We start from the raw sequence: 144,179 nt of genomic DNA, 5'->3' as shown, positions 1-144,179 counted from the left end.
CTTCCGCTCGCTCCGCCTGCCAGCCAGAGGGTAAAAGCCGCACAGAGCAGTGTGGGTGTGAGAGGAGTACAGAATGGGAGAGGCTGTCTCAGTCTCTGCCCAGGTGTTGACAGGGAACCAACTACAGAGATGATAACCTGAGGGTTCGCGGCTTTTTCCGAAGTCATCATTGGTCACCAAGAGCTCTCTGTAGACCTCTACAGACCTGGGGAGTGGGGGCAATCTTCAGAAGTCTCAGGGTTTCCTTCCATGAGCTTGGGGACAGAGCACCTTGTACCAGGAGATACACGGAGCGCAGGTGACAATGTCCATAGCAGGCTAGTAAGGTGGCTCTGCAGGCAAAGCAAGCTTTGGGATCTGAGCCAGGGTTCCTGGTGCCCACGTAAAGCGGGGCATGGTGGTATGCATCTATAACCCCAGCACTTCAATGGGGAGGCAGGAGGCAGAGAAGGGAGAAGCCCCATGGGCCAGCTAGCCTGGACTGTGCCGTGGAAAACCCACAAGAGTTCATCTTTCAGTCAAGGTAGAAGACAAGGATTGACACCCGAGGCTGTCCCCTGTCCTTGACATGTGTGCTGAGGCACACACACAAATAACTAAGTAAATAAATAGGTAAATGTATATTTTTAAAAAAAGATGTGGTTGATTTAGTTTCCAGGACCTTTGCTTTGAGGATAGTGTTAAGAACATGGAGGAGCAAAGACCCCCTCCCACCCCAGTTTACCTTCCGTGGAGGTGTAGGCACCTCATGCACCCAGATCTCTGACTTGGGCACCTTTTTGTCCTTTGAGTGACTGCTTTCTTGTTTGATTTGCTTCAACAAGAAAGAAATTTTGCAGCTGAAAAAATAAAATCCCCCTGCCTCTTTATTCCTGTCTTATGTGTGAAGGAGAACAGGAAAGGGGGCTCTCACCTCCTCTGCTGCCCACTGGACTGTGATAGGGGCAAAAGTGGTTTCAGGTGGCTCTCACACCATCAGGAGGATCAATGCAGGGAGGCACAGGCTCCTCCCAGGCTGCTCCAAATGGAGTGAGGGCTCGGGGAAAAAGCCACAGAAGACGACTCAGTGCTTAGACATCAGTCAAGTGAATAAAACATGGGCCCAAAGGGTAGAGCTTGCAAGCCCCTCCCCTACCTCACAACCATTAAAAAATAACGCCTGTCGGCACTGCACAGGAAAGAAAAGGCAGAAGCTGTTAAGTTCCATTTCTGTCTGAAGAGGCAGCCAGCAAATTCACCACCGGTGACCTACATTGCAATGGCAGCCAGGGCCGTGGCTGTAGAACGGACAGCCTGGTGAGGCCGTGGGCAGTGTCCATGCATGTGTCCAGTGAGTGGCAAGAATGCTAGGCTGCAAGCTTGCAACTTGGAACCTACCTAGACTTCTCCCAGCAAGCAGTCTCCTTCGCAACAAGCGTCTCTCTGCCTTCCTAATGCTTGCAACCCTTTAATACAGTTCTTCATGCCATGGTGACCCCCAACTGAAGAGTTATTCTGTTGCTGCCTTGTAATTGCAGCTTTTCTTCTGTTATGAATCATAATGCAAATAGCTGTGTTTTCTGATGATCTTATGCGACCCTGTGAAAGGGTTGTTCAGCTGTGAAAGGGGTCACAACCCACAGGTGGAGAAACACTGCTTTGTAACATCCCCTCCCCCACCCGACCACGAAGAATTCACAAGGACTAGGGAGCTATCTCCGGCACAAAGAAGCCTTGGGAAATGTCATGAAATAGCATGACATTCCACAATGTTTCCTCCACCGGCTGAATTCCTCAGTGGGCTCCGAAGCTTTGAATCTAATCTCATGCAATTAAAGCTTCTGTTTGTTGTCCAAAGCTCTGAGCAGAGAAGCTTCACTTGGGGAAGGAGGGCTAAGAGAAAAGTGAAGAAAGGTTACTCATTAGGGACTGGGCTGTGGCTCAGTTGGTAGAGTTCTTGCCTAGTATGCCAGAAGCTCCAGGTTCAGTCCCCAGCCCTGGTGTGTGGTGACACACACCCATGATCCCAGCATCTGGGGGGGGACAGAAGCAAGAGAACCACAAGTTCAAGGTCATTCTCAGCTACATAACAATTTGAAAGCCAGCTGGGGAGACTCAAAACCCTGTCTCAAAAACAAAAACAAAGGAAAGATGGCATGTGTGTGCCCACATGCACAGACAAAGCAAATAGCCAAAATCAAGAAATATACCAACATTCAGCATATGTAGAGAGTGGTAGGGCTGGGGTCGAGCCCTACTGTAAGCCTTTTTCTGCCCTTTTCCTCCATCTTCATCAACAGTTAAGGGACAGAGACAGCGGTTTTCCATTTTACAAACAGGAACCTGAGAAACAGGAGACTTGAGTGGTCTGTCCATGCCAGGCTTCAGACCTCCATATTCTAAACCCTGTACACCACATGAGGCTCAGAATTAGGTAGGACAAGTTCCTTGTTGTTGGAGATAGGTTTCCATTAGGTGACCTTGATCCTCCTGATCATCCTGCCTCTGCTCCCCCATGCTGGCACCCTTTACTGCTGGCATTTCCTGTATATGTGAGTCCCGTGAAGTTAGCTCCCATGAGCTAAGCAGGGCAGTCACTCCTGGCTTCCATAGGACCCTCAACACAAAGTCTGAAAAATGTACTTGAGTATAGCTAATGTGGGAGGTACTCCTGGGAGGTTGGGGGGGAGTAGGACAGTGAGGAGGGAAAAGAAGGGAAGACACTATATGGTGGCAAGCTGGTTACCTCCATTAGCAACTAGGGCTCAGTCTTGTAGGGCAACCTCTAGGGAGGTTGGGGAATCTGGGAACTGATCAACTTTCATCCTCTATGGATGGTGGATCAGCCCCAACTCCCCAGGCCTCCTTGGGATGCTGGGCTTTTTGGGAGAGCAGGGAGCCTTTGGGTCAAATTACAGGGAGCTGTCCACAGCCCAGTGCTGAAGTCCTGCTTTGGGGGAGGGAGCTGGCTTCCTTGTAGTGCTGAAACTACACCAAGCAGAACACAAACACCATCTGCAAAAAGCATGCACCCCATCTTGCTGCTGTCCATCCCAAGCTGAAGGGGACCTCTTGCCTTCTGGAGGGTCTTACCCCTTTCTGTCCTCCCTCCTGGTTTCAAATCTTCAGCATGTGTCTCACCATATCTATCTATAGGAAATAGATAGACATGGACAGAGAGAGAGAGAGAGATATGGAGATAGATAGATAGATAGATAGATAGATAGATAGATAGATAGATAGATGAAGATGAGATAAAGATAAACAGAAGAGAGACGGGGATAGATATGTAGATAGATAGATATGGAGATAGATGATAAATAAATGTGGTAGGTAGGTAGGTAGGTAATAAACAGAGGCACATACATACAGCTAGATAAGCAGAACTTTCACAGTCTCATTGTTCCTCCCACAAGCAGTCCTTATAAAAGGGAAGGCAGCATCTTCTCTGCCTCTCCCAGAAAAGATGTAAAGCCTGACCCTAACATCAGAACACATATCCCAGTCAGAGGGATGCTCTGTAGAAAACTGGCCTGTGACCTACCAAGGAACATGTGTGAAACCATTCCAGACTGAAAAAGATTTTAAAGGCCATGGCCAGTAAATGTGATTCTGGCTTCTGGGTTAAATCCTCCAGAGCTGAACCAGGTAGCAGGTGGTATGACGTGGCATACCTTCATGACCGTTATTTGCTTTTATGGAGGAAGCATCAGGGTTACGCAGTAGGCTATCCCTATCTTTAGGAAATGGGGGTGAGGTCTAGCCTGTGGCAGTGGTTTTAAACTAAATAAAACTTATATTCCCAACTTCCTTAAATGTGTGCCCTTTCAAAAGGATTAAATAGCTGGTGAGGTGGCTCAGTAGATAAGGGCGCTTGCTACCAAGCACACACAGTGGCATAACTATGCGTGTATGTGTGTGCGCACACAGATACACTAAATAAATAATGTTTTAAAGAGAATTAAACATAAAACAGAGTATCTCTAGACATGAGTTGCAGCGACTACCAGCAAGGGCCAGCATAAGCGCATTCGCAGCCAGTGTGGCTGTCCTCGTTATCCACATCCATCCTCTCCCGAGGCAGGATGGATGGACCACAGGCACCAGCAGCTGCAGGTCGGTTCCTCTGACATCCAGGCACCAGCCCAGAGACAACTGCATCCTATCACTAAGTGGATCTTGTCCCAATCCATCAAACACTTAGCGGCCTTTCCTGCCTATGCAGCAGCCATCTCTTTTCCTTAGACCATTTTACTGACAAGCCACACAATCCATCAGCATGTCCTGCTGGCTTGCCAAAACATCCCCAGAATCCAGAAGTTTCTCAGAGCCTCCACAGCTAATGCCCTGGCATGGCCCTGCTTCTGTCATGCCCACCACTCACAGATCTCCCTGACCACCTTTGTCCTTGGTCCCCTGAAGTCTACCCAACACTATTACAAATGAAATCAAACTTGCAAATGACATCCTGCCTCTCCTGCTGTCAGTATCCCACTGATGCCATTTTTTTGCTCAGGATAGAGGCAACCATCTTCCCCCATGGCTGCCCTCAAGGCTCTGCACAACCTTCTCTCCTCTGAATCTCTCCCACCTTCTCAGCAGGAAGTTCCAACCTGAAGGCATCAGTTCTGGCTATTCCTGTGGCCTGGAATGCTATCCCCTTCTCCACTTGGCCAGCTCTCTCCCTACATCACATCCAGGTCTTCACTCACATGCCACCTTCTCTGTGGTGCATCTCTTGACCCTGTGGAAAATCACTGCACCCGTCAGCCCAGCATTCCCTCCCCACAGCTCTATTTTCATTTTTCCCACTTAAAATGGTAGCTCTTACTCCCTGAAACTTCATAATTTATTTACTCACAGGTCTGGAGAGAGGACTCAGCAGTTAGAAGCACTGGCAGCTCTTCCACAAGACCCAGGTTCAGTTCTCAGCATCCACATGATGACCCATAACCATCTGTAACTTCAACTCCAGGGGACCTGGAGCCCTCTTCTGTCCTCCATAGGCACGAGGCACGAATGTGGTACACAGACAGACATGCAGGAGAAACAGCTATGCACATAAAATAAATAACAACGATGATGATGATGATAATATAGAAAATTTAAAGAAAAAGTATATAGTTTACTTGCTTATTGTGCTTCAAAGTCATAAGCATAATATTTGCTGAGTAGGAGCTGGCATAAGGCATCTGCCCCAAACACCGTCCACTTTATTCTTTGAGACAGGGTCTCTCCCTGAACCTGGAGCTCACTGGTTCACCTAAAATAGCTGCTCAGGGATTCCATAATCTCTGCCTCTTCAGCACCTAGATTACAGGCACATGCTCACCACACCCCACTTTTTATATGAGTTCTGGGGTATCAAACTCAGGCCCTTATGTTTGAACGGCCAGCACTCTACCAATTGAGCCATCTCCCCAGCCCTTGGCTTCTTATTTTCACTCAAATATCACACTCCTAAGACTATATTGGAGGTAAAGCTAAAGCAACAACAAATACATGTAAAAATGAATGGATGATAGAATGAATGAGTGAGTGAGCAAATGAACAGGTATATGAGCAAATGAATGAATGATTAAGTAAATGAATGAATGATCAAATGAATGAATATATGTGTAAATGAATGGATGATAGAATAAGTGAATGAGTGAGCAAATGAATGAGTCTATGAATAAATTAATGAATAAGTAAATAGATGAAGTAATGTATGAGTGAATGAATGAATGGATGGATGAGTCTTGCCATGGAGCAGAGAAAACAGGAGAAGAGTGCACACCTTGCATTTTGAATGTGTAGTATCTCTGCTGAGGGGATGCTGGGTCAAGCTGACAGTTAAATCTAACCATCACAGTGATATTTGAAGGTGGGTATGGTTTAATGAGGTCATGGGGAGAGGCCCCGTGGTGATGCTCATGGGTTAACATGGAGAGGAAGAGTCTCCCAGTCTGGAGTGCTTCTTTCCTGTCCATCCCTGTGTCATGATAGTAAGAGAGGCTCTGACCCAATGCTGGCACCTTCACATTGGGCTTCACAGCCTCTGGAACTGAGAATTACATTTCTTTATTGTCTTAGTCCCTGCTCTATTGCTGTGAAGAGACACCATGATCAGGGCAGCTCTTAGAAAGAAAGCGTTGACTTGGAAGTTTGCTTAACGGCTTTAGAGGTTAGTCCATGATCATCATGGCAGGAGGCAGACAGGCAGGGCGCTGAAGCAGGAGCTGAGGGCTTTACATCCTGAGACCAGGCCTGCTGTAGACTTTGAGACCTCAAAGCCCACCCCCAGTGACACACTTCCTTCAACAGGGCCACACTTCTGAGTCTTTCCCAAACAGTTTCACTAACTGGGGACCAAGCAATCAGATATATGAGCCTACGAGGGCCATTTTCATTCAAACCACCTCATTTGTGAAGTTTTACCCAAGTTTCTGTGGCCTATCAAAGTAGCAGAAACCATGCAAAAACGATCAGGCTCCTTTTGCTACAACATAAATTCTGATTCATCTGGCTTAAGCAAAAGGAATTCATGGTCACTGGCAACAGGGATTCCAAAGTTAACGAAGGAACATCTCAATGGGAACCAGTATCCTTCTCACTGCCTCTGCCGTCCCCATGTCTGTGTCACAGTGATGAGATGGCTGTCTGGTTCTCAGTGCTGTTGTCAGATGGGTTATGCCTATCCATAGGAGAGAAAGATTCTTCACTCCTGAGACGGAGTTTGTTCATCTCCTGCTCAGCCTGCTTAGAGCCTGGGTTAGAGGTACGCACTGCTACACATGCTGACTTTGTATCTTTTTGCATTCGTGCATATGCGTGTCTGTGTGTGTCTGCATACACACATATGACTGTGCACTTAGAGGCCGGAGGCTGACATCATGCAACTTCTTCAATTACTCTCCGCTTTATTTATTTACTTTTCCCCTTTGAGAACGGGGCTTACTGTGTAGCGCTAGCTGTCCTAAAACTCATATGTAGACCAGGCTGGCCTCAAACTCAGAGAGACCTGTGGCCTCCACCTCCGGGGTCCTGGGATTAAAGGTATATGCTGGGTTTGGCCTTATTTTTTGAGACAAGGTCTCTCACTGAACCTTAATTTTGACTGATTTGGCATGCCTGGCTGGCCAATGAGCTCCAGGAATCCTCCTGTCCCTGCTCCCCTGCCCCACAGTCCACTGCTGGTGTTATAGATACCACGCTTGGTGCCTGACACACATGCTGGGCCCCGACACACACCATCATGTCTGTGTGCCCACGACCTTACCGGTTGAGCCATGTTCCCAGCCTGATCCTATGTCTCTTTTCTAAGAGCAAAGAAAGATTTCTCTTAAGACACAAGCAAGTTTCTAATATCTCACCAGGTAGAATTTTAGCCCTTGCTTAAGTGGATCAAAGAAATGGAGCAAGAAGGATGAAGCTGGTATATCCCAGGAATCTGGGGGACGCCTGCCCTCCCCGAGAATCCTGTATTAAAATGCATTTCCCAAATGTCATGTCTCATCTCACAAGCTCTTTCTATGAGCTAACTGGTACTCTCCATCAGGGCCAGGTGCCTTGAGGTCACTTCTGGAAGCCCAATATGGCTTCCATTTTGTTTTACTGGATGCTCACTCTTGCAGCTCAGCCGCCATATTGTGAGGAAACATAAGCAGCTTTCCGAGAGTTCTGTGTAAGAGTCAGCATGGCTTTGCCCCAGTCTGACAGCTAATGCCAGCTTGCCCACCATGCCAGTGTAGCACCCATAGGTTCCATTCTTCAGCTTCTGGCCAAACTGCCCTTCATAATCATGAAGGAACAAAGATGACGCCTCCCCAAATGCTGCCTGAGTTCCAGATCTATAAGCAAAACATTCAATGCTTATGCAGTGTCACTCAGTTCTGCATGGCACTTTCCATAGCATGTGCTAGCCAGAGCAAGTGAGAGATCCCTGAACAGAGGAAGCCCGACAGAAGGAAGAGAGACAGGAAGACACTGGGACGGCACATCTAACAAGGGACTGGAACTCACTCCTTGTCCCAGCAGAGAAACTGTTCTGCACCCCTCAAGGCCCACCCCCATGCTTTCTCCAGATTGTGTTACACACACAGCTACTATACACATGGCTAAACAGCATCAACTCATTAAATGTCCATGTTTAAACTATAGCAAAATTTTTGTTCCAGTTTGGTATTTCCTGGTTATTTATCAATGTATCAGGAGTTAGGTGAAAATAAGAATATGGCTTGAATTCCTTTCTGTTGCTTAGAGTCTTTGTTGATGTGCTATCTCACTAATCATTTCTTTTTCCTATAAAATATTTTATTATTTATTTATTTATTTTTAAATTTTTTTTTAAGATTTATTTATTTTATGTATATATGAGTGTTCTATCTGCTTTTACACCTGCCAGAAGGGGGAATCAGTTCACATTATAGATGGTTGTGAGCCACCATGTGGTTGCTGGGAATTGAACTCATGACCGTTGGAAGAGCAGACAGTGCCCTTAACCACTGAGCCATCTCTCCAGCCCTATTTATTTTATTTTATTTTAATTGTTTGTGTATGTGTAGGGACATGTGCATGTGTGTGCAGTGCCAGTGGAGGCCAGAAGAGGGCATCAGATCCCCCTGGGGCTGGAGTTACAGGGACTCATGAGTCTCTTAATGTAGGTGCCGGAAACTGAACCTGGGCCCTCTGCAAGAGCAGTATTATGCTCTCTTAACCACTGAGCCATCTCTGCAGCCCCCTGTTAATCACTGCTTACTTTTTATTTAGTGTATGTGCCCTCATGAGATCACATAAAGCACACTCGGGCCGGGACCCAAGTGTGGCCATCAGGGGACGACGTTGTGGAGTCAGTCTCTTCCCACCATTATTTGGACTCTGTTGCTAGAACTCAGGCTTTCTCAGAAGCGCTTCACCCACTAGCCATCTTGCTGGCCCACTTGGTTCTTGCTAAGTACGGAAATTTTTCTGGGCTTCATCCTCAGAATCTTCAAGTGATGACTAACTCATTCATTCATTCATTCATTCACCTGTTCTTTCCTTTGTGTGTGTCTGAAGCCTGTTCCCACCTAGCCCAGGGTAGTGAAGAGCCCAGAGAATATCAAGGAGGAGCGGACAGTTGTGAGGGAGCCAAGGTTTAAGTGAATTAAAGAAAGTCGGGCTGGACATGGTGGCACACACCTTTAGTCCCAGCCCGAGACACAGAAGCAGGTGGATCTCGATGAATTTGAGGCTAGCCTGGTCTACATAGTGAGTTATGTAGGGCTATGTAGAGAGACTCCGTATTAAATTTTAAAAATCAACTGTTTAGGACATCACAGGCATAACTGCTTAATAAATGTCACTGTCATTACTTGTTTTGCTGTTAGTTTTAAGAATGGAAGACTCATTGTGAGGGGAAAATGTGGGCTACACATTTTCCCGATGTCACAAGTGTATTTAAGAAATAGATTTCATTTTTCCTCTGTGTTGAGAGCAAGATGTCTATAATTACTGGAGATAATCTGGAAAGTAGAGTGGGGACAGATGGAGGCTGTCTCAGTCAAGTTTGCTGTGAGTCTCACGCTGGTATTTCTTACACGTGGCGTTTTTAATTATCACAACCATGGTCACTCTCCAGATCGTGGGCAATTTTATGATTTCTCTTCTAACTTGACTGGTTGACACAGCTGGTTCCCACAATCATAAGCATTAGTCATGGCTGAGTAATATTCTGCTGAGCTCTACGTTCTTAATGATTTCCCGGTGAATGAACGCTTAGGTTGCAGTCCAGTTGGCTCTACCTACAGGAAGTATTTCCTTCTTGCTCTATCAAAAGAAAGCGGCATCCTGGAAGCTCCCTGCACAACGTGCAGGTGGTTCCGTGAACAATGCGTACATGTTGTCTGTTTAATCGCCAACTCTATTCATCTACTAGGGGGGACATAGAGATATCCAAGCCCGGGTGGCTGGAATGGTAGTGTCATCTTTTGTGCATCTCTGAAGGCTGGAACTCTAAGGTGAAGGTGTCACTGAGGCTGGTTCCCCTGGTCCCTGGCACCTCCCTTTCTGGTCACAGTGAGGGGTGAGTTGTTGTGTTGCCACCTGGTCTTCTGCTGAATTTGGGTCCTTTTCTCCCTGTGACCAAATACCTGACAAGAAACTTCTGGAAGGGAAGGTCGTAGGGTCCGTGTGATGGCAGGCATCTCCATGGCAACTGAAGTGTTCAGCCAGGGCTGTTCATCTATCACCTCAATCTTCTGAGAGTAGGAAATGTAAAAGAATTTTAATTCAGAACATGGCTACTCTGGCAAGAGATCACATCTAAAGACCTTCTAGGTCTGTGTGATCTGGCTGGAATATAGACACACCTTTAATCCAGGAGACAGAGGCAAGCAGATCTGAGTTCAAGGCCAGCCTGGTATAAAGCAAGTTTCAGGTAAAGAAAGCTTAGGTCCAGGCATGGTGGTACATGCCTTTAACCCCAAACAATAAAGGTAAAGTTAGTTTGTAGAAGGAAGCACCCATGTTTGAAGGTGATGTCTAATTGATTGGCCAAAAAAAGTGAAGAATCGGAGAAATATTTGACAGAATAGAATGGGCTCCACTGTCAGGACAACAGAGAGGAAAGGGAAGCTAGTTAATGAAGCAACACAGAGAATGATGGGGGGTGGGGGGGCAGTTTAACCAGAAGAGTTTTACAGAGAGAGGTTGGAGGCAAAATGAGCCAGAAAACAAGAAGGAGCCAGAAGATTGGAGCAAACTGCTGGAGTTAGTTTGGGGCCAAGCAGAGCAATTCAGAAGCTTAGAGAAAAGCCGGATTGAATGAACCAGGCAGGGAGGAATTTGAGCCAGAATAGCTGAGTTGAACCAGCCAGCCCAGAGCACAGTAAGAACAAGAAAGGGTGAGCTTGTTACACAGTCAGTCTCAGAGGCTGAAAACATCCTAGGCCTAGGTTAGATGATGTGGAGACTAGAAGCTTCCAGGATGAGGCCGAGGTTAGCCGACAGGCTTTAATCCTCTGAGACAACAACTGAAACAGGTGAATAAAAGTTCCTTTTGCAGGGAAACAGAGAGGACAGGAAGTGGGGCAGGGCTGAAACACCTCAATGCCCACCCCCAGTGGTTCACTTCCTCCAGTGAGCTTCATCTCCAGAAGGTTCCACCACTTTCCTAAACACTACCAGCAGATGGGGACCAAGTATTCAAATATGTTTGCCAGCTGCATCACTAAGGTCTCAGTGAGGCACCATCTACGTTGGGTCGGCCTGTGGGCGTGTCTGTGGGGGAGGCATCTTAATTCATCAGTGTGGGAAGGTCCAGCCCACTGTGGGCGGCATCATTCCCTAGGCAGGAGGTCGGGAACTATTTAAGAGTGGAGAAATGCGGTGGAGCACGGCAAGCATGCCTGCATCCATTTCTCTGTGCTCTTGATTCTAGATGGGATGTGAATAGCTGTTGTCTGAAGTTCCTGCCTTGACTTCCCCGAGATATCAGAATATAACCTGGAATTGTAAACCAAAATGAATGCTTTCTCCCCTAAGGGTATTTTATTACAACAACAGATATAAAACGAGAGCAGCCGTCGATATCTGAAATTGAAGATTCAGTTTCTAACGCATGAATGGGGCAGGGCCATGGCCAAACAGTGGTCACCATTTGATACAGACAGGTGCCGCTCACAGAGCCCTTATGGGAAGGCAAACATATACGTGCTAGAGTGTGTGTATGTGTGAGAGACAGACAGACAGACAGAGATAGGCAGACAGGGACAGAGACTGAGTGCACATGTAAGGCTAGAGAACAGCCTCTGGTGTCATTTCCCAGGCATGAAATCCACCTTTCTCTTTTAAGGCAAGGTCTCTGATTAGACTCAGCTGTCTGGCCAGCAAACCCCAGGAACCCGCCTGCCTCTGCCTCGCCAGCACTGGGATTACAAGCACACGCTGCCACATCTGGCTTTTTCACTTGGATGCTGGTGCTCCAATTCTGGTCTTCACGCCCACAAAGCAAGAGCTTTACCCACTGAGCCATCTCCCCAGCCTGTGTTAGCTATATTGCTCATAGCAAGCCATCAGCAGGTGGGGTCTTTAACTTCATTTCACATGAGGACAATAGAAAAAAATATATATATATACACAATATATATTATATATACAATAAAAATAATATATATACAATAAAAATAATATATATATATAATATATGCATATGGCCCAAGGCAGAACTAGGATTAGATCCTTAGATGGGAGTCCTTGTGTCTCAACTACTTGCCAAATTCATCCTAAATCTCACTCAGATTTACAGACAGATCCAAAAACTAGCCATGGCTCCCTCCTGTCACTTTAGGAGTCTGATCTGCCAGAAGCAACTGTGATCTTGTGTGTATGTAGTGTATGCATGTATGTGTGAGAGCATGCACACATGCATGGGGCAATCAGGGCTTTATATTAAGTGTCTTCATCAGTCCCATTTCACCTTACCTTTTAAAAAACAATTTAAAGACTTATTTATTATATACACAGTGTTCTGCCTGCAGGCCATAAGAGGGCAGCAGATCTCACTATAGATGGTTATGAGCCACCATGTGGGTGCTGGGAATTGAACTCGGGATCTTTGGAGGAGCAGCCAGTGCTCTTCACCTCTGAGCCATCTCTCCAGCCTCCTCCACCTTACTTTTTGAGACACAGTCTCTCATTAAACCCAGAGCTTTACCAATGCAGCTTTCCCGGCTAGCTGTCAAGCTCCAGGGATCCTCCCTTGAAGGGGAAATTTCTGGCTTCTTTGAAGATTGAATTTTGTCATATGATGTTTTGCTGCAAGCTGGGCATGTCATGTTTTTCTGTGATCCCTCTCATGCCAGGGGCATGGCTTTGGCCAACCGAGCACATCTGTGGGTGGACTTTGAGGAAAGGACATAGCTAGAGGCCAAGGCAGAGTGAGACATCACTCTTTGGATTGACATTGCTGCACTGATCTTCATGCTTCAACACTTGACTTCGCAGAGAGAAATGGTGCAGAGAGCTTCGCTGGGTTGACTTTGCATTGCTCCTCTGTGTTGGCCTTTGGACCAGACTGCTGGTATCCTGACACCTGAGTCTGGATATCCCCTAATGACCCAGCCCTGATCAAAGAGAACTAGGGGTGAGGGGGAGGAATTGGAAGGGAGGTAAAGGTGCATAAGAACCCTAAATAAATTAGGTTTGGTGAAAAATCTAAGCTTACACTCCCTCCCCCCACTCCCTGTGCTGGGATCCCAGGTGCATACCACCATGCTGGGCTTCCTGCCTGGGAGTGGAGGATCTGAACCCAGGTCCTCCCGTTAGCACAGCAAGCACCTCACTGAGTGAGCCAGCTCCCCCCTCCCCCACCACCCCTTAACACCCCTCGCCCTGCCATGTTGCAATCCTGGAGCACTTCCCTGAAGATACCTGACAGCCACCCTGTGAAAACCAAGCGAGCTGTGACTCAGTGGGCACCCGAGGACAGCCACTCAAGCCACAGCCTAAGTGTGGAGATGGAGTTTGGGAGGAGAGGCCTTTCAGCTCTGAAGTACACTCCACCTGCTCCCCAAAGCAAGATTCCAATTTAGTTCAAGCGCCACTTGTGGAATTGCTTCCCCGCTTGCCGGCCATCCTAAAACATAGCTGGAGTGGTTTTGCTCTGGTACATAACATGCCTTCCAGAGGACGGCAAGCTCTCCTGGTGATGAACGCAGCAGACCCGTTACGTGCCGGGCTGGTGTGCGCTCAGAGAGTCGAAAAAGCCACAGAGGTAAGAGCAGAGCTTGGCACGCTGTCAGGTGTTCAGATCAAGCGTCTCCACCTCAGACCTATCAGGAGCTCATGTGTTATAAGTCTCTGACCACTTGACGCCCCGCACAGAACTGGGCTCTCCAGAAGCACCCGGAGATTGTTCTCATTGCTGTCTTTTTGATTCTTAGTGTTATCTTAGTTAAAAGTCAAAAACAGAGCACATCGCCTTACCGTCACAGTCCAGCCAGAAAAGCAAAATGTGAAAATGCAAACACCAGTAGCAAATTGCCCCCAAAGGGTGAGACTCAGCTCTGAGAAGCATGTACTCCGTTGTGGTAAATGACAACCAAAACACACAGTCCCTTTGCATAGGGGCAGAGAGAGAGGATCTCATCCCAGGAAGATGAGCGCCCTGAGCGCTAGGTGAGCCTGGGCCTGCGCACACTTTAGGGAGGGAGGCATCTAGGGTCCTTGCCTTCCCACCTGGAGCCCAGTGACCCCAGTCTCTAGGCCCTTCTCCGGCTCTTGAACGGACTCATTGCATGAGCTGCTGCCTGCTCACCCCGGTTTTCATTCTGTCCCTAAAGGCCTTATGTGTAACACAGAAAGCTCTAGAGGTGTGAAGTGCTGGGCTTAATGCTCTCCTCCAGGGCAAGTGAGAGTAAACGGCCCTCCAACCCTCCAACAGCTTCTGTCCTTGACACACACGCCCCTCCTCCTGCTTCCCCTGCTGAGCGCTCCCCTCACGCACACTGTCAGGGTCACTGCTGCTAAGACAAAACACCATGACCATAAAGCGTGTGTGTGTGTGTGGGGGGGTATTTGGCTTACACTGCCTCATTGTCGCCCATCACTGAAGGAAATCAGGGCAGGATGATAGAGGCAGGAGCTGATGCAGAGGCCATGGAGGGCTGCTGCTTACTGGTTTGATCCTCATGACTTGCTCAGCCTGCGTTCTTATAGAACCCAGGCCCACCAGCCCAGGGATGGCCCCAACCACACTGGGCGGAGCCCTCTCCCCTCAATCAGTGATTAAGAGAATGCCCGACAGCTGGATCTCATGGAGGCATTCTTCTCTCAAACTGAGGCTCCTTCCCTTCAGATGAATCTAGCATGCATCAAGTTGGTATAAAACTGCCAGGACATATTTTTTTTCTTTTTTTTAAGACAGGGTCTCACTGTGTAGACCAGGCTGGCCTTGAACTCATGAAGGTCCACCTGCCTTTGCCTCAGGAGTGCTGGCATTAAAGGCATGTGCCACTACTGGCTCATTTTTGTTTTTTTTTTTAACTTCATTTATTGTTACATGAGCATGCATGCCTGCATGTGTTTGTGTGCCATGGTGTATGTGTGTGTGCCACAGAGTATGTGTGTGTGCCCACGCGCATGCATGCCACCATTTGCCTGTGAAAGCCAGTTAATTCCCTCCTTCTTCCTTTACATGAGTTCTAGCAACTGAATGCATGTTTGCAGGCTTGGCAGCCAGTGCTTTACCTGCTGAGCCATCTTACCACCCCCACACATGGGAACACACACACAGAGACCCTTGTTGAAAGGTGAGTGACAGAGGCTGGGGACAAGGCTCAGTTGACCAGATGCATGAAGCCCTGGGTTCAAGCCCCAGCACCACAGGAAATGATGCGTGGTGGCTCGGGCCTGCAATCCCAGCACTGTGAAAGGTGCTTGGAAGCATCTTCGGACCAATGATGAGCAGGGGAGTGAGAGAAGGGGCAGATGAGTCTGGGTTCTGTGGGTGAGGCTGGCCACACCCACAGGCAGTAATAAATCCCACCTGCCTTTGCCCAGGCCCATCCTAGGAGACTGGCTGAGAAACAAGAGTCGCCATGTGGGGGATTCTGGGCGAGCCCATGGCACCAAGAGTGATGACAGTCACTCCAGCATCTCACAGTGGGATTTGCAAACCTGGACACAGGACGCTGGGACTGTGCATTAGCCTGGTGGGGAACTCTGTCTGCAGGGGCCCTACCGTCATCCCTCTCCCCTTCTTTCTCTCTTTTCCACACTCTGCTCCCTGGGCACAGAGGGAACAAGCAAGGAGAAAAAGAGGAAGGATGGCTGGGCCATACTGTCTTTTCTTGCTTTGGCTTTGAGCTCAGAGAAAATCTACTTTCTTATATTTTGGAAGGTGTGAGGAGCACACGGGTGCGTAATTGTGTGGGTCCGTGTGAACATGTGCGGAAACCAGAGAAGTACAGTGGATGCCCTGTTCTATCACTCCCTGCCTTATCCCCCCTTCAGCCAGAGTCTCTTACCCAGATCCAGACTAGCAGCTAGCAAGCCCCAGCTCCCCCCTGTGTCTGCCCGCCACAAACCTAGGGCTATAGAAACACCTGTGACCATGGCCAGCCTTTCTACAAGCGTGCTGGTATTTGAACCCAGGCCCTCACGTTTGCACTGCAAGCATTCTTCCCCACTGAGCCATCTCATCCACCCCTCCTATTCTTGCATCTTTAGAAGAACCAAAGGTGGCTGGGGTTGCCGGATCCTTGCTCAACTCCCATATCTGCCTAGGGGAAAGCCATGATTTATGGTGAAGTCTATTCATTCAGCCAAGCTGGGACATACTGAAGCTGCTTTAGGCTCTGCCAGGAAAGCACAGCCTCCTGCATTTAAGCCATCAACCAGGCGGTGATGGCACATCCGTGTATTCCCAGCCCTCTGGAGGCAGGGGCAGGGGGATCTCTGAGTTTGAGGCCAGCCTGGTGTACAGTTCGAGTTCTAGGACAGCCAGAGCTACACAGAGAAGTCTCCAACAAAAAAACAGACAGACAGACAAGTGTGCCTTGACCACTGCTGTGCATCCTGGGAGCAGATGAGGGAGAGAGAGGAGGATGGTACAAAAGAGCCATTGAGGAACCTTTCACCTCAGCTTCACCTAGCTCCACACACTGCTCAACTTCTCAGAGCTTTGCTGACATCATCTTTTTGTTCAGATTCCTTAAATCCCCACCCCTACCTGCCATCTGGTGCCTCACGACTTTTCTCCTCCCAAGACTTTGTCTTGGAATTAAGTATCAGTCCCTTGGGATTGATACTCCAAAGATCTGCGAGCAGATTTATTCACCATCTATAGACAAAGCAGCTGTTTAGTGGTGAGATGCACAGGATTGCACAACCATGCCCTCCTCAGTCCTGGTGGCAGCGACGACAGGCGGGTGAGCTTTGACTGAAGAAGAAGCAAGAAGCTCCCGGGAGAAGTAACACAGCATCCTAGAAGGAGGATCCAGGCCTCTATTTCCCCATAAAAGCAGCAGAAAACGTGAACAAAACTTCACTGAGCTCAACTGTGCTAAGGTCCCCAAAAAGCCCATTTCACAGATGATGAAACTGAGGTCGAAGAGATTAAACAACCCATTCTGGGTCTCCCAGCAGCACATGGGAAAACTTGTTGAAACTCAGAGCCTTTTGGACATCTCACGATTCTTTAAAGGCATGAGCCTGAGTCCTTGGCTGGGGCTGGAGAGCGGGGAGAGGGAGAAAAGAGAAATCAGGGATGAACAGAAATCACTGACAAGCCCCAGCCATGCTCTACAGACACTGCTACCATGGGCTTGGGTGTGAGCACTCTGGGTCTCCGAGGGAGGCTAGCCACTGCAACACCTTCCCTCCCTCTAACTGCAGACAGCCCTGTCCCCTGAAACTGTTACCATGGAAACCACTTCTCTGGGTCCAGGGCAAGGAACTGAGGCCAAGTGGCAGGAGGCTGAGAGAAGGAGCTGGCACAGGGCTGAGGAGTGAGCACTGGGGGCCCAGGAGGTAGCGACAGGGTCACCAGATGGCTGCAGGGCCGGAGGCCAGTACACTCCATAGTCCCCAGTGATCCTGCTCTGTGAGGCTCTCCTCAAAAGGACGATGCTTCCACCCAAGGAAAAAAAAAAAGAAACTGCGGAAAAATACATGTTTCATTTTGCTCAAACCCAGGCCTCCTGGATGCTAAATAAGCACCAGTGAGCCATAGCCTTGGTCTACACCTAAGGAACCCAGTTTTCTCTCTTTAACCGTGCTTGGGTTTTTTTGTGTACCAGATCCTCCCAGGGTGCTAGGGTATAATTACAGGGAAAGCACAGATCACTACCAGTAAAAATAGTATGAAGAACCCCTACAGGAAGCAGGTATAGTGTTGAGCACCTATAATCCCAGCACTTGGGAAGGCGGAGGCAGGAGGATCACCAATACTTAGGAAGTTGGAGGCAGGATGTTCTGGTGAGCTTTAACCATCACCGTCTTGACCCAGAGCCCTCTGAGAGGAGAGCCCCAGTTGAGGAACTGTTTGGATCAGATGGTCCTAAGGCTGTGACTGTAGGGGACTGTCTTGGTTGTTAATTGACACAGGAGGGTTCTGCCCACTGAGGGTGGCACCATTCCCTAGGCAGGTAGTCCTGGACTGTATAAGAAAGCCTGCCCAGCAAGCAAGCAGTAATCCCATCATTCCTGCCATGCCTCTTCGGCTGTGAAAGGAGTTCCTTGGTTGGAGATAAAACGGGGTAGAATAGCAAGCAGCCTGGAATGTAACCCAGAAGTTTAAGCCAGATACACCCCTTCCTTCTCTAGGGTGCCTTTGACTGAGGTGTTTTATCACTCCAATGCAATTAAAACTAGAACAGAAGAGGATCAGGTTTCAAGGTTATCTTTAGCTGTACAGCAAGTTCAAGGCCAGCCTGGGCTACATGAGACCATGTCTCAAAAAGCAAATAAACCCACGCCGAGTAGAAGCTAGAGATTAGATCAAAAAGCAGCCACTCCTAGGTAGGTTTTATTTCAGAGTCCCTCATTAGCCCACTCAACTTCATCACTAACGGTGTTGATGGCACAGCAACAGTGATACCCAACGGTCATCCCACATTGTGAAAGGTCTAGCCTGTGCCAACTCCTTCCATTGTTTGATAAAATGTTAGTACAGCCGCTGTCATCCCATTGCACTGAGAAGAAATAGAGGCTCAGAGTCTGGCCTAACAGCTCTGGGATGAGCCTCTGCTAAAGTACATGGCAGGATGAGTGACAGTGGAGCAAGGGACTGGAAGCTTGGCTCAGATTGACTCTGATACAGCTCAACTCAGATGTCCTCCAGTCAGTGTGACTGGGCTGGAACTGGGGAAACTGCTTCTCTCTCTCTCTCTCTCTCTCTCTCTCTCTCTCTCTCTCTCTCCCTCTTTCTCTCTCTCTCTCTCTCTCTCTCTGAAGGCTCTGAGGTGCCGTAACTCAGCTGGACCAGTAATGAGGACAGGCTAGCTCCTTCCTTTCTCCACTCAGCGCCTTGGAGCTTCTGTCTCTGCATCAATTATTTTTCCGAAGCTGTGACAAAATCCCTGACAAAAAATAACCTCAGGAGCTCACAGCTCGTGGGTAGTCCACCGCGGTGCAGAAGGCATGGTGGGGTCATGAGGCAGCTGGCCACGCAGCATCTGCAGTCCGGAAGCAGAGAGCGATGGCTGCTGTCGCTCAGCTTGCTTCCTCCTCCTTTATTCAGCCCAGGGCTCCAGCCCACGTTTGCAACTGCCACATTCAGGGTGGATCCTCCCTGCTCTGTTGAACCATTTTAGAAACATCCGTATAGACATACCCAGAGGTGTGTTCCCAGGATGGTTTCAAATCCCATCAGAGTTGACAATGGAGACCTCCCCTCATAGGACGGTCAGTCTGTCGGCCCATAACCCTGCCCTCCTACCCTCCTACAAAGATACTCACGATGACATCTGCCAACAGATAACCCAAACCTTCTGTCATGTGGAGACCTTCTGTCATGTGGACCGCATACACTATGTCTCTTTTGCCATGGAAAGTGACACATGTACAAAGACCCAGGATGAGAAGGTAGACTTCTTTGGGGCCGTTGTTCATCCAACCAGAGCTGGTTAGTGGCATAGCCAGCACCCAAGTTCCAGCTCTGTCTCTCTGTCTGTCTGTCTCACTGCCAAGTCCATTCTGTGAACTGTGACATCCTTTATGCCCCATTCTCAGGAAGGGAGGGCCTGGATCCTCTGGCCAGCTCACTGAGGAGCCTCCCAGAGCCATCCTAAGTAAAGAGCAGGCTTTGCAGCCAGCACCACAGTGTGAAAGTACCTTTTATTCACCAGATGTCATTGTCCTCTCAGAGGCTTACTGCTGAATAAGCCCACCCTTTCTAGTTCTCTCTGAACTCTGGCTGGTTGGTTGGTTCATCTCAGCTGTTTTGGCCCAAACTCCTCCAAAGTGACTGATTCAAACTGGCTTCTCTCAGCTTCTGACTGAATTGCTCTGCTTGGCCTCAAACTAACTGTGGCAATCTGTTCTAATCTTCTGGTTCCTTCTCATTCTCTGGCTCATCCTGTCTTCGCCTGTGTCTAGCTTGTTCTCTTTGTAACCTGTCTCTATAAAACTGTCCTGGTAGAACCTGCCTCCTCTCACTTTCTTTCTCCGCACTGCTCTCTTAAGTCACCTACTCTTCCTCTGCTGTTCTCATGTGAGTTGTGCATTCTATCTCTGACTCGTTCTGTCAAATCTTTCTATGATTCATCACTTTGTTGCCCTTCAATTAGACATCACTTTCAAACATTGCCGCTTCCTTCTATAAACTAACCTTACCCACACTGTTTGGGATTAAAGGTGTAAACTAAAAGTGCATCTATATTCCAGCCAGAGGAATTAAAGGTGTATGGCATGTCTACATTCCAGCCAGATCTCAGACCTGAGTCTTTTGATGTGATCCCTTGCCAGAACATCCCTGTTGCTGGATTAAAATTCCTCTACACCAGGGTCTTCATCATCACAGTGACCTTGGGCTGCACTGGGCCCTCTCTGGAAAATGGCTATAACTTAATCACCCACCTCACATGACTGTGAGGGAAATAAGGTCATAGAGAGAAAGGATTTAACAGGCCAGCCAGTGTGGACTCTGAGCTCCATGGGTCAAAATTGCTGTTGTTGTGTTGTTGTTTTTGCCATTACAAGCACCATTATTGTGAGTGGCACTTGTCACAGCCAGCCCTTCCTAAATGATATATTCACACCTGCACATCACTGGGCTTCATACTAAGGTTCTTGTAGCTTAGGGTTGTCATGATGGCAGCACATACAATTCCAGCACTCAGCCGGGCACAGTGGCACACAGCTGTAATCCCAGCACTCAGGGAGACAGAAGCAGGTGGATCTCTGTGAGTTCAAGGCCAGCCTGGTCTACAAAGTGAGTCCAGTACAGCCAAGGCTACGCAGAGAACAAAAACAAAGCAAAAAAAAAAAAAAATCTAGCACTCTGGAGACTGAAACTGGAGGGTCACCACCTAAGAGACCAGCCTGGGCTACAGTATAAGACCTCAGAAAGACACAGAGATCTTGAGTTCAAAAAGTGAGAGAGCTCAGAAGATCAAGGTACTGGCCACTAAGCCAGATGACCTGAATTCAGTGTCAGGGACCCAAATGGTGGAATGAGAAAACTCTTACAAATGCCCTCTGATCTCCACATAGACACCACGGCACACGTACCTATGCATGTACATGCACATATACACACACACACACACACAATACACACATATACTTCATAAATGGTTTAAAATAAAATAAAAATCTTTCTCCCACAGCCCAGACACCCTCCCTGAGCACCTCTCAAATGCAGATGTCCCTCGGGGCGTCTCAGGGACAATCAAGAGAACCCTGCCCACAGGAAAAGCTTTAATGGAACACGCAGGTGTGCTGCTGACACCGTGATGGGGAACTGACCGCAGTCCTCAGCTCTGACCCCAAACATCTCTGTAAAGTGTGAAGCAATCCCGGGACTGGAGGCTGGGGGGATGGCACCCCTAATTTCAATTAGCCAGCAAGCTCTCTAAAGCCAATTACATGGCACAACAAGTCAAACGAGAGGGGGTGAGGGCCCTGTTAGCATCACACAGGCACCAAAGTCTGTAACTAAGAGCCTCTTGGAGTGGTTCCAAATGAGCAGAACACTCTCCCCCCAAAATTATCTTCACAGTGAAGGTTGAGTTATTCCCTAGACTGTGTGCTTATTAAAAGCAAATGTGGCTGGGAGGGCCACCCAACCTCCAATTTACCTTTTTCTCTCCTGTTAAAGAGATTTTAAAAAGAACTCTGTGAGCTCAAGGCCAGCCTGGTCTATAAAGTGAGCTCCAGGATAACCAAGGCTACACATAGAAACCGTGTCTCAAGGGAGAGGGAAATTACTTACTTTATTTTATTTATGTGAATGTATATGCATGGGAGACCAGAAGAAAATATTGGACCACCTGAGGCTGAAATTTCAGATGGTTGTGAGCCACCAGGTGGGTGCTGGGAATCAAACTCAGGTCCTTTGCAAGAGGAGCCAGCATTCTTAACCCCTAGGCCACCTCTCCAGCTCCTCGCTTTGTTTAACTTGAGTCTGTACAGTCCAGAAATTTCAGATGATCCTGAATACAGCAGTCTCCACCGGGGACAGTGACAGAGCCAGCATTCTGCACGGAGCAGCACAGGCACCCCCATTAGATGAAGGGGTAAGCAGGACTGCTGTCTAACTGCAGACTGCTCATCTCATTGAGGGGAATCTAATTACTTTCTTTTTCTTTCTTAGCTAGAGAAACAGGGGTTACCAAAGAATACTTCTGGTAGTCAGAATGAATAATTAATTAATAATTAATGTTAAAGTGAACTATCACAGTGATCGCAGATGCGCTGCGTAGGGCTGAGAGGGCTCCTGAAGAATGGCAAGAGTGATGTCAGCCCCGTTCATTAGGGAGAAGGCCTGAGCCTTGGCTCAAGGTACATGAATACAGGGGACATGACAGTCACTGTGTCTAAACTCACTCCCTGAGGAGCCAAGAATCAGCTCTCATGTATGAGAAGGAAACTCTGTCATACTCTGGACCAAAAAAAAAAAAAAAAAAAAGACTAGAAAACTAAGAAGTATAGAAGCGTGCATGGGCTATGTCCCAAACGCCCAGCTGAACTGGTAATGAGACAGCAGGGTGCTGGCTGGGGAGATGGTCCACCATGAAAACATGCACCCTGCAACCACAAGGCCCTGAATTTCATCTCCAGAACCCAGGTAAAAATAAATATAGAATCAGGGCAGAGTGGCATGCAGCTACGACCCCAACACTGAGGGGACAAAGACTGGCGGCTCCCTGGGGCTTGGCAGCCAGCCAGCCTAGAGCACGTGGGGAGTTCCAGGCCAGTGAGAGACCATCTCAGAACCAAGGTGGACAATGCTTGGGGAAGGCGCTGCACAGCATTTCCCTCAGAACTAGAGCTCCTCCAGGAAGGGCCAGGAAGGGAGGCTCCTAAGATTCAGGCTGGAAGCTCCAGAGTTGAAGCTTTGATCCCTAGCACCCACAGCAGGCAGCTCACGACCACCTGCAACTCCAGCTCCAAGAGGCAGGCACCTGCACGCATGTGCACAGACACACATATTCACATCAATTAAAATAATAAAAATAAGTGCTTTAAAGGCTCGTTGGGAAGAATGATGCTAACTAGCGATTCAGTGGCATGGCAGTAAGACATGGGCACTGTGGTTGGGGTTGGCTTTCTAGAAAGCTGGGTTGCTCTGCCTCTCACCTCAGTTGCCTCTCAACAAGATCCAAGATGGTAGACTGACTTGGAGTAGTCTGTTATTTATTCAATGTGCATGGTCAGGCTCTGAGACCCAATTACAGCAGTAAATAAACAGCTCTGCTAAGGGGGCGGTGAAAACACCAGTTAGAAGCCTCTGACGCCAACGGGGAGATCTGCAAAGGCTCCTCAAAGGAAGAGAGGTGCTGAAGAGTAGGCAGGGAGGGGAAGAGGAGAAGAACAGGATTTCAGAGAGACAGAATAGCACAAGCAAAGGCCCAGGGATGACAGAGGAAATCTACGGAACAGTGTGAGTCACCTGGGACAGAAAGCGGGAGGCTACAGCTGCCATTGAAGCCTAGAAGTCTGGTTGAGGAGCCCAGTGTGGCCCCAGAGGTCCATGGAGCCATGGCAAAAGCAAAAATGCAGGTGAGGAAGAGGGGAGACTAAGGAGGCTGGGGTGTAGACAGGAGATGAGTCCCCAGTGAGGAGCGAGCAGCCTCTCCCAGGGTAGAAAGCAAAGTTTCAGTTCACACTACAGACGAGGAGGATGTATAGGAGTGGGACCTGGGAACAGTGGGTTCAGTGGGACTGGAGTCTAGTGGGATGCTGGGGTGGATCAAGGAACTTCTAATTGTGAGGCCAGAGGATAAAATGAGTGTGCTCAGGCTGGTAGAAAGGTGGAACCCATCAAACAGTGGCTCTGCTATGGAGAGTAATGGCAACTCGGCCTTGTAGCCTTGTCCTGTTTAGTTTTAAGGAGGTAATTCTAACATTTAACTCAGTTCCCTTCCCGTGCTAATATGATAGGCATGATCTCTGCCTGCTATAAATGTTCTAGAGCAAATGAATCCAAATTCAGTCTCCAAACTGACATGGGATGTGTCCTGGTTTTGCTCCTGTCGCTGTGGTGAACGCCACAGGCAAGCACCAGAAGAGAGGGTTCATTACAGCCCGCCACAGCAGGGAAGCTTAATTCAATATTATTTTTACAGTATTCTGCCTGTGCACCAGAAGAGTGTGCCAGATCTCATTATAGATGGTTGTGAGCCACCATGTGGTTGCTGGGAATTGCACTCAGGACCTTCGGAAGCACAGCCAGTGCTCTTAACCTCTGAGCCAGCCCCGGTGGCAAGGGCTTTAAACGGCCTGTTAACCGTCACACCCACAGTCAGGAGTGGAAAGAGTGAGAGGATCATGCTTGTTACTCAGCTTGCTGCCTCCCTCCTACATGGTTCAAGGCCAAGACCCCGGGAACGGTGTTGCCCACTTTCAGGCTGGTCTCTTTACAGCAATTAAGACAATACACTGGGGCTACAGCTGGGCTACAAAGTGAATAAACTCTAATAAATAAATAAAAATGACAATACACCACCACAGACACAGATATGGATCTAGACAGTCTTTCCAGGTCTAGATTGCATTAATTAAAACTGGCCATCGTGCGTCACAACAGTAAAATATGCAGATGCTTCAAAAGATAGTGCAAGAAGAAAAGAATTTTTGCTAGGCGTTGTACAGCATTCCTACCCAAGGCAGGATGGAAGTTCTAGGCTAGCCTGGGCTTCAGGGTGAATAGGAAGTTAGTGTGGGCTACTGAGAAGAAAAAAGAAGGAGGAAGGGAAGGGAAGGGAAAGGGGAGAGGAGAAAGGGAAAGAGTGGGAGGCGTGGAGAAGGAAGGGGCCTTAGCTTCTCCCGTCCTGTCCACACTTTTTGGCAATCTGAGCAGTGGCTGTAGCCACAGAAAATGTCTACCTAACAGCTCCTTTGGAAGCAGAGCCCTTAATTAATGAAACAAACAATTAACCTTGAATGCAGGAATGGTCCCCAAGGCACAATCCAGGAGTTTGCTCATTCAATTCAATTCAATTCAATTCAATTCAATTCAATTCAATTCAATTCAATTCAATTCAATTCAATAAACATTCACGTGGAGCCTCTTCTGGGCAGGACTTAACAGGGATTCCTTTAGGAAACAACCCTCAGCCAATGAGCTTCAACCTGCGGCGCATGCGCAGATCAGATCATCCTCCAAAGGCTTCCACTCCCGAAACCTGGGCTGCCATCGAACTACCTGGCCCTTGTCAAAGCAAAGCCAGATCCACTGTGAAGCCAAAGCCAACCAACGGATCCCAGGGTTTGAACTCAGATTCTCAAGCGTGCAGCAAGCCGATTTAGGTGCTGAGCCATCTTGCAAGCCTAGTTTTTTTTTTTTGGGTTTTTTGTTTGTTTGTTTGTTTACTCCAAATAGCTCCCATGCTCTAGGTATTTCTATACAACTTGGCTTCATTCTCTTGATGTGTTATGGGGATTCACAGCCCCAGATCATTTGCTTATGGGGAATATGCTGTACATATCCACTTTTCCTCTCAATAAAGGCCAAATTTCCATCCAATCCCCAGACCTGCTGTGTGCGCCCAACACTGTAAAGGAAAATTGAGTGTTGAAGGTGCCTGGGTTTCAGCCACACGAAATGAGCCAAGTGTCTTTAACACCAACCTCAGGGGTCCTTCTGTGACAGCTGGAGAAGGAAACGATGGTAAAACTTAACATGGCGTGTGACCACCCACAACCCCTCAGGAAGACCTTTGCATCCCTGAGTCATTTAGCATCCAGCTCGTCTTCCCTGACAGAGCAGCAGTGTCCCCACACAGGTCAGGGGTGGCGGCTGGCCTGCTCCTAGGAGGTAAGGTGAGGGTTTGAACTCAGAACAGTTCTCCCCACTCTGCTTAACGCTAGACCCACTGAGCCAGCTGGTTTCATGTCAGCTTGACTCACAAACCAGAATTCTCTGAGTGGGTGGAGTCTTCATTGAGAAAATGCCTCCATAAGATCCAGCTTTAGGGCCTTTTTTTTTTAAATTATTATTTCTTAACTGTTGCTGGGGAGGGCCCAGCCCATTGTGGGTGGTGGTGCTGGGTTCTATGAGAGAGCGGGCTGAGCAAGCCAATGATCAGCACCCTCCATAGCCTCTGCATTAGCTCCTGCCTCCAGGTTCCTGCCCTGCTTGAGTACCTGTCCTGACTTCCTTCTATGTGGAAGTGTAAGCCAAATAAACCCTTTCCTCCGCAATGAGCTTTTTTGGTCACGGTGTTTTGTTGCAACAATAGAAACCCCAACTAAGACACTCACCATGGAAAGGACCCAGGGTAGGGTCCAGCCTAAGCTCTTGGCCACTGGTCATTGTTCCTATTGGTCATGATGAGCCATGTTGGAGTCCTGAAGGCCTGTCAGAACTGGCTTTAATTATTCAGCCTCCTGGGGACAGCGGCTGCAGTGTGACCTGTATTCAAACTGAGAGGAGGAAAAGAGATTGCACCTTTCCCAAAACCCATTTCTAATTACTCCCCTTCCCCCAGGGGAGCACTCTGAAACCACAAACACTGAAAAGTGCCTCCGCTTGGATGAAGAAATCAATGAGAGTGCAGCCTCTTTTTGCAAGATGCTGGGTTTGGAGGCTGCACTAGTTTAAGCATCTGCTTGAATCCTCTATGCAAGTTAACCCTGTCTTCACTGAACCCAGGAGGCTGCAGCTGGAGCTAAAGCCACTTAACTAAAGCTGCTGGGATAGGGGGTGGTAGACACCACCCAGCTAGCCACCACTGTGCCAGGCACAGGGGCAGGATAGACAAGAACATCACCTTTAAATTAGAAGAAGAAGGAGGAGGAGGAGGAGGAGGAGGAGGAGGAGGAGGAGGAGGAGGAAGAAGAAGAAGAAGAAGAAGAAGAAGAAGAAGAAGAAGAAGAAGAAGAAGAAGAAGAAGAAGAAGAAGAAAGGAAAGCAGTGCAGTGGTGGTGCACACCTTTAACATCTCAGCACTTGTGAAGCAGAGGCAGGTGGATTTCTGAGTTCAAGGCCAGCCTGGTCTATAGAGCAAGTTCCAGGACAACCAGGACCCCATAGAGAAACCCTGTCTCAAAATCAAAAGAAGAAAGAAGGCAGCAAGAAAGGAAGGGAGAGGGAGAGAGGAAAATATCAGGAGACCTGAGGAGATGACTCAGTTGGTAAAGCACAGGAGCTCATCAGGCGTGGGCTGGTCATGGTGCACTCCTTTAATCCCCAGCACTTGGGAGGCAGAGGCAGGTGAATATCCGAGTTCTAGGCCAGCAGGGAAGGGGATGTTCTGGAGTATCTGAGGGGAACAAGAGGGATTAATGGAAGTGGCCATGGTCAAGATAGAATGTGTATGTATGAAATTGTCAATGAAAAAGTTTCTTAAATAGTATAAAGTGGGAGGGGAAATCAAATTAAAATACAACCAGGAAGACTCATAATATTAGAATGCAGAGCTGAGTAGATTGCCACTAACTGGTGAAATGTTACATTGTGAAAGTGTGGGCGAACAGTCCCTTCTGATTTTGTTTTCCTTCTATTTCACAGGTCGGGTTCCCTGGCAGGGCACAGATCTTCCACCCTGACTCCTGAGGCTCAGAAGCACCAGCCCTGGGCCTCGCAGGCCTCTCTGGCTCCCCACAGATATCACCGCCCCAGGAATAGAATGTCACTTTTGCTTGCTTTTGTGCATCTCCACCACCACCCTGGTAATGTGTCGAAACCAATACAGCGGGCGATGGTGTGGAAAGTTGCAGACGACGCTGACAGCAAGCAGAACGTCAGGAAGACAAATGACTCACAGGCACACCTTGGGATGCAGAGGTTAATTACCAGCATCTCGAAAATATGGGAAGGTGTGGTACACCCAGATCCCCAATTAACCTTTTTTTCATCTGAAAACCCGCAGCTGTTACAACTCATGGAAAATGACTAGCGGGCTGGCAAGACAGCTCAGTGGTTAAGGACACTTGCTGCTCTTGTAGAGGACCCAAAGGACCGATGTACACCTCCTTTGTGACAGAGTCTCTCACTGGCCTGGAGCTCATCAATTAAGGGAGGCTGGCTTGCCAGAAAGACCCCCAGAATGCCGTTGTCTCTGCCTCCCCAGTCCTGGGATTAAAGGCGTGTGCCACCACACCTGGCATTTTACGTAGGTGTCAAGGCAGAACTCAGATCCTCATGCTTGCAAAGCAGCTGCTTCTTCTGACTGAGCCACATACACCCCCAACTTGATATCTCTTCACTTAAGGGCACTGATCCCACTCACAGCACCCTCCAGACTTCATCAACCCCAATGGCATCCACCCTCAATTGGGGACTCAAGATCGCAGCATGTGAACCGTAGGGGTGGGTGCACATTGCACAGAGAAAGGTCTCTGCTAAAGTGACTTCTGAATCTTTTTTATTTATGTTATTTTTAATTATACGGGTGTACATGTGTGTGGGTTTGTGTACCCATGAGTGCAGGTGCCAGTGGAGGCCAAAAGGGGGCATCAGATCACCCGGAGCTAGAATTACAGGCAGCTATGAGCGGCCAAACATGGTTCTTGAGACGTCTCATTACTGACTCTCTCCAAGAGCAGTAAATGACGTTAATTTCGAAGCCATCTCTCCAGCCTCTAAGGGATTCTGATCAGGCACTTGGAACAGGAGACCTTCTGCCATGAGAGAACATGTGGAGAACCGACTATATACTCCCCTTGGCCAGAACCGGCCACATAGTCCCAATGCACTGAGAACGGCCACGTGGCGTCTGTTCTCATGAGTGTTGTTGCCACAGCGGGATGAGTCATCAAAGAAACAAGAACATCTTTACCACAGCGTTCCGTGCCAGGTTGAACTTAGACAGGCGGTCCTGACCGGAGGCTTCAGAGCGCCCCTCACACGGGCAAGGAGAGCGAGGTGGGTGGCCATCCGCACACACAGCCTTGTGTTCAGCAGGTCTGTCCCTGCCAGCTGCCATCGGAGTGATGGTTTTGTTTCCAAGAACAAATCCCAGGAAACAAGGCCACAGGATTCCCGTGGGCTCCATGAAGCCACTTGGCTTGGCTCCCTGCCCGGGTCTGATCTGGGTCCTGTTCTGAAAGCCTGAGCCTGCTGGTGCTAGGGGCAGATCCAGCAGAATAATCCTGGAACCAGATTGCCTGCGGGGACCACTGAGGGAGGCAAATGTCCTCTTTCCTCACGGGGACAAACAGGGACAGATTCTCCAGCTCACTTAAAGAGACAGTGGCTCTCAATCCCATGTGGCTGCTTGGGGTTATCTTTCAATTTCTTTGTTGTTGTCATTATTGTTGTTACTATTATTGTGTGTCATTATCATCATCATCATCATCATCATCATCATTATTATTATTATTATGTGCAGCACATCATTTGTGGAGGGACCACACATGCCAGAGCATGCATGTGGAAATCAGAGAGTAATGTCAAGTTCCAGGATAGCAGGGCTCCATTACAAAGAAACCCTGTGTTAAAAAACAAAAGAAAGAAAGAAAGAAAGAAAGAAAGAAAGAAAGAAAGAAAGAAAGAAAGAAAGAAGGAAGGAAGGAAGGAAGGAAGGAAGGAAGGAAGGAAGGAAGAAACAAAGAAAGAAAAAAAAGACAAAAAGATTTGCTCTCTGGCCCTCATCACTCTACAGCTGTTTGAATTGACACAATGTCCCACCTTAACTGGATGCAGTCACACACCAGCCCAGGCCACGCAACCAACGTGAAGGAATGAGGCGTCTGCTCCTACCCATGTAGGCTTTCAGAGGCCAAAGGCCTGGTGGTGGGCTCCCAGCTACACAAGGAAAAGGCATGGAGTCAAGATCCAACCTGGGCTGAGGAGTTAGCTCAGTGGGCAAAGTTCTTGCCACACAAACATGAGGATCTGAGTTCAATCTCCAGAGCCTATATTAAAAGGCTGAGTGTGGTGGTGTGTGCTTGTACTCCTGGTGCTGTGGGGAGGTGGGGGTGGGGGTGGGGGGTCTTCTGGGACTCACTGGCCAGCCAGCCTAGATGAGCCCTGGGCCACTCAGAGACCCTGTCTCCAAAAACAAAATGGATAACACCTGAGGCACAACACTTGAGGCTAGACTCTCACTGCCACACATGAGTGTGCATACATATTCACACACACACACACACACACACACACACACACACACACACGCATACACACACCACTCAAGTTCCACAGTAATTGACTCCCCTGGCCCTTCACTTTGTTACTCCCCTCCCTCACATGAAAGTAAAGCACCTAAAGTGTTATGGTTAGTGACCACACGAGCCCTTGCTGCACAGCGACACGCCAGGGGCTGCCCCCTTGAGGAGCCATTCTTTCCTTGGGCTGCTGAGCACCTCTCCAGGACAGATGCCCTATGACTCAGATGAGAAATGTTCCAAAGGCTTGAGGCAGGTGAGGGTCTCCGCCCTCGCCTACTGAGTCAAGAATTCCACCACCATTCATGCCGAGAATGTTAGCCAAGATGGAAAGATACCCTATTCATATGTTACAGCCATGTTTTTAATACGAATGTTAAAGTAAGAATGTAATATTAAAAAAATTAATAAAAAGGTTATCAGCGAAGGGCTGGGGCTACAGCATCTCAGTATTTGGAGTGATGGCCACGCATGCACGAAGCCCTGGGCTCCCAGCCTAGTGCAGCGTAAACCCAGCATGGTGGTACACGCCTCTCACACCAGCACGCAGAAGGTAGAGGCAGGAGGATCAAGAAGTCTAAGTCACCCTCAGCTACATAGGGTGTTCAAGCCGGGCTGTGTTCCGTGAGACCCTATCTCAAAAGAAAGAAATTTTACGACCAAGATGGGCTGGGTAGATTGCTCAGTAGCTAAAGATACCAGAACTCACGCAGGGAAAGGAGAAAACCAACTCCCGAAAGTTGTCCTTCCCACCCAGGGGATCTGGAGCCTCTGTATTATCTCATTTATAGAAAAGAGATATGTGGGGGAGGGGTGGTGGTCCCTTAGAAAGTCTTTGAGCAAAGTGATTTCAGTGACCTCCAAAGCCTTGCATGTGTCTTCTGCTAAGACGCTTAGGTGGGACCTTCTCATCCGAAGCCACACACAAACCTACGTATGTCTAGCTCATGCCTCCAAGCACCTCTCTCCATGACCCCCGTTCTTAGGTCTTTATTCAAACCTCTTGTTGATACACCCCAACTCTGCTTTCTCTAGGGTCACCCTGATAGTCTTTCTGCAGTTGGGATCCCCCGGCCTTCCCTGGGTGGGGGTCTCTGGAGAGAATCCCTCAGCCACACCTGAGTCAACCTAGAGGATGCTGGCTCGGTTCAGAGATCTGAGAGTCCAGTGGGGTGACAACTGGGCAACAGTCACACAGACACAGGCACTGACTGGGTCCCTGGCCTGTCGGACAACATGGCTTCATATTTCATTGTCCTTTCGTGTTTAAGTTCTGAGGCCCACTCTAAAGAGACCCCAAATTGCAGACCTCTGACAGTAAACTGTGCCAGGTCCAGCAAGCTCAAGCCAGTTCACAGTCCTTGGTTTGCCGTCTGCAAAGGCCGTAACCATCTCCCAAATTAGAACCCTTAAAGATCCTACATTGGAGGCAGCACGATGTCTTGGCAAAAGATGAAACTTCCTTCCAAGCCTGACAGCGTGACGGATAGAGACAACCACCTCGCTCAAGGTGTCCTCTGACCTCCATGCATGTGCTATGACGCACACGTGTGGCCATGCGCACACGCAGACACACCAACAAGTAAATAAATTGTAAGATACTATGCTGTAGCCCTTTCGTTGTGCAAGTGGTAAAGTGAGGTCCAGAGCTGCTTCCAGTTGACACCGACGACCTCACCCTCCCAACAAATGAAAGGATGTCATGCAGAAAAGAAGACGAGGGCAGGCAAGCGGAGGCAATGACCGTGGCGGGGATGCGGGTCCTTTCCCTGAACCCTGATCTCTGCTGCACACAGAAGAGCAGCTGCAGGGGGCAAAGAGGTCCAGAGAGAATGGATGGAGCCATCACGTTCTGCATCGTGTACTCACATCCCCAAGAATACAAATGTGTCCGCTGACGAGGCTGTAAAGGCAAGGAAAATGAAAAGATGGGGATTCTGAAATTAAAAAAGAAGCACAATGGGGGGGGGGGAACCAGAGTCAATCAAAATGCCTACTGACCAGAGCTTGCATACACACTCGGGTCCAGACTTTGCCACTTGTGAAATATTATACACCCGTTAAAAGTGTTGCCCACGGGAGCTGGGATATGCTCCTTGGTGAAGTACTGGCCTGATACATACAACATTTGTCCTGTACTACAGAGGCAAGGGCAGGGCGTCCCCTGATGACCACGGTCCCCCATGCCTGTTATCCCAGCCCTAAGGACCTGGGTCTGTAGCACTGTAGTTTTGAGACCGGCTTCTTTTACCGTGATCCGTGATCCTCTGTGCGCCTCCCCAGATCTCTGTCTTATGGTGGTCGTGGTCCACCGTGGTGGTTGTGGTTTGGGTCTGACCTTATTTGGGGTTTTATTTGTCTCTGTAGGCTCTTGGAGAGCCTGCTTTCTCACAGCAAAGGGGATGGCAGAGACCTTGTAGGGACTTGCCTTCTGCGGGAGCAAGCAAGCCATGTTGAACATCGGGATCTGACCGTTCCTGAACTCATCCCGAACCCTGGAGCTACAATCTCAAGACAAACAAACAAGCAATACATCTCCCGCTCCCGCACATCCTGTCTCTTGTAGCAGGTCCCTAGACCTTAGCACTACAGACACCATGATGACGGTACCATTCAGACCGTTGGAGCCCAGCACATAGGCGGCAGCACCACCTGCCAAAACAAGAACAAAGACCCAGTCCATCAAAGTCCATAGCGCTGGGAAAGTCCCTGCATGTGCTAACCTCGACTGCTCTTTGGCTTCTGTAGTTGTGCTTCTGGCTAACTGTTCTTACCAACTGAGCTGTGTCGAGCCAGGATGTGGTTTCTGTGCTCAAAAGCTCACCCTGAGAAAGACTCGAGACTGCACTGGAGTCACAAGCACCCAATGTAGTCCACTGGCCAGCTAATAAAGACTTGCTATTAATCCCAGCCTGGTCAACATATGAGTTCCAGGACACCAGGGCTACACAGAGAAACCCTGTCTTGGAAAAAATTCATAATAATAATAAGGACTTGCTATTGGCTTGAACCCACATCCCAGTAGTCTTCCACGGTGGATACCCACCTCCTCAACCCCCTCTCTCTCTCCTTTCCTCCCTCCCTGCCTCTTACAATGGTCATCTCACTTTCAAAACAATCCTTTAAGAGTTACAAGAAGGCTGTATTCTAAAGCTGAAGCACCATGAAGCAAATCCCTCTCACTGTCAAAGTATCTGGGGCCAGATCCGAGCTATAGGGGTGTTAAGCACTGTAGAGGCAGAGACAGGGAGTTCGATGGCCAGCCAATCAGTGTGAGAGACCCTGTCTTTAACAAACAAAGGTGGACAGATATTGAAGAAGATGCACGGGTCCTTCTAGACCGACAGCCCAGGGCCCCACTGCAAGCCGGATGCATCGTAAGCGAAAGGCCTTAAAAATTTCTAGCCTGGCAGACGTCACTGCTCAGCACAGCATCGCTAGAGTCTCCATCACTTCTCCTTGGGATGCAATGACCGCAGATCACCACCACCACCCAGTACCAACAAAGAGGCTGATGAGGCATATTGCCAGCTCAGGAACAAATCCCCAAATCAGAACTCAAAGACTGATTCCTACTGCATGCATGTCTACATCACACCATGGTAAAACCAGAGCACAGAGAGCCAGTCACCATGAGTGCTCTAGTTAGCTTAGGGGGTGGTGCCTGCCTGTAAAAGCAGCACTCAGGAAGCCAGGGCCAGAGAGGACAGGCTAAGCTATGCAGAGACAGCTTGCTAATCAATCAACCAATATATATATATATTTTTTGAGACAGGGCTTCTCTGTGTAGCCTTGGCTGTCCTGGACTCACTCTGTAGATCAGGCTGGACTCACAGAGATCCACCTGCCTCTGCTTCCCAAGCGCTGGGATTAAAGGCGAGCGCCACCCCCCACCCCCACCCCAGCTCAACCAATATTTTTTTAATGTAAACTTTCATTGCCAAAACATAAAAACACTATTACCTATAAGCCCCAGTTTCTGGTTTCTCAGGAAATAGGGTGATTGGGTCACACGGGCCCCTCCTGATGGCATGACACTGCAGCACAGATGTGTGGCACCGTCGGCCTGAGTTTGAATCCTCCCTTGCCACTCGCTACCACACAGCTGCAGGCACGTGACTGGTACCTCGAAGGCCTCAGGCTCCTCTAAGGTGAGAGATGGCAAGTTGCAAGCTTAGGTCGTACGGAGATTCTCCATGTGCAGACAGAATGTCTGCGGAAGGGACAGGAACAGGACCAAAGGATGTGACTGGGTTTCAGTTGTTCCCAGTCACCATTCCTGAGCCATTACCATTGTCCCTCATTGGGTGCCCCCAAGAGCGACCTTTGCCTTCAGGGTTCTCCAAATTTGGAGCCCCCCACCCTCTACTTCCAAGGGTCCTGGTCCATCAGGAGTAGGCCATCTTCCCCTGTCTTCCCCCTGAGAGACTTGCAGCCCCACACAGGATTTGTGCCAGGCTTCTGCCATGGGGGACACAAAGCAGAGAAAGAAGGCATTTAAGCTTTGGGGGATGTGGCTGAGGACCCCTGCCAGATCATCAATTGGAGCTCTAGAAAAGATGAAGATTAATGGCCAGCCTTTACAAACAGAAGTAACTCGGTTGGGAGATTGTCCGTCTGGCATGCAGGAAGCCCTGGGTTCCATCCCCAGCAGGGCAAAAGCCAGGCATGGTAGCTCAGGTCAGGCTTCTCATCTCAGCAGGAGGATCAGGAGTTCAAGGTCATCCTCAGCTGCATAGTGCAATTTAGAGCAGCCTGAGGCACGAGAGGCTGGTCCACATTCTGGATCCTAAGTGCAAATTTTTGCCGGATCTTTAAAGAGGTTCTGTTTTGTTGTTTTATCTGATTGATCCATGTCCGTTCACCCCTCTTGTATTAGTTAGGGTTACTATCCTGTGATGAAAAAAACAAGGGTTTTCTTGGCTTACATTTCCAAATCACTGTTCATTGTGGAACGAAGTCAGGACAGGAACCTGGAGGCAGGAGCTGATGCAGAGGGCATGGAGGGTGCCGCTTACTGGCTTGCTCCCCATGGCTTACCCATTCTGCTTTCTTATACAAGCCAGGACCACATGCCCTGGGGTGGCACCACCCACAATGAGCTGTGCCCTTCCCCATCAACCACTAATTAAGAAAATGCACCACAGGCCTGCCTACAGCCCAGTCTTATGGAGTCCTTTTAATTGAGGTTCCCTCCTCTCAGCCGACTTTAGCTTGTGTTACCTTGACATAAACTCCTGGGCTCCTTCCCAGGAAAGAGGCCTTTTATTCTCTCCCAGAGGGCAATATTGAGCTTTCTCTGGTTAACAGAAGTAGCTGTCATTATCCTATTGAGTAGGTAAGGAGACTGACTCTCAGAGATGCCTAGCAACCTGCCCAAAGTCACCCAGCTCGAAAAGGCAAAATGGAAAGCTGAGCCTAATGTGCAGCCCATTATGCTCCAAGCTCCTGAGCCCAGCAACCACGTGTGCCTTGCCACCTTCTGAAAGGAAGGTTTTTATTAATAGCATCCTTTCAATACCAATTTGTTGGGTCTTGCATGAATTTAAACCTCTACCTTCACCTGGCATGGTAGTGCCCTCTCCCACACTCACTCGGCCTCCTCCTTTTTCTCATTTAAGCTTTTTGGAAAAAGACCTAAGTTTGACAGAAACTGAAAATGTCTCTTATTTCATCCAGCCCTAGTTACTGGCAACAGTGGGCGGCCTTTCCTTTCGCGTCTTATTATATTTTTTTTAAGCTGCTTTCCTTTCTATTTTACTCTTTGTAGTTGGTAAATTCCCTGTGAGCCGCTGCTTGCGAAATCAAAAGGCCTGAGCTGAGGAGTTCGCAGGAGGCTGTGCAGCTCCGGGCTCAGAAAGCCCACGTACCAGGGAGCAGCTGCCACCATCCGCTGCTGTTGCGCCCATCCGCTGCTGCTACGGGTTCCCACTCCCACTCCTACCCGGTCCTCGGGGTCTCTCCAGGTCTCATGGTCCTCAGTGTTATTTTTAGATCTGACACTCAACCATCAAAGCAGTGTCTGTTTGGGAGCTGGGAGGATCGCTCAGTCAATAAAATGCTTGCTTTTGCAGCCCCAGCTCTGGCCACGCCTGGCTTTCACACAGGTGCTGAATTTGGGTCCCAATGCTTGAGCAGCAGATCCTTTACTGGCCGAGCCACCTACCCTACCCCACTTCCCCTGGCCCCAGGATGATTTTTTTTTTTTTTTAGGCGAAGTCTTTTCAGTAGCCCAGGCTGTCCTCAGACTCTCTTACCCCTTGCTTGGTGTCTTGAGGATTGAGATATGAGACCTGGCACACCACACCTGGATTGGATTGTTTTCAAATGCCAGGTTCTGTCCCTTATGTGCACAGGCCAGAGCAAAACTGCAAACAACAGACAGACAGACAGATAGACACACACACACACACACACATACACACACACACACTGCCACATGTGAGTGTCCTACCCACTAAGCCTGTACAGTCACGGCCACTCTCGCTTGCTCACCACACAGAACTGCAAAGGTTTTTCCTGTATCAAGTAACGCCACACACCCAGCTTCTGAAAGGTGGGCAATCCCTGCTCCTCGCGGTTGCCAAGCCCTCCTTACAGTGACCTTTGACAGACCCTTGTCAGCCAGGGCCTGGACACTGCAAGAAGCAGCTGGGCTGCCTGGCCGGCTCAAGCCCTTGACTGGAACCGGAACTTCAAGCTCTACTTACAGGTTGCCCCTGACTCTACTGGAGAGCAGAAAGAGCCGCCCAACCTATGTAAGCCAGACTGAGTCCTGAGCTGATGACCTGCAGGGGGCGCCACTCATAGAGGAGGCTGAGGGATCCACCAGGGACTGGGCAACAAAAAAAAAAAAGCCTCATCCAAGGAGTCACAATGGCTGCGATGACCTCTGGCCTTAACTAAGACAAACTTATTTTCCAGGTAAAGCTCATTTAACATCCATCCATCCATCCATCCATCCATCCATCCACTTGTTTGTTGAGACAGGGTCTCTCTGTATAGACTTGGCCATCCTGGAACTCACTGTGTAGACAAGGCTGACCTCGAACTCAGAGATCCACTTGCCTCTGCTTCCCAAGTGCTAGGACTAAAAACATGAGCTACAACCACCCAGCTAATTAAATCCCAGCCAATGGTGGTGTCGGTGGATGTGCAAGTTGCAAGATGTATACCCTTAAAGTATCCAGATAATGGTCCAGGCTGCATCTGTGTCAGGTGGTATACCTACACACCTGTAACCCCGGGTAGAGGATCTCAAGTTCAAGGCCAGCCTGAGCTACAGTGTGAGACCCTGCCTCCAAACAGGTAACTATCCAAATCAACAAAGTTGAAGTGGGTCAGTGGTAGTCTTTGCCTGGCGTGCACAAGGCCCTAGAATCAATGTCCAATACTGAAAAAAGGGGTCAGACTGCCAGTCAAAGGTGATGCCATTGAATGCTGTAGATCTGCAGGCCCAGAAATCTGTACCGTGGGGACCTCTGGCCATGGCTGTGTTGGTAGACTATATTACCATGGGAGAGAAGGGAGGAAGGAGGCAGGGAGGAGATGGAGAAAGGGAGAGGGGAAGGGGGGGCAAGGAAGGGAAGGGGTGCCAAGGGGTTGATAGGACACCCACAATATCTGCTCACGGAGCTGCTAGGGTCTGTCTAAGTTCCTCCTGGTCCATCATTGGAGGATAAAGTACAGGTGATTCGGGAATAGAAAAGCCCAGCCTTCAGACGCCGGCAACATGGCATGTCAGGGGTCAGGCTGTGCAGTGGTCGCTGTGGGGGAGAGGTGGATGATGGGTAGATGGGGAAGGAGAGAGAAAGCAGCAAGAGCAGATCCCAGAGTCCTCCACTGGTGACATTCCCTGAGGGCACGGTATCGTTTTGGAACTCAGTTAAAGGTGACGTGATATGTGATAGCAGTTTGCCCAACCTGGGTGGGGCCTATCCCCTGCCGGGTCCTTGAGTGGTTTTGCTGGGATTCAGAACAAATGATGGGCTGAAAGATGGCACCTCTGGGGAACAGCACACCACACAGGCTGTGCTCAGAATCCATCACAGCAATGGGATTTCAGAAACTGCCCTCAGTGTTGGAGGATTCGGGTGAACTGCCCCCAGCTGGGCCACACGGATAGGAGAGCTCAGGTTCAGAGGGCATGGTCACTTCCTGCTGGAGGAGAGCTTCAGTATTTTAAAGTCATTCTGCCTTTTCTTCTTAAACAGAGCCTAAAAATAACAACTTGATGGCAAGTTCTTGGGATTCACGCCAGAAAAACTAAATCAGTCACCGAAGGAGTCAACAAATAAAGCCGGAAGTGGTGCTGCCTGTTGGCAATCTCAGTACTTGGGAGGTGGAGGCAGGAGGATTCCTGTCATACTGCAGCATGGGCAGACAGTACTGATTGCTGTTTTCTTGGCCAGTGGCCGTCCAGGCTTGGTCTGAGCTTCACAGGGTCCTGTGTGTGTCTTCAAGACTCAAACACCCGGGTGAGGAACAAAACTGAATCCATCCTCACACTTGTTCCCATCCTTCCCAGGCCCCAGCCTCTGGTGAAGATTGTTTAATTGTATATGACAAGGTCTCTTGTAGCCCAGGCTAGCCTCATGAACTCAAAAGATGACACTGAACTTTTTTTTTTTTTTTGGTCCCCTTGCCTCCACCTCCCGAATTCTGGGATGGCAGGCCTGTGCCACTTCACCTGGTTTTATGTACTGCTGGAGGTCAAACTGAAGGCTTTGTGCATGTCGGGCAAGTACTGTACCAGCTGAGCTAGGTTCCCAGCCTTGGACTTTGGGATTTAATGGAATTCAATATCTTGAAAACCAAAACTGAAAAGGCAGGGCATGATGGCACAGACCTGTAATCTAGCATTTGGGGTTTGAGGCCAGCCAGGCTAAAAAAGAAAGAAAAGAAAAGAAAAGAAAAGAAAAGAAAAGAAAAGAAAAGAAAAGAAAAGAAAAGAAAAGAAAAGAAAAGAAAAGAAGAGAAAAGAAGAGAAAAGAAAAAGAAAAAGAAAGATAGGACTGTTTTACACCTAGAGGTAAAGAACCTTTTTGGAGAAGGGTGACCTTGAATGGATATAAGGATAGCCACCATAGATCTCCCAGAATTCCATGCAAAATGTGGTCAGCCTGGGAGTTCCTCGATTTTTCTAGTCCGAGGAATCCTCCAAGTCTCTGAAGTCTTCATACCCACCCAGTCCTGCTCCAGGCACACTGTCATCGCTGTCACCAGCACCTCCTCTCAGTCTCATCCCCTTAGTTCCATAAACAGGTGAATAGCAGCCATGTTGGGCGTGTCCCTTTCAACGCAGCCAAGAATTGCACCTCGGGGGAATGCTCATCCCTCTCTTTTCCTCTTCCTCCCTTCCCTCATCTTCCACCTCTCCCTCATCCTCTCCCTTCATGTCAGCAAGTGTCACTTTCTTATCTCCCATTCGGAAGACGCCAGTAAGACACCGGTAAAAACCCGTCACAACGATGGTTCGGGAGACCGCGGCAGGCGGGCAGCCTGCCATTCTGCACTTCTAGATTGTTCCTGGCTGCATTTTCAGTGCCCAAGGATGGCTATTAAAAATCACCTGCAGGATGACAAAAGGGCTTGCTGCAGCCTTAATCCAGCATTGATCTTTGTCTTTGTCCCTGTAATCACAGCCATTTATCCTGCCTAATCAGGGGAGTGAAATGGACTTATTACAATAATGGAAAAATACCTCGTCTTCCAGCCCCACAGCCCATGCTTCTGAAGCCTCTTTAAATGTATCTATCATTCACCCAAACCAGTGTGTCAGTTGCAGGGGGAGGGGGGAGAGGTTGCCATGGCAACAAAGGATTTCAGTGATGAGTATCCATGGTGATGGGCGCTGGGTTCTGAGCAGTTTTAAATGCTTTAGTTAAAGTGTGTAGCAAGCAGACAGCAGAGAACCCAGGAGAGGGAGCGGGGCACTGTCCTCCCCTAGATGGATGCAGCCCTGGGTTGTTCAGAGAGAAGGGAAGGTGGCATAAGAATGGGCACACTCCGGACAGACACAGGAGCAGTGAGCAGAAGCGGGCCGCCTCTAAAGACTGCTTTAACCTTTGGGTCCCTTTGTATCTCCAAGGCCTGTTCCATGGGTGGTATCTGTGGTGGACCCAGTCCATGCCTGCTTTTTTCCCATCAACCCCCTTCTTAACCACAGCCATTGATTCAAAACAGATTTCCTCAGAACCAGTGGAGGTTCTCAAGATTTGGCCTCACCGGAGACCTAAAACAGGTGCTGGAGGTGGCAAGGCTGTGCCACCCACCTCCTTCCACAGCGATTCTCATGGGCTAGAAGCTAAAAAGAAATCCAAATCCATATAAGAGCAGTATTTCAGAATGTCCCAACAGAACTCACATCTTCTTGGCTCACTCAGAGAGTTCGAGTATCCTCCTTTTATACCAGAATATTCACTAGAAACAGTAGAGACCAACAAAGCAGGGATTTTAATGACGTGACAGTCCAGGGGTTGCACACCTGTCATCCCAGAACTCAGGAGGCAGAAGCAGGAGGGTCAGTACAAGTTGGAGGCGAGCTTGGTTTACCTGGTGAGTTCCAGGTCAGCCAGGGCTACATACGAAGACTGGCTCCGAAAACTAAGTCAGTAAATAACACAACTGCAGTGGCTCAGGGAACCAGGCTCTGTCTACATCATTCAGCCACCAAATAAAAACTCCCCTTTCCTGGTCATTTCATTACCAAAAAGGACTATCCGATTCCAGCCATAGGTAGATCCAGAGAGAACAAATGAAATTAAAAAAAAAAAAAAAAAGCCCACAACAGCAGCCTTTTAGAGGTCTCTGGGAGACCCCGGCAAGTCCCATCTGCATCATCCAAGATGAGGTGTCGCCTAGCCTCAAAAGAGGATAAAATCATGGTCTTCCTTCTGGGAGGCTCACTGGCCTATCAATGTTGGTGGTCCAAGAAATTATGGCTGAAGCAACACTGGGGGCAACCAGTCTTAGCCACACACTCTCCAGTGAGAGCTAGACTGTCTTCCATTTTCCCTCCTTCCCCACCTCCTCCTCCTTGTCCTCCTCGCCTGCTTCAGGAACCTCCGAAGGAGCATGTTGGAGGAGACTTGCTTTCCCCCATGCTCTGAGGAGAGCAGTGACCACCGGACCCTGCTGAGCCTCTCTGAGTGGCCCTCTTGGGAAAATCTTGGGGGCTGGCCACCATAGAAGACTGTCACCTTCTGCAGAAGGTCCAAGGTGGAAGCCGACTCCTACCAGCCTGTGGGAGCCATTTGCCTGTCACTTTTCTCATTGTGACAAAATTCCTGTCAAGCAAATTAAAAGGGGAGTCATTTATTTTGACTCACAGTTTGCAAGGGAAGGATCCATAGCAGTGGGAAAGGCCTGGCAGAGTTCACAGCAGCAGCGGGAGTGGGAGGTAAGAGGCTCCTCCCACCTCAGTGGATCAGGAAACAGCTCAACTTGTAGAATTATAGTAGGGTCTTAACTGCCCTCACCTGACATCAGTGTTGGGTAGGAGGCAGGGGAAGACGAGGCCTCCATTAGGAGGCCCCGGAGCCTTGAAACAGCTTGAGAAAGGATACAGTACAGTCACAGGGGAAACCCATCCTTCTCCATCCCCTTCCAGTTGTAAGGGTGAGCCTGACCCTGCAAGTCTCAGGATGGTGCTACGAGGTGCTAGATGTTCTACTTTTAGCAAAGAGAGAGCCTGGGCTTTAGGCACCCCTGGACACCCAGGGATGTTAGCTGTGGTTCAGAGCAGCTGCTGGCTCTCATTCCACAAGAGAAAGGATCTGGTTCCTGTGATAAAACACTCTGACTAAAGTCAGCTTGGTCAACAGCCATATGGTCCCAACCCGTCATTTAAGAAGTCAAGGCAGGAACTCACTCACAGCCAAGAAAGCAAAGGAGAGGCTATGGAGAAAGGCTGCTTGCTGGTTCACTCTCCGGCCTACTCAACTAGCTTTCTGATACAGCCCAGGACCCCTGCCTAGGAATGGTGCTACCCTCAGGGGGCTGGGCCCTCCTCCATTATTTAGCAATCAAGACTGCCTCACAGACAAGGCCACAGGTCAGTCTGGTCTGGGCAATCCCCCAGGTGAGACTCCCTCAACAGGTGACTATAGGTTGTGTCAAGGTGACAAGAGGAAGCTAACCAGGACAGGGTTTCAGCCATCACAGTTGCCCAGCTGGAGCTTCCTAATGCTGTTTATTTGTCTTCTTTTAATTTTCACTTGCTTTCTAGTCCGGTGAGCAATCAGAATTGTCCATTTATATTTGTGGTAGGTTTTCCTTGTCCAGGAGATGTCTTTTGAAAAGTTTTACTACATTTATTTTGTGTGCTGCCTGTGGGTGTGCTGGGGGGGGCAGCTCAGAGTGCAGCTTTCAGCTTTGGGGAGTCGGTTCTCTCTCCTTCCTCCGTGTGGGGTCTAGGAGTCAAACTCAGGTCGTCAGGCTTGGCGGCAAGCACCATTACCTCCTGATCCATCTTGCCAGCCCCGGTGTCTTCACAGTTTCAAAACAAATTGATTTTATACCGGGAGATGGGGGAGGGGCACAGGAGAAGAAGAGGGAGGGGAGGTGGGATGGGGGAGGAGAGGTGGGGTTGGGGGGGAGGGGCTACAGCTGGGATACAAAGTGAATAAACTAATTAATAAAAATGAAATAAAAAATTTAAAAACGGGAGATAACATTAAGCAAACAGTAGTAAGGCATTGTGCAGATGCTGTACTCAAACACGTGATTAAATATGGGACATGATGAGTTTAAGGGAAAACACAACTGCTGAGGCTGGAAGAGGAGTGAGCTCAAATGTGAGTTCTGTCGCTGCCTCGCTGTGTGGCCTTAGACAAATCCCTGCACCTCTCTGAGCATTCATTCTCATATCCATAAAATGAGGGTAGGGGGTTAAGTTAGATGGCTTCAAAAATCTCTAAAGGACAGAACTCCAAAGGTTCACAGAGAACCCTAAATATAACTTGGAGATCCTAGCTATTACCTTTCTTTCTTTTTTTTTTTTAAACAGATTGTCATGTAGCCTAGACTGGCCACAAACTTGTTTTGTAGCTGAGGCTATCCTTGAGGCTAGAGAGGCCATTCTTCTGTGACGACGGCTCCAGCAGCAGCTCAGTCCACTGAGCCTCTGAATGTGCACAAACAGCCAGCCCAGCTTAGCAGCCAAGCGCAGGCCACATTTGGCGCATCATAAGGATGTTTTAAGCCAGTGCGGAGCCATCTCCCAAACTTGAAAATTAGACTCAATTATTTTTAAAACAATGCCTCCCTTAATTTGCAAATGAGCACAGCAGAACGCTAAGCAGGGTCCTATTTTGGATGCTAAATATGTGGCCTTTTCAATCAAGATTCTAAGGCTGTCTTTACACACACACACACACACACACACACACACCACCGCCACCGCCAGCACCACCCCACACCACTACCACCACCCGGCTGTTTATTAATAAGCCTGCCATTTCCTGGGTTTAAATTAGCCCCAAACATCAAACCTGGGACACAGAGCAGCTGCTGATTTGCTCTGTGGGAGCTGTTTGTCTGATTCTATCCCAGATCAAAGGCCTATTTCCCATTTTCCCAGGACAGGTGGGCAGATTCTTCTTGGCGCTCTGAGTTTAGCTGATGTGAGATCACTGTCTCTCACACCTGAGTTCCCTAGAGCATCAAGAAACATATTAAAACCACAAGAGTTACCTGGAGAGATGGCTCAGTGGTTAAGAGCACAGACGCTCTAGTGCAGGACCCCAGTTTGGCCCCAGCGCCCATTCTGGGGGCTCCCAACCACCTGTAGCTCCAACTCCAGGGGATTTGATGTCCTTTTCTGGCCTTCAAAGGCACCTGGACACATGCATATGTACACACAGAAGCAACTAAAAATAAGACAAAAGAAAGAAACACTGCAAGCCATTTGTGGTGGAGCACATCTTTAATCCCAGCACTGGGGAGCAGAGGCAGGCGGATCTCTTTGAGTTCAAAGCCAGCCTGGTCTAGATAGTGAGCTCTAAGCCAACCAGGGCTACACAGTGAGACCCTAGCTCAAATTTCATTAATTATGTTTTTAAACCTACAAGAAGGCTCCAGATATGGCGTGGGTAGTGTGGTGGTGCAGGCCTATAATCCCAGTATAATCCCAGGAGTTCAAGGCCAGACTCTGCCACATAATGAGTTTCAGGGTAGCCTAGACTACATGAGACCCAATCTCAAAAAAATTCCCAAAACAAAACCAGAAAAACCCAGGATAGCATGCTATGCCACACCAGGCAGAGAGAATTAAGACTGACCACAGCAAGCGATGGCAATGCTGACGAATTCTGCAAGACAAGAGATCCACCTAGGGAGGCATCACTGAGCATGTGTCAAGGGAACAATGCCTCAGGGGCTCCCATTTGATGAGTCTGGACGGAGCCCCAGCCATGCCAGGCACCAGCTGCTCCTTCTTCTAGGGTACCACAGAGCCAGTAAGGTCTGATGCTTTGTAGAGTGAGGCGGATGCCCCACCCAAGAAAAGTGGGCCACGTGCAACTTAAGGGAGGGAGCAAGTGAGCAACTGTTGGGGCAGAGAACTAAAAGGGGGAATCAGGGTGGTTGGAAACAGTTATGATTTTAAAAACCATACTCAAAAGGGAGCAAACAAGACGACTCCTGGAACCTGACAGGAAATAAGCCTACGTGGATATTTGAGGAAGGGTGTTCTAGACATAGGGAACAGACTGAGCAAAGGCCCCGAGGCTGGAGCATGCCTGGTCTGATTAAGGAAGGTAAGAAGTCCCGTTGTGACTGAAGCCCACCGAGGGACATACAGAAAAAGGTAAGGACACAGAGCAACCAAGGAGGCTTGTCAGTCAAGGGAGGATGGGAGTCACAGAAGAATGCTGAGCAGAAGGACCCAGCCTCCCTCAGGGCTGCTGGGCTGAGAAGCCTATGGGGTGGATGGTGGTATAAAGGGCCTGAGCAGGCAAGAGGGTACCATAGCCTGAGCACAGGGTGGAGGTGGCCGGGCAGCTGCAGGCAGTTCAGGATGTAGTCAGTAGAACCAACAGAATTACCCTGAGTCCATATGGGATGGAGTTCAACCCCTAGCACATTCCCAATCTTAGGCACATCACAGACCTTCCCTTGGGGCTATTGCATGTCAAAACTTTCTTCAACCTCCTGTGTCCATCTCCTGTGGCTTCACAGTTGAGGAGCAGGGACAGAGAAGGCTTCCGTGACAACCCTCCTTCCCTCCCCCCACAAGAAAGTAACAGTTTAGACAGAAAAAAACATGGAAGAGAACTCTTAAAATTGTAATAAGGAAAAAAAAATGTGGTAAGGATGCTGGTGTAGTTCTCCACAATTGATGGCTTCTGGGGGGGGGGGATGCAGGTGGGGAAGGAGTCAGTTTTCTTTAAGGGGCTGGCCACCAAGAGTGTGACCATTCTCCAGTGAGTATATGGACATTGCAAATTGGACTTGGTTTTTCTTCTTCCTCCTCCTCCTCCTCCTTCTTTTTGGGGGGTATTAAAGTATAGCAGGTAGATCTTGGAGGACTAGGAAATGAGTGTGATCGGGGTGCATGATGTGAAATTTCCAAATAATCAATAAAAATATTTTGTTGGGGAAAAAAAAAAAGAGTGGACGTGAGGAGGCTGAGAGAGGCTCTGGAGGTAAAGAATTTGCCGTGAAAGCACTAGGACCTGAGTTCAGTCTCAGGTCCTCCTGTAGAAAGTTGGGTGTGGCAATTTACCATTCCCTAGTAAACATAAGGTGGAAATCCAAGGATCCCTGAGGGTTGCTAGCCAGCCAGGTTAGCTAAATTGGATAGCTCAGGTTCAGCGTGAGATACTCTCCTTCAAGAACTAAAATGGAGAATGAGTGAGGAAGACACGTGACATGGACCTCCGACCTCCGTCCACATGCATGTGAGTACACACAGTCGTACATGAGCTTGGGAACATGCGCACACACACACATGCTTGATAGGCTTTTTGTTTCGTGCTGAGACAGGATCTCGTAGCCCAGGTTAGCCTTGAACTTCTGATCTCTTGCCTCCCTCCACCTTTTGAGTGCTGGGATAGCAGGCATGCCCCACCATGCCCAGTGAATAAATAAATAAATAAATAAATAAATAAATGAAAATTTCCCTTTTTTATTACATTTTATTAATTTTTTCCCATTTCCCCAGAGAGAGAGAGAGAGAGATGGAAGTCAAAGACAATTTTCAGAGCAATTCTCTCCCTCCACCGTGTGGGGCTCAAGCCCAGGTCATCAGTTTTGTCAGCAAGCGACTTTACCTGCTGATCCACCTCGCAGGGCCAGAGAATCATTTTCAAAATTAAGTTTTTGTTAGAAATGCTGGGGAGCCCCCACTTGATTCCTTCTGTCTTCCGTAAATGTTTTCTGTCCCAGCCTCTTAGCTCTTTCTTACTGGATGGCTAAATGGGTGATTAAGAATCTGGAGAGAAAGCCGTTGGCACCATTTACATACCAGCTGCTATTATGCAAAAATTGTTATTCAGATTATGCAAACATTGTCCTCTCATTGGGGTGAACTTGCTCCAAAAGGGGGTGGGGAAGACCATGAAGGAGAAGAAGCCTCAAAAACAGAGGCAGAGGGTTCCAAACCCCTGGAACAGTCAGGGATGCAGCTTCCTGCTTGAAGTTGCCTCAGTATCATCCTGTCCACGCACAGCCCAGCCCTGGGGAGGCAGAAACAGGAGGGTCTGGCAAGCCAGCCAGCCTGCTCTATTGGGCAAGCTCTAGGCCCATGAGAGACCCTGTCTCAGAAACCAAGGTGGATAGCTCCTGAGGAATGATACCTGAGGTACACACATGCTCACAGATACAATTGCTCACATACACAAACACACAATTTTAGTAATAATGCCAGGCTCAGACTGGGAAAATGAAACCAGTAGTAGAGATGCCTCTGATAGAAGTTGAGCCACTTAGCTCTCCTCTCTCAGGGTCTGGGTTCCTCATCTAGAAGAAAACAATTAAAGTTGAGCACAGTAGTACAAGCCATCATTTTAGAACTGGAGAGGATGAGGCAGGAGAACAGCAAGTTTTTGTTTGTTTCTTTGTGTGTGTGTGTGTGGTTTTGATTTGGTTTGGTTTGGTTTGGTTTGGTTTTTCGAGACAGACAGGGTTTCTCTGTGTAGCCCTGGCTCTCCTGGACCAGAATGACCTCAAATTCACAGCAATCTGCCTAGCTCTGCCTCCCTGAGTGCTGGGATTGCAGGCATGTGCCACTGCCCCCCACCCCCACCCCCGATGTAGAAGAAGAGGAGGAAGACAAGAAAGAGGACGAGGAAGAGGACGAGGACAACAAGGAGAAGAAGAAAGAAGAGGAAGGATAGGAAGAAAAAAGAGGGAGGAGGAGGAAGAAAAGGAAGCAGGTGGAGAGGATGGGGAAAGGGGAGCTTTCAGAAGAGGGGGAGAAAGGGAAAAGGGCAGAGGAGGAGGGGACAGGAGGAGGAGGGAAAGAAGGAGGGAAAGGGGCCCCTTCTCCAAGATCGTTTTCGTGTGTTTGAGTGTTATGCATGTCTGTATGTGCAATGTGTGCATGCTGTGCAGAAGAGGAGAGAAGGCCAGGTGGAAGCCAGAACCTGTGTCCCCTAAACCTGGAGTTACAGACATGTGGGGGCTAGGATCCACCAAATCTTTGTCCTCTAGAAGAGCAGCAAATGCTCTTAATTGCTGATCCATCTCTACAGACTCCATGTCTGGACTGTAAACCTTGTCAAAAGCCCATGGCTTGGGCTGGGGACCATCCTCAGTACTAGGACATTAACATCCCATGTTCATCTGCTCACGGGATGCATTACAAGGATCTAGTTTCACCAAATGGACATTCTACACTTTGGGGTACAACCCCAAGCATGGAGTCTAGCTATTGAGTTTTTGCCGATAGCTGCCCCATGCTCTCCCAATGCTCAGGCCACAGGAGCCGGAGGTGGGGGTGCTCCCCACACCAGCATTGTGAAAGAAGGTTCCAAGCTTCCGTGTGGAACCCACTTCAGTGTGACAGGACAACAACGGAAGCTCTGTGAATGAAGATAAACATGACTTTCTTCGAGCCTAGAAATCTGTCAAGACTCCGACACCCGCAGCGCGCGAGAAGACTAATTTCAGCATCTTCCTCTTTCCGTTGCCATCTCTCCCCATGGTTACAGGGATCTGGCAAGTGCTTTGGGGTTCCACAAGCTGGGGCGACAGGCGTGGTATCTAAGAATATCTGAAGCTGCTTCCCAGGCATCTGTGAGATTGTTTGCCTTGGTTGTTGTTGTTTTTTTTTTTTTTTAAGATCCTGTCTTTGGATCCCAGTCTGCTCTATAGCCTGGACATTTGGTAAGCCAATGATCCCAAGATTCTTGGGGCAGAAGAGAACTGAGTCCCACAAATTGTCCTCTGACCTCCACATGCATGTGACAGCACACGTGAACGCCTCACCTCCACACACATACACACTGTGGTGGTTTGAATAGTTTCGGCCACCATAGATTCATGTGTTTGAACGATTGACCAATAGAAAATGACACCTTTAGGAGATGTGGCCTTGTTAGAGTAGGTGTGGCCTTGTTGGAGGAAGTGTGTCACCATAGAGGCAGTTTCTGGAGATGTAGCACTCTCAGCTCCTGCTCCAGTGCCATGTCTGCCTGTGAGCTGCCATGCTTGCTGTCATGATGATAATGGACTAAACCTCTGAAACTGTAAGCCAGCCCCAATTAAATGCTTTCCTTTATAAGAGTTGCCTTGGTCATGGTGCCTCTTCACAGCAATAAAACCCAAACTAAGACAGAAGTCGGTGCCAGGGCCTGGGGTACTGCTGTGACAGGCCTGGCCATGCTTTTGTTTGGAGGAACATGGATTTGGGGACTTTGGAAAGTAGTGGAATACTTTAAGTGGGGCTTAACGGGTTGTATTAGTAGAAGCATGGAAGACGGTGGTGCTGAGGGTGATCTAACTGTGGAGGCCTGGCTCATGAGGTTTCGGAAAAAAAGGGGGGGTTGTTGTTTGTTTGTTTTTTAAGACAGAGTTTCTCTGTGTAGACCAAGCTGGCCTCAAACTCACAGAGATCCACCTGACTCTGTTTCCCAGAGTGCAGGGATTACAGGTGTGTGCCACTGCACTGGGCTGAAGAGTTTTAGTATGTTACCTAGAGATGATTCTTGTGATATTTTGGTGAGGAATATGGCTGCTTTTTGCCCTTGTATGAAAAGTCTGTCTGGAGCTAAAGTGAAGCAATTTAGATTAATTGCTTTAAGAAGGAAATATCAAAACAGCCTAGCATAGACTCTGTCCTGTGGTTCACTCTTATGAAGAGTGATTTTTTTAAGATTTATTTATTTTATTATATATACAGTGTTCTGCCTGCATGTACACCTGAAAGCCAGGAGAGGGCACCAGATTTCATTATAGATGGTTGTGAGCCACAATGTGGTTGCTAGGAATTGAACTCAGAACCTCTGGAAGAGCAAGCAGTGCTCTTAACCTCTGAGCCATCTCTCCAGCCCCATAAAGAGTGTTTTAATCAAGTGTAGCAAGCTTAGAAAGTAAAAGTACAAAATGTACGGTTCAAGTCTTAAAGGGGTACCAGAAAGTGGAATGGAGCTAAATTCTGTGTTCAAGGAGATAAACAGATTAAGGGAGGGATGACCTCAGGGTAAAATTTCACTCAGTGAAGCTTCCATCTTGTGTAAAGGATGTTGAAAGGGGACATTGCTATCTAGTCTAAATTTACTATGTGTTTGCAGTTAGTTAATATGAGGGATAGTGTATCATGTTAGGCATTATTATGACCTATTTACTGTTTTCATTTGGACACAAGGAGATATGATTGTGTGTCAAATTGACAAGGGATGGATTGTGATGGCAATTCTCAGTTGTCAACTTGACTATATCTATAATGAACTACAATCCGGAATTTATAAAGATCTTGTGAAAAGGAATTAAAGAAAAGCTTAGGTCCAGGTGTGATGGTACACCCTTTTATATCCCAGGAGATACAGGTAAGCAGATCTCTGAGTTCAAGGCCAGCCTAGTACAGAGCAAGTTCCCGCTAAAGAAATCTTATGTCCAGGCATGGTAGCACATGCCTCTAATCCCAGCACTCAGAAAACAGAGGCATGCAGAGTTCAACCTCATGAGTTCAACCTCGGTTTACAGAGCACGTTCCAGGGCAGCCAAGCTTAGGCAATGAAGGAAACCATTGAAAAGAGAAAGCTGCTGAAGACACAATAGAACAAGAGGACCATGTTCCAGCCACAGCAATCAGCAGAACTTGGCAGCTTCAGCCACATGGTTCTGGCTTTAGAGTCAAGAATAGAAAGGGTTACTGGGACAGCTGATGCTGGTGAGCTGGAGCTAAGAAGTCAGTGGTGATTAAGAACAGACCAGCATCAATGAGGTGAAATCTTCTGGGAAGTGTTTCCTGGGGGCACAGAGAAGCGGTGAGAGAGACCTCGTGCTAGCAGCCAGTCTCCATAATGTGTAAGAGTCACCCTGGTGGCACTGGTTTTGAGGGCATGAAGGGGTCATGGAGAGCAGCTGAGGCTTGGCACTGTGAGAGGCCAGGAGAAGCCATTGGTGCAGCCTCAGTGGCAATTGAAGGCCCAGGACTGAGGGATCCTGCAAAGAAGTTGAGGCTTGACACCACGAAGAGAGCCTATAAAAGGCTATTGGTGAACATGCAGCCTAGTTGCAGCAGAAGACTCCAGTGTATTGAAGATGGCAGTACCGTGGGATGACCATCAAGAACAGCAGCAGCAGTGGAGCCAGCCAGAGCCTAGAGTGCTCCAGAGGCCAGAGCTGGAGAAGTGACCCAAGCCCTTTGGAGGAGCCCAGAAGATCATATATGGATCCTAGACATTGGAACAAGAAGCAGCAAAGTTGCGTTGGAGACCCCAAAGTGTCAGGGGTGACAGAGCATTGAAAGCTGCTTACAGGGAGTGAGACCAGCCCAAGAGAAAGAAGCAGGCTTCAGCCAACAAAGCTGAAAGCAGCTGACATCAGACATGGAGATGCAGAGTTTGGAGTCTGCCTAGCTGGTTTTCAGTCCTGCTTTGGTCCAGTACTTCCTATGATGTTTTGAAGTGGTCATTTATATCCTGTGATGTTTTTATTTTGATTTTATAGGGTATTACAATTAAGAGATTGCATTAATCTCAAAAGGGACATTGAACTTTAGAATTTTAAACATTGTTGAGACTGTGGCAGACTACGGGGACTTTTGAAGTTGGACTAAATGCATTTTGTATTGTTATAGCTACAAACCCACGGGGGCCAGGGAGTGGAATGTGGCCGTTTGAATAGCTTTGGCTCCCGCAGGTTCATGTGCTTGCTTGGGGTGGCACTATTAGGTGCTGCCTTGTTGGAGTAGGTGTGGCCCTGCTGGAGAAAGGCTTTGAGATCTCATATAAAAGCTCAACGTGACAGTCTCCTTCCGCTGCCTTTGGATCAAGATGCAGAACTCTCAGCTCCCGTTCCTGCATCATGTCTGCTTGCATGCTGCCATGCTTCCTGCCATGACGATAATGGACTAAACCTCTGAAAATGTAAGCCAGCCCCAATTAGATGTTTTCCTTTGTAAGAGTTGCTGTGGTTACAGCGTCACTTCACTACAATAAAACCCTAACTAAGACACACGAAAATGAAGAAATGTAAAACATAAGGGTCAGAGAGGTAGCTCAGAGTTTGAGAGCATTGGTTCCCCTTGTAAAGATGGTATTTGATTCCCAGAACATACCTGGTGGCCCTCAACTACCTGTAAATCCAGCTCCAGGGGAATCTGACACCCTCTGCTGGCCTCCATGAGCACTGCAGACATGGCAGGCACATATACACATAAATGAAATTTTAAAGCAAGTTTTATTTTGATTTTTGAAACAGGGTTTTTCTGTGTAATCCTGGCTGCCCTGGAACTAGCTCTGACGACCAGGCTGGCCTCAAACTCACAGAGATCCACTTGCCTCTGGCTCCTGGGTGCTGGGATTTAAGACGAGCACCACCACCACCCAGCTATGGAAATACATTGTAAAAATAATCTGGGCACTGTTGCTCTGAGGTAGAGTGCTTTGCACCATTTGTCCTGGGTCCCACCCTCAGGGCTGCAAAAGGAAGTTTTGTGCCAGGTGTGCTATCACATGGCTGTCATCCCAGCAGGAGGGCAGGAGTTCAAGGCTCGATTCCAAGGAACCTTCAACCAAGTGACAGATCTGCATTGTGCCTCTTGAAGGCAGGAAAGACTAACCTGTCTTGGGGTTGAACATTTTCTAAGTAGAGGATTTGAACCCCAAATTATTTCCAGTATAATTATTATAGGTTTCAGTATAAAGCTGTTCCTGCTGTCATGGTGGCAGGTGTCTTTAATTCCAGCAGGCAGGCAGATCTCTGAGTTCAAGGCCAGCCTTGGTCTACAGAGCCAAGTTCCAGGACAACCAGGGCCTCATTGTGAGACTGTTTAAAAGCAAAACAAAACACGTTCTGTCCAGAGAGAGAGAAAACTTTAGGCTCGTGTGCCTGTGAACTGCAACCAGGCTTTGACCTACAGGGATACTTCCTTGTAACTTTTGATTTGCTTTGTTTTATTGAGACAGAGCCTGAGGATGACCTTGAACTCCCATCCTGCCTCCACCTCCCAAGATTACAAGCATGTGCCACCACACCCAGTTTGCTTGCTATTTCAGTAGCTATATTCTTAAATTAAAAAAAAAAAAAGAAAGAAAAAAGACATATAATTCGACCTCTTTCTGGGGTTACGGTGATATTTCAATCTGGTGTACACTGTGTGGTCAGATTGAGATAGGCGGCATATCCATCACATTAAACATGTTAGGTGTTAGGGAGCACTCAAAATCCTCACAATTAGCGATTCTGAAATACACAATTAATTGCTGTCAACCATCATCATCCCCGTGCTACAGACCATTAGGTTTTATTGCTCTCATCAAACTGCACTCCTGAGCTCATTCATCATCCATTCCCCATGCTCCCCAGTATACTTCTGATCACGATGGTATTTGGGGCTTTAAATAGTTGGGCCTCGCATGGCATGAATAACAAGCTTTGATAACCGTGATTTACAGGGCTAGAGAGGTGGCTCAGAGGTTAAGAGCGCCGTCTGCTCTTCCAAAGGTCCCTAGTTCATATTCCCAGCAACCACATGGTGGCTCACACCCATCCATGAGAAAACTGTGATTTGACCAACTGGAAGAGGGAGCCTCAACTGAGGGATCACCTCCATCAAACTGGGCTGTGGGCAGACTGTACTGTAAGAGGGCTCTGCCCATTGAGTGGTGCCATCATTAGGCAGGTGGGCCTGGGGTGTATTTAAAAAAAAAAAAAAAAAGGCAGCTCAACAAGCCAGAGGGAGCAAGACAGTAAACAGTGTTCTACAGTTTCTATTTCAAGCTCCTGGAATTCATGCATTGGTTTCCCTTGATGATGGAAACTGCCAAGTAAACCCTTTCCTTTCCAAGTCATTCTTAGTCAGGGTGTGTCACAGCAACAGAAAAACAAATGGGGACAACTATTATCACTGTAAAAGCCTAGCTCAGTTATTGTGCAAACTCTAATGTTTGGAATCTGAACCAGTCGGGGAAGGGGTGTCTTCAGTGAAAGCTCTCAAGACCAAGGTCCCCTTTCAGGGGTTCATAACATGGAATGACAGTAAGCAGATGTGAGATGGGACCACACAGTGGGTACTTGGGTCAGGAACTTCTCTTTGGAAAGGCAATCTAATCCAACAGCTATGGACTCCTTGCTGGAGAATTTGGTCCCTAAAGCAGAACAGCAGCCATCTTCCTCAGGTTAGCTGTGCCTCTTGCAAGCCCCTCACATGTGGTTTATGGACTGTTGACCCTCCCTCACAGGGAAGGTGTGAGGAGTGCCCTGGGTCTCCCTGGGTCTCCCTGGCCTTCTGCAGGTATTTCCTCCCTAACTGAAGATGGTCTTGGTGCCCTCGGCAGCTGCTAAGGTATTAAAGGCTGGGGGAATTAACTGATCGGGGCTCCACCTGCAGCTGTTGGGAGCCATTATCCATGCTGGGTGTAGACTTTACATTGCCAGTCACCCACCACTCACTCTGTAAGGTGCCCAGTAAATTCATTGGTTGGCTAGAATGAACTCCACTGAGACCTTATGAGAAAGGGACAGGTGTTGCTTGTATCTCCTCTGGGAACTGCATTCATCTGCCCATCCTGGAGCGGCACAGCACTGGTAGGCTCTTTCATCGCCACTGCCCACCACATACAGCCTGGGATCTCAGGAATAAGGCTCCGATAGACCAGTAGTGCATCAAACCAGTTTCCCGGCTCCCCTTCCTTCCTCATCCCATTAAGGTCTCAACCCTGCTGCATAATTAGGTAGTAACATCACCACTAGCTGCCTCCAATCTGTGTGCTGTTGGGGGAGTTGGGGTGGTGGTGGTGGTTACTGTCCACCTGTCTGGCATGGCTCAGAACCTGGCATTTAGAAGGCAATCAATCTGTGTTTTCAGCCAACTGACTGGCTGACTCCAATCATCTTCACGGTATGACTGGACTGGACCCTAAGGACTGTGGCATTTTATAGTGTAAGTACCCCAATGCCTTCCCTTTCCACCAGAGAACAAACAAGTACTTACCTGGATGTTCATGAAATAATTTCTTTCTGTCCAGTACATGCTGTGGTCAGAGGAGCATGGCCTAGAGCTAGAGGTGATGGCTCAGCAGTAGAAAGCATTTCTGGAACCCCCAAGCAAAATGTCAGTATGGGCTCAGTGCTAACATGGGTGCCTAGCCCAAGGTTCCCCCTCCAAGGCTACAAAATAAAGACAGCACCCTTGCTTGGATGTGACTTGTACAGGGAACACCAAAGTCCCCAAGGGCAGTGTTGTCCCACTGCTCAGACAACCCTGTGTTCCCTGGTCATTCCCACAATGGACGCAGTTTTGGGTTGCTGGAAGCCACAAAGGGCAGGTCAGCACCGAGACCCTGAGGTGCCAAGTCACTCACACTGCATTACAAAAGCCTTCTAGCAGAACCTGCAGCCTGAGGCACTACTGTGTGACAGGCCAACTGAGCCATCATCCCACTTCTTCTCACCACTCCTCCCCTATACATGACAACAGTGCAAATGACAAACACCACAATACAAGAAAATGGTTTTATTCTAATTTTCAGTTCCAGACAGCTCACAAATACACTGCCTCTGATGATACACGGAGTATATGCAGATATACTCTGACGACTTCAGCTAAGAAAGCAGCTGACACTCATGACACAGGTGGGGAGGAGACAACCTCTGAGGTTTCTCTACATGAACTATTCTGTTAATGTCACTTTTAAAAAATCGCAGACTACACAATATGCGTGGGCAGAAAGCCAGCTGAGTGCGTCTCCTGACACTAAAGTGTAATAAACAGCAAACAGCCAACATTTACATGATTCACACCAAAATGATGACACCCAAAAACATGTTCCTTTTAAAGGACAGATTTATCAATAAAATATTATATTTCTTTAATACTCTGCCTGATGCTTCATTTGCTGTGGGGAAGTTAAGGTGAGTCTAGTCATTGGCTTCAGGGAAGGGCCTTTCCCATTAGCTTTTATTAATGAAAGAGTCACAACTAGGTCATAAATAAAGAGGCAAATGATTAATCCCACAATTGAGATTTAGGAGGAAAAGTTGTGAAAATTAGTTTGATGCACAACCAAGTTTTACAGGACTGACAGCAACTGCTCTCTGCTCTCCCCTGTGTCCCGCCCACTCTGAAAAAGCAGCAAGCTGCTAGTGATGGGAGATGTCATAAGCTCTACTCGGGAGCTTATCTTTCCAAGAAGGGGAAAAAGATTCAACAAAAAGGTGGGCTAGCACAGACCCTAAGGCATCTGAAGCCAGAGCAACTGTGCTGTAAAATGGCTCCAACAATAGGCAGGTTGGTGGAGCCTGCGCCTGCCTCCGCCTGCAGTCTGTCTCCCTCATTAGTGTACCTACCTCAGTCCCAGCGCAGGGAAACAAGGCTTATGTTCTTGAACTCCCAGAAAAACCCCTAGAAATAAAGCTGCTCACTTCTGATCTGTTCAAGGCCGCTGTTTTCTAACCCCCATTTCGCCATTAGAAAGACACCAACTGTAATGGCAGAGGTTAACCTAGGGCATCAAGAGGGCCACATGCCCGTGTTGACAGGCCATTAAGACTCTGAAGTATAGCTTTCTAGAAACCAATACCATGCGCTAGACCATTTCTCCCCCAATATAAAACCCTAGGCTTCTGACTCAAAAGGCTCAGCAGTGAGGGGACCATGTTGCAATGTCCAGTCTGCTCAGTGCTGTTCCTCCATGCCCAGGAAGCCGATGTTCACACGCTGGCTGCTCTGGCCCTCTGCCCTCCAACTTGCTCATGAACCACCTATGCAACTTTCATTTCCACTATTTCAAATCCACACCAGCAATACGTCATCTTCCTAGACACCACACCCACCTCCAACACAGAATGCCCTCTCCTGAGACCCTGCAACCACCTCCTACCATACTGCACAGATCCAGGAGACCTAGGGACTCTTAAGAATCTGTTTCCCTGTTGGGGTGACAGCTGGTTGGCTTCTGGGAGGGGAAACTGAAGGAAAACACTTGCTGTCCTGAACACAGTGGACCAAGAACAGGTCTTTCTGCTCCTGGCAGGCAGAAATGTTAACTCAGGAGATCAGCTGCTCAGCTAACCTCTATGTGCTGGTGACAGTTAGTCCCCAAAGTCCAGAGTCTAAACATTACCACCAACCTCAACACGGTTCATTGTAATGATGTGCTAAATAAAAAGAAGAGGATTCAGGATCCTGGCTGGAAATGCTGTTTGTTCCAGGCTTGCCAAGAAGACAGGAGTCTCCAAGTTCCTGATAAGGGAACACTGCCAGGCCATGCTGTGCTCTGAGCAATTCTGAGTTCAGTGGAAAAGGGGCAAGGATCAACACACATGCTAAGAAGATGGTGGGCCCTGTACTCCCCAACTACCTAGACTGACAGGGAGTGGGAGGCCTCAGAAAGGAGCGACTGCAGGGCAGAGTCCAATCCTTCCTTTCAGGAACTAAAGCAAGAATAATGCAAGCGGAGACCGTGCCATTATTTGGTCATGAGCATCAATCCGGAAGCTCTTGAAACACGCTCTCAAGGGAGAGGGGCAGAGGGGCATCTCTGGAGAAGGCACTTAGGGCAGAACATTAGCAAATCCTGCTGCCTGGTTAGAGAAGAGGCTGACTGGACCTGACAGGTGGCCTGGCCAGGACCCCCACTCTTCTCACTCAGCCAAGGCCCAAGAAGCATCACCTTCACCCATCTGTGGTGCTTAAGAAATGAGTTCCCATGTGTCCTCTACACTGCCACCCCCAGTCTTCATGTACAGATGATGCAGCACACATGCGGTGCCAGAAAAATAGGCTCAGAAGCTTCTAGAAGGTCTGCTATCCATTTCCCATCTGACAGCTTACACCAGCTACTATAAGCAGTCTTAGCTCTTGCTAACTGCAGCCACTTGCTTCCCCGGCACAGGCTGAGGCTGTCTGACAGACTGGTGGTCCAAGAGCATGGCACCTCCACTTTACACCTCAGGCTGAGCCTGATTCCCTCACAGGCAGCCAAAGAAGAAATCACGGTCATTCTAGGTCTGAATCTGAAGAAGGCCTGGTCACCTCTGCATTTGTGCCCTAGGGAACACATAAGGGCCCAGCCACCCTGCTGGTGAGGCTACAGACACCCAGGAGAAGAAACCTGGAAGACAACACATTGAGACAGAAGCCCAGTGTCTCAGCCATGCTGCCAACTTCCCAAGTGACCACCACAGGACAGTGGGGCTCATGCAATCCAGATCAGACTGAAGAATGGGGTGGGGTGGTGTCAGTCAGGAACAAGTGAGGACCAATGCCAGGGGTCTTACTAATATAAGATGGTGACTCCAGTGCAAAGACAACATGGTCACTTTTCCCAGAACAGCTTCTCTCTCCACACCTGAAGCCAAGGAGTCATCTTCAGAGGAAAGACTTCTTATATGGCAATTCCCACAGCCTTCCAGCCATGACTTTCTATCCCTTGACCCTCTCATACAATGGGTGAATGATCATTTCACTAAAGAAGCCACCAAAGTGAACTGTCCTTGACTAGGTCAGTCTGTGTTGAATGTGCCCCAACATGCATCTGCAGGGAGCACAAAGAATCTCCAATGCCATGGTGTGGACAGACGGGCCCCTAAGGGATGGCTGGGTCTTGAGGCATGTCATCACAGATTTGCTGTAAAAGTGAAGCCTGCCTTTGTGCCTTCCCAGCCAGACAGCCCTCGCCAGGTGCAACCCTACAGCCTGGTCTCCAGACCCCTGGAGCTAAACAGTGAGTCCCTGTGATGATAAGTGATCCTCAGCAACCACTGGCCAGTGCATCGGGAGCCCCGTGCAGCACAGGAAGATGAGCAGTGCTTTACAAACTGCTGGCTTTTCGGGGAGGCTGCTCCTGAATTTCCTCCAATCCTTTCTTCTTACAAGGGGTCCATGATTCCCCAAAGAGAGAGGAAGAAAAAAAAAAAAAATCAGATCTGCTAAGGTCAAAAAAAGAAACAAAGAAAATCCTGCCCATAACTAGAATTTGAGTCCCATAATATACAAAATACAGAGCACAATTTAGCTGCTTCCACAACTCAAAACCAATTCTATGAAAATAGCATTGTCGACAACGTAGAGCAGTTTCTCCTTAGCTGAGGAGAAGAGGTGCCAATTAGACACATGCTCTTCAAATGGTTCCAAACTTCGCTTCTCAGGGGGCAGTCAGTCAACCCCGGCGAGCTTCTGAACACGTGGGTCTTGGAAACGTTCTGTCTATTCTTGACATTTTTGGGGAAGGGGTGAAAGTTCGCATCTAAGAAAGAAAGAAGTTACAACTTTTAGGACGCACACATAAAAGCATATAACACACTCATGCTGGACAAATGCTCTCTGCTGAACTACATTGTCACTGGCAGAAATTTCAACGCGTGATACCATACTGTATATTTCTAATTTACTACAAAAGCCTGCAACATGTATGTGGGCCTATCATATGACTTCCAGGGAGGCACTGCACAGAGAAATGATCCAATCAAAAGCCAGGGGAGTCCAGGACCCCATACCCTCAGAGGCATCCCTGCTCCTGATGCCAACAGCTCCCAGACAGCAGGGCATGTGCCACCCAAGTCCAGTTCTCTCTGTGGCACAGTGATGACTGTGCCTCATCCTGTCAACTGCTCTAAGTGCCAGCCCCACCCCTAGCCACAGTTAACTGATCTGATTTTAATGCTCAATGAACTGTAAACCAAACCCAGCCTGGAGAGGGACAAGGCAAGAAAAGAGGCTGGTTTGCAAAGCTCAATCACAGTACATCTTGCTCTGCATGCACTAATCATCTGCCGGTCCAGATGTGCTGTGAATCACAGTCCCACAGAAAGCCCTGGTGTGTAAGTACCTGTGTGCTGCCGCCTGTGGGGTTCATCTGAAACTCCTCTGCTGCTGCATGAGGCCCACATTCTCGTAGACTCGAGCACTGTCCTCCCTCATTCTGCACACAGAGAAGAAAGACATTTACCTCAACTGACATGCCTCATCTGGCCCAGCTATGCTAAGAGTCCCTTCTCACCCAGGAGCTGACTCTCAAAACAGACATCACACATATATCATTACGAAACTGGAAAAGCAGCAGAGGCCTTGAGCCCTGTGCCTTCTGGAGTGTGGACAGAGGGCAAAGGAGAAGTTGGGTCATGTACACACAGACAGGAACTGTGGCCATTTCCAACAGAGGCATCAGAACAGGTGAGGGCTCCAGTCACCTTCAGTGCCTTGGATGAAGAACTAAAGCATCTGAGGGTGGGCCCAGCTTCCTGTTAAGATGGTATCAGAGCTCTGAGCAGCCCCAGGGCCTGGGATCTGAGGACAACACAGGGTGTGGCAGAGTGGCTTGTCAGTCACAGGTGAACCTCCTAGGAAGGGCATATACCCAGCAGCGTGAGAGAAGGGGGGCAGGCTCCCCAGCAAGTTAATGCAGCTAACGACTCGAAACACCAGTGTCCCCAGTCAGCCTTCTGGAGCAGAAGAAAGCAAGCAGAGGGAGGTGGCAAGGAGAACAGCCTTGCCACACAATTTCATTTCCATGTTTAACACAGAGAGGGTAAACACAGGTCTCTAGCTGCTCTCAGAGCTGTGTAGAGCCAATATTAAAGTCAGTGGGGCTTAAAAAACCCACAGCGGAAACAAACAAATGGGATTCCAGGGTAAAGAAAAAGTAAATGTTATGACAGATAGCGATGCTGTGGTACAGATAATGCAGCTGCTAGTCACATGGTGTGTTTTTCTTTAAACCAGGAGCTGCCAAAGCCCTCTGGAAAGAACCAGTTTGTGACGACTCCACAGGCTGGACATTCCCTCCACATGTTATGCGTTGGGGTTTTCTTTCCCAGGCCATTGTATGTGAGGGGCAAATGGGTTATGGTGTGAGGGCCTTCGCAGACATCAAGCACTGGGGTGACAGAAGGAGCACAGTGAGTGAGAGAGGTTAACAGTACACTTCAGTCCTAACCTTGCCAAACGGCCCTAAAACTGTCATTTAAGTTGCAGGGACCTAGGTCTCCTTGAATGTGCACATGGATTCTACTGAGTACCGCCTTTCTTGGGAGTCTTCAGTGGTAGGCTACAGAGCACCAGCACAGAGGACTGGGGTGCTTCACCCCAAAATGGCCTCAAGACATTTTGCTTTCAAGAAATTATAAGCACCAGCCTGTGGCTCTAGGTTTAAGACTGTCTGTCTAACAGACACAGAGGTGCAGTCACACTGCTGGATACACTAAATCATCTGAGACCTACAGAGCTGCTGGACACAAGTGAATCCTTGCAGTATTTGGTGTCCATGAAAAATAATGACGATCTGAGACTAATTTCCTTTTTTCATCCAAAGTTCAGTCTCCTACTTGGAGTCTGACACTGTCTGGGTCCTTCAGCGCTCTGCTTCTGAGTGTATCTCTAGTTCAACTCACATGCTGGGAATGTCACAGTAAAGTACTTTCCAAATTCCCTATTAAGGTGATACCATGCTGAATGCCTCTGGCGCAAAATCTTGCCTGAGATCTGAGCGCTTCGTAAGCGGAATTCTCCAAGCTGCAAGGTCAGACATGACTGTGCTCCTATGGCTCTGGCTGCAGTTATGAGGCAAGCTGTCCTGCAGAGCTGAACCAATGTGCTTAGCCACCACTGTGCAACAGCGGTTCCTTTAAAACGAACTGTCCTCAGCACTGCTGGACACTGCCCTTCTGGTTTTGCTTGGTGTTTGGAAAGAGCTTGGAGCTTCCCCTTTGTGAGTGCTGACCGCCATGGAAAACAAGCTTCTCCTGTGTGTCCACAAGTCACCTGTGGCTTCTTTTACATCAAGCCTATTTGTAACTGCCTGTCATTTCCACTGGAATGACTGCCCCTTTGGAGTGGTTGCTTTTTAAATCAGAACTCCTTTAAAAAAGCAAAGGTAGGCCTGTGGGCTTTGGTTTTCTGACCCTTGGTTTAAAAACCCTGACAAGCAGATCACAGTCATGCCCATACATGAACAGAGAGTTTATTTATTCCTAGTTGTCAAAGAGTCACAACACATTGTATGGGACAGCACCGTCCACTGAAATAATGCCCCTACAAAAGAAAAATTGTATTTTCCCCAGAGAACCCTGGCCTGACAGGCTTAGAGACCCCAGGATCCTGGAGAGCCCAGCACGTGTCTACTGATTGGGAGCCATGAAACTCTGTTTAGACACAGTTCACACAGTCCCTAGGGGGATCCCAGCCCCAAACACCCCCATGCACTATCAGTGCAGTGAGCAAGTGTGACAAGGAGGTTCTGCAAATGACTGTTGCTAAGCTTCTACGAGAGCTATGGTGTCGCATCACTACTTACTCCGCACAGGGTGGTGTTGGGGTGCAAGGTGGCAGGGGACTCTGATCACCACTTGCCTGGTCCACCAGGGAATATTTAATATTGGTATATTCATGTCCTTTCCTTTTGCTTTTCTGAAAGTTAAAAAAAATACAGGTAAGTAGGACTGAGTTTGTTTTTTAGAATACATAAAAACACTATTTTATCAAAAGAGAAGAGAAAGACAGATGGACAGGACAGACTCTTAAGAACACTAACATGCTGACCAAATTGCCAGGAGCTTGCCTGATCCTCCTCAGCCCAGTACCCGAGAGAGCAGTGCAGAACCCCCAGAGCTGAAGGGATGCAGGAAGTGCCCACTGAACCGGGCTAGAGGCCTTACTGCTTTTGCATGGAGCTCGAATCACTGCATGTGTGTGCCTACTGTTCAGTAGATTAATAGGAAAGGAGTTCTAGAAGGAGTCACTCCAAGTAGAAATGCCCGCAGTAATGGAAGGCACAATAATGCACTTTATTTATTTAGCAGTATTGGAATGGCACCTAGAGCTCTTGCACATGGCTGGGCGTGTGGCTGACCACTGGGGACACTCCCCCAACCCTACAACCAACCCCATATATAAACCTCAGAAAAGATCACAGCACCTTAAAATGTTATTTTGAAGCCAGGCACACGTCTTTAATCCCAGCACTCGGGAGACAGAGGCATGCAGATAGAATATCTGTGTGCTTGAGGCCAGCCTGGTCTACAGAGTAAGTTCCAAGACAGTTAAGGCTTCACAGAGAAACCCTATCTCGGGAAATCAAACAAGCAAACAAAAAAACTGAAATGTTATTTTTACTCTAATGAAATGGTAAGGCAAGGAAACCAACAAAGAAAATTCAACAGAAATGTAATCTCATCTCCTGATGTATTTGTATGTGTGAGGGCTCACATATGCCACACGTGTAGAAAGCAGAAGACAGCCCTGTAGAGATGGCTCTCTCCATAATGGTAAGGACTGGGCTTGGTTTCTCAGGTTTGTACAGCAAGGGCTTTTACTCACTGCATCACCCCACTAGGCAGTTACCTTTTCTCACATTCCCTTGTGGACTGGCAGTTCTCAAAGTGGAATCCACCAAAGGAACAGTGGATGTAACTGCGTGTACCCTGGCACTGTTAGGAAGGAAGTTTGGCCACACTGAAAACTGACACACACCTAGGAGCCACCATCAGCTGCTAGTGGGGGCCAAACAGAGAATAATAATGGCTCAATAATAAGTGCTTCCTACCCAACCTACACAATGCTCTGGGCTCAGTGTCTGGCACTGGAAAACAGAAAAGATGCTATTTGGTTCTCAACAGTGAAAGCAACACTAACTAGCTAGCCTTTGGTAAATATCAAAAAGCATGTACTTGATGACCCTCTGTATCCGGGTCTCACTGGGAAATCCTTGCATGGAAATCTAAGAGCTGTACAGGTGGCTTGGGCATGATGCTCTTTGTAAATGTCCATCAGAGCAAAAGAACATGATATATGCACATATTGAAACAGTACACAGCAGAGGAGAAGAGAACACTGCGTGCAAAGATTCATATAAAGTGCTAAGTGGAAAATACAAGCTAAGTGACAATAACACAGAAGGCTCCCACTGGCCAACATCTGAACTAGCAAACAATGGTCTATGTGGTTCTCAGATGTCTGTGTTTCTGTTCCATTTATATATGGGTGTGTCTGTCTGTGTGCATGCTGCTTAGGATCAGGTGCCTCTGGAAGCCAGAAGAAGGCAGTAGATCTCCTGAAGCTGGAGTTATAGGCTGTTACTATACCTGCCAACATGGGTGATAAGAACTGAACTCAGGAAATGTGAAAGAATGGCAAGGGTTCTTAGTGGCTGAGCTCGCTCCAGCTCACAGACTTCACAGGAAGTCACTCTGGGAACAAGAGATGTAGCCCAGTTGATAGCCTGCTTGCCTAGCTCACATGCCCCTGGGTTCCTTCCCCTGGGTTCCTCCTGTGGAACCACATGGAGACAGGAACTGAACTGGAGGCCAGGCAGGTCTACAGAGCTGTTCCAGGACAGCAGGGGCTACCCAGAAAAACACTGTCTCAAAAAAACAAAAACAAAAACTGTTTCAGCAAGAAGCACTTTTATAAATAAAGACACTCATGACTGTCCCCTACACAGCTTTGTCCCTGCCCTCCCTCTCCTTCTGTGTATTTCTTGCTTGCTTGCAAGTGTGTGTTTTCTTTCTGTCTTTGTCTGTCTCTCTCTCCCCTTCCTTTTCCACGGCAGTACACCCAACTGTCACTTTGTTTTCATTTAACCTTCTCTAGAACATTCTTTTACTCCCAAAGGGCTTAACTCATCCCAAGTCGGAAAATTACTGCATTTCGAAATAATTCATTATTCTAAATGAGTTTTGTCCTGTTGCTTAATTTAAGAATCTGTTGGGCTTAGGCCAGAGCCACACTGCGGCAGTTAAGGGTGCAAAGTGTTCCTACAAAGGGAAGCTCAGTTCCCAGCAACAATGTTGGAGAGTGCGCATCCTGGTTCAAGGGGTCCCCTGCCCTCCTTGTGGAATCTGTGTGCACCCACACTCACAAGTATACCTACACACAGGCACAGGCTCATACACATTTAAAATTAAATTAAAAAATTGGGGGGGTGATACTTTTTGTGTGTGGTGGTGGTTTCCTTTTTCATTGTTGTTTGGGCAACAGGGTCTTACATAGTTAACACTGACCTGGAACTCAATACATAGCCAAAGATAACTTTAAATTTCTGATCTACCTGTCTGTGCCTCTCAAGAGTTGAGATTGCAGGCACACACCACCACTTCAGGTTACATGGTACTGTGGATCCAAACCATGGTTTTTGTGTGCTAGGCAGGAACCCTACCAACTGAGCTATATCCCTAGCCCAAATCATATATATACAGAAAAGTATGTTTATTTTTGAAACAGGGTCTTACTATGTAGCCCTTGGCCCTCTGGTACTCAAGGCCAATGGTACAGCTCTTTCTATTCTTCCAGGCCAAGCAGAGTGGTGCACACCTTTGAGCCCAGCACTTGGGAGGCAGAGGCAAGAGCATCTCTGAGTTCAAGGCCAGCCTGGTCCACATATTGAGTTTCAGGCTAGCCACAGCTACAAAGATTATCTTAAAAAAAAAAAAAAAAAAAAACTATTAAGAGATAGTCTGCCACACTGTGACATGCACTGAGTCCCCTCTACCAGGTTGGCTGGAAGGCAATAGTCATAAACAAAAAGGACAAACATGGTTAGTGTTTAGACACTACCCATCTGCTGCAGCACAATGGGGTTCGGGAGAGGAATAGGCAAAGCTCCCCAAAAGAACAGCTCTCCTCATCTCCCTCAGCTCAGCACATCTAATTAACTCAGCTTTGTGTCTGTTATGAATAGCCTCACATGGAAAGGCTCCAAATGCACACTCTTCATTATGCACAGCTTATTAAAATTGAAATTCACTGTTTCAATGCAGCTAAATTAGTAGTTCAAACTGCCATGCTCTATTAAGAAGAAGGCATTCATTTTACAAGATGGAATCAGGATAGACCAGCCTAGATCAAAGCTGAAGCAGGCTGGAAACTGCAGCCCTGAGTTCTAAGCCTGGCATGTCAAAGTCACTTCCTTTCTGTGTGGCAGAGCCTCAACTGTCAGCTCATGATGATGGCAACACACTGCCCTGAGCTAGGCAGCAGAAGATGATGACTAAGCTTCCAGCGAGGCCAACTGGGGTGGGAATCTGGTAACCTTATCTGTTAACTTTAACCCGGTAAAGAGAGCCCATGCTCCGGCTCTAAGACAGCAAATCCAGGTGACCTGCAAGGAACTGAGCCCATTGTCATCTCCTCATTCCATACCTGTTCCTCCTCAATCCTGCGCTGCAGCGTCTCAATGTAATGCTGGACGGCCATGTAGATGAACCGGTACTGTGCTTCTGTTTGGACCATCCCTGACCTCTGGGACCGCACCATCTGAATGGTTTTAGGAACGTCGATGTCACAGTCCACACCTGCAAAGCACAGACCCTAAAGCTGCAGGGTGAGCTGCTTGGCTTTCCACACCACTTCCCACAGTGGACAGGGACTCAGGGCTGGTACCTTCCCATAGCACTAACCATGGGGGCTGCAGGGCAGGACTCCTGAGCCAATGCTCAGAACAATGGCAGGAGCTGCCAGGACAAAGTGCTGGAGTCAGAAGCCACTCACTTCCTGAGAATGCCACACCACACCACAGGCAAGGAATGAGTGGCTGGAGGGGCCTTGTAACATGGGTAACAGAAAGCATGGTGATAGGATGAGAGCTCTAAGACATTGCTATATAGCCACAGCTAAACAGGAGAACTCACTGAAAGTGAAGCTCATCCAGATTTCCATGACTCTTTCTCCTGCTAATTCTCTCTCCCTGGCTATTTTCCCTGGCACTCTTCTTTCACAAACTGAAAACAGGAACTGTAGCCTTTTGCCCTCCAAAGGACCTACCTTTCTCTCGAATGATGTCAATAAGGATATCAATCACAATGAATGTTCCTGTCCGGCCAATTCCAGCACTGTAAGTAGAAGAGTAAATAGCAGGGGCGCTGAAGTAAGGGGGTTTCACACTCAGAATCAAGCTATTACTCTCCACAGACTCTGCTCTGCATGTCTAGAAGATGCTGGTCACAGATGCACACCAGCTTCCCCTGTTCCATCCCTAGAGTGTCAGGACCCTATGGCTCGGGCCTCTGGGTATCCTTGTTTCCTCATCTGTGGAGTGGGGAGGTGACAATACCTCTAGATGGTTTGCCATGAGGTTCACAGTACAAGGCCTGGAGGCCCTGAACAACATATGGCATCTTTTTTCTACTCCCAAGTTTCATATGCCTGTTCTTGAAAACAATTGGCCAAATTATGGCTCTTCTTGGCATAGAAACTTGTACAGAGGCTATGGCTTCCTGTCTTAAAGACCACAAGAGACAGTCAAAGGAAAAAAAATGTGTGTTCATTTCTTTCCTAAAGAGCCACCTACCTGAAAAACCTACATCAATGATGGTTTAAAAACAAAAACAAGCAAAAAAAAAAAAAAAAAAAACTGAACAGGCCAGCCATGGTGGTATAGGTCTGTTACCCCAGCAATCCAAAGGCAGAGGCAGGGGGATCACTGCAAGTTTGAAACTAACCTGGACTACTGAGATCCTATCTCAAAATAACAATAACATTAACATATACACACACACACACACATACACACACACACACACAAAACACTGAACAATGAAAGCTTCATTCATTTCTACCTTGGCTCAGCATATGAATGAGCCTTTAGGAAACTAAATATCTGTATTATAACCAGGCAGCCCAGTGTAGGGTACCAAAAGCCCATATACCTTGCTGTGGTGACCCTGGAGCAGCCTCCACAAAGGGCCATGTTAGAAGAGACTGGCCTCTGAATGAGTGGTATGTGGAGTGCTAGGAATAGTGTCACATCTCCACAGAGAACAAGAGACTCCTGAGCCCCTAAGTTTAAAAGAAACTATTAAAAGAAATCAAGCTGAGCTGTCACCTGCAGTGAACCACGACAGGGCCTGCATCCATGATGCTCTCCTGCTTGTGGTGGACCTCCTCCAGGAAGTCCAGCACACCTCCAGGGTCACTGGGCACGCCATGGTCCGGCCAGGTCCGAAAGTGGTACTGCCAGACGGTTCTCTCTGTGTTTCCCTGGAGTAAAGCCAAGAAAAGCCAGAACAGAATTAAATAAATCAAGGGCTAAGGAATTATGATGGCTGAGCCTTCCTAGCACCTTCAAGAATGGAAAGCCCAGAATCTCCACATACGCCATTCTCTGGCTCCCAAGAGTATTTCTCTGAGAGCCAATGGGCCAGCCTGGAGGTAGCACCTGCCTGTCAAATGATCTAAGACATCTAGCTTGGCAATTTGTTCTTCTGGCTAAATGTAGCCAAAGCATGGCCCTGAGTCATCAAATCAGGCCATGTTCCCTGTTTTTTCTCAGTCAGGTGGCACTCAACTCCAGAGGCCACTGAGGTCCCTAAGGATTGCAGCCTGTCTTCCCAACTAGCAGTTTGGCAAGCTCTAGCCTCCCCTTTAGCATTTGTTCCACTCTATTCTTAGATCCTCACCCTTACAGCCTCAGATAGGCACCCATTACAGCACTGTCAGAGCCAGAAGATAGGCTTTGTGAATTAGATGGTGAGACTTGGGCTCAAATCCCAGGCAGCCCCTTACTATAGAGTCACTGTTGTATAACTCAAACCCTCACATCCATTTGCTAAGAAATCTTTCTCACACAGAAGAATTAAAAGAGTTGAACAAAGGGCATCTCCCGGCAAACAGGAAGTAACTGGGGATTGAGAACATCCTGGCTGTTCTGAATGACAATGACCAGGGACCAACAGAGGCACCAGGTCCACTGCCATCTTAGAAGTTAAAAGCTGGCCCAGAATCGCCACCAGTGATTTCCCATGGAGACAAGGCAGGAAAAGGGAAGGGAAAGGAGGAGGGCAAGAAAGAAGAAAAGAAGAGCGGGAGGAAAGACAGACTGTATGAAGGGGACAGGAAGAGAAAGACAGGAGGACAGGAGGAGGGGGGCTTCAATATCGACCAACACTGGTGAACTTTCTTACATCCAAGGGCTCCTGCCATGATCACAAACTCCTGTGTGTGCTACATGCATTTAATTTGCTGATGTCTTGGAAAACTAGCCTTGTCACTACTAAGTAACCTGAAACTCAGGCAACTTCGTGGGTCATACACAGGCAAGCAAGAGAAATAGAGCATGCACAGCCTCACTGCATAGCAACACCCCTTCTTAGCCAGGGCATCTCTATACATCAGTGCTACTATACAAATAGGTATTCTGTCATAGCAAGGCAGGAGCCAGAGGTCCATGACAACCTCTATGCCAGGATAAAAGTGCAAGTGCATCACCATATCCCTCACTTCTCTCTCAAAAATCTCCTGGTAAGCAAGATGGAACAAGACCTGTGGCATCATCCCCATACAGAGATAAGCCACACAGCACCATCAGACTTTTCAAAGGAAAGAATTGGGGGTTGTTGAGCAAGACAAGAGCTTCTCATTAGCACCAAAAGAAACTGCCTGCTACTCAGAAACACTGACGAGCCTGGCAGTTCATCATGAAATGTCACAAGAGGGTTGGCAAGGCAGCACAGTTGGTAAAAAACACCTGCCACCAAACCTGACGAACCAAACTCTATCCTCAAAAACCTCATGGTAGAAGAAGAGAACCAACGCTTGACAGCTCTTTTCTGACCTCTCTACACAGGTGTGCCACGATGAACACACCTCCAATGGCTTGTACACACCATGTACACACCTCTCAGAGAGCACAGGAAACAGATCACTTTCTGCTCACCATCAGTCCTAGACTTTGCTCCTCCTGCACTCCCAGCACCACATGGAAACAACCTGTTGTGGCCTGGAACCAGCCCACCCACAAAACAGAGGGTCACACCCTCTGCTCTGCCTCCCTGATACCTGCACTTCCATGGCTCAAAGGCATTTATTTCTACAGGCTGGCTGCTGCTCCTCCTGCAGCCCACCCTCCAAATCCAGAGGCTGCAGGTCATCCTGTGCTTACCACCACCCAACCCATCGCTTTCCTCTACAAAGATCTCAGGCCAGCCTCTGCTGTCTGGCTCCCCTGCCACCACCCCAGCTAAGCCCCACCATCTCAGCTTTCCATCCTAGGGAGCAGCCTCCAATTGTTCCTAAGATCTACCTGCAATGGCCTCATCTCTCCAATTCTCTAGGGAAGAAAGTGAGTGCTCAGCTCCAGCTGTGGCTGCCAACATCACTAGAGTAAATACCAACGTCCTTACATCCTTTCCTGACCCATCTCTCAAGACACTGCACCTTTTGATTTGGCCCTAACTGCACTCTATAGTGACATACCAGGGCATGTCAGTGGAAGTATTCTGGACAGTGAAGGGCACAATAGCTGTGTTCTTCCCCAGTTGTCCCCAGCAAGCAGCACAGTGCTAGTAACACGTGTGTACTCATAACTGTCCATGCACCTGATGGAGATGCCTGCTCAACGGCTCAGCTCAATGTATCTGCACGGCAGCTCTGCTTTTGGCTTTTCTCACATTGGCCACAACAATGCTGTCCACTCAGACTCAAAGCTCTAACACACCTTTAGTCTCTTTTCCCTCCAACAGCCAAATCGTCCTGATGGCCTTCGAATGCCTTCCCAGGGGCCTGATACTCACTTTTTTGCCTCCAGCCCATTCCCAACCAAAGGAGTAAGTACAGCAGGAAAGACCTATTGCTGGAGACATGGAGAACAGGCCGAAGGCCTAGACCATAGAGGCCTCCTAGTAGGGCCTCATAGCCAGTAGTTACATCCCCTCTGTCCATTCCAAGGGCTGCAGAGACCTCTCTACACACAGCTTTACATCTGCTCACTGGGCACAAGAATTGAGAGCTCAAAGCTCCTAATAAAACATCCTCAAACCACATGGTAAAGAAAGAGAACCAATTCTCACAAGTTGTCCTCTAATCTTTGCATACATATGTGCATACATGTACACACACACAATAAACGTAAAAATAAATAGACTTAGCCGGGCATGGTGGCACACACCTTTAATCCCAGCACTCAGGAGGCAGAGGCAGGCAGATCTCTGTGAGTTTGAGCCTAGCCCTAGCCTGCAAGTTCCAGGCCAGCCAGATAAACAAAACAAAATAAAATAAAGTAAAAATACTCAGCCAGTTGTGGTGGCACACCTTTAATGCCAGCACTATGGAGGCAAAGGCAGGAAGATCTCTGTGACTTTGAGGACAGTCTGTCTCTGTTGGCAGTTCCAGGTCAACCAGGGATACAAAGTGAGACCCTATCTCAAAATAATAGTAGTAGTAATAGCAGTAATCTTAGAAATAATAGTTAATTTATTAATTTTAAGGCTCTGTCCAATGTGGCCTAACCTGAGTATTTTCTTAACACTGTCCCCATACCCAGGCATACTCTCCTGCCCTATACCTCATTTTCTTGCAATCAGGATGCCAGTATGTGGCTCAAACACCTGTGCCCTGAAGGCACACTTTGAGGGCCAACCTCACTCCAGCTGAAGAAGCCACTCAGGGCACATGAGTTTGAAGCACAGCTATCTGTGTGTAGGGCTTCTTGGTGCACCTGGCTGTGATCCATGAGGACAAGCATGGTTTTCTTCATCTAGGAGTCACCAAAGATATCAAACTAAGTCCTTCTAAACACAAGACAGAAATTACTCCAAACTGAATCCTGCTTTGTTTTGGAGCCAGCAACTCCAGGACCAATCCTGAGCCACAGCCATGAAAAAGAGCTACTGCACTAACCTTGATCACTGCCTGGAGCACTTGCTGCCCCCCCCTGCTTGGAACCCATCCTCCTACCTGCACGCATGGCTCCTCCGCTTGACAACTCAGTAAGTGTCACCTCTCAGAAGTCCTCCCCACCCACCCTGTCCCATGTACCAGTCACTCATGAACAAGAGCTGATGGCCAGCAGCATCAGGAAGCTGCTTTTACCCTCATCTCCCCAGGTTCTGTAAGGGCAGGACCTGTCTTGCTTACAACAGTGCCAAACTGGGACCAGAACCTACAAGGCACCAAATGTGGCCACTCCAGAGAGATGGCACACAGGACAAAGGTTGAATGCAAGACAAACCACAATGACTGCAAACCACAGACAGCTACGCTGTCTCTAGAATACGACAATATACTTACTTGTCCGACCTTGGAGAGTTTGAGTTCTCTTAAGGTGTAGTCATGAGCGGCACTTTCTTTCACGTTCCTAACACGCATGACCCCATATTCTTTGAGCGCATACTCATCAGGCCAGTACTTGACGCATTTGCTCTGGAAGGGACCAGAAGGAGCCTGTTAATGTCCAAACCCTGAGTGAGAGCCCAAACCAACAGGGAACAATCATCCCAGACCTGCTGTTGATACCAGCAAGGAAAGGAGCCTACCTCCATCCTCTAGACTACCAAGAAAGGAGTAATACAAATAAGCAAAGTGGGCCAAGGGTGTGAGGCATGGCAGATCAGCCTGATCCCCACCCCATCCCCCACCCTCCACCCATAGCCTCCAAAGCAGAGGCAACACCTGCTTATTTAGCTCGGAGGATGAAAAAGGCAAAGTGGGAGGGACCAACCAACCTAAGACTGTCCTCTGGCAAGCAGAACTCCCAATCCCAGCACTCTACCAGTCCCTCTGAGGGGAAGCACGGTTAGACTCTGGGGATGGTCAGGATGCTTATGTGTCATGGTGTATATGACCCAAGGGTGAACAGCTCACTCGGAGTGGCAGGCAGGGTTCCCAGACAGCTACTTTTTCTATATCCACACTCATCCGGTGCCAGCTTCACACCAGCTTCCCAGAACTGAGAACAGTCGGCAATGGCTGCTGGCTTCAAGAACCAGTGGGACAAGCACACACCATCACTAACGTCAGCACTTGGGAAGGTGGGTGTCTCGGAGCTCGGAGTCAACCTGGTTTACACAGCAAGTTCCAGGCCAGCCAGAGCTGCAGAGTAGGACTCTGAATGATGGACTGAAAGTTGAGTGTGTGAAGTGGAAGACTGGGTCAAAGAGGTAAGGACTAGAGCTGAGAACCAGGATGGGCACCAGGGACCATCCCCAACCAGACCAATCTGTCTGGCTCTGGAGTTTCCAACTGCACTTCCAATAGCGACAAACCCGATTCCACTGTTTCAGGCCTATGTCCTATGTGCAAGGTGACCTCTTACACTTCCATCATGCAAGGAAGCAGGAAGTGGGAAGCGCTGTAACTGCCCAGGAACTCAGGATACCTGACATCACTGCTAAAGGCATGTAGACATGCACCAACCAAAACCCTGCACAATCACTTGCCCCTCAACTCCCAAGAGCCCTGTCTCAGGTTAGTTTCTATATGTAACTGTAAAATTACACTCAATTTCTATACAAACCAATAAAGAATGTCCAAACAAAACTTTAATCAGAACACAAATAAAATCCAGACACTTCCATATCAAAAACCTATAAATCAATTTCACTTTGGAATGATGCAAAAATAACACGGTCCCTTAAAGAGATGTCTGCTTTCCTGGAAGTGCAGCACACAGAGTTCTAGGATCCCACAGCTCCCGAAGAACATGGGGCTTAGCTCAAGGCTAAAGGGCTGGGGTGGAGTGGGACAGAAGTGGCTAGGCAGCTGATCCAAAGCAACACATACACACAGTGGCCGACAATTTCTGATACCCAATCTGGACCAACACAGGCAACAGCCTATGAAGAAATAAAGGCAAGAACAAGACTGTTAGGCTGAGCAAAACCACACTATGGCGGCTAGGATTGGTTCGTCCACAGCACAGAACACAGGCCAATGTGTCCTAACAGTGGAAGGCACTAGCTATCTACTCACGCACCACCAAGAAGCAGAACGGAGCTACTGTGGGAAAGAAAGCACAGCTGGCTGTGGCCAGTGCAGAACTCACACCAAACTGACAACAGGGTATCTCTGCTGGAGAGGGGTGGGATGAGCAAAGGCAGCTGTGACCTCTATGTGTCTCAACAGCTCCAGGAGTGCAGAATTGGAATGAGTTCACTGTGGCATCAGTGTGCTCAACTACTATAGGTTCCAGCCAGACCTGCTTCCCTCCCTCTTCCCCTTCTGCTTCTGAACCCAGTGGAGTAACACCTAACCTAATGTGCAGAAGAAGGTGCATGACACAAATGACAGAACTGCTACATGTGCATGTTAAAACAATGACTATAAACATGGTCTCTGTGGTCAAGACAAATATGTCAAAAGAAGACATAGAAATATTAAAAACACCCAAGCAAAATGTCTGGAACAAAACCACAGAATGTGTTACGAACATGCAGCAGCCAGGCCTGGGTACAGAGCACACTCCACAGAAGACATGGCTGAGCAAAAGCAACTGTCCCAGCTCAGACAGAGGGAGGGAGGTGGCACAAAGCAGCCTCATGAATGGGTCCCCTCAAGTAGAACTGAGTGGAGTGGGAACATATTTTTTAAAAGTTAAAAGTGAACAGTAACTAAATTTAAGGAAATTCATAAAACCACAATTCCAGAACACTCCATGAACATATAACCATGCTGGACTCACGTGTGGGTACTCTCCTATAATCCCAACACTTGGAAAGTAAAGGCAAGAGCATTAAGGAGTTCAAGGCCAGCCTTCTCTACATAGAGCATGAGACCAGACTGAACAATTAGATACTGTATCTTTAAAAAGAAAAAAATTCAGAAAGAAGGAAAAGGTGGCAAATAAACTGAGACCTATCCAGTCAAAAGTTGTTTTTTCCTGAGGGTCAGGCAGATCCAACTGACACATTCAGTACTTGGTTGGTTGGTTGGTTGGTTGTTTCTCAAAATAAGAGTTTCTCGGTGAAGCCCTGGCTGTCCTGGAACTCACTCTGCAGACCAGGATGGCTTCCAACTCAGAGATCTGCCTGTCTCTGCCTCCAGAGTGCTGGGCTTAAAAGCATGCGCCTCCAGTGCCCAGAAACACATCCATATTTTAAGAATATTTTATCAGGTGCTGAGCACACACAGAGCCCAGAGCTGAATGTGGGGGAGGGGTAGTCAAAAAAAGATAACAGTGCATACCTTCCCCCTCTCCACTTCCTTTGTGGTCATGACAATGACTCGAGAGTTCTCCTGGAACACCATCCTCCAGAAGTCATTCACTGTGTTCTGCAGGCAGCCTTGAGTGGCAATGTAACTCTTTTTGGGTTTTGAATTGTTGCACTTGGTTTCAAATTCAGGCTAGAAATTAGGAAGAAAAGCCTTCAAACATTTGAAAGATGGTGTCACAAGTATAAAGAGGCTAGCAACACATGGGCAGAAAGCAGTGAGAATCAAGCTTACCATGATGATGTTTGCATTGATGTAATCAGAAACAGGTTCATTGGGATCCCCATCGTGCAGGACAACCCTAGTGTGATCAACTGAGGAGAAAGAGATGATAGCCAGTCAGTTCTCAGAGCTTCAGCATAAGCCATCAGGCTCAGGCCAGGCCAGTCTAACAGTAAGTCCTTCACAAGATGAACCCTCCAGTTAGCACATGTGCAACCCGAGCAATTCCTGTCTCGGTGATGCTGTGGGGTACAGATTCATCACTGGGAGACAAGGTACTAGATGTGTGAGAACCTTCTGTGCTATTTTTATAGCTTCTTATGGGTCCAAAATTATTTCAAGCTGTGGTGGTTTGAACAGGTTTGACCCCACAGACGCATGTGTTTGAATACGTGGCCCACAGGAAGTGGCACTATTAGAAGGTGTGGCCTTGCTGGAGTAGGTGTGGCCTTGCTGGAGTGTCTGTGTCCTTGTTTGGGGAAGTGTGTCCCTGGGGTGGAAGGCTTTGAGGGCCTTTGCTTAAGCTCCACCCACTGTGGAATTTCAGTCTCCTCCTGGCTGCCTTCAGATCACAATGTAGAATTCTAGGCTTCTCCAGCACCTTGTCTGCCTGCATGTTGCCATGCTTTCTGCCATGATGATGATAATGAACTGAATCTCTGAAACTGTAAGGCAGTTTTAATGTTTTCCTTTTTAAGAGTTGCTTTGGTCATGATGTCTCTTCACAGCAATGGAAACCCTAACTAAGACACAGGCAAAAGGCTTGGGCTCCTGTTTGTTTTCTTCTTATTTGGGTTTGGTGACAAAAGTGAGGACTGAACCCAGAGCCATGCACATACTAGGCAAACACTGTTCCACTGAGCCATTATCTCCCTGCAGGTTTTTGGTTTTAAAAAGTAGCAACAATGACATCTAAGATCTTCACAATCATCTAGGAAAGAGAAATGGGTCAGAGTATAGACAACAAAAGACTGCACAGGAACTGGCTGCTGCAGAAGCTGGGCAACAGGTATACTCAACTTCTATGTATTAATATATTTCAAATTTTCCATAATAAAAGGTTTCTTAAAGAAGGCAGAGTAAAAAATTGGATCTGTAAGGCAAGATTCATAAAGTATCAGTTGTCTTAATTTTACACAAAAATATCAGTATAAAATTCTGAGCAGTCTACCAAAAACAACATATTTTATGATGGGAATTAGCAACAAGGCTGCATTTGTTTCATGGATACAATCTTGATCTTCTCATCCCCCATCTTTAAAGAAATAAGATGTGCATCTCATAGGATGGTGTAGGCCTTGAATCTCAGCTACTCAGAAGGATGAAACAGGGACCTGCAAGTTCAAGGCCTGCATGGCAACCTAGGGAAACCAAACTCTCTCTGTCTCTCTCTATATATATATTTATCTATCTATCTATATAGATATATGGCTATATGTGTGTGTATATATATATATATATATATATATATTTTTTTTTTTTTTTTGGGTAAGAGAGAGCTGAGCTGGTGATGCAGGCCTGGGTTCAATCACCAATATTAAAAAAAAGAAGGATCAGTGGAAACATCTGATTAGCTCATTAACACAGGAACAGGTAGCTCATTTGAAAATCTGTAAGCAACTTCTCCCTTCAGCTTTTCTTACAGCTGCACTTTACAGTGAGAACCAGCAGAGCTCCGAAAGGAGAAAACTTAATAAGAAGAATGAGATTCCCCAAGGCCTCCAGGACCCCTCTACAGCTCCACGAGATTCTCTGCATGCTCCTGTTTGCCATTCTACGAGAGCAAATTTTCCTCATCCTTACATCCTCACCCACACATGTCAGAGTCGTGTGGAACACATATACACACACATACGCACGCACGCACAGAAGCACGAGGCATCTTTGACCAGCTGAGCCATAAGGGTAATGCTGTCCAACTGTGCTGCAGCATAAAACCTCTGCATCCAGAGCCTCGAAGTGAACCAGGTACACTATGTAAGCACGTCACACATCTGTGCATCAGATTCAGTTTTCTTTTCTCTTCTTTTAGATAAGGAGATATGTATGCTGAGCTCTCAATGTTCCCTTTTCCCCCATGCAACACCCTGCTGAGCCTACCCTGAAGACCCTGCATTAGGAAAAGTTGCCAAGCACACTGCCCTTGGAGTTCATGTGTCCACTTTTCCCACTGACAAACTTGCTAAGGGGTTCATGAGGACAGTAAGAAAGCCTGCTTTCATACAAGTGGTGCAGACATGTAGGCAAAATAGTCATACACATAAAGATGGGGGTGAGGGTGAGACTTTAGTTGGGCCTCTGTTACATATCTGTTGTCTCAGATACTTAAGTCTTGCCTGAGTTGTCAAGTAAGTTCAAGGCCAGCCTGGGCAAGTGCTTGAGTGCCTGTCAAATAAAAAGTAAAATAAGAGCTGAATATACAGGTTCAGTATCATTGTTCTTGTCATTTAAGCATGAAGAACTGAGTTTGGTCCTCAAAACTCACTTTTAAAAGCTGAGCATTATAGCATATGCGTCTAAGTCCCAGCAAAGTGCCATCAGGCAGATTCCTGGGCTCTCTGAAAGCCACCCTAGCCTAACAGGGGAGCTCCTGGCCAGTGAGAGACTCTGTGTCAAAAAGCAAAGTAGATGGCACCCGAGGAACAACATCCAAGGTCATCCTCTGGACTCCACATGTACCTGCACACAAGTACACATGAACACAAAGGCACACATCAATCAGTTAACTAATTAATTAATTAATGAACAAACAAGCAAACCTAGAAAGAAGGGTAGAAGTAGACTCTACCCTCATGCACATGTACCCTCACACTAGTATACACAAAGGTACACAGAGATGCATGTATATAAGTAAATGTACAAAGAGGGGTGGGAATGGACTATACATGCAGGCACTTGTACCCACACACTAGTATATACAAGGGCACACACACACACACACATAAACAAGGAGGCATACAAAGAAGGGTGGAGATGGATTCTACTCCCACACTAGTATATACAAACACAAAGATACACACACATATACACACAAGAATTTCTGACCTGAGTAACTCTACAAGGAGAACTAGTGATGTAGCATGGTGGCAGAAATCTCGCCTTGAGTGCGTGAGACCTGTGGTTCAATTTCCCAGCACTCCAAGACAAAATGAAGCCCCCTGCTGTGCATCCACACAGTTCCAGACTAGGTCACATCAAGATGTGCAATGGCAGAGGCAGCTCCATAGAGTGGGCTCCAGCCTGTGTAGAGATGGGCCCTCACTGAGGCCTCTGCTCCATGCTCCCATGTGCGTGCTCCCTGCCAGCTTTGAGTGTTCACAAGGATCCTTCCTTATCTGCAGGAGCTGATGAGCCCAGTAGGTTCTCCTTTCTCCAAATGAGAAACTGAGGCCCAGAAGAGGTGCACCTAGCCTAAATCCTTGACTTGTCGTGAGGAGCAACGATGCAACTTTCAGACTCTGAGGCACATACCTTAGTGTGACACTGAGTCACAACGAGCCTGAGGTTGTTACATGTAGGTAGACCAGGAACAAATGAACAGGAGATGACTGCAGAGGGCCTCCTACTGCAGCTTTACTGGCATGAGGAGGGCATCGGTCCCCTTATGGCTAGTTATCTATTAGCTGTATGGCCCTAGGGCACAGTGACTGCTATTGCTACTGAGGCAAGAGATGGATACTCACAGGGCAGGATGTTTTTGTATCTGTTTTTGTTTTTATTTTCTTGTCTCTGTCCTTCTTTTCGGCTATAGAGAAGCTTGCATTCCTGTTGTTGTAGCGTCTAGAAGCAAAGAAAAGTGAATATTACCACATATCAAATATGCCCAAAACGGGGAAGTGAGACGACTAAGAGGGAAAGGGCACTTGCTGCCGTATCTGACGACCTTAGTTCAGTCCCCATGAACCACACGGTAAAAAAAATTTTGAAAGCTGTCCTCTGACTTCCACATACCCAAATAAATCAACAAGTGCAAAATATATATATTATATTTATTCATATATATTTATATAAATATATAAAAGCATAATTTATATAAATATAATATATATCTATTTTACATATATACTATATACATATAAAGTGACCCCTCCAAAAAAAATGGAGATGAAGGGAAGAAGGGGAGGGGAGAGGAAAAGAAAAAGAGGAAAGAGAAGCAAGTCAGCCTGCCTGTGGCCTGCTTTAAGAGTTCACCCTGTGGAACACAAGTCAGGCCTATGGGAACAAGAATGCCCATCCTCACAGCACAGTGACCTGACAGATGCCCTCATAGTGACCTACGCCAGCAGAAGGCTTCCTAAGTCATCATGGCCCACCCAGGTACAAGGTGCACAAAGTCCAGTGCTCAAGAGGGTGGATCATAGGAGTGAGGCTTCCTTTACAAAATGACAAAGAAGTGTCTCTTCCTCAGATCCCACCAAGCCCATCCTGTCAGTCCTGTGATGCTGAGGATGGAGTCCAGGGTCTCTGGGGTATGCTAGGCCAGTGATCTGCCACAGAGCCCCTAAGCTAGTTTTGACAGAAAATCACAGACAAATGAAGAAAGTGAAAGGCAGCTAAAATGGAAAAGGGTTCCTCTAAGAGATGCCAAGCAGTCGCCTAGGAAGCAGGATCCATCAGGCACAACTCCACAGCCTGAGCTACTTCTACTCCATTTATCTGAAATTTCAAGATGGGTATAAATGTCAGGGATTTAGAACAAGTTTTTGACTCTCGGTTTCAAAATGCAGTGTTCAGCCTTGGCACATGGCTCCTAACAAGTCTTTAGCTGGTGAGGATGCAAACACAAAGAAAATAAGGTGTGTAGAACTTGGACGGTCCAATGCTTGTACAAGTCTTTCTCTCTCACTCGCTCTCTCTCTTTTTTTTTAATGTGTTCAGATCAAGCCATTTGTCTTCTGGGAGCTGGCATTCCCTGGCCTTAAGCTGGCCACAAAAGCAACGAGGTGGACAGGTCACAGGGATGATGTTCGAAAGGATGTGTAAGCACTCAGGAGGATCCGTCACTTCAGAGGCAGTCAGAGTGAGGAGCCGGAAGGTGCTGGTGTTGGCATCAGAGGGTAAGGACCTGTGGCTTTACTTACACTGGCACTTACACTTGACTTACACTTACACTCGTGACTATCACCTGTGGAACACACTTCATGTGACATTTACTCATAAGAGCATGTGGCAGGTCATCCCTGTAAAAGGTGGGGCCCTGAGCCTCCCTGGTTCATCTTAGCTCCTGCAATGGGGGTGCCACCAAGAATGACCTTGCCAGAGTAAACTTGAAAGTTCCAGGTTAGAGCACCTTCACCAACACAACTCCATGAGTTTGCTGGACCACTCATCAGGAGCACAGTATAACATTCCCAACTGCCTCTTGCACATGCTGTGGAGGTCATGACAGGCTGTGAGCCCTGAAGGGCCCCAAGCCCAGGGCCTGCATTCAGACAGCTGGGTGCTGATTGCCAGGAGCTAGCAGCCTTCAGGGATGGCAAATGAATAATAATGCCTGTGCCAGCGCATCCCCATGCATGTCTAGGGCCCATACTGTCCATCCAATAAGAACTTAGTAGTTAGGATTGTCTATCCATTGTCCCCAGAGGCACTTCAGCTAATATCCAAGATTAGCAGCTAGCCTCTGCCAAGAACCACTTCCTTCTGAGCTCCAGGATAATGGGGACAGGAGTCCAATAGTATACAGTAGCCCTGCCTTACTCCAAGGTTTGTATTCTGCAGTTCCACTCGCCAGGAGCCCTGTGGACATGCACTGTCACTCAGCAGCTGAGCTGAAGACAAAGCAGAAGCAAGCAACAAAAAGCAAAACCAGGACACAGGCTGGCAATACCATTCCCCCAGAAAGTAAACCAAGCCAAGAGCTCTCAGAAAGAGCAGAGGCAACTAATAGGCAGACTGCACAGGTCCGAGCAGAACCAGAGAGGAGGGGATGGAGAGATGGCCCAACAGTTAAAAGCACTACCTGCTCCTTCAGAGGAAGTGGGTTTGGTTCCCAGCACCTACATAGTAGCTCACAGTTCTATAACTCTAGTTCCAGGGATCCAATATCCTTTTCTGGCCTCCACAGGTACTGCAGGCATGTGGAACTCACACATATGCAGGGAAAACACCCATACACTAAAAAAGCTTTATGAAAGACATCTGTGCTGAGTCTGGGACAGCTCTCCTGAAGAAGTCACAGCGCCAAGGGCAGGGGTGAGGCAGCAGGTCCAGACACTGTGTACTAGAAAGTGAAGGGGTGAGGAGAAATGGGAGTCAGGAAAATAGCAGAGGACCAGGAGGACCAGGTGGAACAATCTCAGGCCAGTGGAAGGAAACACGGCATGGCCGCCTTAGAATGCGACATGAAACCAGAAGTGCCCAAGCTGAAACCACAGGGGTCATCCTCACCCCTGAGGACATTTTTCTGACTTTTCTTGAGACTCTGATTCTTAGTTCTTCAAAATGGAAATGTCATGCTTCCAAAAGGAAACAGCCAGCCACTGAAGGTTCTTAAACAGAAAGGCACAAGAGAAATGCTGAGATTTGCCTTAAGGGTACATACAGGGTCAGAAGCAGAGGCTGCAACAGAGAAGAAGCTCAAGTCTTTTCAAGCAGGAGACCTGAACATCAGGCTGGAATCCTGTCTCCATCCCCTGCCCACCTGAGCTATCCAGCACAGGCACAGTATCTCTCCAGGCATCTGGAGATACAATAAGATGCCCTCCTGGCTCAGCAGGACATAGAAAATGGAAATGCCTTCCTTCCTAAGAAAGGCAAACACAAGGAGGGAATATCAGGACTTCCAATGTCTAGCCACGGAAGAAAGAGAAGGAAACTGCATCAAGGGGCACCAAGGACTTCTGCTCCAAAGTAATACAGGACTTCCAAAGATATGAAGTAAAAGGAACACTTGGTCTCTAGAGGAATGACCTGTTTGAAAGGCATGAGTCTAAAGTGCAAGAACAGTAAGTAGCCCAAACCATAAAGTCAGAGCACCAAAGCAACTTGCTGGTCAGAAGCAGGATGCTGGGTCAAAGGCAGAAGAATGCAAGGACAGCAGGACAGTTAGCAGGAAGGGAAGGGAAGGGAACAAAGCAGGGGTGTGCTCCTGCTGCAGGTCAGAAAAATGCAAGAAAATGGAGGGAATGGGGAGCTGGCAAGGAGAGGGAAATGGAGAGGAAGAGGGGGATGAGGAAGAAGAGATCCTGTCTCAAAATAAAAAGAGAGCAAGATATGTTGGTGAATGCCTGTAAACGCAGTACTGAGCAAATTCCAGGTCAGTACAGGCCTGTCCCAAATACTGAAAAAGTGGGGAAGGTGCTAAGGGTATACTTCAGTTGGTAGTGTGCTTATCTTCAATACTACATGAACTACTTAAAAAGTAGATGCAAGGAGTTCAAGGTCTCTTCAGCCTCACAGTGAGTTTGAGGCTAGCCTGGGCTACATGAGACCGTGTCTCAAACAACAAAGAATACCAGTAACATCTTTCCAGTGTGTCATCTCAGTCCACAAAGAGACACCACACTAAACAACTTAAGCTCACGGCTCAAGAAGAAGGAGCTAAAAAGAAACAGAAGCTGCAGAAGGGCCACTCAAGACCTAAGAGGAAGCAGTAAGGTGCTCCATGGCAAAGGGTAATAGAAGGGAAAGAGTTCATGGGCATGTGTAGTTCCAGAGCCACAGCCAACAGCCCTAAAGAGGGAACATCAGAGGGAGAGCTATGGTGTCAGAACAAGATAGAGCTTAGACTAATCAAGGAAACATCAGACCCTGACACTGCTCTTTTCTCAAGTTGGGGCCTCCAGGAAAGGTTCTGGTTTGAGAACCAGAAGGCTAGTGAGCCTGTGACCTGGAGCATTGGGAGCCTGCAGCTGGAGCCTGACTGGAGACTGTCCTTCGATGCTGACTGCTTGTTCACCAGGGGAAGATGTCTGTCAGAGATCACCAGCAAGAATTATCACTCTAGACAGCGCCCTGGGGTACAGCTAAAGGCTTGTTTCCTTAAAACATGATTGCCTTGGAGGAGAGTCACAGTGCTACAAGCCGGACAGAGTCACTGTGGAGAAAACAGGAGGCTGCAGCTGAAGGCCCCTGGGCTCCGCCCAGCCACCGGCCAACAGAGCTGCAGGACAGGACTGGAAGAGACTGCACTCTAGAAAACTGAAATGACTAAGGAAAAGGAGTTTTAAAACACAGGGGAAAACAACCCCAGTATATCAGGTAGTCTATGATTCTGTTTGGGATTTGGGGTTTTGTCTGTTGGATTTTTCCCCTTTGTCATGTGTTGCAGATTTAATCAGAAACACCAAGTTCAGAAACTAATCTCTTTCTGAAATCCAGTCCTATGAGCCCGAATCAGAATGCCTGGGGCATGCATGTCCCTGGATCTCTAAGTCCCAGCTACGCACTGGCCAGGGTTCTGTCCAGTGAAGCAAAGCCCAGCACACTGTTCTTCACCACTGAGGCATCAAAGCATCAGCAGTTCCTCTGCTGAGTCTGGACCAAGCGTCTGAGCCCAATGCAGCTTTCTGAAGGAGTTCAGGTTCAACACATCCACAAAACTTTATTTGAAGACAAAGGGGCTGTCTGTCGGATTTTGAGGCTACAACCTCAAACCACGCAGAGCTGTCCTGGGGTCCTCACTGTACTGGTCACTTTCCTAGATAACAGGCACCCTCTTGTTCCCTCCACAGCTTCATCTGGGCAAAGCATTCCCTTCCTCCAACAGACTCAGAAAAGTTACCAGCTTCCGTGGGTGTGTGCTCATTAAACCAAGAGCCACACAGAGTATTCACAAATCTGTATGTACACATACAATCAAAAGTGTCCAGCTTGCAATGGGGACCTCGAATGGGGAAAGCTCCCCTGAGAAAACCCCCAGAGAGGGAAGACTGAAGGTGTCAAGAAAACTCTTAGCCTACTCCCTCCAGCCTCCTTCTAGTAACAGTACCCTGCAGCAAATCAAGTTGTAGAATTCAGGCTCCTTTGAAAGACCATCACAGTGCACTGAAAAAGATGAGATCCACACATCAGAGTGCATTGAGGAAGATCGGATCCCCAATCAGAGAGCACTGAGGAACACAGGATGCTGCATTAATCATCCTCCAGGAAGCAATTCTGACTCACTCACTAACATAACTGTGTCAGGGATTGAATTTTATTTTATTTATTTATTTTTCTTTTGCTTTTGTTTTTGTTTTTAGAGTCAGGGTTTCTCTGTGTAGCCCTGGCTGTCCTGGACTCAATTTGTAGACCAGGCTGGCCTCAAACTCACATCGATCCAACCAGGTCTGCCTCACTGAGTGCTGGGATTAAAGGCATGTACCACACCCTGAAATTATAATGAAGGTGAACCTCCAACAGCCTACAGTGGCCGTTCCATCCTTAACTGCAGGCCCCTTGACTCCATCCTCAAAGAGCTAACTAAACTAGAGGCAGGAACAATTAGAGGTTTTGAAAGCAGGTTCTCACCTACACCCAACAGCTTCATCTGCAAGGTTCCTCAATGCTCTGACCCTAGCAATACAAATAGGATCCTGACTGTTTTCTACACCCCTCACACAAAGCCACCTTACTTTTTCCCTTTTATGTTGTTACTGATGTATAAAAAGTGGGCTGAAATTGATGTGTCATGGAGCCAGGCCATATACAATTTGTTTTCCGTGGCCACAGCAAGGGTGAACTGGGCAGATGACACACACTAGAATCCCAGCAGCTGGGAGGTAGAGGAGAGGGACTAGGAGCTTGACAGGTGAACAGATGGGAAAAGGGGCCATAGGTAAGACATGAAGGATGGCAAGCTCCCAGCTTCTTCCTCACCTCCTGACCTGAGATTAAGGCCTGGAGGGCTCTGGTTTCCCACAGCAGGGCCCATTTCTGGCTGAAATGGTACAGATTATGTTCAAGGACAAACCTGAATATGTCTACCTGAAGCTGTGGCCTATCATCTCCTCTGTCTTTAAGGGGGACCTGTCCTATACCATTGTACTGCCTGATTTTATGTTTCAATTTGACACAAGCTAGAGTCATCAGAGAGGAAGGTGTCTCAGATGAGGAAATGCCTCAAGAGATCCAGCTGTGAAGCATTTTCTCAATTAGTGATTGATGGGGAGGGCCCAGCACATTGTGGGTAGGGCCATCCCTGGGCTGGTGGTCCTGGGTTCTAGAAGAAAGCAGGCTGAGCAAGGCATGAGCAAGCAAACCGTAAGCAGCACCCCTCCATGGCCTCTCATTATCTGCTGCCTCCAGGTTCCAGGCCTGCTTGAGTTCCTTTCCTGACTTCCTCCAATGATGGACTATGATCTGGAAGTGTACGCCAAGTAAACCCTTTCCGCCTCAACTTGCCTTTTGGTCATGATGTTCATCACAGCAATAGAAACCCTAACTAAGACACCCAGTAAAACACTTAGAAGACCCGGGGCTGGAGAGATGGCTCAGCAGTTAGAGCACTGGCCCTCCACAAGAGCAATAAGCACTCAACAGCTGAGCCATCTCCTCAGCTCCTCTTTCTCTCTTAACCCTCACAGTGAAGTCTGTATTAAAAATACCCTTTACTTGACAGCAATTAATACACTGGGAGAACATTGTTTAAACCGAATAAAAAGAAATGAATGCAGTATTTTATTGATGGCCAAGTATGTACTGGTGATGCACTGGTGACAAAAGGCTCATCTTTATAGAAATACTCAAACTTAAAAAAAAGAGAAAGGTAGGATGGATGGGTTACTGCCTTGTGGGACAGCACATGCTCTGCCTGCACAAAGTCCTGCATTTGATCCACAGGACCAATAAATAAATAAACTTAAAAATAACCTCATAAGTCAGGCGTGGGGGCATACAACTGTGATCTCAGCACTTGGGGAAGCAGAGGCAGGCAGAATGCTGAGTTCCAGGCCAGCCTGGTCTACAAAGCAAGTCCAGGACAGTTAAAGCTACACAGAGAGAAACCCTGTCTCAAAAAAAAAAAAAAAAAAAAAAAAAAAAAAAAAATGACCTCATGACTCATTCTGATCTCATCAGACTTTCATTGACACACTCTGTGTTTTCCCTCTCCCAACAATGGTGGAAACCCCTCATCATGGCGTTCAAAGGGCCTACCCCAATGCCTGGTATGAGACCAGACCCAAGTTCTAATCTTTGCGCATCACTGCAGAGAAAGCACCAGGAATGTTCTACAAAGGACCCATCTCCAGGGCTGGCATTACCAGCATCTTTGATGAGGTGGACAATCTACCTGACTTCTCTGACCTCACGCTCCTCTGTGGAATGGAACTAGCACCTTTTTCTGAAAGCTGTATGGCACAGGGTGGCACAAATAGCTTTGAATCCTCAAGTCCTACACAAAGCATGGACTAACCACTCCTGTAAAACAGAAAGTAGGGAGAGGGAGGGGGAAATGGAGGAAGGTGGGTATCAGTCAGCAAGACACCAAACTATCAAAGAATAAACTAAAAATATTCTCTAAGTTGGGCATGGTGGCGCATGCCTTTAATTCCAGCAGTGGGGATGCAGAGGCAGGCAGATTTCTGAGTTCAAGGCCAGCCTGGTCTACAGAGGGAATTCCAGGACAGCCAGAGCTGCACAGAGAAACCCTGTCTTGAAAAGCAAAAACAAAATCTAAACATAGACAGTGAGCAAACACTCGTAGGTTTATGCTATATGTAGGCATGAGTGACATAAGGAATATGACTATGAAGGGAAAGAGCTCTATCTATTAAGAAGCTCTGGTCAAGCCAGGTGTGGTGGCACATGCCTGTGATCCCAGCACTTAGGGAGGCAAAGGCACGCAGATCTCTGTGAGTTCAAGGCCAGCCTGGTCTACAAAGTGAGTCCAGGACAGCCAGAGCTACACAGAGAAACCCTGTCTTGAAAAACCAAAACGCAGCAGCAGCCCTGGTCAAATGAACAAGGAAAGACAGACAAGGGTCAGCAGCATATGAACACACAGGGCTGTGGGACAGGCTCACACCGGAACAGGAATCAGGACAGCTATCAGTCCCTTGACTTCCCATAATCAGTGTAAACTCACAGCTAAAATAAAACCAGAGCCCTTCTCCTGGCCTCACTCATAGCAATGAATCTGCAGTTTATCAGAAGCCCCTTGGATGCCAGAGAAATTCTATCCTTTTGTTTTTTTGGGGTCCTGCCAGTGGTCTGAACTGAGAAACAAATGGAGCTGCTGGCTCATCCATCTGAGACAAGCTGCCAACCCTTCCGGAGGAACACAATGCCCTTCTGCTTCAAAGAAGCCCCCTCAGTAACCTGCTCCACATATAACAAAGGAAGCCAGGGCCCAGCAAAAAGCCTTCCTCTCATCTGTTAAAACAGCACCTAATAACTCAAGTAAAAACAATTTGTCATGACTTACCTCAAATTCTTCCCAAAAGCCCTGCTTGACCTTATCTGTGGTCTCAGCTAGCTTGCTTAGCTCTCGAACCCGGCTTTCGATCTCAGCAGCATTAATACGTGTCGTGTTGAGGGGCTGTTGTATTCAGCAGTGGTGGGAAAGGAAGAAAACCTGTTTTAAACAGTGTTAATGCAGAAAGAAAAAGACTTCACAAAAGCAAAGGCAGAAGGCACATCATCTCAAATGTGTGTGTGCCTCTGTGTACATGTACACAAGTGTGTGTGTGTGACTGTGAGTGCCTATGTGTACAAGTGTGCATGTGTGTGCACGAGCCTGTGTGTATATGTGTATGTGTCCATGAGTGCCTATGTGTATATGCATGTATGAGTATGCACTAGTGTGTGTGTGTGTGTGTGTGTGTGTGTGTGTGCACGTGCCTGAGTGTGCCTATATGCACAAGTTTGCATATGTGCATAAGTGTGTGCAAGTGCTGAGAAATGTTTTTGTCCTTTTTAGGGAGCCTGCAGGGCTAGAACTCAAAAACACCAGATCTCTCCTTGAGCCACCCTGAGTCCCAAGACCAAATATTTGGAAGCGTACTTTCATTTTCTTTTCTGTTCTGTTCAGGAGATGCCTCTCTCCGCTCCCTGCAAACATTTTAGGAACTCAACAGGTACAAATTCAAAGCTAGATTTCTATACAGTTACACCCCAGCATCATTTCCAGATGAGACCACAGTCAGAAAGTGAAACAGAAAGTTTAAGTCCCTAAAGGGAACTAATGGTAATTTGGGGTGAACACTTCTTTTAAAGGACACAGCAGTACATATGTGTAAGCCCAACACTGAGGCAGAAGGGTCATGAGACTAGCAGGGCTACATGACAAGACTATGCATCAAATGAAAGGAGAAGGTAAAGTCTGCACATGAGGGGCTGGGGGTGGTAGGACACTTGCCTAACATGCACAAAGACCTGGGGTTTGATTCCCCAGCACTGAAGGGAAAAAACAAAAATGTCTATAAGGAGGCAGGTCATATAGGCCAGAGTGATGCATGTGTGGTGTGCCCTGGGATCCTCCCCAACCCAAAACACTTTCTTTCACAGATGTGGGAATGACGCAGCATCTAGAGTTTGTTTCCAAATAGTAAAGAGATTTGCGTGAATGACCATGAATGAAGACAGGCACAGAATGAGGAATTGCTGACATTCTGTCTACTTCTGCATTATGCTATGGATCTTGAGTGTCACCCAAGAGGCCATATGTTGAAGGCTTGGCTCCAACCCTAGGTGCTATTGGGAGGTAGCAGAACCTTCAGAAAGTAGGGTCTAAAAGAAGACTGAGTCGTGGAAACAGATTAAGGCCCCTTCCTGTCTGTTTCTCAGCCAACTGGTAAAACCCCACAAGTGCTCCCACTATGGTAAACGTGCCTCCACAGGCCCAAAGCAGCAGTCAAGTGACTGGGCTGACTCCTTGAACCCTTTTCTCTGTCAGCCAGTCCTCACATATCTTGTCGCAGTGAGGGGACACTAACTGGTACACTATGTGGAAGATGCCATGACAGAATTCTCACAACCTGTAACAGAAGCAGCTTATTTCCTAACCTGCTTGAGCTGCAGGACTGTGCCCAGAGTCTCCACCATGGGGTTCTTCTTGTAATGCTCCACCAGGTCTGTCAAAGAATCAAAGCGCTCTCCTCCACCAACGTCGTATTTCAGCTCCTTTCAGGACCAAACAGATAGCCTGGTTACCTCACACTAGGTTATTGTTTTCCCACCCTCCTGTCACCACTGTGTTCTTAGTGACACTAACCTATACACAGAAGCAAGCCACATGTTTGTCTATAGGGCATGAGAACAAGACACACGTCATCACAAGTGAAGCACCACTTGGCCCTGAGAAGACAATCCTGTCATTGGTGACAACTAGGTGAGACAGGAGGGCCTCCCAGTAAATTAAATAAGCCAAGTACTGAAAGCAATGTACAATGTCACCTCATTTATATTAGCACCAAAGAAAAAAGTCCAACACACAGTGACAAGAGATCAAATGGTGACTCTGAAGGACTTGGGGGCAGGTGAGGGTACTGATGACACACAGAGCCTCTCTGTATGGTAAAAAGCTTCAGGAGCCCAATCAGCAGCAGGTGACAACAGTGAACAGTGCTGCATACTCTGGAGATTTGTCAGGAGGGCATCTGAAGTATTATGAGGGAATGGGTACACTTAATCAGCCTGACTCAAAAAACTAAACTGGATTCAACTGGAAACCTAGAGACTGACTCCCATTAACAGAAAGCAAGACACCCACAGTTCTGGGAAAGAAAGGAAGCAACAGTGCTAATGAAACAGCTGAGGCAGGGGACTGATGACTGTAGCTCAGTGGTGGAACAGGTGCGAGGTTCCACCTCAGCACCAAAGACAAGAAATGATTTAAAATGTAATTAAATCAAAATCAAATACAAACTCTACACACGCTGTAACACATTCCCCATCACTGCCAGACTCCTCACGGTGCCTATCGCAGCCTATCACGTAATGTCACATACACAGCTGTGATGCTGTACACTAGGGGATGTGACAAGAAAGAAGTCTATACATGCTTAGACAGACACAGGATGTTTTTCTGAAGACTGATGACCCTAGGGGTAGCCCACAGACATGGAGGGCCAGGTGCACAGTGTCACCAGCCTACGACACTCCTCAGAAGTGCTAATCTCACAGAGCAGAGGCTATGTGCACTGAGGTATCTATCAGAGATAGACCCAAAAGAAAAACTAGAATGGAAAGTTGTGTGGTAGCACACACCTGTATCTCAGAACTCAGGAGGAAAAAACAGGCAGATCTTTGTTGGTTCAAGGCCTGGCTGATCTACATAGTGAGTTTCAGGATAGCCAAAGATACATAGAGAGACCCTATCTCAGAAAAACAAAACAAAACAAACAAACAAAAAAAGCCAACAGAAAAAATCCAACAAAAAGAAAAGAAAAGAAAAGAAAACCCAACAAAAGTAACAGTAATTCAAAATGATGAGACACATACAGGGGGAAAGGCCATGAGCAAGTCCACAACGACAATCTGGGCGTGCTGGTGTCTGGTCCCCTCTCAGCAGAAGCCCCCAAAATGCCGCTCCAGTGAACTCGCAGTCCCCGTAGTGCTCTACCTGACAGCGGATCATGACGTGGGTCACTTTGGACTTGCCATCATTGCTCTCCCCTTTGTCGTCACCAGTGCGGACGGAGAGAACGAAGTCTCCAGGGTGGCTCTGGCTCTCTCGGACGAGAAAACTGCCATGCTTACCCTTTTCCGTTAGCAGTTTCTCTGCTTCCTTTCCAGACAAGTGACCATGGAACCACCTGTGGGTTTGAAAAGTAAACAAGGAGTTCAGCTGTTGTGGGCAGTATTTCTTCATGCAGCATGCTCAGTCAGCTCTCCTCAACACAGGTTCCTGACAGACAACTTCCCCCAGGGGGCAGAGGGTCTGACCAGAAGAATCTACATCCCAAACAAAGATATGTTATAAATGACAACTACAGTTGGTTTTTCTTTTCTTTTTTAAGATTTATTTATTATGTATACAGTGTTCTGCCTGCACGTACACCTGCTGGTCAGAAGAGGAAACCCATGGTTGTGAGCCACCATGTGGTTGCTGGGAATTGAACCCAGGATCTATAAAAGAGCAGCCAGTGCACTTAACCTCTAAGCCATCTCTCCAGCCCCCATTGCTCTTTTTTGAGATGGTCTTACTGTGTGACCCAGGATCACTGTGTAGATCCTCCTGCCTCAGGCTCCTGAGAGCTGGGATTCTAGGCACTGCCACCACACCTAGGCTCCACTAAATCTTTTAAAGAAGCTCAGATTCATTAGAAAAAAAATATCTGCCAGAAAAATGGTGGTACATACCTTTAATCCCAGCACTCTGGAGGCAGAGAAGGTGGATCTCTGTGAGTTCAAGGCTAGCCTGGTCTACAGAGTTAGTTCCAGGACAGCCAGGGCTACACAGAGAAAGCCTGTCTCAAAAACCAATATTCTCAATGCTTCCTATTTACTTTTAAATCTTCCATCTCTTAAAAATACAAGTTGAGGCCAGGCAGTGGTGGCCCACAACTTTAATCCCAGCAGTTGGGAGGCAGGCAGGCAGATCAGTGAATCAAGGCCAGTCTGGTCAACAGGTGAGTTCCGGGACAGCCAAGGCTACATAGAAAAACCTTGTCTCAAAAAAGCAAGCAAACAAAAAATACAATTTGCCTTTTTTATATTTTCAAATTTTTCATGTTTTTCAAGATGCCAGGGTTTTTTTGTTTTTGTTTTTGGGGTGTTTTTGTTCATTTGGTTGGTTGGTTCATGCTTAACCCTAAAAGGGTCTAAAAGGGTTACAGGCCTGGTTGTGGTGGCACAAGCCTATAACTCATGTATACTAGTTAGTTTTATGTCAGCTTCATAGACGCTACAATCATTTGGGAAGAGAGAACCTCAGGTGAGAAACTGTCCCTTCCAGACTTGTCTGTGGGCAAGGCTACCGTGCATTTTCTTAATTGATGATTGACGGGAGAGGGGCCCATCCCACTTTGGGCAATGTCATCCTTTGGTTAGTGGTCCTGAGTACTGTAAGAAAGCAGGCTGAGTAAACCAATGGGGCAGGCCAGTACATAACAGCCTAACAGCCCTTCCTGGCCTCTGCATCAGCTCCTAGGTTCCTGCTTCTAGGCTCCTGCCATGAGTTCCTGTCCTGATAAATTATAAGCTGTAAAATGAAATAAGCCCTTTCCTTCCCAGATTGCTTTTGGTCATGGGATTTTATCACAACAATAGAAACCCTGACTGAGACAGTATAGATTGTGGAGTGGAGGCAGAAGATGAGGGGCACAAGGTCATCTTCAGTTACACATCCATCTGGAGGCCAACCCAGCCTGCATGAGACCTGGACTCAAGCAAATAAACAAGTGATGAAAGAGACTAAATCATCATGAATCTGCTCATCTTGGCACTAGAAAAAAAAAAAATGATCTGTTATAAATTAATTCAAAGCATTTCAGATTTTTCTCTATTTCCAACCTAATCTTAAATGTCTCTCAATCTTCTGTCTAATCTTCAAGGTACACTGGGTTATCCAGTCAAGCTTTAATGGTATGTATGTTTTGGAGCACAGAGAGATGTTTCCCTAACAATTTGAGTCCTCACAGGCAGAGAGAACAATGCCCACAGGGGACCCAGAAATCTATACTTTAACTAGTGTGCTAGAGAATCTTGCTACAGGCTGTCCAGGACCATCAAATGGCAAACTCTGAAGCAACACAGCTCTTAAGTTGCCACAGAAACATTTGATAGACATCTAGACAGAAATATAGGAAAGATAATATATCTTTACCCAGAATCTGCAGTGTGAGGAGAGGAGAATGCAGAAGCCAATATCAGGGTATATAAAGTAAACACAAGCTCTCAACCCCAAACAGATGGGAAGAGCGTCACACATTCTCACAGAAAGGCCATTCACACAGAAACGGACATGCTCACACACTTGAGAGATAATACAAAAAGGCAGAGGAAAAACTAGTCCTTCTGTGTTCTGCTTTTCCACTTCTGGGCTTAGCCTGACCTCTGTCGGTAATGCTGCTAAATAACTGCTCAGAGCCACTGTGGAGAACTACCATTTCAGCATTTCTAGTATCATGTTTTCTCTCCTGACTCCCAAAGCTTATCAGATGTTAACAAAACTTACAATTAAAGCACATACTAAATCTACACAAGGAAGATGTGAGAGCCCTGCAAAAATCTGTGCAAGGAACACTGGAGGCAGCTGCTGCAGGAGAAGGGCATTCTGTGACTACTCTGATCCTGTCATCCTTACTTAATAACACCATAAGGCCAGGGAAGCAGATCAGTGTGTGGAGTGCCTCCCTAGCATGCACCAGGCCTGTGCTCAATCTACAGCACCATACAAGCCAGGCATGGTGAGCATGTCTGCAGGCCCAGCACCCAGGAGGTAAAGGCAAGAGGATCAGGGGTTCAGCCATCCTCAACTACACCAGGAGTCCTAGGCCACCCAGGGCTATGTTAAACCCCATCACAAACAAAACAAAACAAAACACATTTTAAAATGACAGCATGAGGAATAAACACCAGACCCAGCCTCTGGATCTATACACCCCACAAAACAGGTTTACAACATGAAGCCTGGAGTGCAGATCTGCATCACTTAGATGCCACTAACCTTTCAGAGGTAGGATCTGCACAGTTCAGTGGGTACTTGAGCTCAATAACATCTCCATTCTTCTCTTTCAGCTGCCCGTGATGCTCCATGTAATACTGGACCAGTTCAGCCAAGGTGGCAAACTTCTCTCCACCATACAGGTCATAGTAGTCCCCCGTGTTCTGAATCTTGATGTGGGTAACGGCTCCATTTCTTCTAAAATAGTCCATTGGGGGAAGGGTGTCAAACAGCAATAGTTGGAAAAGATCTCACATTCAGAGAAGATTTCACCCAAGCACTGAAACAAACCCAGAGAAAAGATTCACCCCACCCCTGAAACTGGAGGTCAACTTACCCCAGCTGACCTATGGCAGCCCACTGTGTCTGCACCTATGCTCTGTGGAGCTTCTGTTTGAATGGCTGACCTATTTTATGGTATAGGTTAAGTGACAAGAATTACTGTCCTTAATAATTAAGGACACACAATTAAAGTTAAGATGAATCACCCACTCACCTTGTCATCCAGCAAATCCACTCCTAAGCATTTTACTGAAAGGCAATACAGTTGAATAGGTACCAAAAAGATTTTCAAAAATACACAAGTAAAAAATGGAAATCCAAAATATTTACCACAAAAATGTATCAACAGCCAGGTACCTTGGAAGCTGTGGCAGGAAGACACTGGGCTACACTGAGCAAGACCATATTTAAAATAAATAATAAGTTGTACAGGCTTGCTTTTAAATCTATACTACCTAACGAGCACGGTGCTGCACACCTATAGTCCCAGTTCTTGGGAGGCTGCAGCAGAGCATCAGAAGTTTCAGGTCTGTGCTTGCTTCGGCAGCACATATACTAAAAAATTGGAATGATACAGAAGTTTAAGGTCAGCATTTGCTGTACAGAGATCATCTCTCAAAAAACACAAAACAAAACAAAATACCCAACAACAAAACCAACAGGGCCCAGTGAGATGGGTAAAGGAGATTACCAGCAAACTTGACATGACAACCTGAGTTCAATCCCCGGGACACACACAGTGGAAGGAGAGAAATGACTCCCAAAGCTGCCCTCTGACCTACCCATTCATGCCTTGACACTTGCACACATACACCAAATAAATAAATGTAAAAACTATATTTTTTTAATTAACACATTAAAATTTTAAATGTTTAAAAAAAAGTCTGAGAATGGTGAGCTGGCTCAGCAAGAAAGCCTGACAACCTAGTCCCTGGCAGCCACGGAAACTATGGCAATACGAGGGAACTGACAAGCACACCCATCACACACAACAATGAACAAGTATTTTCAAGACCTGATGAGCAACAGAGAAGTCTAATATGCACTCCCTGCAGGCAATACTGTCCAGTCATCTGACATCTCTTTACATAAGGGTCAGAATGTGGTTCTAGAGACGCCCTTATTCTCAGAGACAAATGTCACAGTCCCTGCAACTTTCTTTCAAAGGATTTAAGAAGCCCATATGTTTGAGTGTGCCTTTAATCCTACCACAGAGGCAAATAGATCTCTGTGAATTCAAGGCCACCCTTGTCTATGTATCAAGTTCCAGGATAGCCATGGCTACCTAGTAGGATCTTGTGTCATACACAAAAACACACATATACATAAATGAAAGATGATCTCTAAGTCTCAGTGGGATTCTAAATAAATTCTCAAGGACATGATTTACTCATCTCTTTACATGAAAAGTAACATCTATAAAATCAAATCCATACACTTCAGTTTGAACATGGACATATAGGAAAATGTCATCGAGAAAATTCTCCCATATCTGCATTGTGAGAATACACTACACTGTCCACAGGATTTAAAACAAACCAAAGCTGCCCAATGTCCATCAGTAAAAGAATGGAGAAGCAAGTACGTTGGCATCATCTGACCACCAAGTAGCCATTACAATCAACAGCTAGACGTCCCAACAGGCAACTCAAATAGCACTTCAATGGATGCACGAATTACAGTACTCTTAATGCACTGGAAACACAAGAGCTTGCTCGACAGTCAAGTATGTAACACATCAAGAGGATCCATGTCAACCTCTGGACATTGGCTTCCTCTGGGAAATGGAGGAGGGAAAAAGGACTGGGCAGGGGACTAAAGGGAACCACAGCTTCCTCAGAAGTTTTTGATCTTGACAAAGGAAAATGAGGTGAAGAGCCTACAAAGCCAGTTCTCCATGACAAACCCAAAGCAAAAAAGAAAAACCCAGAAAGCAGGTCAGAGGTAAGAAACCAGGACTAAGCCCTGAAAGCTCTGGTTACCTCTCTCTGCCCAAGGTATGCCCAGTCACCACTGTGAGCACAACACCCGCAGTCCTTCCCACTACTTCCCAAGGCTACAACTCTGAGAGACCATAAAAGGCACTGGAACAGGGGCTGTAGAGATGCCTCATCCATTAGTAGCACAGGCTGCTTCCTGAGGACCTGGGTTCAGTTCCCAGCACCCACATGGTGACTTACAACCATCTGTAACTCCAGTTCCAGATATGATACCCTCTTCTAGCCTGTGAGGGCACCAAACACACACAGCACAGGGTACACATACATACACACAAGCAGAACATTCATACACATAAAATAAAATCTTAAAAAAGGCAGTGGTGGCACATGCCTTTAATCCAAGTACTCAGGAGGCAGAGGTAGATGGATCTCTGTGATGCCAGCCCAGTCTACCAAGCAAGTTCCAGGACTGCCAGAGAAACCCTGTCTCAAAAAACAAAATTAAAATAAAATAAGCCTAAGAGTAGGCCAGTGCCCTGACTGGCTCCACAGTGCCTCACACAGGCCTCCAAACTCTGGGGAAGGAATACGGCAGCAAATGTGACCTCACCCTTCTCTGGAAACACCCTGAGTGTCTCTCTTTACCTTCCAACTTACCTAACGGATAGAGTGAAGTCTCCAGGGTTACTCTTACTGGGCCGTGCTAAAAAACTGCCGTCAACTCCTCTGGTCAGCAGGAGATTCTCTGCCTCCACACCAGTGATGTTGGGGTGAAACCACCTTGAAGGAAGAAAAAGGACATTGAGAACCAGAGCACAGATGAGTGTTCTCACACCACCGTGGTGGGGCTTGTGAGCAGTGGCTGACAGCACGCTTCCAGGCTAGTCCTTGCCCCTTTCCTGGATGGGATCTTGGGGTCCTGCACCCTCAGGCACAGGAGGTGAGAAAGGAGCATGGCCAGAGGGCCTGGGCTGTTTGTCTGCCCCAAATGATCATCCACATGGTCAGGAAAATAGTCTGCATGCCAAGAAACCAAACCAACACAAATAAACTACTTCATGACTAAGGACAGGGACTGAGGCTCACAAGAGCCAGGTTCTCATTGCTAGGGAGGGAGAGGAAAGAAGCAGAACACTTTCAGGGTACCAGAATGCAAAGGGAGATACCTATGTAAACTCAGCTTTCTAATATATATGTAGGAATAAATACAGATATACAAACAGAACAAGTTATTTCCAGAAATTGCCTCCCCACAAAATACTTGTCCCAAAACCAAAACAAAACAAACAAAAACTGATAAACATCCTCGTAGAAAACTTTAGCAGCATCTTTTTTTTCTTTCTTTTGAAACAGGTGTCACTATGTACCCAGGGCTGGCCTGGAACTTGGGACTCTCCCTCTTCTAGCCCCTAGAGTAAGATCACAGGCACACACCATGTCCACAGCAGACACTATCTTCCTCAGCTGGCAGTGTCACCTGTTACAGATAGCAAGCTGTACGTACATGATGCTGAAAACTGAACCCTCAGCCTCACACACACACACAAGCTCTCTACAGACCACTGAACCAGCCACAGCCCCTGTCCCTCTGACCTTTGAGACTCGGCATCGTTGGGGATTTTAATAAGACAAACATGCTTTCATTTGTGGCAGTTCAGGTAAGCAGGAAGTAGGTAGGTCTAGTGGTGTAAGATTATACCTCTGCTACTCAGATCCCAAGTTCAAAGCTTCTAAGTGAGTTCAAAGCCAGCCTGAGTAACACAGTGAGACTCTGTCCAAAAGAAAATGTAGAAGGAGCTTGGGTAGTAGATCAGTGGTAATGCATATATGTATTGTACCAGTATGTATCAGTGGTAATGCATGTATGTACTGTATCAGTGGTAGTGCATGGTAGTGCCATGCTTGCACAGGCCCCTGAGAACAATCCCAAATACCACAAGAAAAAGGAGGAGATGGCTGAGCATGGTGGCACAAGCCACTAACCCAAAGTTTGGAAGTCAGGTGGATCTCTCTGAGTTCCAGGCAAGCAAGGGTGTCAGAGTGTGACCCTGTCTCAAGAAGAAAAATAAAGAGAGCAAGGAGGAAAGGAAGAGACAAGACTTGAAACATGGCTTTCTTTAGACATTCAGTTGAACTCGTTAGAAGTAACTACAGTCAGGGCTGGGAGGTGGCTCAACAGGAAGAGATGCTTGCCACCAAGCCTGAGGATCAGACCCATAAGGGGGACCAAGACTCCTGAAGACTGTCCTTTGGGCCCCACACATACATACAAGTAAGTACTTTTAATTGGGTTTCAGAGTCTTAAGCAGCCTGTGCATGTACATCTCCATGTTCATGCACGGTAAGAATGTGTGCACATGTGCTGGACATGCTTCCTCCATGTCACCTGCGAGAAACAGCACTGCACACTCAGGTGGGAGCCCAACTTTTTAACCTAAAGTCTGAAGGTCCCCCTGTAGGAGCGCACTCTTTTTCATGAGCGTACAATACTCTACCACACAAATGTGCCACCACAATCAACCCTTTGGTCTAAGAGGTTTATGCAGTTGCTTGTGGTTACTCATATCAGTGCTCAGCAGGCAGAGACAGGCGAAGCTCTGAGACAGAGGCCAGCCTAGGCAGCAAAGCAAGACTGTCTCAGAGAACCAAGAGGACAACCAAGCATGGTGGTGCACACGGACAATCACAGCATTCATGAGGCAGAATAGAAAAATGCAGCCTTGTCTACATAGCAAGTGCCAAGCTAGCCAGGGCTACAATGCCACATCTCACCTCCTCAAGAGAGGGAGGGAGAGAGAGAAGAAAGGAGGAAGAAGGAGGCTGGCCCCATGATAATGCTACACTCATCTTTGGACACATTCATGTATATAAGTTAGATTCTTAGAAATTAAAACAGCCAGTATGATGACTCAGAAGGAAAAGTGCTTGTTTGCCATTCAAGCCTGGCACTCCAAGTTTGAGCCCCAGAACCCACGTAAAGCTCTGCAAAACCACCCTCTGATCTCCATGGCATGGAGATGCTCCTCTACACAGTAATAATAAAAAATTTATCAATAAAATGTTTTAATCTATATAAGTAATTGTTCAGTTTTGTTTTGTCTTGAGACAGGGTTGTACTAACGCCAGGCAACACTGAACTCAAAGATTCCTCTACCTCCAAGAGCACAGCACATGCGACTGGGCCCTGCTTTAAGGAATTCTTTTGTGTGAGGACATGTGTGGTACTGGACTGAACAAGCCTGGCATGTGCTCAACACTGAGCTGTATCCCTGGCCCCTAACTTCTATGGTGACAAAAACTGCCAACTATGCTGAAAAGGCAGACCCTCCATGTGAAACTCCATCCATCTCTTTTTCCAACACTGCATAAATTATCAAGCTGTCTGTGCCTCTGACCAGTGGAAAGTGGTTCTACCTCAATTTGCATCTCTGACACCTTTTCATGTTTCCAGCCTGCCAATTTCCTTCCTGAGCTGTCAGCTTCTCTTACAATTCTGTGTCTGTCTTTTCATGTTTTTTTGAGACAGGGCCTCAGGCAAGCTCCGAATTCTATATATAGCTGCAGATGACCTTGAATTTTGAACCTCTGTCCTCACCCGAGTGCTGGGACTTTTCTCCCCTTTTGAAGTTTCTTCTTTCTAATGTGTAGGAGCTTGTGATATAACCAGGAATTAATCCTTAGCGACAAGAGTGGCAGGTATCTCCTTGCTTTTGTCCCCTCTTCTTTGGCTATTTTTTCCTTCAGAATTTCCTCCTGATGAGTTAGATTTGCCAGATTTCCCATTGTGGGTTCTAACTTTCCTGCCATGCTTAGAGTTGAACCTGAGTGAGTGCTGTCATGCAATGAAAGTGAGTTAATGTAAGGACAGTATTGTGCACAGGCCAGATCAGAAACTCCACATGGGAAGCAAACACTGGTTTTAGTGAGAAGAAAACACTCACAGGCCAGCAAGATGACTCAGTTGGTAAAGGCTCTTGCCCTTACAACTGACCATCCCCAGAACCCACATAGTGAAAAGAGAAAACAGACTCCCACAAGTTGTCCTCAGACTTTCACAAGTGTGTCCTGGCACCCATGTGCCCTCCTCCAAACAAGTACACACACACACACACACACACACACACACACACACAAATAATAAAATAAAATAAGTAAATAAATAAGGCCAGTGAGACAGCTCAGGGGTTAAAGCACTACTGCCAATCCTGGCAATCAAAGTTAGACTCCTGGAACCAACATGGTGCAGGGAGAGAGCCATCTCTTGAATGCGGTCTTCTAACCACACCCAGGGACAGACAAACACACTCCCTTTCTCTCATTCATAAAATAAGAAAGCAAAATTTTAAAGTAAATAAAAGTAATAAAAATTTTTAATAAAAAAATTTAAAAGAAAACACAGTAAAGTCACAGGTTTTAATGGAGTCCTACTGCCTTTTGTGCTCTGGTAACCTCTATCATGTCCCTGCCCTGTGTGGCCTCTGAGCATGCTTTTCCTCTGCAGCTCCAGTCAGATGCCCTTTTCAATGAGCCCCGAACTTTCCTTGGGTGATGCACGGCTCAGTGCCTAGTCCAGATCTCCACAGCTGCCACACTCAAGGCTGAACTGGGAACTCCATGAGGCGGGGGACTAAAGATGTGTCTACTTCTTTTTGATGGACTCCAAATTCCTGCAAAGGCCTACACTTAGCAATGTGATCCTAGCTAAGGGCTAGCACACAGCAAGGCATTCCCAAGTCAGAACCTCATTTTGTAGCCTACAAGGCCCTGTAGCCCCAGTCTTCCTGTCTCAGTCTCCTCAGTGCTAGAAGTGCAATACTCAATGGAGCCAGCGGTTCTACCTGATGGCAGAGAATGGATATTGATTCTAATGCATGCAGCTGACAAAGCAAGTTCCCATCTACAGGCTCCTGCAGAAACCAGAATTTGAACGCCCAGCCAGGTGTGGTGGCAAAGCTGGGATGTGAAGATCAGGAGGAATTCAAAGCCAACCTCAGCTACATAAAATATCTAAGGCCAGGCTGGGCAACATGAGATCCTTTCTCAAAACACAGATTTAGAAAGTGACTATCTAAGGACTCAGCCTAAGCTAAAAGCTTGTTCCAAAGCCTCTCTCACTAAGAAATTTCCATATTTTCATTAGCATCGCTGGTGGAGAGAGCGATTCTTTGCTGCTGCTGCAACAGTATCCTAACAGCACCAGACCCAGTTTTGTCCCAAGCTTTGCAAAGCGGTGTATATTGGTAACCAATACAAACTTGAAACAACAGGGCCAAGGTTCTTTGCACACATCAAGCTGCTGAAATGGACCGCATGGTGAAAAGCACCAGACAGCCGCCCTGGCAAAGGCAAAGTTCCTCCAACATAACTGGGAAGGTCTACCTTGCTCACAGAACAGGAAAGACCCCGCGTCATAACAGCTCTCCTATAAACTTCACTTTTGACCTTGAACTATGAAAAGTAAGCCATTATTTCTACTAAGCACATTTAATAATAAAAAAAATTACGTATTTTAGAATTCCCTTCCGTAAAGCCAAGAAAAACATGTAGTTTAAAAATACGCATTTTCATTTAACATGAGTTGTGGTTTTTATAAACATAAAATATACAAAATAAGGCTGAAATGCTGGATTATCCTTCTGGGTCTAAACACTCAGGAAAGAGAGGAGAGGAAAGAATGCAGTTCTGGAGTTTGAGTTGTTTTTGTTTGGAGGACTAGTTTATTTGTTTATTATTTTTATTTTATGTATGTGGTCTTTTGCCTGCAGTGCCCAGAGAAACCAGACAAGGATGTCGATCACCTGGGGCTGGAATTACAGACAGTTTTAACCACCAATGCATCCTGGGATTTGGGAATCCAACTGCTCTTCAAGAGCAGCAAATGCTCTTAACCACTAAGCTGGCTCTCCTGGCACCAGATTTTCTCAAGGTGCAATTTAACTGGTAAAGACATATTTCAATGTGTATAAAAGCAGTAATAATTGCATGGATTGCTTATTCCCAAACAGCTAAGGCTACACAGCATAAAAAAAAAAAAAAAAAAAAAAAAAAAGTACAGCTGAAGCTGAATAGGTGACACATTCCTGTAATCCCAGCTATTAGGAGGCTGAGGCAAGAGGACTGCAAGTTCAAGACCAGCCTAAGCTACATAAAGTTAAAGGTCAGCCTGGGCAACATAAACAGGCCAAGGCCAACCTGGGCTTCATAAACTGTTCCAGGCCAGCCTGAGAAACATGGTGAGATCCTGTCTCCAATTAAAATTTGGAGCCAGGCTAGAGAGATGGCTCAGCAGTTAAGAACACTGGCCATTCTTCCAAGGAACCAGGTTCAATTCCCAACACCCACATGGCAGCTCACAACTGTCTGTAACTCTAGTTCCAGGGGAATCTGACACCTTCACACAAACATACATGTAGGCAGAACAAAAATGAATATGAAATAAAAATAACGGGGTTTTTGGTTTTGTTTGTTTGTTGTTTTTTGTTTGTTTGTTTGTTTGTTTGTTTCTGAGACAGGGTTTCTCTGTGTAGCATTGGCTATCCTGAACTCACTTTGTAGACCGGGCTGGCCTTGAACTCACAGCAATCTACCTGCCTCTGCCTCCCAGAGTGCTGGGATAACAGGCATGTGACACCACACCCAGCTATAAACAGATTATTTTTAAAAAATAGAATAAAATAAAATTTGGAGCCAATATAACTGCGTGTAACGCTAGTCCCAAGAGATCCAATGCCCTCTTCTGGCTTCCTCAGAGATACAACAGTACATAGACATACAGACAGATCACCCATACACACAAAAATAAATAAAATTTTGTAAACCTTACTAAAATTTGGAGCCAAGCATGGTTGTGAACTCCTCTAAACCTAGCTCTCAGAAGGCAAAGATGGAAATGCCCACAGCTTGAGTTAGGCTGGACCACAGAGAGATGCTGTTCTCAGAACATATACACACACAGGCCAATGAAAACTATTTTCAAAAGGTTGGTGGAAGGGCCAGAGAGACAGCTCCATAGTTAGAGCACTTGCTGGAGTTCAGTTCTCTGCACCCACATCAGGCAGCTCACAGCCACCTGTCACTCCAATTCCAGGAGAACCAATGTCCTCTTCTGGACTCCCAAGGCACCTGTACAAATGTGTACACACCTATAATAGAACACATACACATAAACAAAAAGTTTTAAATATTTCAAAGGAATGAAGTACATAAGTGGTAGAAAGCTTGCTTAAGTATTGAGCAACAGACTAAACAGGACAAAAAGAAAAGTGAAAATATGTTCTTAAGTATTTTAGCAATAGAGTTATGAGCTATGGAACTTACCCTGAATGTTCAGAAAATTATTACAAAATACTTTATATCTGTAGATATGCACACACAGAGGGAGACAGAAAGAGAAGAAATGATAAAACAAAATGAGATTAAAACGTTAATACTAGCAAGGACTGGAGAGAGGGCTCAGCCATTAAACATGTGTGCTGCTCTTACGGAGAACTGGGTTCAGTTCCCAGCAGCCACAGCAGGCAGCAGGTGGCTCACAACTGGCTCTCACTTTAACTCCGGGGAACTCATCATATCTGGCCTCTGTAGGCACCTGTGCTCACATTCACATACCCACATTAAAGATACACACACATAACTTAAAAAAAAAAAAAACTTTAAGCTCACAATTAAATTCTAAAAAAAAAAATTCATTTTAAAAACTTCTACATTATAATATAAAGTACAACTTTTAAGTTATATTACTTTATTCATTTATTTGCTGTTCATTTTTCGAAGCAGGGTTTCTCTGTATAGCCTTGGCTGTTCTAGACTTGCTTTGTAGACCAGGCTAGCCTTGAACTCACAGAGATCTGCCTGCCTCTGCCTCCCTGAATGCTGGGATCACAGGCATGCGCCACTGTGCCCAGCTTAGATTTGTATATTTTTAAAACACTATAAAAATAACTTTTTTTGAGGCCAGCCTAGTCTACAAAGTGAGTTCCAGGACAGCCAGGGCTACACAATGAGATCCCATCTTGGAAAAAAAAAAAAAAAAAAAAAGAGGTATTTTGTTGTTGTTTTTTTGTTTTGTTTTGTTTTTTAATTTTTTGAGACACGGTCTCACTATGTAACTCAGGCTGGTCTCCAACTGGCAATCTTCCTGCCTCAGCCTCTAAACTGCTAGTATTACAGTAAGCAACCACATGCAGCCTGAAAGCAAATTTAAGCATTAGTCTGCTACTTATTTCTAACTCAGGACTGTGTAGGTCCTCACCCTAGCCATCTGTCTCCTCTCTTCCCCAGGCATCCACCAGGGTCACAGAAATAGGAGTGGGAGGCACCTCAGGTGAGGTCCAGTAAACATCCCTTTACTTCTCAGCAGTACCAGAAGCAGGTGATAAGGCAGGTGGCCCTTTCCTTACCCTTCTATTAAATAAACTGCAGTATTTCATTTACATCTTATAATTATGCTCGCCCTGTTATTAAGAGTGAGCAGATGAGAGTGCTGTCTTCAGGGAAACTATAGGAACCAGTATTTAGTGCAGAGGCCCAACAGAGGCAACATTTAATAAGCATTAGTTTCCCGTTGTTGTTACTGTGGATGTCCTGAGGGACAGAGCTTTCATGGGTAATTATGATCATTTCCCACAAGCCGTTTAGTGTGTCATTTCAGTTCCACTGTCTTTCCAGACACTTCGCTTCTGTGTGGCTCCGGGGCTGTCCCTATGGTATTTCAAATAGATCTTTACTAATCGAAGTTTCCATGCTATAAGCCATCCTCTTGAGCCTGAATATACATTCAACCCCACTCTTAGCTAATTTTTCAAAAAGCATTTCTGATGACCAAAGCCTTTTCCTCAAATATTCTGATAATAAAACAGTTCTGTGGTCAGCAGCATGCTGACTAGTGAGAAGCAGTGTGGATGAAACCAGCTGCTGAGAATTTGGTTGGAAAGATGGAGAAAGCAGACGGGATTAAAAAGAATGTGTATTGCCAGGACTGGCCTCCAGGACTCTATGCACGTAAAAAGTTTTTTATTTTTAGTATCTGCTTTATTATTACTATTATTAGTAGTATTAGTATCTGATTTATTATGTGTGTGCATGAGTGTAGCTGCATGCCACAGTGTACTATGGAAGTCAGAGGGCAACTCTGAGAGTCAATGTTCTCCTTCACAGAGGGAAGCAGGACTGTATTCAGTTAGGCAGGCATGTGCAGCCAGTGCCTTCTTCAAGGCCCAGCACTTGTTTTTTTGTTCTGGGGGACTGTTTCTGTTTTTGTTGTTATTGTTTTGTTTTGAAGAAGGATTTCATGTAGCCCAAGCTAGGCAGTCTCAAATCCCTGATCCACCTGCCTCTACCACCCAAGTACTGTGATTATAAGCCTGGACCACCCAAGACTCTAGCTCAAGTACTTCAAGCATTAAGTACTGAAACAAACAAACAAAAGTCTCCAACAGCTCTCCCTCCCACCTTGTACCTAGCAGAATTTACCACAGTAGGGACTAGCCCACAACCAGCCACACCAGCACTGCCATGGAGCTGTGTCTAAGAAAAGCACACTGAATGACTCCATTTGAGTTCATCAATGAAGTAAATGACACTTGGTGACCATGAAGACACTCAAGGGCGGCTGGGGTGTGATACACATGCACACAGCATCCCCAGCAGAAGTACTTATGAAAAGGAGTCTCAAGCCGGCATCTGAATTTACTAGCTTTAGAACCTGCTACCCAGAAGCCCTCCTCTGGGAAGGCTTGAAGAAATAAAAGGCATCCTGCAAGAGTTACACCCAAGCCCGGTGGAAGCCAGCTCTCAGGACCATAATTTCAAGGCCAGTTCTGCTACACAGCAAGTCTCGGAGGCCAGCTGGGGTAACAGGAGACCCTGTCTCAAAACACTGAACAAAAACCTGGCATGAGAGTACAAGTCTATAAGCCCAGCATATACAAGGTGGAGACAGGTAAATGAGAAGTTCAAGGTCATCCACAGTTACAGAGAGGCTGGGGCCAGCTTAAGCCGTATAAGACTGTGCCTCAAAAATTTTAAAAATACAAAATTTTTAAGTAAACAAATCAAAACTATTTAAAGAGACATCAGAGAGAATCTAAATCCTGTATTTAAATCCAGGCATATAGGTCAGTGGCAGAGCATTTGTTTAATACAAAGAGGTCCGAGATTCAATCCTCAGTACTGCACTAATTAATTAATTAAAACCCAGGGCCCTGCTGTTTGTAGCTAGAAACTTGTGTCAAGAGAAGAAAAAAATCTTTTTTTTTTTTCTTTGAGATGAGGTCTACATGGTCCTGGTTGTCCTGAGCTTGACTTTACCTCCCAAGTGCTGGGATTAAAGCTCTGCGCCACCACACAACAATAATAAAATTTAATAAAACAAATGCTGATGAAACAACAGGCAACATGACAGTGCTGGCATTTGCTCTCTGAGTGTTTCCTGCCCCCAGGGACACAGGATGAAAAGCTGCAGTGAAGAGGGGATCAAAGTTGGAGGTCCATAGCCTCCTTCCAGGTACTTGCAGCAAATATCCCACCCTGTCTTACCCTTCTCACCACTGGTCCCAAGAAAAATCACATGTTTGGAGGGGGAGCACTACAGCTTGGTACTCTGTACAGACAAGAACAGTCCTCTTCCCTAATTCTGTGTGCGTGAATGCAGGAAAGGCTAAGTCACGAAAAAAGGTAGTCATTAGAGGGGGAGCAATCTAAGCAAGACATACAAAAAAAAGTCATGAGAGCAGCTCTTCTGGGGTAGCAGATGCTCTGTCCAAATTCACTGTCTTCTGGCGTCTCACTGGTCAGCATCTCCACGCTGATGACAAGGCAATAAAAAATAAAAGAAAATGGACTCCAGAAGCTTTTTTCCACAGAATGTTTCACCCCACTTCAAAGCCTCACTCTGTCTGATCTCGCTGAACCCCCTCCTTCGAGCCTGCCTTCCCGGGAGCCAGAAAGATATTTTTAAACAGATCAACTGATGCCACTCCCCATCACATCCTTCTATGGTTTTTCACTGCTCTGAGGTACACATGACACTGAAGACCTTAGCAGTCCCCCTAAGGCTGGGAGTGTAGTTCAGTGGCAGAGCTGAGGCTGAGCATGCATGAAGCCCTAGGATCAATCCCCCGCACAAGAAAGAAAAAATAATAATAATAAAAATAAAAATAAAGATTTCTGTATGGTCTAATCCCTACCCCACATGTAACCCCGAGTCCCACAGGCCCTGCGCATGCCACCTCCTGCTCACCAAACACCCTGGGAACTTCCCCCAACTCAGCACTTTTATAGCACTGTTTCCACTAGAACACTCAGTTCCAAGCATAGAAGCTGGTAATCCTACCAAGTTCAGTGAGCCAGGAATAGAGTATGCCTGTAATCACAACACTGAGGAGGCTGAAGCAGGAGGATCCTGAGACCTAGTAAGAGTGGGTTCTGAGAGACCCTGTCTCTAAATAAATAAATAAATAAGACAGGCATCGTGGCACACATCTAAAATCCCAGCACTACAGAGGTACAGGCAGGAGGCTCATGAGTTCAAAGACATCCTCAGCTTACAAGAGACCCATCAATGAACAAGTAAACTCCTCAGTGAATGGACAGATGTTTCATTATTTGGGCTGATGCAATAAGAAGGACTTCTTGCCGGTAATGAGGTGGCACACAACTTTGATCTCTGCACTCAGGGAGACAGACAGAAGTGGATCTCTGTGAGTTCAAGGCCAGCCTGGTCTATATGTCTATAGAGTGATTCCAGGACAGCCAGGGCTACACACAGAGAAAACCTGTCTTAAAAAAAAAAAAAAAAAAAAAAAAAAAAGACTTATTATTGCATTTGTTTCTGATTTTTTTTCTTTAAGTCTTCCTATACCCAGGCTGGCCTCAGTTTCACAGCAATCCTCCTGCCTCAGGTTAACGCAGACTCTGTAGATTTGAGGGTGCAGTATTTGCCTAGGATGCCAAGGTTCTTCATCCAAGCCCAGCACTACAAACACTAAGGTAGAGTGTGGTGGCACATGTCTGTAATACCAGCACTCAAGATTCTAAGACCAGCCTGAGCTGCATAGAGACACCCTTTCTCTAAACTAATTAATTAAAACAGACTATGTATAGACAGTAAAGGGCAAATTTGGCTCTGGAAGGCCTTGTCCTCCCTATTCTCTCTGCCTTGCTTAAAAAAAAACAAAACAAAAACAAACACACAAACAAACAAAAACATTAGACTATATTTCAAAGCTAGGGACCAACATATATTCCCTTATTTGGCCACTTCCTCCTCCTGAGGCTGACTACCAAGGTCCAGCCATCAAAGTACTGTCGTCCAGCAATCAAAAGACCCCTTTGCCTTACCCAATTAAATTTAAACACCTCATACTTGGGGTTTCCCCTTTTACCTTTATAAACTGCCTATAGGTCACCTCTGTCTCCTCTCTATTCAGAGGCAGTCCCCTGGGACAAATACCCCTGCCCCCATTCTTGCTCCCTTCCCCTTCTCTGTCTTCCTCTATCTCCTGTCTTTGTTTTATTCTCTGCCCTCTGTCCCTCTGGGGCAAATAAATATCCTTTGTTCTGAGAACTTGATCTTGGGGGTCCTGAGCCAATACCGATCTCTTACAAATAAACATACATATTACCTAGGAACATATAAGCATACACAACTGCACATGTGTGTACATCACAACATATTCAAACAAATGTATTCTACGTGGAACATCACACACTGATCAACTGCAGATCTCAATTTGGTATTAGTTTTATCCAACTCATCTGGTGCTGGTAAAGAAATCAAGTCTCCATAAACTCAATGCTCTTTTGCAAAGATGCACAATCCGCAGCCCCTTTCCAAGTACCACAACAGCTTTGCTAAACACACACAACACTCCCAAAGTCATGACAATGAACTGAACTGCAATCCAGAACATGTGAACCCACTTGAGAGGTCTCAAGCCCTGGTACAACCCAAAACATCCCTGATACCTGCCAAACAGCAGTTTGCCCTTCCCCTAAAAATGTCAGCCTGAGATGGCCAGTGCTGCATATGTCTCCTAAAGCAAAGAGCAATCAGTGCTGCGGATTGTTCTGTAGCTGCCTAACTATGTCCACCAAGGCCTGCTGGTGACAATGACAAACATGAGTTGGCTCTGCCTTTCCAAGATCATGTGCGTCTCCTAACAGTGTGCACATTGAGCATGATCAAGAATGGAAAGCAACCGGTACAGCCCGTGCCCTTGGGCAACTCCAGCCCAAACCTTGGCCCTTTGTGGGGCCACAACATGAAAAGAGACAGTGAGATGCACTGGACAGGCACAGGGACTGCTGGTTTTCAGCAGCACAAGTTTACATACTCCCCCGGGAGATAAACTAATGTGGCTGCCAGAGAGCACCTGGGACAAAATGTACTTGACCTGCCCTGACAAACCAGAACCCTCCAGTCGGATGACAGCTCAACATTCCACCTTCAGCCCAACTCATAGCACGTATCTTTTGGAGGAACAAAAGCAAACTGAAGGAAGACTTGAGAAGACAGGCAATTCTGTCAGCTGGGTGAGGGCACCGTAGGGCATGAAGCAGTTTTAACATCTAAATTCATTATTCTCTCACAGGGATTCCCCAGGACCAGTCAAGTAATTATTCTGTGCCTTAGTTTCCTTATCTTCAAGGTAGAGAAGCCAACAAGCTAAATATGCCAACATGCTGGTTACTGAATGCTCACAGAAATGTAAAGCCTGCAGATACTAACCAAAACAAACTAGTTTAGGACAAGAGATGGTAGCACACACTTTAAATCCCAGCACTCATGAGGTAGAGGCAGGAGGATCTGTCAGCCTGTTCTGCACAGCAAGTTCTAGGCTACCCAGTGTGTCATAGTGAGACCCCATCTCAAAATTAAAAAAAGTTTACTGTGATAATTAAGTAAAACAAACATCAATATGGTGCTTGTCATTCAAGTGTCAGTTCCTATAATCACTTCCTCAAAAAGAGCTTCCCTGAATCCCCATCAAAACTCAGTGTGTTCTCAGATCCTCAGGCCAACAAGATGGCTCAATGTGTAAATGCACTTGCCTGACAACCCGAGTTCCATCCCTAGAATGCAACTGTTTTATGACTTCCACATGTGAGGACATACCCTCAGCGCTCTCGCTCTCTCTTGCTCTCTTTCGCTCTCTCTCTCTCTCTCTCTCACACACACACACACACACACACACACACACACACAAAAGACACTTTTTGTTTTAAAAGAGTCAATAAACGAGATCATGGGGTTGGGAAACTACTCAGCAGTTAAGAACATTTGCTGCTCTTGCAGAAGACCCAAGTTTGGTTCCCAGCGTTCACGTGAGGCAACTTAAAACCACCTTTAACTACAAGTGGAAGTGTTGTTCAACAATGGATCAGGTTCCACCTGTAAAGAGAGGCTCCCCAGCAGCAGTGTTGGGGCAACTGGACAGTCACACGAAAGAGCTAGCTGGTACCCACACTTGACATAATAATAAATTACTGGCCTTTGTAGGAGGGAGGCATGCATATGCTGCACATGCATGCGTGCAAAACCACCATACATGCAGAATAAAAGTAAACCTTTAAAAAAAATCAGAACTGTAATAACATATCATTCCACAAAAATGGCCCAGATTAAAAGGACACTGTACCAAGTTTGGCAAAGACATGAACAAGCTGTATGCATCTCTCACAGAGTATGGCTGGAAAGCAAACACTGAAAGCACTTTTGCAAACAGGCTGCAAGTGTCTGTAAATAGTAGTAAACTCGACAATTTGACTTGTAGATAGCTACTGAAGAGAGATGAAACCATGCTGATGCCTTTGCAAGAACAGTCAGAACATCACATGTGAGTGACAAATTCTGGAAACAGCCAAAGGTCCGTCAAAAGGGTAAATAAGGAAGCAGCCCTACAGTGGAACGCCGCACAACCTACGCAGTAACAAGCAATGCGCTCTCAGACACACAATATGGGATGGAGCTCAGAATACTCAGGGTGTAGCAGCACTGTTACCAAGCCTGACAACCTGAGGTCAATCCGTAGAACCTGTGTGGTAGAGAGGGCCAATTTCCACATGCTGTCCTCTGACATACAAATGTATGCCACGGCATGGACTCACACACAATGAATAAATACATGCTAAGAAAGGAAGGAAGGGAGGAAGGAAGGAAGGAAAGAAGGAACGAAGGAAGGAAGGATGGACCGACCTTTCAAAATAAAAAAATCAGGACTCTTCCCTCAAAGAGTCCATATTTGTCTAGTGGCATTAACATAAAATTCTAAAAAATGGAAACTAAAGATCAGTGGTCGAAAGAGAACAAGAGGACTGGGAAGAGTGAGCAGAGGAAACCTCACCAGGAGTGGTGGATATGTTCATTATCTTTGACTGTGGTGATGGTCTCACAAGGGTACACAGAAGTCAAGATTTATCAAATTGTACACTGAATTAGATGTAACTTAATAAAGCTGATTTTAAAACGAAATAAAACAAGCCCCTATAGAGAACCAGCGCGTAATGCCAGCACTTAGGAGGTTAAGGCAAAGAGAATGTAAGCTGGAGGCTAACCGGGGCAACACAATAAGAGACCCTGTCTTAGTCCATCAACCTCATTCCGTAAAAATACACAATGGCCACTTTCTGTGCGTTGGGTTCCATAATGTGAGTCTTCAGGAAGCATTGCCTTCTCTGTAACAGGTGCACGAAGTACCAGGGCTGAAGAAAAGAGACAACTCTATTCTAAACTGTCATCCCAACCCCTTGCTGCTGAAGCTGTGCCCACACTGCCCTGCATCTCCATTAAGAAGCTAGACAAAGTAGGATCCGTTACTCCTCAGCTCGCTCCCCACCCCAGTGCTGGCTTTTTGTCTCCTAAAACAGCAAATCCTCACTAGTCTGGCAAAGCAGACAAAAGGGACAAAGAGCTCAATGACTATTTGACAGATTAAAGAATGGACAACTGTTTTATTTAAAAGCTCCCTGAAGAATTGGAACATTTGAGGCTATACACTGTTCTGTTGAAATGGAGTGAGGTATTACCCGGATCTGCAAGCACATGCCAAGAGACCTGTCCAAGTCACTCATTTCCTACAAGTTCTCAATTCCTTTGCTTTTCTTCATTTTTGGTTCCTGAACCATGAAGGAATACCACTCAGGTGTATTTCTGAGGAGTTAATATTTTGAAAGGACTCTTGTTCAAATACATGCCAACAGCTTGAAACCATTTTTTCAAATGTCTCAGTTGATGGCCATAAAACTGAAGCGTCATGGAAAAGAATAGACAATGGGACGTGTGTGTGAGTGTTCTAGGAGAGGTACAAAACAGCACCATCCTTATTTAAAAACCAGAGGTCACACTAGTGTTTAGCAACAAAATTATAGCTTACAAATAATTAGCGACAGTTACAGAACAATAATGGCAGCATGGTAATTAACTTCGAGATTCTGTCTCCACCACTTAGAAGGCTAACACGACAATGTACTTAATTCTGAAAACTCAATTTGCTCATCATGTTTAGCCGGGAGACCACCACTGACCTCATATTACAGCAGTACCAAAACGTGTTAAACTGGCTTCCAGTAGGAGCAAATTCAATGTCAGCAATTGAGTCTTGTTACCCTGAAGTTTCAAAGGAGCCCATTAACTCGCTAATCTTCCTCCTGACCTTAGCTTCAAACCGTGTCCTGTCAGGAGCACATTACTTGGGAGCCTCAATTTTCACACCCGTAAAACGGGAACGCACTCGGAGGGAAGAATTCCACCACTAGATAAGGTTCCCTTCCCTCCCACCTTTCAAAGCGAAGATCACAGCGGGGAGGGTACACTCCCAGCGGCTGCAGACAGCGTCAGTTTTCCCAATTCTGGCACTTGGGGGCGAGGACGCAGGCACCTGAAAGGGTCCTGCGTGAAGGCCCCGCGGTGGCCCAGGCGCCTCCCCGAGCGCGCGGGGTTATTTCGGAATCCCCGGGAGGCGACGCTCATGAGGCAATGGGTCAGGAATGCGGCGGCCAGTCGGGCCGCGGGTGTCTCCACTGGCGTCCCAGGCCGCGGGAGCAGGAACTCCGGGCGGCAGGAAATGAATGGGGGACCGAGGACAGGGCGGTGGGGCGCCGGACAGACGAGGAGACTGGGGGTACTCCCAAGCGGCCGCGCAGTGCCGAGGCGGCAGGGACCCAGGCCGCGGCCGGGCCCCTGCGGGCGGCTCACCTCCGCGATGTCATGTTCCTCCCGCCTCCGGCTCCGCACGGACCCGCTGCTCGCTCAGGCTCCGCGGGGCGCCGTCACATGGGGGAGGCCGAGCGAGGCCCCACTCGGGAGCCGACACTAATGCGGGCAGAGCCGGCCGGCCGCGCGCACAACCCTGGCCAGGCCTGGATCCCGGACACTGCGCGGCCGCCCCGCCGCCCGGCTCGCTCCGCCTTCTCCCCCGCCCCTTGCCAGCGGCGCCGGCGTGACGTCATCACGCGCGCTGCCGCCGCCACCACCACTTCCTGCTTCCGCTTTGGCAGGCCCTGAGCAATGCACGGGGTCTTCCTCTTCTGAACCCGAATGGTCACACAACTGTGGACGTGGGAGATTCCTCTTCTACACTGTGATGTGTGGGATGCCGCACATCTGTGCTAGTATACCGTATGCGCGTCCAGTGCCGGCGCAAACGTGAAAAGAAACAAACATAAGCACGGATGGGGAGGCGGCTCTGGGGTCAGTAGCGATCGCTGCCCTTGAGGAGGACCCGAGGTCGGTTTCCAACATCTATATGGGGCGACCCAGAACCTCCTGTAACTTCAGCTCTAGGGGATCCGCCGTATTTAGCGGGCTCTGCAATCACGCGCACATAGCCATACATATAATGTAATGTTTTCTGATTTATTTTGCCGAAAAAGGTGGCCAAAGCCTTTAACCCCAGCTCTATGGAGGCAGAGGCAGGTGGCTCACTCTGAGTAGTTCGAGGCCAGCCAGGTCTATATAGTGAGAGCCAGGTCTATATAGTGAGTTCCAGAACAGCTGTGTAGAGAGACCCTGTCAAAAAAAAAAAAAAAAAATTAGTACTTCTCGATATTTTTAATCTTAGTGTGTTAGTGGTTAATGTGTCAGTGGCTTGCATGGAAGTATGTGCTCTGTGTGTGTGCCTAGTGCCCGCGTCAGAAGAGAGCAACAGCCCCTGGAACTGGAGTTAGAGGCAGCTTCCATGAGGGTGCTGGGAAGTGGGAATCACACTCAAGACCTCTGCAAAAATAGTGTTCTTAACTGAGCCATCTCTCCAGCCTCTCCTGTTAATTTTGTTTTGTTTGTTTTTAAGAAACAACCTACGCACAATGGCCATAGCTTTTACAGTTTGAAATAAAATTAGCGCAAACTTCTTCCTTTTTGCAGTTTCACCCGTATGGGATTAGCAATCCTGGCAAACAATTTTTTTTTTCTAATTTAAGGAATTTGACCTTTTCACTTCAAAGTAGGACTTCATAACTGCCTTTTCAAATGGCCAAAATGTTAGTAGCAGTACAATACAACATAGGAGGGGGGAGACTTTGTTAGATAAATGAGGTTTTCTTGAGTAGCTGCATCTTAACGAAGGGTGAAAGTATAAAACTGATTAACTGGAAGCTGAACAGATGGATAAGCAGACAAGAGAGGTAGCTGCTTCTGCAGAGGACCAGAATTCAGTTCCTAGCACCCACTTGGCGGTTCACAGCTGTCTTAACTTTGGCTCCAAGGGATCAGACGCCCTCTTCTGGCCCAATGAGCATCTGCATGCACCTGCAACACAAATAAAAATTAAAAAATAATCATTGATGAATTATTTCCGGAACTTTCAAATTAATAGCTTCAGAAGCAGTTGGCTGTGGATAACAGGGAAAACAAAACTGGAAAAAATAGGAGGAGCTAACAGCATGATCGTTTTGTTGTTGTTGTTGTTATTATTTTATTTTTATTTTTTTGAGACAGGGTTTCTCTGCGTAGTCCTAGAACTCCCTCTGTAGACCAGGTTGACCTCAAACTCAGAGATTCACCTGCCTCCACCTCCTGAGTACTGGAATTAAAGGCATGTTCCACCATGCCTGTCTACGATCGTTTCTTTCATTTCACTTATTAACTAGGGGGGTGGGCATCTGGGCATGTATGTGCCTCAGCATGTGTATGTGTAGCTCAGAGAACACTTTCCTCAGAGTCAATTCCAGAGATATAACTCAGATCATCAGTTCTGTGCTGAAAGCACCTTTATCTATTGAGCCATCTTGCTGCCCCTGTATGACCATTTTAAGTAGTAGTTAGCATAGGCTTCACTGAAATTCCAGTTGGACATTTGTCTGTAAAGGAACAATCTGCAGGGATAATTTAGAAGAAATCAATTCAAACAAAGACACAGGCTACTGTAAAAGAAACTTTTATTTTCCTGTTCCAATTGTCCTCTTGGAGGTTTACCACCTGTCTACTAACCTAGGCCTAGACCTTGATGCTTCTAGCCTCCTTACAATCTAAGCTAGATGTAGAATGTTTTCAGCCTCTGTGGCTTACTGCTTGATAGGCTCACCCTCATTTTTACTGAGCTCTGGGCTGGCTAGTTCAACTCAGCTGTTCTGGCTCAAACTCCTCTCCCAATTGACTTATTCAATCTGGCTTCTCTCCCAGCCCCAAATTGCTCTGCTTGGCCTCATACTAACTCCAGCAATCTGCTCTAATCTCCTGGATCCTCCTCATCCTCTGGCTCATTCTATCTTCACCTAAGTCTAGCTTGTTCTTTCTCTGCAACCTGTCTCTCTATTACTGTCCCAATAAAACTGCCTCCTCTTTCTCATGCTCTGTGATGCCCCCTTAAGTAGCTTCCCTTTCCTCTCTCTTCTCATAAGAGTTGGCGTATCTTATTCTGTCAAATCTTTCACTTTTTTCTGCCACTCAATTAGACATCACCTTCAAACATGGGTGCTTCCTTCTACAAACTAACTGTACCTTTATTGCTTGGGATTAATATTCCTCCCACTCCTCCCCACTGCTGAGTGATGTCAGTCCCCACAGATGTCAGTCTCTGTATCTATACAGAGAAAACCTGTCTGTATAGATAGATAGATGATAGATAGATAGATAGATAGATAGATAGATAGATAGATATATATTTTGATAAAGGGAGGAGAGGGTAGTGTTGGGATTCAGTCCTATAGACTGTCTGTAGTTTTGGCTTGTACTCAGGGAAATGGAGTTTCATGGTGGAAGGTGAGAGCTGGTTTCTGAAAATTGTCCTTTGACCTCTTCATGGATGATGTTCTGTCTACACATCAGCACTCACAAACACACACATTCACACCCACATTTACACACATTACATACACTCACACAAACATCAAACAATCCCATATACACATTCACACAAACATGCCTCACAGGGACTGTCTCTGACATGAACTCAGCGGCTGGCTCTTTGCCCCCCTCCCCCGAGGGAGGAACAGCCTTCCTAGGCTACAGAAGAGGACATGGCAGGCAGTCCTGATGAGAGCTGATAAACTAGGGTCAGATGGAGGAGGAGGAGGACCTCCCCTATCAGTGGACTTAGAGAGGAGCAGGGAGGAGATGAGGGAGGGAGGGTGGGATTGGGAGGGAATGAAGGAGGGGGCTACAGCTGGGATACAAAGTAAATAACCTGTGATTAATATAAAAAATAAAAATTAAAAAAACATGCCTCACATTCACGTACCGCACATGCATTTGCACCTCTCTCTTACACACACACATACACATACTACACTCTCCCCCCTACACACACACACACACACACACACACACACACTTAAAGCCAGGCACAACAGTGCACATTCCAGAGGTCACAGCATTTGGAAGGTGGGAGCAGAGGAATTCCATGACATTCTTGGCTATATAATACTTCAAAGCTAGCCTGGATTATAAGCGATGCTGACTGAGACAAAAAAAAATAGCTTAATTAGCTTTAATGACAATTAATATATATCATACTCAGAAGAACTGTTCAGGCAGTTACTTATCCAAGTCCAGGCCACAGGGTAACTTTAACACCTTGACTCTTAGACCTACAGGTGTGCCATTCTTAATCCTTTAGTCAAAACCCAGCTGTCCTTCCTTCTTCTCCTTTCTTTTTTTTTTTTTTTTCTTCATTCTTTTTTATTTTCTTGCTTGCTTGCTTTGGAAACAAGATCTCATGCAGTTAACCTCATACTCAATATAGCCAAGCTAGCCTTGAACTTCTCATCCTCCTGTCTCTGCCTCCCAAAGAGGACTGGGATTATAGGCACAAATTCCCTATGCTTAAATAAAGTCAGCCTTCCACTGTGATGTTGAGGATGGAACCCAGGGCCTCTCACGTACTAGTCAAGTGCTCTTTCACTGAGCTACAGCCCCAGCCCCGGGTTATTATTGTTTCCTAAACAATACAGTAGAACGACTATAGTCGTTGGATCAGACGTTATACATTGTCTAGAGAAAAATCAAAGTGTATGGGAGCTGTATCTAAGTTCTACGGCTGCACAATTTTACAGACAGGTTCATGTGTTCTGCTGGGGTCCCTCATGGATGCTGAGGAGTACATGGTCTGATCTGCAGTGAAGCTGCAATACTCTTCACACTGAATCCTTCAATAGCTGCTCACTGCTTTTAGGGTACAGTTCAACTTTTCGGGACAAATACATGGCCTAATTCCAGCTCATTTCCCCAATCCCTCCTCTCCACACCACTCACCTCATTCTCTGTGACATTCCTCCCACTCCTCCCCACTGCTGAGTGATGTCAGTCCCCACCCCCACATGCTGTGAAATAATCTACTTCCTCTCCCTGAAGGGTTTTCTCTATCCCCTTCCATAAGGACCTAGGTTTCTGCCTCTAACCTCAGACTGGAGGCAACTTCCTCTGGGAGAAGAAACCTCCCCTATCTTCCCGGTCCAAAGACAGCTGTCCTCAGAGTCAACACTCCATCAGGAAACTGAGAGCAAGGGTCACCAGACAATTAAGTCCTGCATCTGCTTAGCTGGATGTCACAGGCGAGCCAAGGCCTCATGTCAGTTTTCTCACAGGGTGAGTTTGGGAAGCGTGTAGAGAATGGTGCCTGGTAGATTGAGACCTTGGTAAACAGTTTCTCATCAGCTCCTTTCCAAAGGAGACCTGGATCTCTCTGAATGTGGAAAACACTCTAGGTTGTATGGTGCTGTGTGCTCTATCAAGAACTATCTAGAACACAAATGGAGTTCTATCACTCTTGTTCTGAGAAGGAGGCCAAGGCCTTGAGCAGCCTTGAGTGTTAAGCTGGAACCTTTCGGTTTGCCCCAGATCCCTCCACATATGGCTAATGTCAGTACCATCACAAAACCCAATAGTTGCCAAAGTCACCATCATTCTTCCTGTTTCTAGCATCGCTGCTTTTCAAAGCTTAGTTCTTCAGTCTGGAATAGTCTTTTCATGTTTAAAAATGTATCTATTTTTAAAGTGGCAGGATCTCTGTTGATCACGAGGACAACAGTCACGAAGAGTAACCTGAAACCCACTAGGGTGGCCCTAAACGCACAGGCGCCGCTCCTGCCTCCACCTTCCAAGTTGCTAGGACTGTAGGCACACATCACCAAATTCATTGGAATATTCTTTAAATATATATAGATAGATAGATCTAGCCAGGCACAGTGGCACACACCTGTAATCCCAGCACTCAAGAAGGCAGATGCAGGCAGATCTCTTTGAGTTTGAGGCCAGCCTGGTCTACAGAGTGAGTACAGGATAGCCAGGGCTACACAGAGAAACCCTGTCTCAAAAGATAGATAGATAGATAGATAGATAGATAGATAGATAGATAGATAGATTTATAGCCATAGTCAGGCAATGATCGCACATCCTTTTGATCTCAGCGTTCGGGGAGGCAGGGTTAGGTAGATCTCTATGAGTTTGAAGCCAGCCTAGTCTTCATGCACCACCACCACCTGGCTCTGAAATAGTCTTCAAACCTTTGACCAGCTAGAAAGCTAAATGTTAGGCAATACTAAGCTCCAACCTAAATAGGGCTAACACTCTGGACACACGCCTTAACCACTTTCCAAAAATAAGTAAAAACCTCTTCCTGTGGCCTCGACAGTGCTTGCCCATGCCTCTATCAGTCCCTAACACACTTCAGCACCACTGAGGCTGAACTTTCCGTGTCTTCCCTCAGACCACAAGCTCCTTGAGTGACAAGGTCATTGCCTCCTTCCAGTATGGGAGCCATGAGCCTAACACAGTGACTGGTTTATAACAAGTTCAGATATATTCATTTAAAGATACTTTCTTGGGGGCCACCAACATGGATCAAGCAAGGAAAAGAACTGACTTCTGCAAGTTGTCCTTTGACCACCACATATGCCCTGGCATGAATGCATAAGACTCACACACACACAAACATACTCTTACTCACACACAAACACACACACACACACACACACACACGAATGAATGAATATATAATAAATGTAATAAACTATTTTAAGAAAAATTTTTTTTCTTTTTTAGAGACAGGGTTTCTCTGTGTAGCCTTGGCTGTCCTGGACTCACTTTGTAGACCAGGCTGGCCTAAAACTCACAGAGATCCACCTGTCTCTGCCTCCCTGCTAGGATTACAGGCATGTGCTACCATGCCCCATAAGAAAATTTTTTTAGCTAGGCAGTGGTGGCATATGCCTTTAATCCTAGTATTTGGAGGTTTGAGGCCAGCTTGGTCTATAGAGTGATTTCCAGGACACCCAAGGCCAAACAGAGAAACCTTGTCTCAAACAAACAAAAAGGAAAGAAAGATACAAAGAAAGAAGGAAGGAAGGAAGGAAGGAGGGAGGGAGGGAGGGAGGGAGGGAGGGAGGAAGGAAAGAAAGAAAGAAAGAAAGAAAGAAAGAAAGAAAGAAAGAAAGAAAGAAAGAAAGAAAGAAAGAAAGAAATTATCTTAGGCTGCACATGCAGCACATGCCTGAGATCCCAACACTCAGGGCTAAGGCAGAACGATTACTGGGAGTTTGAGGCCAGCCTGGGCTATCTAACAAGCACCAATCCAGCTAAGACTACATAACAAGATCCCATCTCAAAAGACAAAAATCACGACTAGAGAAAGGAGTCCAAGGTTAAAAGTACTTCCTGTCTTTGATGCCTATTCTTGGTTGTCAACTTGACTATATCTGTAATTAACTAAAACTCAAAAATGGCAGGACATACCTGTGAGGGGCCTGTGCTTTTGTTAGATCTTTTGAAGTGGGATGATCCATCTGTGATCCAGATCTTTGGGGTGGGAAGACACACCTCTAATCTGGGGCCACACCTTCTGTAGGTGACCTACATAAAAGACAGAAGAAGGAAGCTCTAGTTCCTGCCTACTTGCTCTCACCTTGCTAGCAAGCCCATTCCTTCACTGGCATTAGAGCTTACTTCTTCAGGATTCTGGCATATACTGAAGACCAGTTGAGACATTCAGTGTAGTGGACTGAACAACTGATTAGATTTTTGGAACTTTCATTCATATGCATCTATGATTAGATTAACTTCACTACAGCCTGTAAGTCAGTCTGATAAATCCCCGATAGATAGATAGATAGATAGATAGATAGATAGATAGATAGATAGATAGATTCATTCTAAAGTCCTGTAATCTAGAGAACCCTGACTAATACACTGTCCTTGCAGAAGACCTGGATTTGGCTCCAAGAATCCACATGGTGAGTTACAACTGTCTGTAACTTCAGTCCTGAGGGCTACAACACTCTCTCCTGGCATCTTTGGGCTTCTGCACAGAGGTGGTTCATGTCTATATGTATATGTACTTCTATATATCTATATCTGTTTATATCTATGCACATATCTGTATATGTATACATATGTACCTATTATCTACTATCAACTGTCTATTCATCTATATATAATTATCTATATGTCTTCTTATTATCTGTCTATTCATTTATCTGTATCTTATCTATCCCTATCATCTATCTAGGCACCTCTGTCTCCCTCTCTCTCTATCTGTCTATTTTATATATGCACATACTCAAAAACACACACATGGGGTTAGAGAGATGGCTCAGTGGTTAAGGGCACTTGCGGCTCTTCCAGAGGAGCTGGGTTTGATTCTCCAGCCTCCACATAGCAGATCACAGCTGTCTGCAACTCTAGTTCCAGAGAATCTGGAACCCTCACACAAACATACGTGCACACCAATGCACATACAACTAGATAAATCTTTTTTTAAAAAACCACACACATAAAAATAAACAAGTGAATCTAAAAACAAACAAACAACAAAAACCATGGACCAGCAAGATAAGATGGCTCAGTAGACAAAGGAGGTCCTCACTGTCAAGTTCAATCCCCAGGACCCACAAAGTAAAAGGAGAGAGTCAACTCTTGTGAGTTGTCCTCTGATAGCCACACGTGTTCCCCTCCGCTTTACACACACTCGCACACACACACCTGCACAATACACAAAATAAATAATTAAAAGACATAACACAGTTTAAGAGCCAAAAAATAAAAACATTCATTTTTTCTTCTTCTTTTACTCCTACACCCCCGTTTTAAATTCTTTTATTTCAAAAAGTATACTTTATTATATGCACATGAGTGTTTTGCATGCAAGCATGTATGTACACCACACTCATGCCTGGTCAGAGAAGCCAGAAGAGGGAATCAGATCCCCTGGAACTGGAATTAAAGATCGTTGTGAGCAGCCATGTTGGTGTGCTAGGAACCAAACCTGGGTCCTCTGCAAGAGAAGTTAGTGATCTTAATTTTGTAGCCATCTTCCCCATTTTCCATTATCTGCAAATTAAGTGCAATTCCTATCCCATACCTGACCAGTGCTACTTGGGATGAAACCCAGAGTTTCAGAACTTCGTATGTGAGAAGAAATAATCCATCACTAGCGTTTACCTTTTTTATATTTATTTTTATTTATGCATACGTGTGTGAAGTGTATGTCAGGCATGTGTGAGTGTCTGTGTACCCTCAGAGGTCAGAGGAAGGTATCATATGCCTTCGGATTACAGAATTTGGGTCCTCTACAGCAGCAGCAAGGGCTGCGTCATCTCTTGACTTTGTTTTTTGAGACAGGCTCCCACTATGTAGACCAGGCTGCTATGTAGACCAGGCTATCCTGAACTCCCAGAGATCAGCAGTCCGCCTGCCTCTACTTCCAGAGTACTGGGGTTAAAGATGTCTGCCACCATGGCCAGCCTCCTTCCTTTTATTTTTTTTAAAGAGTTATTTGTTATTTATACAGAATTCTGCCTGCATGTATGTCTGCATACCAAAAGAGGACACCAGATCTCATTATTGACGGTCATGAGCCACCATGTGGTTGAACTCGGGACCTTTGGAAGAACAACCAGTGTTCTTAACACTCTCCAGCTTTTCTCCTTCCTTTTACTTTTTGAGAATAGGTCTCACTATGTTGCCCAGCTCGGCCTTGGACTTACTGTGTACCCAGCCTGGTCTCTTTCTTAAAGATTTAATTATTTATTTTATGAATACAAGTACTCTGTTTTCAAGCCCACCAGAAGAGGGAATCAGATTCCATTACAGATGGTTGTGAGCTACTATGTGGTTGCTGGGAACTGAACTCAGCTCTGGAACAGCAGCCAGTGCTCTTACCTACTAAGCCATTTCTCCAGCCCCAGCCAGGCTGGTCTTAAACTTCTGAGCCTCCCAACACTAGGGCCAGCTCTCCACCAGAGTTTCTTTATTTTTTTTCAAGACAGGGTCTCTCTGTGTAGCCCTGGCTGTCCTAGAACTCGCTTTTTAAACCACTCTGGCCTCGAACTCACAGAGATCCGCCTGCCTCTGCTTCCGAAGTGCTGGGATTAAAGGTGTGTGCCATGAGCGCCTGGCTTTCTCCACCAGTGTTAATGGCTGTTGTATTCACTGCCACAGCTTTCTCAATACCTATAAAAACACGCATTCCCCTTGCAAGCACACCCGAAGTTTGTGACACATATAATAAACATATATTCCCACATATGCCCAAAATGTATAACACACCAAATTGTTCATCATTAGTAGTAGTAGTAGTAGTATTTGAGACAGTTGCGCATATGATAAAGTAGACAAATATTTTTTAAAAAGTGAAAACAGATACTTACTGGGTGTGATGATTCACATGCTTAATCCCAGCACTCAGGAGGCAGAAGCAGGAGGATCTCTGGGAATTTGAGGCCAATATGGTCCATATAGAGAGATCAAAAAAAAAAAAAAAAACAAAACAAAACAGGGCTACACAATGCAATGAGACCCTGTTTCAAAAACTTAGAAACAGGAATGTAATCATTTTTAACTTGTAATCACGAGTTCTGCAATACCACATCCAAACACAAGAGGGAGCTCAGTTATGCTTTTCCTTCAGGCCACCAGCTGTGTGAATTCTGGCATTGTCAGACTCTTCTCTTCCTTAGTTCCTTCCTTCGTTCTTTTCCTATGCAGGAAAAAAAATGGAACAGCAGGTCTTGAGACACTAGACAATTGTTCTGGCATGAGCCACCGAAACTGTTGTCCCCAGCTTTGTAGGTGCTCAAGTTAGCAACTCTATATTTCATTGTGACATTTTCTGCAGAAGTGCTTACCTCTAAACACTGAATGGATACCAGTGCTAAGGGGCCAGGGAGAGGTCCGGGGGGGTGGGGGAGGAAACAAGCGTGAGGACCTATCTAAGTTTGGAACCTCAGCAGTCATAGACCACAGGAGGCTCCCTGGAGCTCGCTGGCCTCCTGGTAACATGCTCCAAAATATAATGAACTTCAGGTTCAGAAAGAAACCCTGTCTTGAAACCCTGTCTTGAGCAGATATGGCAGAAAGTGCTAGAGAAGGACACTCTCCTGGATTCCACACATTCATGCATTGGCTCCCTACATGCTAACACACACCTGAAAACATCTCTCTCTTTCTCTCTCTCTCACACACAAACTAGCTAGCTAGCAAAATAATAGACCTTTTTTAAAAAAAGTGCTAACATTCCCAGTCTCAAAAACAAAAACACGTGTTGAAGCTTCTCCTTGAGACTGTATCTGGACAGTGAATGACTCTCAACTACCATAAAATGCCAGAACTGATAATCAGATTGGAGCTGGGCATGGTACAACATGCCTTTGATCCCAGTACTTGACAGGCAAAGGCAAGTAGATCCCTGTGCATTCAAGTCCAGCCTGGTCTACACAGAAAGACTCTGTTGCCACCTACAGCACAGCCAGTAGAGATGAGCTACACAGTCACAAAACCCCCATCACTGCCTCCCTAAGGGGTCCTGCTGGGACCCCAGGAGCACCAGATTAGACCTTTCCCTGCCAATCCCTTGCCTGGCTGGCCCACCTTTGGACACAGCCTGCAGAGATAAGCTGCACTGTGTTCCCTGAGCTCCACTGTCGGGCTCACTTCTCTGCCTCCAACCAGGGACAACCAGATGGCTAAGGGCTATCACAAGAGCACATGAGCCAGGGAAACATGGCACCACTAGAGCCCAGCTATCACACTTCAACAAGCCCTGGATATCTTAACACAGACCAAACACAAAATAATGATCTTAAATCCAACCTTACAAAGATGACAGAGGCCTTAGCCAAGCGTGATGGCCCAGGCCTTTAATCCAGCACTTGAGAGGTAGAGGTCAACGGATCTCTGTAAGTTTGAGGCTAGCCTGGTCTACAAAGCAAATTCCAGGACATCCAGGGCCACACACACACACACACATACACAACACTGTCTCAAAAACAAAACAAAACAAAAAGATGATATAGGCCTTTAAAGTAGAAATGAATAAATCCCTTAAAGAAATACAGGACAGTATAATCAAACAAGTGAAATAGAAGCAATAAAGAGAACACATACTGAGGCAGTCCTGGAGATGGAAAACCTAGAGAAGAGAACAGTAACCTCAGACACAAACATCACTGACAGAATACAGGAGATGGGAGAAGAGAATCTCAGGCATAGAAGATACAGTTGAAGAAATAGATACATTGGTCAAAGAAAATGTTAAATCTAAAAAGTTTTGACACAACCCATCCAAGAAATCTGGGACACTATAAAAAGATCAATAGGAATAGAATAATAGGAATAGAAGAAGATTCCCAGCTCTAAGGCCCAGAAAATATTTTCAACAAAAGCATAGAAGGAAACTTCCCCAAACTAAAAAGATCCCCATAAACATAGAAGAGCTTACAGAATACTAAGTAGATTGAACCAGAAAAGAAAATGCCCTCCACCACATCATAATCAAAACACTAAATGTACAGAACAAAGAAAAACTATTCAAATCAACAAGGGGGGAAAAAGCCAAGTAACATATAAAGGCAGATCTATCAGAAAGCACACTCACTTCTCAACAGAGACTCTAAAAGCCAGACTCTAAGAAATCACAGATGTTAGCCCAGACTACTATACCCAGCCAAACTTTCAAACTCCATAGATGGAGAAAACAAGATAGTCCATGACAAAACCAAATTTAAACAGTATTTATCAGCCAGGTGTGGTGGCCCATGCATTTTGTCCCAGCCCTCAGGCAAGCAGAGGCAGGCGATCTCTGTGAGTTCAAGGCCAGCCTGATCTCCAAAGTAAGTCCAGGACAGCAAAGGCTACAGAGAAACCCTGTCTCAAAAAACTAAAACAAACAAACAAACAGAAAACCAATATCTATCCACAAATCCAGCCCTACAGAAGATACTAGAAGAAAAACTCAAATCCAAAGATGTTAACTATGCCCAAGAAAACAAGAAAATAAATAACCCCACACCAGCAAAACCAAAAGAAGGAAAACACACACACACACACACACACACACTACCACCACCAACATCAAAATAACAAGAATTAACAATCATTGGTCATTAATATCTCTCAACATCAATGGACCCAATTTTCCCCAATAAAAAGACAGGCTAACAGTGGCTGCGAAATTCTGCTGCACGAAAGAAACACACCCCGCAGCAAAGATGGACACTACCTCAGAGTAAAGTCTGGATAAAGGTTTTCTGAGCAAACAAATGAAGGAATCAAGCTGGGCTAGCCATTCTAATATCTGATAAACCAGACTTTCGACCAAAATTAATCAAAAGAGATAGAGAGGGATATTTCATACTCGTCAAAGGAAAAATCAACCAAGACAATATCTCAGTTCTGAAAATCTGTGCCCTAAATGTAAGGGCACACACATTCTTTTATTTATTTGTTTGTTTTTATGTGCACTGGTGTTTTGCCTGTATGTCTGTGTGAGGGTAGCAGATTCCCTAGAACCAGAGAATCTGTTACAGACAGTTGTGAGCTGCCATGTGGGTGCTGGAAATTGAACACAGGTTCTTTGGGAGAGTAGCCAGGGCTCTTAACCACTGAGCTATCTTTCTAGCCCTGTCACACACATTCTTTTTTTTTATATTTATTTTTATTATGTATACAATGTTATGTCTGCATGTACACTGGAATGCCAGAAGAGGCATCAGATCTCATTATAGATGGCTGTAAGCCACCATGTAGTTGCTGGGATTTGAACTCAAGACCTCTGGAAGAGCAAGCAGTGCTCTTAACCTCTCAGCCATCTCTCCAGCCCCTCTTTTTTTTTTTTTTTTTTTGGTGTTTTGTTGTTGTTTTTTTGAGACAGGCTTTCTCTGTGTAGCCTTGGCTGTCCTGGACTTTCTTTGTAGACCAGGACAGCCTTAAACTCACAGCAATCCACATGCCTCTGCCTCCCTGAGTGCTGGGATTACAGGCATGTGCCACTACACCCAGATGACACGTATTTGTTTGTTTGTTTGTTTGTTTGTTTATTCTACAATGGTCTGTCTGCATGTACACTTGCACATCAGAAGAGGGCACCAGATCTCATTGTAGATGGTTGAGAGCCACCATGTGGTTGCTGGGAATCGAACTCAGGACCTCTGGAAGAGCAGGCTCTTAACCTCTAAGCCATCTCTCCAGCCCCCAACATCCACTTTCTTAAAAGAAACATTAGCAAAGCTTAAATCACACATTGAACCACACACATTAGCAATGGGAGACTTCAATACCCAACCTTGCTCTTACCAATGGACAGGTCATCAAAACAGAAACTAAACAGAGAAATAATGACACTAACAGACATCATGAATCAAAAGGACCTAAAAGGTAACTACAGAACATTTCATTCAAACACAAAAAAATGTATCTCTTTCTCAACACCTCATAGAATCATAGAAACTTCTCCAAAATTGACCATATACTTGGTCACAAAGCAAGCCTCAACAGATACAAGAAAACTGAGACACACTATCTTGAAAAACAAAAAGGGTTGGGGGAGAGATAGAGAATCAGCTTGGATTTTGTGTGTGTGTGTGTGTGTGTGTGTGTGTGTGTGTGTGTGTTTCTGAGACAGGGTTTCTCTGTTCTTGGCTGTCCTGGACTCACTTTGAAGAGCAGGCTGGCCTCAAACTCACAGAGATCTGCCTGCCTCTGCCTCCCCAGTGCTGGGATTACATGTGTGTACCACCTTGCTCAGCTCAGATTGGATTGTTTTTTCTTTTTACTTAATTTATTTATTGCTTTTTAAAAAAAAATAATTCATTTTATTTTATGTGCATTGGTGTGAGGTTTTCAAATTCCTTACAATTGGAGTTACAAACAGTTGTGAGTTGCAATGTGGCTCTGGGAATTGAACCCAAGTCCTTTGGAAGATCAGACAGTGCTCTTAACAAGTGAGCCATCTCTCCAGCCCCTTATTGCTTTTTTTATGTGCATTGGTGTTCTGCCTGTATGTATGTCTGTGTGAAGGTGCCGATTCCCTGGAACTGGAGTTATAGACAGTTGTGAGCTGCCTTGTGGGTGCTGGGAATCGTGCCCAGGGCCTCTGAAAGAGCTGTCAGTGCTTTTAACTGCCGAGCCATCACTCCAGGCCCTCAGATTGGATTCCAAGGCAGTGTCTTCACAGCTCCCCATTCTCTGTGGTTGGTCTTCAGTGTCATGAGGCCTTGAGAGGCCTCTCATCACTGTTTTTTTCACCTTAGTTAGCCAGGGCCAGAGACAACAGAAATAACATACACCTGTTGTTCTAAGCACCGTGAAGCAGAGAACTATTTTAAGTGGGGCCTGTGTGGTGACCTAAGTTCTCTTGTGATGAGCTGAGCTTGATCCCTTAGGACTCAGGTGGTGGAAGGAGAGAGTTGACTTCCCCGTAGTGGCCTCTGACCTCTACCTGTGTGCTGTGGCATGCACCCACTCCCACCCCCACATACTCACATAAGATAAATAAAAATGTAATTAAAAAATAAGGAATTGTCACATATAATGTGTTGTTTTTCAAAGACTAGTAGCTTAGTTTAATTTTTAATATGAACAAAAACTTATTTTAATCTTTATTTATTTATTATTATTTATTTTGTTTGTTCAAGACAAGGATTTTTGGTTTGCGTGAGTGTGTGCGTGTGTGTGTTGTTTGTGTGTGTTTGTAGCATTGGCTGTTCTAGAAGTAGTTCTGTAGACTAGGCTGGTCTCGAACCCACAGAGATCCACCTGCCTCTGCCTCACCAGTGCTGGGATTATTTTATGAGAAAGAGCCTTTAAGCTCGGAACCTTCTCATTTGCCTTACCTCTTAAGGAAAAAACGTTCCCTAGTCATAACTAGTTACAGTTGTCCTACAATAATAAAAACTACATTTCCCATGATGTCCCACACAGGAAGGAAGTGAATTCGGACACCTCCCGTCATTGCTTATAGACCGGAAGACGGGACCTTAGTCCTCTTTCCCATCTTGCAAGGTAGGAATGGCGGGCGTCTGTGAGGGAGGCGTTCTCAGGACCCCAATCCTCGTCCATCCGAAGGCGGGGAACGTCCGAGGTTCGCCGCCCAGGGCCGGCTATGGTCGGGGTCACTCGCCAGGTCTCACGGGAGCTTCATTTCTGTCGGCTTGGGTTGGCGGAGGGCGAAGAGCGAGCGTAGCGCTGGAGACGCTCTCTGGGCCTTGCCGGCCGCCGTAGCCTGGGGAGGGTTAGAGGGTCTGTGCGGCAGCGTGCGACCACTAAGTCGGGGTCGGAGTTCCAGAACTGTCCGCCGAGCTTGCTTCGGCCACGTTGGGCTTTGCGGCTGAAGCGAAGAACTGCTTTCCCGGCTCCCCCGGAAGTCGTCCGGTCAGCGCAGCTAGCCTCAGCCGAGTTGGGGACTAGGTGGCTTCGGGATTCCAAGGCGAACCCAGAGAGAGTGGTCTTAGAAGTTCCGTGCAGGTGCACGGGTTTGGATTTATGGTAGGCCCGTTGCCCTGGGCCTCTCATAGTGTCCCGTGCTAGAACAACCCGCGGCCCCGAACCATTGCCTGGCCTCTGCCTGTAGGCTGCTGGCACTGAAGTGGGTCGCACACTTAAGAAGGGAGTTGGGGGGGAAAGCCTTAAAGCAGGGCCTTCCAGTTCTGGGCTCTACCAAAAGTTCTGTTAAGATTTCCCGATTCACAGAACAGAAGAATAGAGTAATGAGCCACTACATTTTTAGCAAGCTAGTAGTGCTGTACATTTGACGTGTGGCCTTTGGGAGGAGCAGGCAGCAGAGGGTAGTTTTGATACTGGCTTGTTAACAGAAGGCTGATGAAGTGCCTGTGTTTTTTTTATTTTATTGTATCATTAGATGGCGGGCGAAAAAGCGGAGAAGCCTGACACAAAGGAGAAGAAACCTGCAGCCAAGAAGGCTGGTGGTGATGCTGCTGCTGCTGCTGCTGGCGCCCCGGCTGCAGGAGCAGCCAAAAAGGGTGACCCTAAGGTTAAAAAGCCCAAGAAGGGGAAGCCCCATTGCAGCCGAAACCCTGTCCTGGTTAGAGGAATTGGCAGGTACTCCCGGTCTGCTATGTATTCCAGAAAGGCAATGTACAAGAGGAAATACTCTGCCGCAAAGTCCAAGGTAGGAGAGGAGGGAACCGCCAGCCACAGTGCCTCAGTTCCTGTGGTTAGGGTTGTCTGCCAGGCTCCTTGATGGGTTTGTCTTTGTAGGTTGAAAAAAAGAAGAAAAAGGAGAAGGTCCTTGCTACTGTTACAAAACCAGTAGGTGGTGACAAGAATGGTGGTACCCGGGTGGTGAAGCTTCGAAAAATGGTAAGGCTGGAGGGATGGGAATTGAATCTCAAGCTAAATTTGCATGATGTAGAGGTGTGGGTATATGGTGCCTATGTAGGATTATGCCAGATTGCTGGAAGAGGAAGGATTCGTGGCACTTAAATTGTTAACTTTTGGTAGGTTGAGTTTCTTTTCTCAGGTTTAGGGTTGAGATTTGTCTGAAAGGCTGTTGGTCTGGTATAGTTGGGAATGAGTTGTCTGGCATGAAACTATTACCCTGCCTCCTCCACAACTATCTGAGACATGATTCTGAAGAGATGGCTCAGTGGTTAAGGGCACATGCTATTCTTTGGAAGGGCTTGAGTTCTGTTCCCAGCACCCGTCACAGCCTGCTCACAGCTACCTGTACCTCCAACTTCGAGGGTTATTCAATAGCACCTACACATTTGCATGCACAGTGACACTTTTAATCCCAGCACTCAGGAGGCAGAGGCAGGCAGATCCGCAGAGTGAGTTCCAGAACAGCCAGGGCCACACAGAAATCTTGTCTCAGAAAAACAAAGCAAGCCAAAACGTTGGAAGAGGTTGGATTAGAGTGGTTATCTGCATGCCGGTAATGGAGAGGTTCTTTACCTTGTTGTTTCTGAGGCTTAACGTTGGAGTTTGGAACCAGCTCCTGTGAGCTGGTTGCTTATGTGTGGCACATGCACTCTTTCCAGCCTAGGTATTATCCTACTGAAGACGTGCCTCGCAAGCTGCTGAGCCATGGCAAAAAGCCCTTCAGTCAGCATGTGCGAAAGCTGCGAGCCAGCATCACTCCTGGGACCGTCCTGATCATCCTCACCGGGCGCCACAGGGGCAAGGTGAGTGCTGCCCCACCGGGCCCTGTTCATGATAAGCTTGACTTTGGTGGTTTGTGTGTTCCAAAGCAGCCCTGTCACTCAACAGAGCTTAGTCCTCCCGTGCCTAGTGCATTGTGCTTTTCGCCTACTGTAAATGCTTTGTGTTCTGTAACAAATTTAAGCCCTTAGCCCCTTAGTCCCATTAGTATATGCTAGTTTGTGCTCTTTTGAATGGCATGTGTGATTTACTTAAATAGACTAGCTTGGGTGAGTAGGAATAGAAATCAGGAAGTGCCTTTTGGTAGTGGCTTTAATGAGTTTGTGTTTGTCTTTCAGTTAATTCAGAAGTCAAGATTCAATTGTTAAATGTCATTTTCTGTTGACTTCCAGAGAGTGGTTTTCCTGAAACAGCTGGGCAGTGGCTTGCTACTTGTGACTGGTAAGAAAATCCTTGGTCTTTTTGGTATTGACATGATCTTATGGAGCCCAGGATAGCCTTGACCTTTTAATCCTTCTGTTGCCTGAGTGCTGGGATTGCAGGTGCCTATCACTTGAACTGTGATTTGTGTAACCCTCAAACTTAGAGTATTCCCCATGCCCTGAAATTTAGATCCCCACCCTACAGATACCTCAAAGCCTGTGTGGAGGTAAGAAGACAAGTCAGACCTTTCTGGCTTGTCTCAATAGTCCTGTTGTTCATTTATTTTCTATACTTGCCAAGGGTTTAATTAGAGCAAGGATATGGTCTTGTACTGACATGATGGCTTATTGGGTAAATGTGCTTGAGAGCCTGAGTTTGATCCCTACGAGAAGAAAGGAATTTGCACCATGTCCCCCAGCAGAGCAGGATGAAGAGTGAATGATGGCTGGTGGCAGGTGGAGTAAGACAGGTATAGAGTAAATGGTTCAAAGACAGTGGTTACTAGAGAAAGTGAGTGGTTGCAGACAAGCATAGCTTGTGTAAAAGATGGTCCTCTTCTCACCTGGGTCGCTTGGAAGGCCCTGGATAGACAGATCTTCGAGCAGGTGGCTTTTTTTTTTTTCTCTCTCTCTCTCCCCAGATTAGACAGTTGTGAACTCTGTGGGTACGGAAAATCTAATTAAGGTGCCCCTGCAAGAGCAACCATTAAATCATCTTTAGCTTCCTGCCCTTGTACTCCAGTTAAAACTATTTCTATTGTCTTACTGGGGAGACCAGTCTGACCTCAGACTCAGAAAGCTATGCCTTCATCTCTGTGCTGCTAAAATTAAGGGCATGCGCCCCCATGCCTGGACCAAATCTTAACTGTTCAATGTTGATTCTTATTTTTCAAACTTATTTTATTATCCCCTCAGGACCTCTTGCTCTTAACAGAGTTCCTCTGCGCAGAACACACCAGAAGTTTGTCATTGCCACCTCTACAAAAGTTGATATCAGCAAAGTTAAAATCCCCAAACACCTGACTGATGCTTACTTCAAGAAGAAGCAGCTGCGAAAGCCCAGGCACCAGGAGGGCGAGATCTTTGACACAGAGAAGGAGGTGAGTTCCTCCCCCATGTTGTGGTGTTTCCATGCCTAGCTTCTCCAGTCAGGAGCTGGTGTAAGTCTGGCTGGAGATTGTCCTTGGTTGACTTAGAGTAGACAAGCCTTGAGGGAAAGTTGTGAGTTGCTTTTATCAGTCTCTGAGAAGTAGGACTTTATAGGGAGTCTTGGTTCTTAATGTTTCCTTTTCTCTGTTTAGAAATACGAGATTACAGAACAGCGCAAGGCTGATCAGAAAACTGTGGACTCGCAGATTCTGCCAAAGATCAAAGCTGTTCCCCAGCTGCAGGGCTACCTTCGAGCTCAGTTCTCCCTGACAAACGGGATGTATCCTCACAAGCTAGTGTTCTAAATTGCTGACAACCTAATTAAACAGCTTTATACATTTCTTTGTGTCTTTGTGTGTTCTGTGTGCCCATGTTGGGTGGTCCATTTGGGGGTGTTCCAGTGTCTTTCCCTGGCCCTTTCAGTAAAAAGGATCTCCTACTTGCTCTGAAGCTCATAAGTTAGGCTGGCCATCAAGTGAGCTCTGGGGATCCTGTTTCTGCCCTGTTCGCTGCTGGTGTTGGTTTATGGGCATTCATGTCCAGTTTTTGCCATGGGTATAGTTTTGCCTCTTACAGAGTGGGCCTGTTCCCTTATGCTTTGGAGTGGCCCACTTTGATGCATTTTCTCAAGTGGAGCCCTGACTAGGAATGGAGTGGGTACATGCTTCCTCTTGAGCCAGGCGCTATTGTAAATACATTCCTGTACAAGAATGTTTCACCTGTGTGTGCGCCTTGTGTGTTCGTGGTGTCCTCGGGTCTGAAAGCAGCCTTCTCCCTTGGAATCAGAGTTGTGGGTGGTGTAGAAGTGTTTGGTCTGCATACATGGATATGCATTCCATGTCTGCCTGGTGCCCAGAGGTCAAAAGGGCATTGGGTCCCCCAGAACTGGAATTAGGGATGGTTGTGAACTAACTAATAGAGTAACAACCTTTCCAGCCCCTTGTCAGAATTGAGAGAAAGCTGTAGTGTGAGGATTTGTTTGCTAGGTTAATGAATTCTAACTAATAGGGGTCCTAAATTACAGTGTAATACCCATTTTTACATTACAATTAATGGTTCCATGAGAGTGATTTTTTTTTTTTTTTTTTCTGCTTCTAGGGATAGCATTTTTCTTTTGGTTTTTCAAGACAGGTTTTCTCTGTAATAATACCTGGGTATATAGGACTCACCTTATAGACCAGGCTGGCCTTGAACTCCTATATATCCACTTGTCTTTGCCTCCTGAGTGCTGGGATTAAATGTGTGCATCACCATGCCCTGCAACATTTCACGTGTATCCCTGGCTGGGTAATTTGCATCCCTTTACAGTTGCCTTCCAACAAAACTGGTAAGATTTTAGTTCTTAGAGCATCATTTCCCAACCCCATTCATCTTTACAATTCATAACAATAGTTCAGTTTATAGCCTATTGGGTTGGCCCCACCTTAAAGATTTATTTATTCATTATGTGTACAATGTTCTGTCTTCCTTTACACCTGCATGCCAGAAGAGGACACCAGTTCTCTTAGATGGTAGTGAGCCTCCATGTGGTTGGTTGCTGGGAATTGAACTCAGGACCTCTGGAAGAGCAGGCAGAGCTCTTAACCTCTCTGATCCATCTCTCCAGCCCATGGTGCCCCACCTTTAATCATATCACTACAAATGAGTCCAGGACAGCCAAGGCTACAAAGAGAGAAAAAAAAAAGGTGGAGAGGTGTCACAGTATTAGGAAGGTTTAGAACCACTGGTTTTCTAGAATGTCACAAAGGGTACAGCCTTTTGAGCTTCTAAAACAGTATTCTACTGTTTTAACAGTTGGAAGGCAATTTGAGTTACTAGGCGTGAATAAAGCTACTATAAAGGCATGTTACTGGTTTTCTTTGGGTAAGTACCTGGTGCTAGGTTACATGGTGAGTGTGATTTAATATTAGGTAGCTAGCCCCACCACTGAGTTCCACCTTTCTCTCCCTCTGATATATTATTCTCTTTGGTGCTTTTTGTTCCTCCTGCCCTTACTGGGATTTCTGGGATTAAGAAATCACCATGAGATTAATCAAGTCACTGTCCCATCTGTGTACTGCTGATGGACCCTGGGGCTGAAGGCATGCCCTGTAAGCACTCCCCACTGGAGTGCTTGTCCAGCCTTCCTTTTGAAACTTACTATGTATGAAGTTGGGGGGGTCAACATGAGTACAACTGCACCTGATGAATGTATCTCTGCATCTGAAACAAATCTTGGTTTCCATTACCTGGTCCTGTAACAGTAAGTGGTTCCTTAGCACTCTGGTTCCCTGCTGTAAGTGACATGACCAGAGCTGTCTGATGACCCACCTCTACAGCTCTCTATTCAATCCTTGTGACTTAACTATATCAACTTGATTTTTCAAAAGTAAAGACTGATTCAAGAATGCATGTGGGCAAATGTGTGCCAGAGTATACTTGAAGAGGTTGGAGAGCAACTAAACAAGTGCTTTTGCCCCCTGAGCCCTCTTGCTGGCCCTAGGTTGGCCTGCACTTTTTTTTTTCCCCTAAAGGTTTGCTTTGAATTTTATGTGTATGAATGTTTTGTCAGCATGTATGTCTGCACGTGCAGCACGTGCTTCTGGTCCTCTTGGGGGATAAAAATTAACCCTGGAACTGAAGTTTATTGACAATTGTGAGCTGCCATTTAAGTGTTGGGAATGAACCCTTATCCTTTGGGAGAACAGCCAATGCTCTTAACCACTGACTTACTTCTTCAGACCTCATACTGAGTTTATTTATTGTTTTTCCAGACAGGTTTTATCTGTGTAGACTTGGCTGTCCTGGATTCACTTTGTAGACCAGGCTGGCCTTGAACTCACAGATCCGACTGCTTCTGTCTCCTGAGTACTGGGATTGAAGGTGTGTGCCACCACAATGGCTTTAAGTTAACTTTGGTTTTTCAAGGCAGGGTTTCTGTGTAGCCCTGGCTGTCCTGGACTCACTTTGTAGACCAGGCTGGCCTCAAAGTCACAGAGATCTGACTGCATCTGCCTCCCTGAGTGCTGGGATTACAGGTGTGCGACACCACCATGCCCAGCTTAAGTAAACTCTTTAATTGAACACTTATGTCATTTGTTAAACTGGGATGAAAGGTCCCTTTCTTATTCACAGGTACAATGTCATCATGGTCCAGTGGTCAGTGAGGAATTGTATAGGGTGAGAGCAGGACCATAAATTGGACCTGATAGTGTGTGCCTTTAATCCTAACACTCAGGAGGTAGAGAAAGGTGGATCTCTGTGAGTTTGAGGCCAGCCTGGTCTACAGAGCAAGTTTCAGGGCAGGTAGGGCAGCACAAAGAAATCTGTTGCAAAGACAAAACAAAACAGAGCTATAGCCTAGGACTCCTCAGGGTAGGGAACCTTGGTGCTGTTTGTATTGCTTCAGGACCTTGCTGAAGCCCTCAAACTGGGATAGGTTACTCTTGAGTTCAAGTGTTGCTTGATCTCATAGGAGCAGGGTCCCATGTGCAGGGGATCTGTGGCAGGACAGGTGGGGCCCCTGCTGGACAGCAGTCTGGGAAGGCCCTACTCACTGTATGCCATGCAGCTGAGCCACAGCTTTGGCTATGGCTATGGACACCAGCTCAGCTTGTTGCTTAGCTCCTTTCCACAGGAGCCAGGGGTGATATCAAGGATGGTGGGTGTACAGAAGGCTGGGCTGGTCAGCTGGCAGTGTGCCAGCTATGCTTCAGCTTCCCCCAGGCATGGCAGCCATGTTGGGACCTGGAGGGGCAAGGTAGGAAGAGATGACCAGATGCCCAATGACAGGAATGGTTTTAATAAACTGAGAAGTGGAGAATTGGGAATTGTAGAGGAGAGTTTATTGGGTCTTCTGGTTTCAGAAGGTGAACCCATGAACACCATGGTGGGCAGCATGGCAACAGGCAGACAGGCAGGCATCTGATCCGCAACCATGAGGGAGGAAGAGAGAAAGCAGGTGTGGGCTTTTGAAAACCTCAAGCCAGCCCCAGTGACACCTCTTTCAACAAGGTCACACGCCCAATCCTTCCTAAGCAGTTCCACCAACTAGAAACCAAATACTCAAATATGTGACTAGAAGGGCCATTCTCATTCAAATTACCTCAAGAGTCCTGCTTCTAATCTAGCAGATATTCAGCCAGAGCTTGAGTAAGACATAGATGAAGTTAACCTGTGAACTACAGGGAATTGTGGGAAATTACATTATTGCTGAAGTAGAACATGACGTTGGAATTTTCTGAGGGTCCTTAGGGAACCAGGCAGGTACATTACAAATTTAAACAAGCTAACAATGCTGTACTTGTGAATGATCACCACATGTGGAGTCTAGGTTAGGAGAGCTACTAGGGGAACCAGGAAGCTGCGAAGGTAGATGGTGGCATTCTTGACCAATAGCCAAGATGTGGACTGAACGTGTGTCTATCACTGAATGAAGAGGGTGTGGCAAACCTATACAATGGAGAATTTTCAGCCTTGAAGGAAGAATTGAGTCATCTTCCAGTACCAAGCTGAATCGGAAGAATATGATGTCAAGTGCAGTATTTAAAGCATAGGCTGACAAATTCTGCATGATCCTACTCAGATGTGGAATCCAAAACGGTGAAGTCAGAAGAAAAGCTGACTATGGTCACCTGAGGCTAGCCAGAGGTCAAGAGGAAGAAATAGAGAATTGTTAATACAAAGGTACAAATTTTAAGACAGAAGAAATAGAAACTAAGGTCAGGTTGGTTTTTGTGAAGTATCACCATACCCAAGTAAACATTCTTTATTATCTCATTTATGTATTTAGTTTTTTTGAGAGAGGGGGTCAATGTGTAGCCCTGGCAGTCCTGGGTCCTGGAACTCATCCCAAGACCAGGCTTGCTTTGAACTCACAGAAATCTGCCTGCCCCTGTCTCCTGAGTGCTGGGATTAAAGACATGCATCACCACACACCTGGCTTCATTCATTTATTTTTAATTTTGCCTTTGGAGATAAGGTCTCACTATGCAGCCCTGGCTGTCCTGAAACTCTATCTGTAGACCAAGCTAGCTTTGAACACACAAGGATTCACCTGCATCTGCCTCTAGACTAAAGGTGTGTGCCACCGTATCTGGCTCATTATTTTTGACAGCATCTCAAATCCAGGCTGGCTTCAGACACAATATGTAGCCTGAGCTCTAGATGCTCTTGCCTTTACCTCTTAAGTGATAGGATTACCGGTCATCATGCTCCAGTTATGTGGTGTGCTGATAATTGAACCCTTACTTAATTTTCAGGTTTTTTTTTTTTTGTGTGTGTGTGTGTGTGTGTGTGTGCATACTACACAAACATTCTACCAATTTAGCTATATCCTGTAGCTGCTTTTTGGTACTTTGTAGGTTCTTTTTCCCACCCCTTATCCCCCTAGTTCCCCCCCCCCCCCCCGTCACTAGATATAGAAGGATATAGGGAAGAGAGAAAGAGATCTAAATATATTTTTTTCTTGCTCTTCTTTGCAGCTTGTCTACTTCTTTGTGGGTTCTTTTTTCCCATCCTTTATCACCCCAGTATCACCCCCTATCACTAGATAGGAAAGAAAGGAGGCTAGGGGGAGAGAAAGAGCCATTCCTGAATCTAATTTCTTCCTGTTTCTTCTTTGAGCACAATTACTAGCAAACTGCAAACAACCACTCAGAATGATCAACAACCACCAACCCCAGCTGTTGAGGCACTAGCATTTATACACCCTCTAAAAAGTTCCCAAAATTCCAAATGTCACACAATTGCAAAAACTATCTGCAGCTGGCAAAACCACGCCTCTGCTAGAGCAGGAGGCAAATCATACACAGCTAATGTGGACAGTCTGGAGCAGCCACATACCCCATACCTAGGATTAAAATGAAAACACATTCTATAAGAATATAAATATTTCAGGTTTTTGTTTTTGTTTTTTTAAGTCAAGCTGGGCAGTGGTGGCACATGCCTTTAATCTCGGCACTTGGGAAACAGGCAGGCAGATCTTTGTGAGTTCAAGGCCAGCCTGTTTACAGAGTGAGTTTCAGGACAGCCATGGCTACACAGAGAAACCCTGTCTCAGACAACAACAACAACAAAAGAGAACCCAAAATTCCAGAATTTTCACTACTACATCCTCAGCCCCAGTTTTAGTTGACTATTGTTTTCTTGTGCTAGTGAGGGAATCCTGGGCTTGCATATGCTAGGATGCTCTCTCTACCACTCAGCTAGATCCTCGGTGCCTTTTTGATATTTACCAGTTAGAATCCCCAATGTGCTGACAGTCATCTGCATGCACATCCCCCACATACAGACACGTAGACAGATACGATTTTATGAAACAGGGCTTTTCTTTGTAGCCCTTGCTGTCCTGGAACTCAGTCTGTAGAGCAAGCTGGCCGAACTCACAGAGATCCACTTGTCTCTGCCTCTCAAGTGCCAGGCGTGGAGTAAAGGTGTGTGCCACCATAGTTCACCTGGTTCTGATGTAATTTCTTTTTTAATGTGCATTAGTGTTCTGCTTACATGGACATCTGTGTTGAGGATGTCGGATCCCCTGGAGCTGGAGTTACAGACAGGTGTGAGCTGTCATATGGGTGCTGGGAATTGAACCCAGGTCCTCTGGAAGAACAGCCACTGCTCTTAACCTCTGAGCCAAATCTCCAGCCCTGTAAATTTTAAAGAATTATTTAAACAGTAACAAACAGGGTAGAGAGAGAGCTCAGCAGTTTAGAGCCCTTGTTGCTCTTGCAGAGAACTCAATTTGACTCCCAGTACCCACATGGTGGCTCAAGACCATTTGTAACCCCAGTCCTAGGAGACCCAGCATCCTCTCCAACCAACCCTTGAGGGCACCAGACGCTCATATGATGCACATACATTCATGCAGGCAAAACATGCACACACATAAAACAAATGCATAAAACTTTTTTTTTGAGACAGTTTCTCTGTGTAGTCTTGGCTGTCCTGGACTCAACTTTGTAGACCAGGCTGGCCTTGAACTCACAGAGATCCGCCTGCCTCTGCCTCCCAGAGCCCTGGGATTAACAGGTGTGCGCCACCAAGCCCTGCAAAACTTTAAAAAAATTAAGAAACAAAAGAAAGAGATGTGAAATTAAATGCATTCCAGGAAGCAACCTAGAAGTATCCTAAAATCAAGAGAAAGGAAGCAGCAAGAACATCATGTGATCTTTGAACCCTTTGAGAGAAGAAGAATGAAAAGCAGTCAAGTTGCTGGAGAGATGGTTCAGCCGTTAAGATCACTGGTTGCTCTTTTTGAGGAACCAGGTTCAGTTCTCAACACCCACATGGTAACTGACAGCGGTTTGTAACTCCAGTCCTAGGGGATCTGATACCCTCTTCTGCCTTCCATGGACATTGCATGCATGGTAGTACACAGACATACATGCAGGCCAAACACTCATACACATAAAATAAATCATTGTTTTGGGGAGAAGTTCAAGGCCACCGTTTGTCTATATAGAGAGTATATGCCAGTCTGAGCTTCAGGAGACCCTTTTGTTTATCTCAAAAAACATAAGCCACCCACCCACCACTGGGCTTGTCTAAGTTTGTTTTTTAATTTTTGTAGCAGCTGCAATGAATGCTTTTACACATTTCCAGGCTGGAATATGTAATTTAAGGCAACAATGCCTCAGATGCCCACCAGGGGACGCTGAAGCACAGAGCATCCTTCAAGACATCAATTTTTATGGCAACCCAGGGCATTCAAAGAGGTTTCATCTCAGAGGTTTTCACCGAGGCAGAGGCTGTCTCTTAGTTCTGCTAATTCGGTGGGGGATCTGAGAAGATTTTCAGAATTTCTTTCATCGGATTTCCTTGCCTTTCTGCTGTCACACCCACCCAAGAGCAGAACATAATGAGACCCCAAAATGAACCTGGGCTATGGGAGCCCCTGAAAAGGAGGTGCCAGCAGAGGTGCTTGTGCTTCCTCTCTGAGACTGCGATTAGTGAGATGGACATAGTCTCTGCTGGGTGTTCCTGTGTGTCTGACAGATGTGTTTATGCAGTTTTTCCTGTCTTATTTCCTTATAAATTTGTCTGGCAGCTTCTGCTAGCACTATCTTTAAGCTGCACATCAGCTTCTTAGCGACTGTTTATCTCTATGCCACACTTGCATATTTGACCACTCAATAGGATTACAGACTCAGTTCAGACAATCAGCTGGAGCAGAAATGTTAATAGAAGGGAGAGACATTGCAAAATCCCTGAGGGGCCCCAGCTTGAGCCAAGGCCAGCCAACATGGCAGCATCTGGGTTCCTAGGCGATGTCCATCAACAAGCCCTTCCCTTTTGGGGAGTTACCTTTCCCACATGGGTGGGTGACTGATAGGTGTTCTTCCTGCTTCCTCTGAGCTCACCACAGGGGTTCCCTGGCCAACGTGGACCCTTGCTCCTCTCCCCATCTCCCCCATCTCGACTCTTTGTTCTCAAAAAAAAAAAAAAAAAATCCAACTGAATGGGTGGTGCGCATCTGTAATCTATAAGCCCTTTATCACTCTCCATCTCATTATTACCTTTTTACTTTATTTATTTATTCAAAACAAGGTCTCATGGTGTAGGTGGCCTGGAAGGTATTGTGAAGATCAGCCTGTCTCTGCCTCCTAAGAGCTAGAATTAAAGGTGTGTGCCACCATGCTGGTTTTGTTATTATAATCTAAATTATATATTTTCCTCCTTTTAGCAGGAATCTGGAACTTGGCTGGGATTCTGGAGTTCAGCATCTAGATGGAGAATGGGAGCTTCTGTTTCTCTCAGGGGCAGCTAGAGCGCCTTAGGGTGAGCCTGAGTGTACTAAGCTGGGGTGTGGAAAATGTTTTCCACAGAGTGTTACGGTTTAGTTCTTTTAGCATGAGATCTCCTGTGGCAGTGAAGCTGGGGCATTCCAGACCTTATGGCAGATACCAAAGTGCTACAGCTCTTGGCCAAGCCGCTGTGATAAGCATGTCAGAGGTGCAGGCCAAGGCTCATGTCTGGTTGGCTTGAAGCCAAGATACAGGCCTGGTGAGGCCAGGGCCAGTGGGCCGAGAGCAGGCCTGGTGAGCTACCAGGCGGGTGATAAAGTATGAATCTCAGATGGTCTTGAAGTGAGGAATCTAGGCCCTGCAACCCTTTATTCATGTGAAATCAAGGGCAATATAAACTCTTGTCAAAGAGAGGGTGAATGTGTCAGGGGTCAGGGATACTTAATGGTTTTATCGCAAGAAGGAAAATACAGTACTTAATTATCTTTGGTGGGAGGGAGGGTCTGGGATCTCCAAGTACAATTGAAGGTCACTGCTGGACTAAGATCCTTAGCAGGGTAGCACATTTTTAGGAATTCCTAGATGCTTGCTAGGGCAGTTTCCTTATCAGGAGAAGGTTTTGTCCTGTAATCTGCCCTGAGGGCTATGTGACTGCCTTACAAGACCTGGAATAAATGGCTATCTAGTGACAATTGACTTCAACCTTACCCAGCAGAGCCCCGAAATGTCTGTGTGTGTGGGAGTATGTGTACATGACTGCAGGTGCCTGTGGAGTTGCAGGTAGTTGTGAACTGCCTAACCTGGGTGCTGGCAACTGAATTGAGGTCCTCTGTAGGAGAAGAAGTCCTCCTGGGCATCGAGCCTCTTGCCAGTCCTTTACCTCCTGGAGATTCTCTCTCAGGGAATCTGGAGCTCATCATTTCAGCTATGTGGGACTGTAAAAGGAACTTTTATTTGGCGGCTTCAGTTGTTGTCTCAGAGGATTTTTGTCTCTGGCTGCTAACCTAGGCCTAGTCCTGGAAGCCTCTGGCCTCTGTACAATCTAACCTAGGCCTAGCATCTGTGACTTACTGCTTAATAAACTCACCCTTTCTTGTTCTTTCTGAGCTCTGGGCTGGCTGGTTCAACTCAGCTGTTCTGGCTCAAACTCCTCTTCCAGCTGACTTATTCAATCTATCTTTTTTTCTAGGTTTCTGAATTGTTTTGATTGGCCTCAAACTAAATACAGCATTCTGTTCTAATCTCCTAGCTCTTTCTCACTCTTTGGCTCCTTCTGTCTTCACCTGAGTTCTCTTTGCAACCTGTCTCTCTATAACTGTCCCAGTAAAACTGCCTCTCTCTCTGCATTGCCCAGTAAGTAGCTTCCCTTTCCTCTCTTCTCATGAGAGTTGGGCATATCCTATTCTGTCAAATCTTTCTCTGATTTGTCATTTTTTCTGCCACTGAATTAAACATCACTTTCAAACATGGGTGCTTCCTTCTACAAACTAACTTTACCTTCATTGTTTGGGATTAAAGGTGTATACCACCATGCCTGGACCTAAGTTTTTCTTTACCTGAAACTTGCTCTATACCAGGTTGGTCTTGAATTTATATCTGCTTGCCTCTGTCTCCTGGATTATAGGTGTGTTTGTATTCCAGCCGATCACAGAGACCTAGAAGATACTTGGATGTGATCTCTTGCCAGAGCAGCCATGTTCTGAATTAAAATTTCTCTACCCTGGAGGACACCAGTGAGCCCCAGGTTTCCACCTGAGGGAAGCACACCTGTGTGCTAGTGGGCCACACACAGCCATGACTAGCTTTCACATGGGTGCTGCGGATCCAAATCCAGTTAAACAAACACTTTACAACTGAGTCATCTCCTTGCTTTGTTTTTGAGGCAGGCTCTCACTGTGTAGCCCAGGTTGGTATGGAGTTCAGGATGTATCCCAGGCCAGTCTCAAACTCATGGCAATCCTGTCCTGGCTTCCTGAATTCTGAGATTACAGGCATATTATGCTTGGCTCCATATTATTATGGTTGTTGTTGACTGGAGACAAGGTCTCACATAGCCCAGGATGACCTTAAGCCCTGGATCCTCGTGCCTGAATCTTCAGAGTGCCAAGATTACAGGCTTACTTTACGACTCTTTTAGGGGGTGATGTTGTGCAACTGGGGCCCACGTACGTGTTAGGTATGCGCCATGTCACTGAGATGCCTGACTGCTCTGTTCCATCAAGTCCGTCTCTCATTGTTTTCATGGCCATGACTTTTTCTCAACTGCCCTTGGTGCTGTTTTCTTGCTTTTTGTCTGTTTCTGCCATCAGGCTGTGCGTTCCACAAAAGAAGACTTTTCTGCCTCATATAACCCCACACCAAGAACAAGGTCATATTAAAGGAATCCTAAAACACTTGTTGAATGAGTAAGAGGGCAATAAACACATCCTTTTGGATGTTTGTTTTTGAGACGGGTTCTCACTATGTAGCCCTGGCTGTCTCGTCCTGGAACTATGTAGCTTCTGCCGGCCTTGAGCTCATGGAGATCAACTTGTTTATGGCCCCTGAGTGCTGGGATTAAAAACATGCAACTTGACAAGTACACATCTTTTTAAAAGGTGCATGTTACTGTTGAATATAACAAAACTTGTAATTTCATTACTGGAGCTAGGAGCCAGAAGGAAAACATTGCTTTTAACATTTTTATTCTTATGTGTGTGAATGTCTGTCCGCATGTATGTCTATGTATCACATGTATGCAGTGATCGTGAGGCCAGAAGAGGATGTCAGATCCCTTGATGCTGAATTTATAACTGGTTGTGATCTGCCTTCTGAGTGCTGGGAATTGAATCCTGGTCCTCTGGAAGAGCAGCCAGAGCCAGTGTTCTTTTTTTTTTTTTTTTTTAAAGATTCATGTATTATGTATACAATATTCTGTCTGCACATGCCTGCACACCAGGAAAGGGCACCAGATCTCATTATAGATAGTTGTGAGCCACCATGGGGTGGCTGGGAATTGAACTCACAGCCTGTGTTCTTAATCCTGTCAACCATCTCTCTAGCCTGAGGCTAATCATTGCTGATAGCTGTCAGTCCCTTCTTTGTGTTCTTTTTCAGTAAATACTGACCACTTGCTGTTTTACTGAGTTCTCACGACCAAGTGTATAACCCCTATTAGGATAATGCCTTTAGTATTATTTAATTACCTAATTAAATTATCTATCTTTTTGGATACAGGGCCTATGTAGGTCTGGCTGGCCTGGAATATGTTGTGTAGCTCAGGCTGTCCTGAAACTTGCTATGTATACCAGGTTAGCCTGCAACTTGCTAGGGTCCTTCCACTTTTGTCTTTGAAGCGC

At 46.7% G+C, this 144,179-nt stretch overlaps 2 protein-coding genes and 1 non-coding gene across 5 annotated transcripts; 2 read left to right on the top strand and 1 right to left on the bottom strand.

Annotated features, from left to right (window-relative positions):
* Window positions 1-55,330: 55,330 nt before the first annotated feature.
* Window positions 55,331-113,139, bottom strand: Ptpn11 (protein tyrosine phosphatase non-receptor type 11). 2 transcript variants are annotated; one of them, XM_021633174.2, is made up of 16 exons: window positions 112,917-113,139; window positions 96,380-96,502; window positions 93,504-93,698; window positions 90,456-90,648; window positions 88,898-89,014; window positions 87,318-87,431; window positions 78,652-78,748; window positions 74,981-75,060; window positions 74,720-74,878; window positions 71,828-71,959; window positions 67,647-67,813; window positions 66,587-66,654; window positions 65,966-66,117; window positions 62,124-62,236; window positions 59,661-59,753; window positions 55,331-59,078 (listed from the first exon to the last, which is right to left on the bottom strand). In XM_021633174.2, exons 1-15 carry the CDS (start codon window positions 112,928-112,930, stop codon window positions 59,684-59,686), a joined length of 1,794 nt encoding a protein of 597 aa, XP_021488849.1. In that variant the 5' UTR covers window positions 112,931-113,139; the 3' UTR covers window positions 55,331-59,078; window positions 59,661-59,683. The 2 variants fall into 2 exon arrangements, with proteins under 2 accessions (XP_021488849.1, XP_021488850.1); XM_021633175.2 differs by having other exon boundaries at window positions 67,647-67,801.
* Window positions 113,140-128,383: 15,244 nt separating this feature from the next.
* Rpl6 (ribosomal protein L6) lies at window positions 128,384-132,459 on the top strand. 2 transcript variants are annotated; one of them, XM_021633213.2, is made up of 7 exons: window positions 128,384-128,429; window positions 129,286-129,555; window positions 129,645-129,746; window positions 130,427-130,570; window positions 130,940-130,988; window positions 131,885-132,069; window positions 132,271-132,459. In XM_021633213.2, exons 2-7 carry the CDS (start codon window positions 129,286-129,288, stop codon window positions 132,421-132,423), a joined length of 903 nt encoding a protein of 300 aa, XP_021488888.1. In that variant the 5' UTR covers window positions 128,384-128,429; the 3' UTR covers window positions 132,424-132,459. The 2 variants fall into 2 exon arrangements, with proteins under 2 accessions (XP_021488888.1, XP_060238469.1); XM_060382486.1 differs by having other exon boundaries at window positions 128,419-128,508.
* LOC132653835 (small nucleolar RNA SNORA42/SNORA80 family) lies at window positions 128,894-129,027 on the top strand. Its single transcript, XR_009591677.1, has one exon. It is a non-coding gene; the product is annotated as a small nucleolar RNA SNORA42/SNORA80 family (small nucleolar RNA).
* Window positions 132,460-144,179: the final 11,720 nt, after the last annotated feature.

This window comes from Meriones unguiculatus, chromosome 4 (genome assembly GCF_030254825.1).
Source record: "Meriones unguiculatus strain TT.TT164.6M chromosome 4, Bangor_MerUng_6.1, whole genome shotgun sequence".
Lineage (NCBI taxonomy): Eukaryota > Metazoa > Chordata > Mammalia > Rodentia > Muridae > Meriones > Meriones unguiculatus.
This window is presented reverse-complemented; position numbering and strand designations above follow the sequence as displayed.

What these genes read in the sequence shown, in the direction of transcription:
- Rpl6 (XM_021633213.2), top strand. Translation starts at nt 129,286, where the DNA reads ATGGCGGGCGAAAAAGCGGAGAAGCCTGACACAAAGGAGAAGAAACCT. An exon ending in CCGGGCGCCACAGGGGCAAG is followed by an intron (nt 130,571 to 130,939) that starts GTGAGTGCTGCC and finishes GTTGACTTCCAG; the next exon opens with AGAGTGGTTTTCCTGAAACA. An exon ending in TGGCTTGCTACTTGTGACTG is followed by an intron (nt 130,989 to 131,884) that starts GTAAGAAAATCC and finishes TTATCCCCTCAG; the next exon opens with GACCTCTTGCTCTTAACAGA.
- Ptpn11 (XM_021633174.2), bottom strand. An exon ending in GCAGATCCTACCTCTGAAAG is followed by an intron (nt 90,649 to 93,503) that starts GTTAGTGGCATC and finishes TCAAACCCACAG; the next exon opens with GTGGTTCCATGGTCACTTGT. An exon ending in CCTGTCGTGGTTCACTGCAG is followed by an intron (nt 66,655 to 67,646) that starts GTGACAGCTCAG and finishes TTCTACTTACAG; the next exon opens with TGCTGGAATTGGCCGGACAG.